Source organism: Malania oleifera, chromosome 13 (genome assembly GCF_029873635.1).
Source record: "Malania oleifera isolate guangnan ecotype guangnan chromosome 13, ASM2987363v1, whole genome shotgun sequence".
In the NCBI taxonomy this organism is placed as follows: Eukaryota; Viridiplantae; Streptophyta; class Magnoliopsida; order Santalales; family Ximeniaceae; genus Malania; species Malania oleifera.
In genome coordinates, this window is record NC_080429.1 from 76,325,711 (window position 1) to 76,469,889 (window position 144,179).

Here is a 144,179-nt window from a genome sequence, read left to right on the forward strand (position 1 = left end):
CGATGAGACACATCGTCTCATCGACGAGGCAATGAAGGTATCTCGAATTATTTGGAGGATATATCAAATATGAGTCAGGAGATATAGAGATTCGATTTCAAAAAGAAAAAAACAAATGCAAAGTATGTCTCATATGTTTACAATATTTATATTAGACCAACTATTTATAGGCAAAGTTACTTTTCAGTTTCAAGACACAAACAAATTTTGAAAAATATATATTATCAACAGAAAGGGAAGACCCTCTTATGAAAATGAAAGGAATTCAAATTCAAGAGCAAGTTACCCAACAAAATTTCAAATATGTGAATGTAATGGACAAAAAACAAGTTAGAAAATAAATTTTATTAGAAAAAAATAGGACTCTAAGGAAAGATTTTTTTCCAAAAAAATTTAAAGTAAAAATTATAAAAATTTAGGAATAAATGATACGAAGAGATGTCAAAACTCGAAAAGTATATTCCTTTCTTTAAATGGTTTGAAGATAGAAGGTATATATAAAGAATTACTCTACTCTTGATAAAACATGAAAAGTCAACGAAACAGACAATGATCCTTCAAAATAGAAAATTTATCTCCAACATAAAGACAAGGCCTTCCCCTTGCAATGATAGACAATTTAAATCCTGTACAGCTTGTAATACAATAACATATGCAAATAATGATTAAATAAAATAACTACACAAATGAGTGCTTTTCTACTATAGAAGAATAATTAGTATAATAGAAAATTATGAAATTGAAAAACTAGATAAGATAAATAAATAGATAAATAATTTGATCTAAATATTTTTTTAAATAAAATTATTCAAACTATACATACTCTATATTAATTTTTTTTAAATTTATTATTTATAAGTCCATTTACAATTATATTTTTTGAGAACTTTATAGTCTTTTTATTTTAAAAATAAGAATATTTTTTTCTACAAAATAATTTAATTATATATGTACTGCTAGAAAGGGGATTCCCCTTTTTATCATCTTCAAAATGCCCCTACAACTATCAATAAAAATATTTAGAAAGACCCTATAACTACTCATATTTTAAAAATATTCTTATAATTACTCATAAATATTCTTCAAAATATTCCTATAACTATCCATAAAAATTAGAAAAAAAATCCTTATCACTATCTATGCATATTTTAAAAATATTTGTATAATTACTCATAATTATTTTATTTGTTTTTTATAATTATCCACGCGTATTTTTTGCAATATTTTTATTTATTATTTTTAAAAAATTATTTTATTATAATTACCACTGAAAAGCGTGAAGGACGCCGGACGCGCATCGCGGAGTGTCCGCGGCTAGTATATACAAAGTAGGTTATTAAAAAATATATTCTTTTGGAAAAACGACACTTCATCAGACATCGCGGCCAGAGCCATCCCAGATCCCTGAACCAAAACTGAATTGTAGCATTGCAGATACTCATCCAAAAACGCAAAACCCTGGTGATTTCGCATTGATCCAACTCCGTCCATGGAGGCTCCTCAAGGAGGATCCGAACGAGACAAATCGAGTTCATCAACTTCTTCTCCGGTTTCGGTCGTCTCTAGCTTTTGGAGAGGTATTGCAATTTGACTTCATTTCTCCTCTAGATGCGACCGCTTGATTCCCTGAATGTATTTAATTCGAAAATATTTATGGGGCGAAACTGATCGAGAGTATAATCCGGTTACTGTCATTGGAGGTGAATTGAGCATTGAAGAACTGTAATTTCTAGCGAAACAAACGGGGTCCTATTTTAGTTTTCTTCTAGCATTTTTTCGGTTCAATTATGTCGATGTTTTTATTTTTTCTCACTTCCATTTGGTTAAATCTTTGCTTAATTTGTTGGAGAGGGAGAGATGATTCATCATTGATTGTACGGTTGATCCGGAAGTAGTTGAGAGTGAACAATGATGGTAATAGAGATGGTATAAGGATGGGGGAGGGGTTCACAGGGCTAGTGAAATGAGGGTAGGCATTATGAAATGTGTTAATTTGTTATAGTTTGATGCTAGTCTTGACGGAGTTGGGTTGTGAACCAGGAGTCTTAATATTTTTAACTCCATTACGGCAGTGGGAATAAGAATTATGGCCATGGTGGCTGCTATGGACCATGACCACCTTTTAGGTTGTTATGGAATGGCTGGAGCTGCTACAGAACTAGTTTAACTCTATTATTTCTAAATTTTGTTTACTTTTCTTCTCATTTTATATCATTTTTCCTTTAGTAAATCAATTCCTATTATGTGAAGAGGAAGGGGAGGAGAAGATCAGAAGATTTATAATGAAGATGATTATGATATAAAATTTTTAATTGTTTTTTGTAATATTGGAAAGAGATGCATAAATTAAAAAATTTGATGCTAACTCTTCTTGTGAAACAAACATTATTTTATTTTGTTAATATTATTTTTTGGTATCTCTTCTGCATATTTTTTAACCTCAACCTTGTTTTCCTATTTAGTTTTTGTCTCATTCAAGTTTTTAATAATTTTTTTAATGATACACTTTATGATTATTATGCTATAATTTATAGTTTAGGTCAGAAAGTATGGCTTCTTGGTCAAAACTTATTATATTTTGAAGATTTTAACAATGAAAACAGTGCAAAATTTTTAATTTATTGTATCTTCCATGTGTCTAGTAGATTAATAGTGTATATCATATTACAAGTTTAATCTTTTATGTGTCATTAATTTATTTATCACATATATGATTAATCAGTAGTGTTTATATTTATGGCCATAAACTAATGAAGAGTAAAAAAGATTTTTTTTTTTTTGTTTTGTTTGTAAATAGCATTTTGAAAACCAATAAAAATTTGTTAACCTTACTAAAGAATGTTATTAAGCTGAGCTAAAGGATCCAAAATACATGAAAAATCTTATTAAGGGCTCGGGGCTTGAAACATGCAAAATCTACCAGTGTGGACAAGGTTGTGCATGCTGACATTCACAATGGTTACACCTGCTTCTTGCAATGTCATGTTCGCAACTTCTTTTTTTTTCTACTTTGATCATGGAAAACCTAACCAAAGATGGTTAAACTCAATGTAAACATAGTTGCATCTTCAAAGTGTTTGTTGTTTTTCCAAAAATAGCTCATCAGTTCACTATTGAGGCCGCATAGTATCCCCCATGGCCTTCTTTTCTAATTCCTCCCATCTGTTTCCACCATGCATTTTGAGGGGCTTCTTATTATCATCTATTTTAGCTAATATTTGCAGCAATGTTCGCCACACGTAGATGAATATTGGGTAACTTAATGGGTAGTATTTTGAAATGTACGTAGATTAAATTCTACTCAATTATGTATATAGTGGCCTAAATCCTATTGCTTCAATCATGCATCCTAAAACAATAAAACATATAAATGAAATTAATAATCTAAACCCTAGATCTATAAGGGAACTTTTCTCATGATCACAAAGTTAGCTGACAAATAATTTGGGTTAGCCAACTAATATTATAGATGTCATAAGCTCCTCTCTCTCAGTTGATTGATCATGCTGCCAACAAATGCATTTGTTCAACTTGGTTTTCTACCTATTCTTTTAGGAATGTTGTTCTTTATTCCTTTATTTTCTCTATTGATGTGATAGTTGAAGTTCTTTTGTTATTCTTGAGTGCTCTAACGGTTTGATTTGTCTGTTATTATTTTTATTTGTTCATTGATATCAGATGTGTTGAGCTTGTATTGTGTTTACGTAGTATTTGGAAGAAGACATATTGTATGTAATTTTTCATAGATTAACAGTTTGCACAGTGTAACATATTTATCTTGGTCAATGGGATCAACATAGAGAAAGATTCAGTCATTTGTTAATTTCCCTTTTTGTTTTAACAGATTTTGACTTGGAGAAGGAAAGGAGTGTGTTGGATGAACAAGGGCTCAGGATAGCTGAAAACCAGGAAAATAGCCAGAAGAACCGACGGAAGCTTGCAGAGAGCACTAGAGGTACTATATGTTACTATTCTCATTAGGCAACCAGATTAAAGGGCTAGTTTTTTTACCAAATAACACTGGCTTGGATTTGTGATGGCCTGGTTCTGTCATTCTGGGTTGGTTTGCATAAGTCATCCGGGAAAAATTCTGTTACTCTTGATGGGACCCATTTAGAGTGAGATCAAATAAAGTGCGCACGTAGTAACTCTGTTGTTCTTATGTTGGCAGATTTCAAGAAAGCTTCGGCAGAGGAAAAGTTAAGTTTGTTTAATTCGTTACTAAAAGGATACCAAGAAGAAGTTGATAATCTTACAAAGAGAGCAAAATTTGGAGAAAATGCTTTTCTAAACATCTACCAGAAGCTTTATGAGGCTCCAGATCCTTATCCAGCTCTTGCTTCAATTGCTGTAAGTGCTGGCATTTTGCATATAGGTTGTTTTTCTGAAGCATTTTTTTGGGTTCAATTTTGCAATTCAAGCCACTTCAATTATAGATGAGCGTTATTAGAAATGTTAAGAGAGTTCAAGCATATGCACATGAATTGGGTTTGTTCAACTCTGGGATCTGATTCTGTAAACTCATTTAACACATAAAGTGGGTTTCTTTAACTCTGAAATCCATATCTGTAAACCCCAATTTAAGTATTTAAACTCACTGGTGAACTTATATGAGCCTTGGTGATGAAAAAAGGAGAGATCCATATGGAAAGCATGCAAAATTTATTTTCTGCAATCCCTGTAGCTACATTTGGACTATGAACCTTGGTGTTGAAAAAAGGAGAGATCCTAATGAATGGGTTACCTGCTGAATTGTATGGACAGCATTAAAAATTTATGTTCTACAATCCCTGTAGTTACATTTGGACTGCTTGTTATTCACTTCATTTTGAACTCAGCCACATTGGTTAATTCTGCCTTCATAAACTTCTATATGTCGGCGTCATACCTCAATTTTGATTGTGTTCATACTGATTAATGGACAGTTATATTATTAGACTTAACTTATTCCCTAGCTAGCTCATTTCTCAGCCACCAGGTGGTCCAGTTGCAGCTGGGCCAACCCTTTTAAGGTCTGGCATGTTGAAGAATGAAGAGACTCAAAAAACAGAATTGAGTGCCAACTGATTAGACAGAATGCAAGGGTTTATCCATAATTTCAGTTGAAATAAAAAATTTTCCCTTAAGATTCTTCTAGGAAAATAAACTTCTTAAGTTTGATTTGTTGGTACTTTGTTTCAGGTCTATAGAGATTTTTTGTGAGTTGTAACAATTCTCTTTATCTTAATGCAATTTCCTTTACCCACAATAGGAATTGTGAATGCTTGTTTCTCCTTCTAGATGGCAAAAGTAGGCCAGTTTGAAGACCATAACAAGTTGTTAAAACTAAGCATGTCTTCTGTGCATTTGCTTTGGTGTACCAGACTCTTAGAAAGGCTAAGTATTCAGTCAAGTAGACCAGGCTGATGACTAGAGGTGGGATTTACTTTGTTTAACACAAATTGTCAGCATTGAATTATATGTTTTTATCAAACAAGATATGTATGCACTATGTTTTTGATGGAATAAATGTGTCAACACATACTCGAAGCTTTTGTTTATCTGAAAAATGTCCTATCAACTGCTTTCTCCTATGCTAAGCCCCTACATATGACTCAGAAGCAGGCCTATGAAATGTTATGAACTATTGTTCCCAGGCTTTGTGCCTGTGAAAGTCATACTTGGTCCAGTGGCAAGTGCTAATAATCTTTCAAGTGCAGTGGCACTGGTCCAAGTCAAGGGAATTGTTAGCACCCAACTTTTGTCCAAGTCAAATCTAGACCCTTGGAAACTCCCTTTTTCTTACCTTGTTGTGCGCTCTTGAGGTTTTACAAGCTTAGACCTTACTCTAAGATCATTTTGCTATCATGTGTGTTCATGCAAAAAGCCCTTCTTTTTCGTTTAAGGCTTCCTCTTTCCATTTATTTTAGGCTTCCTGTTTGTTTTCACTGATTTTTATTAATGTTCTGGACCCCATTTTGACATTTAGTTTTTGATTTTTGGACCTTGGGGTATTGTAAAGTACCCTAGAGATTTCATGGGAGGGCAAGAACACTTTTAAAAATTGACATTTTGTCAAGGGTGACTGAATCCTATTGTGATGAACTCTCTTCCTCTCCTGCAAAAACTACCCTATCGTTGGTGTCTCTCTTGTTGAACGCCATGGCTATGACAGCAGATGAATCAAGGGGGATGCAAATATTCAATCAAGATCGAGGGGAAGATCTGATTAGATAAAGTGGGTGGGATTTTGACTCTTCATAATCGATGGGTGAGACTGTCTTCACTCACTGCAAATTGGTTTTCTAATGGGTTTCCATCATTTTTCAGAAGTTTGGGTTGGGGTTTTTAAAGCTTTCATGTTGGATATGAGATGGTTGGCAATTCGTACAACAAAGGTGGGAAAGTTTTTTGGAATCATAGCATAGATAGAAAGGAACAAGAGTTTTAGTGTTTGTTCCTAGCGGGTCTAAAGGTGATGGATGACATTGTTTTAGAGACGAACAATTTTGTGTGTTGGTTAGGTTTATTCTTCCTAGCACTGGTGGTGGTGTGCACTATGAGTCTATGGCAAAGGAACCCCTTATCCCCCCTTTTTGTTCTTTGTGATTATGGAGGTTTTGAGCCTTATGTTGGAAATAGCTATTGGAGAAGATCAAAGGCCTAAGTTGGCGGGAGTGGGAGGTCTCGTATCTGCTGTTCACAGATGACACAATCATCTTTTTGTGAGGACAATCCTTACCACATTCTGAATCTGAGATGTATCTTGGTGGGGTTTGAGGCAGCTTCTGGTTTGAAAGTTAACCTTGGTAAAAGTGAAATCATTTTGAGTGGCGGAACCGTGGATGGACCTCGTCTAGCTGGCCTTTTGGGATGTAAGATGGGAACTTTTCCTATCAATTTCCTTGGGTTACCTCTCAGCGCCATGTTTAAAGACAAAATAGTGTGGGATCTTATCATTTAAAAATTCAAAAAACAGCCGGCAGGATGGAAAGGATATATTTTGTCAGGCTCACCCTCATTAAAAGCAACCTGACAAATCTTCTTGTTTACTTCATGCCCCTCTTGCCCCTCTCGGCATCCGTTGCCAAGAGACTTGAGGGAATTCAAAGGAGGTTCCTTTGGGGGAGCTTGGGGGGGGAGGGGGGGGGGGAGTGGAATTCAAATACCACCTTGGGGTTTGGTGAAACAACCCCTTCTTTCATGAGACTTGGGTCTGAAGTCCCTCAATTTTTTCAGCAAAGCCCTACTTAGGAAATAGTTATGGAGATTCATGATTGAGAAGGAACACCTTTGGTGGGGGAATCATTGTTGTGAAAAACGGGCTTGATTATAATCCTTGGACCTCCTCAAGTTGGCAAAGGACCACATGGTGTAGGGGCGTGGAACTTCATAAGAAAAGGTTGGGATGATTTCTTTTCTTGCATCAGATTCCATGTGGGGAACGGGGATAACATTTACGTGATAACGTTTACTTTTGGCATGATGTGTGGCACGATTGAGAGGCCCTTTGTGTCTTGTTCCTAGCCATTTATGACTTGGCTCCATACAAAGATGCTTGCCTCAGCCAGAACCTCCAAACTTCAGACCAGGGGCTCTTTTGGAACGTTCCTTTCCTTAAAAGTGTGGAAGATTGGGAACTCCGCCAGCTCAGAGACTTATACAACTATCTTTACAATTTCCAGCATCAAAATAGCACAAATCAACTAGTTTGGACCTTAGATAGGAAGGGGTTCTACGCTGTTAGATATTTTTATAGGAAACTCTATCCTTTGGAGTCTTAACAGTAATAGTTTTCCTTGGGACTCAAATTTGGAAGACAGGTGGCCCACAAAAGTTGCCTTCCCTGCTTGGGAGGCAACCCATGGTAAGATCTTGACTTTGGATAACTTGTAGAGAATGGGACAATCCATCGCCAACAGATGCCCCTTTGCATGGCTGATGCTGAATCAGATGAGCATATCCTCCTTCCTTGCCCTTGGACTAGGAACCTTTGTAATTTGGCTCTGAATTTTATCGGACAAAGTTGGGTCACGACCAACTCTATTGGGGAGGGGGACTCTGGGCCAGGAGAGGGATTCAGGCAGCAGAATAGAAGAAAAAGGCTTTGTCTCTCATTCCTCTCTCAATTTTCTGGTGTGTTTGGAAAGAGAAACAAGCGAGTGTTTAGTAATTCAATCTCAGTACTTCAGACAAGCAAGAGTTGACATAGTGAAAATGGTGTATGTGATTTTAGTGTAATCTTTGATATTTGTGACACCCTTTTTTTGTATCTTGGGTTGGCATCCCTTGATGCCTTTTCAATAAATTTCCTTTATTTATATAAAAAAAAGTACACTGTTTGCCCACAGGCCACAACCTCCTATAGGCTCATAGCTTAAGCTTTTAGGTAAAGTAACTTGACATGGTTTAAGAGCCATGGTTATCGGGTGGTCCTAGGTTCTAGTCTTATTGCTCGCATATATTGTTAGTTTATTAAACAAGTATTTTGTTTCCAATAATGAATGTTATTCATTGTTTGTTTATCTTTCCACGTGCAATTGGGTTGCACATGCGGGAAAGTGTTATAGTTTAATATACATTGTAGGCCCAGAACCTAATAGTTAAGTTCTTAAGTGGTAATCTAACAACCCCCCCCCCCTCTCTCTCTCTTTCTCTCTCTCTCTCTCTCTGCTTGTTGTTTATGTATTATGTGCATTTGATTGACCTGTTATCTTAATCACAGCCTTTTCTGCACAGGAACAAGATCTGAAATTGTCTGAACTAGAGTCAGTGAATCGGATGATGAAAGTTGAGCTTGAGGAATTTAGGACAGAAGCGACCCATCTGAAGAATCAACAGGCAACAATTAGAAGAATGGAAGAACGCAATCGCCAATTAGAACAACAGGTTTGTGTTGGTCAGATTAGATAAGATTGTTTCTTGCACATTGACATTTGCAATCATAATGTATTTGTACTGCAAATTGCATATTCAGTTTTGGTTTGGCCAAGCCATTTGGTCAGCACTCAGATGTGTTGAAATAACTAAAGGACAGCCTGGTGCACAAAACTCCCGCGTATGCGGGGTCCGGGGAAGGGGCGGACCACAATGGGTATATAGTATGCCGCCTTACCTTGCATTTTTGCAAGAAACTGTTTCCATGCCTCGAACCCGTGACCTCCAGGTCACACAGCAACAACCTTAACGTTGCGCCTAAGCTCCCCTTCAGCTGTGTTGAAATAACTAAACTACTTAAAATTTGTCTTAGTAAGTTTGTGAGTATGCAAATCTATTCTGGAGAAAATTTGTGATTACCAATGAAGGTTTGGTAGTCACTAAATTTGTAAACCTCAAATCCCAAGGCTTTATTCTCCTGCTCCTTTTTAGCAAAAGAACATTTAGAAAAGTGCAAATATGTTTAAAAGTTTGAATTGGTGACAAATATTGTTGCATGTGTGACAATAGGCTCCAGGACTCAAGAACCACTGTTGACTCATATATGATATTAGAAATGTTCTGTAAAAGTGATCAGATATATTTAGCTTTATCTAATCCTCTTTGATCCAATGAAATCAGAACTATAAATAAAGTGTTGGACCGTTGAAGCACCACGCAGCTGCTCTGCAGTCCTGTATCTTCCACCATGCTTTGAATAGTTGTTTCCTGAAATCCCCAGCCCATAATATATATATTATTAAATCCATAAGATTGCCACTATTTATTTTGTTACTATGGTTTTTCTTTTCTTATATTTTTGAGAGGGGGGGGGGTCGTGGTTGTGTAGTTTATGCATGTACCTATGTATTGGTGTGTGTTCTGGATTTGTGCACAGATGGAGGAAAAAGTGAAGGAAATTGTGGAGATTAAACAGCGCAGTTTGGCGGAAGAAAACCAAAAGACACTTGAGGTCTTAAAAGAAAGGTACCATCTCCTGTGCTGTCCTAAAATATTAGCAATTTGGATTTTCCATTGATTATGGTTGGAACTTCTGCATACTTTTTTCAAAATTGAAACAGTTCTATGTTGTTTTTCTTGCTATTGATAGTGATTATCTGTTAGATTATCACATCACCTAAAAGCTTAAGTTGTTTGGTTGTGGGCCAACAGTCTATACTATATACTAAACCTGAACATCGCAAATGCACAGGGTGCTGACCCTTGGCAGCACCTCCGTTTTTTTTTTTTTCCAACATTTTTCCCTTTCGATTTTCTGCTCAATGTCTCTCTCTGGCTGGCCCCTACCCCCTTCCCCTTTGAATTTTCTCTCTCCTCTCTCTCATCAATATCTTTTCCCCTTTATTATTTTAAAAATATTTACTTTTTTCCCCCTTCCCTTTTTTGTATCATTCTTCTCTCTCTCTCTCTCTCTCTCTCTCCCTCTGGCTGCCAGGTGGCCCCACCTTCTTCCCCTTTGGATTTTTTCCTCTCTCTCTCTCTTTCTCTCTCTCTCTCATCAATATCTTTTGTTTGTTATTTTTAAAATATTTCCAATCGTACATAACTACATATTATTCTTTATGTATAAAATTTATAGAGTATAAATACATAAATAATTTGACAAAATATTTTTAATTTTAAAAATTGAAAACATCTTAATATATCTCCTATTATTTTTATTCATATTCTCATTATTTAAATATGTATATTTTTTTATTATTTGTACGTAAAATACACTTACAAGTCACAATGAATAACATTCTAACAATTAACAAAGCACAATATTGATTTAGAGTGGCTTGTGATAAAGCATTAGAGTGAAAAGCTCAAATGCTCTTGCTTTCTCTCTCTCTCCCTCTTGCAAACTATTCCTTCCTCCCTTTTGTGTGTTCGATGCTATGGAATTTCTTGTGGTACCCGATGCTGAAACGATAGATCTAGATTGAAGGTAAACCTTCCAATCTATGATTAGATAGGGTTAGGGAGATCATGTACTTGCTTGTGGTGAGGACATTGTCTCTCGTACTAGGTGGGTTAGTTTTTCCAGAGAGGTTGTGTCTTGGTTTGTTGATGGCATATCTACTTTCATTTACATGCATAGGGGGTTTCGATTTGTTCAATTGCGTATCACTATCGATTAAATGGACGAAGGGGAGTAATTATTTGGAGTAGGGTTGGGGTGGAAAGGGAAGATGTTTTCAATTTTTGTTCCTCGGGGTGAAAAAGGCGAAGGGTGGCGAAGCTACATGAGTGTTTTCTGCGAGATAGAAAACAATTTTTGTGAGGATACTGGAGATAATTCTTGACAACGCAAGTCGTGGGGTTAGGTGGTATTGGAAGGCAAAAATTGTGAAGGTGATGGTTGCGTAGTCAAGTCCATTCTGTAAAGCAGGGTCTGAAGGTCGGGAAACTAGAGCTGTGCCATTGGTGTGGAGACAAGCTGCAACTGAATGAACCTAGGGCCATCGCAGATTAGTCGGTTTCGGTCAACATGAGCAAGAAGGAAGCTAGGATTTCCAATGAACTAGAGACAATTAGAGAGGCGGCTAGGGTTGCTTTCGGGGAGGAGGCAATGAAGAGAATTGTGCTGGGATGCATGCTTCTTATTTTGGGCTTGGTTCCGGTAATTGAAAAAGAAGGTATTTCATTTTTGACCAAATTGGGCCAATTATTTGAGAAGGCCCAATGTCTAGGAAAGGTTGATACGAGCTTCAATTTGGATCCAAAGGGAGGCTGTCCTCATATGGGCTTCCCTCAAAAGGGTCTTAGTGAAAAGCAGACCCATGATTCAGAAATTAGGGATCCAAGTCTTGTTATGTTCGTTCTGGATTAATGGACAAGCCCAAAATATTTCTCCTACATCTCATAAGATGAGTATTAGGAAGGAGGAAGATTTTTCTTTTGGTGATGAAATTATTATTCAGCCTCCAGAAATATTATTCATCCTCCAGTTATTATAAATATGAATTGAACTGACCAAGAGTCAGAGGAAGCTCAGGATGCTCTAAGACTATTCGTTTCAAGATTGTGGTGATAAAATTGCGCCTAGTTCTAAAGATGTTTTAGAAGGTGGTATCAAAAAGAGTAAAAAAGAATTGGGGTTGGGGGAGAAATCTGATGACTGTCATCTTTATACTGATAAATTTGAAGGTAATAAGGTTTATGCTCATCGAAAGGCGGCTTGTTTGGGTGCTGAAATGAAGAAGATATTCGAAGATGAGAGAAAATTCTGGTGATTCAATTACAAAGGAGAGACTCTAAAGGAGAGTTAGAAGAATGTTGGAGGTTCTAATGAGGCTAGAAGAGGTAAGGAGGTAAAGAAATGGTGGGGTGGGGGGGGGGGGGATCTTTAAGATTCAGAAAGTGATGATATTAGTGGTTTAGATTGTGGTTGAAGGTTGTTGTTGGATGATATGTGAGAATAATATGGCTATGTTTTTTACTCTTGCGATGAAATATGGGATTTATCTTATGTTCATCCACCCCTGTTGGAAAGTCTGGAGGGAGTTCCTATTTTTGATGAAGATGGGTTGGTGAATTAGTTTCAGCTTAGGGATGGAATTTTGCCCACACCAGTGGAGATTTCGAATGAGGAGTTAGAAGCTCAAAATCTTCTGGATAAAATGGATTTAAAGCTGAATGATATTGGAGGAAATGAAGTGTGTTTGGATAGTGGCAAAAGTTGAAAGGTGAAGGGTTAAAGGGAATTAGCGATTTTGAAGAGTTTGGTAAATTATGATGGAAAGGGTCTGAAAAGGGGTTTTCTTGGTTAATTTTGTTTAGTTCTATTTTGGGATCTTGTGTGTGTGTGTGTGTTTGTTTTGTTTTTTTTTTTGTTTTTTTTTTTCCTTTTTATATGGTGGACTCATAGTCCCTGCATGTTGTACCTTCTCTTCTTTCTATCTTATATGTTTCTTTTATTAAAAAAAAGTACAATATTTAATAACTTCAATTATGAATTAATTATAACTTATTAAAATAACCATATTGTTGCCTAATTTTATTTCACCTTGACACTTATTTATTTATGTTTGCATGCATTAATTTGTAAATTAAATTTTAAATTATTTAAAAAAATGAAAATTTGTATACCATGTTACATTTACATTTGCATACATTAAAATTATAAATTTCAATTATAAAATTCATTCAAATTGTTAAAGAAATATATAAATATGTATATCATGCATATATGTGTACTCATTGACCTTTAAGAAGCTATAGTGTGTGTTAGTATTTTATTTTCTAAATATGAAAATAAAATAAAATAGAATCTGTTATGTGGTGTTGAAGATCTACAAATTGAAAGCACACGACTATGAATATTGTGCATTAATTTGACTAAGATTTCAATAGTATTTAAAAAATAGAGATTAATTTGAGATTAATGTTGTTATTAAAACATTATATTGACAATATATGAATAAAAATAGCAAGATACTCTCGCAGCACTACGTCTCCCTTGACCTGTTACTTCGAACCTGCAAGCATGGCGGGTTTTATCCCTCTATTTTCTCATGAACCCTACTACCTGATACCTTCACCCACCGATACCCTGACCAAAAAATTGCACCAAAGCACCGATAAAACAACAATAACTGAGTCCTTTTCTTTCATCTTTTGCCAGAAAACCTATGTCTACTGTTAAACTTTCTAAGAAGACACTCAATTTCCCTTCTAGAAATCATCCTTGGCCTTCAGAGAGCGATCAGTTCCTTAAAGTGGTTAAGTACAGCGTATCTTTCAGTCTACTTGTCAACCATTTATGGCCTTCGAAAGACACTTGATTAAATCTATAACTTTTGTTAGAATACCACTTCACCTTAAAGCTTAAGCTGTTAGGTTGTGGGCCAACAATGCATACGAGGCATTAACACTCGCCTGCATGTGCAGCCCAATAGCATGTGGAGGGATAAACACACAATAGATAACACCCATTATAGGAGTGTGTCTCCGCATTGGAGCTTGTTTCTCTGGAAAATATGCTTTCGTGACTCTGGATCACCAGAGTGTTTCACGATTCTGCTTCTGCGGTTGCTCCTTTCTTGTGTTGTTGAGACGAACAAGACTCTGTCCATATAAAAGTGTGGGGGATATCAGCTGCTCCATAGGTAAGAAGCTTTTTGGGTGGGGAGGACATTCCTCAGTTAGGGTTGAACTTAAGACCTGATAAGCAAATCGCCTTGAGCCTTTGGTCTTCCAGATTTCGGAGTTTTCTGGGAGAAATTTTTCCCATATTCTACTTAAAAAAGAGGAATTCCTCTGGATCATAAAATGTTTGGGGGGGTGTTCTGCAAAGGAAATCGAGGAGTAGATGAGCTCAATTGAGGAGGCTTATATCTTAAAGAGAAGGCACTTGGGCCTTGATCAAACTGCTATCTAACAATATGGGGAGTTTACTTCACTTAGAAAATGGGATTGTAGGAGGAACGCGCAACATTCTCTGTGTTCCTGAGAGTATGAACAATGAAGGTTGGAGAAGTTTTTTTTATTTTTATTTTTTATATTGATAATGAAAGAAGAATTCATTAATAGAATAAGAATATACATTTAGGAGAGTAATCTCCTTAACAAAGTCTGGAAAATCTAGATAAAACACAAAAGAACAACCTACAGACGGAAGAACAAAACAGAAAGACCATCATGAACTAACACTCCAACAAATAATGCCAATCGCGTGGAATATCAGAAAAGTTCACCCCCTTAAAATATCTTGCTTTCACACACCAAAGAGAAGCCAAATAATGTATCCTTTCCCAAATCGGCACCTCACCTGACATTTTCCCTGGGAAAAATGCGCACATTATGCTCCATCCACAACCCCCAAAAAACTGCAAAAAAGCACATTTCCAAAGTGCTGCCCTTTTTCCTGCCAAATCCAGCAAATTTCACTGCCAAAAAATTCCTCCATTGTCTTAGAACTCACCAACTCACCCAACATACACTTAAAATACCAAATAGCTTACTCCAAACACTCCAAGCATAGTCACAATGAATGAAAAAATGCGATGATGATTTTGAATAATTAAAGTAGAGAATACATATATGGAGATATAGCCTTCAAAGGTCTCCTAACCTACAGCAAGTATTGGTATTAATTCTATCAAGTGCCTTAATTTTAAAGGGGACTTTGGCCTTCCAGATGGAACTATAGAGTGGGAAAATTTTTTTTGGCCTATTCAAAAAATCTCAAAAAGATTTACATGAAGAAACCTCCAAGGATCCAGAGACCAAGACCACCTATCCTCTTCTAAATAAAAATGACAGTTATTCAACAAGACTAGCAAAGAGGATAGCTCTCCCATTTCCCTATGATCTGCAGTAGTGAAAATCCCTAAGAAGGCAAAGGTCCACCTGAATCAACAACAAAAGAAGAAATGGACTCATCCTGCCCTTAGCTTAGGCGAAAAAGGCATGGTAAAGAGGTGGACAAAAACTACATTCCCCAGCCAAGGATCTTCCCAATATCGGATGTTACTACCTTTATCCACCAGGAATTTAATATGGGGAATGAAGAGGGAATAACTCTGAGAGATAGCTTTCCACCAACTCTCAAAAGAACATCTAAATCTCAAATTAGTATCCTACCCTTTCTCATCTAATCCATACTTTTAACAACCAAATGCCACAAAGAGGAAGTCTCTAGCGGAAACTGCCAAAGCCATTTAGACAAAAGAGTTTTTTTTTTTTAGACACCAAATTTCCTATACCCAAGCCACCCTCTTGTTTAGACCTACCTACCAGTCTCCAACTCACCAGATGATCCATACTACTGCCTACCCCTGGCGGCAAAAACTCCCTCATTACCTTCTCAATCTTATTAGCAACCCTTGCTAGAATCTTAAAAATCGAAAGGAAATATAAAGGGATACTAGAAAGGCAGGCTTGAATAAGAGTAATTCTACCACCAAGAGAAAAAAGAGCACCTTTTCCACCTACCCAATCTCGTAGAAACCCTTTCCACAGCAGGATTCCAAAAACTAGCAGACCTAGGGATTCCAAAAACTAGCAGACCTAGGGTTACGCCCCAAAGGAACCCCAAGATTGGACAGCTGCCAATCCAAAACACTACACCCTACCTCTATAGATAGCTCCCTAACATTCTCAATAGCTATATTGATAGCCATGATACTGCTCTTACCCATATTAATCTTAAGCTCAGAAACCTTCTCAAAAATGTGAAGGAGACTGAAAATATTCTTAATGGAGGGTTTATGTATCATTAGCAAACTGAGGGTGCGAAACCTTGATCCTCTCTCTACCCACTTCCAAGCCTTTCACTAGACCTCTACCCATTTCCCTTTCCACTATCTTACTTAAAGAATCAGCCACTTAAACAAACAAAATGGGGAAAGAGGGTCTCCTTGCCTAATCTCTCTTGAGCCTTAAGCCAAGATTTAGACTCACCATTTATTAATATTGAGTAGTTCACATTAAGCAAACGACTTCTAATCCAATACTACCATCTCTCTCCAAACCCCTTCCTCACAAAGATCTTATTATAGAACTCCTAATTCAATCTATCATAAGCTTTCTAAAAATGCAATTTAAAGATGTTACCCTTCTTCTACCTCCGAATATCCTCCACAACCTCTTTAGCAGCCAAAATGGCAATCACAATTTTCCTACCGCACCATAAAAGCATTCTGAGCCTTAGAAATAGTCCTATCAGGCACCTTAGTTACCCTATTAGCTAACACTTTAGTGTGCTGATTCGATAGTCTTGTGCCCCATTTCAACTCCATCGCCATCTTCTCGCATTTTATTTGAAGATTTACTGCAACTTTCATCTGAACATAACAAGGATATTGCAATTAGATGTTCAAATTGTGAATTCTTGAACCTAATAAGACACAAGGAGCTGGTGATGGAGTAGAAATGGGGCACGAGACTATCGGAGAAGCTCACCTTCGTAGAAGTCACCTATGACGTACCAGTAAAGGGGAGGAGCAATTTGGTCAAGAAAGGATTTTTAACTTCCCTAATTAGTCTAGATTTAAAGTTTCTTCAAAATACAATACTGGGCTTGAGAGTGTGAAATTTGGGTTTGATATCAGTGTGCTTCTTAAAATAGCCACTAAATGGGTCATCATAGGGAAAGGGGGAAGCGGGCCAAGCCTTGTCCATGAGGTTGTCGGGCCTTCCACGGAAGAAAAGAAAATAGATTTGGTTACCTAGACCCTAGAGAAACTGAAGACAATAGTGATAATGTTACTAAGGGTTGAATTATGGTTGAAACTAAAGCATCTCTTACAGAAGTTAGTCTAGAGGTAGGTGGTTCTTGCGAGAATAATTAGGAGATTTTAACCTTAAAGGATAAGATTGAGCTTCTTAAAGACCCTACTTTGGAGTTAGGGGGAGAAGGGAGATACGGTTGAAGGGGATGCAGAGCTTTTAGATGGCAAACCTCTAGAGACAAATAGTTTTGATGAATAGGTAATTAATTTTGCTTATTAAAAAACAGAAAAATCGATTCTTCTTCGCTGCAATCGTTCTTCCATCCTTATCGTCACTATCACCTCAGATCCTAGCCCCAACTGGTACCTAGCACTCTGCGATTGTCCTCCTAGCTTTTAGATGTCGTGAAACTAACGAAAATTGATTTCTTGCAAGCCAGTGACTTGAAGTTCCATTTTCGTCAATTAGAGGGGTTGCTCTTTGCGACCCTGCATCATCTTCTTATCTTGACCCCTTCCAAAGATATTCCAATACTGAACCCTTGTGTATCATTGTAGCAAGTCCTCCTTGGCTGTTAGAATCAAACTGGAGCAATGAACCTCAGCGACTCCAATGTTCTCGTCTCATTGACTCTCACTTGATTGAGACTACTTTGAACTAGATTCTTTAGCATCAATTCTTTGTTTGCCCTTCAATAAGTGACTTTGATTCGGTCGCAGCAAGGGTGTGTTCAACATTCAGTGTTAGAGATGGTCCTGCTTTCGATAGTGTTTATTTGGAATTCCTTAGGGTCAAATATGGTCCTGCAACCCCACCAGATTTCTTGCTAATCGTCAGCAGGGCTTCGTGAGCTTCCTACCTTCATTTTTGGAGGCTCTCGTACATCCTGCCTAGTGCTGGTTTGTTGTTTTTGTTTATTTGCTGTACGTGCTGCTTTGGTAACTTTCTGGTTGTTTGTGCTCATACAGTGTTTGTTTTTCTGGCTGCCTAATCGCACATGGGTATGGGGAAGGCAAGGAGATAATAGGTCATGCTACTATAAAGATTAAGGGAAAAATTTTTAATGCTAATTGCTTGGAACAGTTCAACTTTCAGGCTGTCTGAATTTACAAGGAGATTCTTCTCTTATATCTTACTGAAAAAGGAGTTCTTATGGATCTTGAGATCCCTGGGGGTGATTTGTTTGGGTCCATTAGAAGTAGCAAATGGCCGAGTGAGGGGCACTCTTTTCTGTAAAGAGGGAGGTAGGATTCGTATAGAACTAAGGAGCAACGAGAGGAGTGGGTTTATCTGTATTGAGAAGCAGCCTCCTCGAGGTCGAAGGCAGGTACTCCGTGTCCTACAAGCAAATCAGAGTGAGGAATGGCACAATTTTTAGAAGCCTTGATGAAGCTGTCTATTGACTTTGAGGGATGCCACATTATGACATGTGTTGATTGTGGCTCCAAGAACATAGATCATCGGGAGCAGATCTTAGAGAAACAAAATTTTTTTTAGAGGCTCTTGGATAATCAGTTAGTTATCAAAGAGCACCCAATAAAGGGAAGAAGAATCAGACAACTTGGGAGTAATTTATCTCCTAATGATGGTAGTAGGGACTGCAAACCTAGGCATTTAAATAATGAGCTGAGAAGGGTTGTTTGCAGATGGATTGAAAATGGTAAAATTAATGTGGTTTTAGAACTCTAGGAGGAGGATTCGAGACCTTACGACTCTAAGAAAATAAGACTTAATGAAGCAGATATCCCTTCTAGTGGTCAGATGAGTAAGTTAGATGGATTAGAGTCGGGGGGGGGGGGGGGGGTTGGTGGGGTGGGATTTAGAAAGAGAGCGCGGGCAAAGATATCAAGGAAAATTGAGCTGAGAGATATTAAAGTTGTAGTGCTTGGAAGACTCGAAGTTGATGGAGGAGAATCTAAGGAATTCACTCCTTGATATCGATCCACAACTATTTTTCGATTCAGCCGGTGGGACATCAGAAAGGGAGCCAGAGATTCTTGAGAGTGGCGGATGGGGGTTGGGGTAGAGGAGGTATCCGATATGGAAGATGACTTGAGTAGCTTTTGTGAATTTGAGAAGGAATTGTTGGTGGATCAATTGAGAGCTGATTTAGCCTTGTATGAAGAGGACACCTTGGCTCAACTAATAGAGGAAAGCTCCAAAGAAGAGTGAGTGGAAGCTTTAGGACAAAGTGACAAACTTATACAAAGCACACAGCTGTAAGGAGAAGATTATATTCAATTGTTCCCTAAAGCTGCGCAAGGGGGTACTAATGATATTAAGCACAATTTATCCGAGATAGAAGAATTGATAGATAAGGGTTCTTTGTCCCCTGTCCTTTGGCCTAATTTTGATAAGATGGACTTTGTTCATATTCCTTCGGTGAAGAGAGGGGGGGGGGGGGTGGTATTGATGAAGAGGCAGCTTTTTCTATGGCTGGTCTAAACTTGTCCAAATTTGGAAAAGGTATTCTTCCCCTTCCTGTTCAATTCGTTATTTCTTTTGACACTTTATGCCACAGGGAGGGTTCTTTTGGGGATAACGCTTATGGTTCTGGCTTGGGGGGTAGCGAGAGAGACATTCCAATCCAAATCCAAAAAACCTCCTTTAGGATTTGGGTTTGAAATTAGTTAGCTCAATAGGGGATGAGGTGAAATTGTTAGCGAGTCCTAGAACTTTTGAGTGGAAAAAAAGGTGCAAAAAGAACTAAAGAATCTGGTTTCTTCCATTAACTATGAGGGAGGGAAGGGAGATAAACAAGTGAAATTATGAAAATCATTAGCTGGAATGTTAGAGGGCTGGGAGATTTTAGAAAAGGGGGCTAATAAAAGAAGTCCGTCTTTGATACTGCCTTGATATGATTTTGATTTAGGAGAGCAAACTTGAGAATGTTGATTAGGGGGTTGTTAGAGGGGTTTGGGAAGATTGCAATAAGGATTGGGCCTTCGTACCTTCTCGAGGGTCAACGGGTGGTATTTTGGTAAATGTGGGATACTCGCTTTATTGTTAAAGTGGATAGTCTAGTAGGTTTTTTCTCTCTTTTCGTTTTAGCTGATGTGAGAGGCAGGGTCATTAGTGGGTTTAGTCAATTTATGTTCCTTCTAGACCAACCCTTAGGAGCTTTTTTTGGGATGAGCTTGGTTATGTGTATAACTTTTGTGCACCTAATTGGATTGTGGGAGGTGCTTTTAATGTGGTGAGGTTTCCCCGAAGAATAAAGGATGTGATAAGAGTTACTGTTGCTATGCTGAATTTTGACTCCTTTATTAGGGAGTGTGGTTTGAGAGACCATCCTCTTGATAATGCTAATTTTACGTGGTCGGTGGGTGGGGCTAGAGCGATGGCGAGTGGGCTTGATAGATTCCTTTTCTGTATAAAGGAGGATGAGTTCCCTAATCTTTCTCAATCTATCTTACCTAGGCCCACTTCTAACAACTTTCCTATCTTGTTGGAATTGAGAAAGGTTGCCCGGGGACCTACTCCTTTTAGGTTTGAAATATGCGGCTGGATCACAATTCCTTTTAGCCTTTTTTCAAGAATTCTTGGAATGAGGATGTGGAGAGGGGTTGGGAAGGCTTTAAGATTCATGAAAAAACTTAAAAGGTTAAAAGAGAAGTTGAAAGAATGGAACAGGGAGGTGTTTTGGAGACTCAAGGATTAGAAATGCTAGTTTATTAGGAGAGTTGGTGAGTTAGATAGGAAGGAAGAAGATAATACTCTATTGGGGGAGGAAGAGATGAAAAAAGTATCTTCGAAGAATGAATTGGAAGAGGTGATTTTCAAGAAAATGAGAAGTTGGTGGTAGAAGACGAAGTTTAAATGGATTAGAGATGGTGATTGTAATTCTTGATTTTTTTTCATAGGATAGTGATGGGGAAAATGAGGAAGAACTTGATTAGGGAGTTGGAAGTGGGTATGGGGGTCATTATAACCGATCGGAGTCAAATTGTTGTTGCAATCGCTGAGTTTTATTCTAATTTGTATTATGAGGAGGATGTTAGCAGACCTCTAATTGAAGGATTAGATGGGACCCTTTATCTAGCGAGGAGATGGGTTGGTTGGAGAATGGAGAGACCTTTTGAGGAAGAGAAAGTGAGGGCCATGGTTTTAATATGGCTTTTTTCCAAGATTGTTTGAAGGTGGTTAAGGATGATTTGCTTAAAGTCTTTAATGAATTTTACAGGAATGGGATTTTAAGCAAGAGTCTCAATTTCACTTTCATTACTCTCGTGCTGAAGAAGAATAAATCTATTAAGATTTCAGAATGTAGACCTATTAACTTAGTTTCTAGTTTTAATAGAATAATCACTATAGTGTTAGCTAATAGGTTGAGTATGGTGCTTGATAGGACTATTTCTAAGGTTCAGAGTGCATTTGTGAGGGGTAAAAGCAAATTGTGGATGCCATCATGGTTGCTAATGAGGTTGTGGAGGATATTCGGAGAAAGAAGAAGAAGGGTATGTAGTAGGTATACTAATGTCATTAAGGATACGTATGATGGAGTAATGACCAGTGTAAGGACTATAGATGGAGAAACTAGAGAATTGGCAATCACCATAGGTGTACATCAAGGATCTGCTTTGAGTCCTTATCCTTTTGCTTTAATGATAGACCAATTGACTAAGAGTGTTCAAAAGGAGGTTCCATGGTGTATGTTGTTTGCAAATGATATTGTATTAATTGATGAAACTAGGGATGGAGTAGATGCTGAGTTAGAATTATGGAGAGAAGTTTTGGAATCTAGAGGCTTTAGGATAAGCAGAAATAAGACAAAATATATGAAATGTAATTTTAGTATTGATAGGAGGAATATTGGAGACAAAGTTAAACTTGATGATGAAGAAATAAATAGCACTTGTAGATTTCGATACCTTGGATCTATTATGCAAGCTGAAGGAGAAATTGAAGATGATGTAATGCATAGAGTTAAAGCAGGTTGGGTAAAATGGAGAAGTGCGTCAAGTGTGCTCTGTGATCATAGGATACCCTTAAAATTAAATGGAAGTTTTGTAGGACAGCTATAAGATCAGCTATGCTATATGGATCGTAATGTTGGGCGACGAAGAAACATAATATCCAAAAAGTAAAAGTTGCCAAGATGAGAATGCTTAGATGGATGAATGGTATAACATCGAAAGATAAATTAAGGAATGAACATATTCGCAGTAAGTTAGGTGTAGCTCCTATAGAAGATAAGATAAGGGAGGGACGACTTAGATGGTATGGACACTTGCAACGTAGGCCACATAGTGCACCAATGAGAAAAAGTGAGTTAGTTATTGTGGGGGGCAGCAGAAGGGGTAGGGGTAGACCTAAAATAACTTAGGAGGAGATAGTGAGTAGGGATTTAATATCCTTGAATTTGTCAAAAGAAATGGTTCATGATCGCATAAATTGGCGGAAAGGATTCATATAGCCGACCCCACCTAGTGGGAATTAGGGCGTGGTTTTGTTTTTTGTGTTGTTGTTTTTATGATAGAGTGAATTGGGAATTTTTAGATAAGGTCTTCGTGAGGAAGAGGTTTGGTGAGAGCAAGGTCTTAAATTTCGATTTCGACTCAAATTTCGAAACTACAAAAGTACGGAAATTTTGAATGATACATCTACGTTGTGTATGAGGCTCAAAAGTTGTAATATAGTACGTGTATCAAACATATTTGTAAGATAATGTACATTAAACATATTTAGTTAATACAAATGGAATTCATAAATTATTTAAATATTATTTATTATACAAATAATTATAATTTAGACATGAATGGTTAAGTAAAATGTTGTTGTAAGTTTATTTTTTCATATAATTTCAAAAGTACGTGTAATAATCTTTTGTTTCGATAAAAATAAATAAATTAAATTAAGAGAGAAATTTCATTTTACTTCCAAATCTCTCATTTGAATTTTGAGGAAATTTCATTGTGTAGTTAAAATTTTGACATGTTTTGCTAAAATTTTGAGATTTCGATAAATTTTGGATGATTTATTGAGATTTCGACGGAAATTATGCATGGCAGAAATCGATTGCCATTTCGATTTCGAGGGTGACGGAAACTGGAAATTTCCTTGGAAATTTCGACAATTTTGTGTAAATTTAAGACCATGGGCGAGAGATGGCGGTGTTGGATTAGAGGATGTTTGCATAATGTGAGCTACTCGGTATTAGTAAATGGTGAGTCTAAATCTTTTTTTAATGCTACGAGAGAGATTAGGCAAGGTGACACTCTTTCCCCGTTTTTGTTTGTTTTAGTGGCTGATTTTTTGAGTAGGATGGTGGATAGGGTAGTGGATAGAGGTTTAGTGAAAGGCTTGGACGTGGGGAGAGTGGGGTCAAGGCTTTGCACCTTCAGTTGTAGATGATAATATCTTTTTTCTAGAGGACCATAAACCATCGTGTAAGAATATTATGGGTCTCTTTCACGTTTTTGAGAAGGTTTATGGTCTTAAGATTAATATGGATAAGAGCAGTATTGCGGCTATCAATATGTTTGTTGGGAATGTTAGGGAGCTATTTGTGGAGGTGGGGTGTAGTGTTTTGGAATGGCTTCTGTCCTATCTTTGGGTTCCTTTGGGGGGTAACCCTAGATCTGCTAGCTTTTTGGATCCTGTTGTGGAAAGGATTTCTAAAAGATTGGATGGGTGGGAAGGTGCTCTTTTTTCTCTTAGTCGTAGTCTGGTTGAATTATTCTTATCCAAGCCTATCTTTCTAGTATCCCTTTTATTTTTCTTTCAATTTTCAAGATTTCGGCTGGGGTTGCTAATAAGATTGAGAAGATAATGAGGGGTTTCTTGTGGTTGAAGGTAGGGGAGAGTAGGGATCATTTTGTTAGTTGAAGGGTGGTGGGTATGACTAAACAGAAGTGTGGTTTGGGTATTGGAAATCTAGTGTCTAAAAACATAATCCTTTTGGCTAAATGGCTTTGGCGGTTTCACCTTGAAAATTTCTCCTTGTGGCGTTTGGTTGTTAAAAGTAAGTATGGATTAGATGAGAATGTTAGGGAGCTAATGAGAATGTTAGGGAGCTATCGTGGTTATCAATATAGCTATTGAGAATGTTACGGAGCTATCTGTGGAGGTGGGGTGTAGTGTTTTGGATTGGCTGCTGTCCTATCTTGAAGTTCCTTTGGGGCGTAACCCTAGGCCTCCTAGTTTTTGGGATCTTGTTGTGGAAAGGGTTTCTACGAGATTCGATGGGTGGAAAAGGTGCTTTTTTTCTTTTGGTGGTAGAATTACTCTTATCCAAGCCTGCTTTCTAGTATCCCTTTATATTTCCTTTCGATTTTTAAGATTCTGGCAGAGGTTGCTAATAAGATTGAGAAGATAATGAGGGACTTTTTGTGGCTGGGGTTAGGCAGTAGTACGGATCATCTGGTGAGTTGGCGACTGGTAGTTAGGTCTAAACAAGTGAGGTTTGGGTATAGGTAATTTGGTGTCTAAAAAAAACACAACCCTTTTGGCTAAATGGCTCTGGTGGTTTCCGCTAGAGAATTCCTCTTTGTGGAATTTGGTTGTTAAAAGTAAGTATGGATTAGATGAGAACGGGTGGGATACTACTTTGAGATTTAGATGTGCTTCTGAGAGTTGGTGGAAAGCTATCTCTCAGAATTATTCCCTCTTCATTCCCTATATTAAATTCCTGGTGAGTAGAGGTAGTAATATCCAGTCTTGCAAAGATCCTTGGTTGGGGAATGTAGTTTTGTCTCCCTCTTTTCCACGCCTTTTTCGCCTAAGCTCGGGGCAGGATGAGTCCATTTCTTCTTTTGTTGTTGATCTAGGTGGTCCTTTGCCTTCTTGGGATTTCCATTCTGTAGATTGTTAAATGATAGGGAGATGGGAGAGCTATCTTCTTTGCTAATCTTGTTGAATAACTGTTGTTTTTCTTTTGAGTAGGATAGGCAGTCTTGGTCACTGGATCCTTTGGGGGTTTATTCTTGCAAATATTTTTGTGATTTTTTGAATAGGTCAAAATTTTCTTTTCCTCTCTATACTTACATTTGGAAGGCCTAAGTCCCCTTTAAAATTAAGGCTTTTATTTGGTTGGTTGTGCTTGAGAGAATTAATACCAATACATTGCTGCAGGTTAGGAGACATTTGAAGGCTATATCTCCAGACATATGAGCTTTAATTGTCAGAATCATCATCACATTTGTTCATTCATTGTGACTATGCTTGGAGTGTTCAGAATAAGTTATTTGGTATTTTAGGCCAACGTGGGTGAGTTCTAAGACAGTGGAGGATTTTTTGGCAGTGTCTTTTGCTGGATTTGGCAGGAAAAAGGCAAGGGGAGTGCTTTGGGAATGTGTGTGTGTGTTTTTTTTTTTTTTTTTTTAAAGTATTTTTGGGGTTGTGGATGGAGAGTAATTCATGCATTTTTCTAGGGAAGAAGTTGGCTCACTTGCTGGTTTGGAAAAAGATACATTGTTTGGCTTCTCTTTAGTGCATGGGACTAGGGAATTTTAAAGGGTTGAGCTTTTTAGATATTCTGCACGATTGTCATTGTGTTGGAGTGTGTGTTTGTGATAGTTTTTTCTCTTTTGTTTTTTAGTCTATAGGTTATTCCTTTGTATTTTTTATCTGGATTTTCTAGACTTTGTTTAGGAGATGTCTTATTCTGCTAGCTGTATATTCTTATTCTATTAATGAATTCTTCTTTTTAATTATAAAAAAAAAATTCTGCTTTGCAAGAAGAGAGCAGTACCTTTTTTGGAACTGATCCAAGTTGCAGAAAAGGGCCATATTCTGTTGATTATGAAAGAACACGAGTGGACGAGTTTAGTGAGGATGAGGGGTGCTTAGATGCAGACGACTACCTAAGCAGTTTTTGTGATTCTGATTCTGGCTTGCTAGTTGCTCAGTTGAGAAGTGAGATAGAGATGTGAGGAGAAGCCAATTGGGAAGTACTTGTTGGAGATCTTTGTTTTAATGAAAGAGAGGAAGAGATAATTTGGAGTAAGAAATCACGACAAATACATCAGCTTATAGAAGAAGAGAGTTCTTTATTGTCCTCTAATATCGCACAAGGCTGTTCTGTTAAGCACAAGTCAGATCAAAGTACACCTTTGATTTACCCTTGTTCTTGAGCTTATTTTTGGTGGACGTCCTTGTTAGTCCTCAAGATGTCAGGAGGGGTAACGATGTAGAGACAACTCTAGTGGGCATTCTGAATTCTTCAGAACCTGGAGAAGGGTATTCTTCCTTTTCCTGTTTGGTCTTTTTATCCTTTTGATTCTTTATGTCACCATTAGATTACCACTTTACCTAAAAGCTTAAATTGTTAGGTTGTGGGTCAACAATGTATATCAAGCTTTAACACTCCCACACGTGCAGCCTGACAGCACATGGAGAGATAAAGAAACGAAAATATCACCCATTATACCGAATACAATAATTTTTTAAATACCACGCGATAAACACGAGCAACAAGAATAGAACCCTGGACCTCCTGGTAACCAGCTCTGATACTATGTTAGATTACAAGTTTACCGAAAAGCTTAAGTTGTTAGGTTGTGGGCCAACAATGTATATCAAGCTTTAACAGCCACAATGAGGGAACTGAAGGGGGAGTGCCTTTGGTGTTGGCCTAGGGGCTAGTGTAGGGGCTATAGACTATAGAGACCCAAACAAACTCTAAAATTATATGGGTTTGAAATTAGTAAGTCTGTCTGGAGTTGAGGTTAAATTGTGGATCAGTCCAAAAACTTATGTGAGGGAAAAAAAAGAAGGTGCAAAAAGAATAAAAGAATTTGGTTTCTTCCATCAACTATGGGGGTAGAAAGGGTACCGGGAAAGGGGGTAAATGTGATAGATTATGAAGATTATTAGTTGGAATTTTAGGGATCTAGGGGATGTTAGGAAGAGGAGTTTGATTAGGGAGGTTCTACTAAGGGAGTTTGATTAGGGAGGTTCTACTAAGGAATTCCCTTGATATTGTCTTAATCTAGGTCCTAGGAGACTAAGCTTGAGTTAGTTGATCGGGAGGTAGTTAGAGGGATTTGGGAAGGGTGGTGTAAGGATTGGGTTTTGGCGGCTCTTGGGGATTAGTGGGCGGCATTCTCGTGTTGTCGAATAGTCGGTCTATTACCAGAGTGGATAGTTAGTGGGATTTTTCTCTCTTTCTGTCTTGCTAGAAATAAGGCATATGAGGTCAATGGTGGGTTTCCTCTTTTGTATGGTCCTTCTACGCCTTCTTTTAGGGGTTCTTTTTGCGATGATCTTTGTTTTGTTTTTGGCTTATGCTCGCCTAGGTGGTTTGTGTGTGATGATTTTACTGGAGTTAGGTTCCCTTGGGAAAAGGAGGGTGGTAGGTTTAGTGCTTCTACGTAGAAGTTTGATTTGGTTATTAAGGAATGTGGGTTGAGGGATCTTCCCTTGGGCAATGCTAATTTTACGCAGTCAATGGGTGGACCGAGGGAGGTGGCCATTAGAATTCATAGTTTCTTATTTTTCAACGAGTGGGAGGATGGATTTCTTAATCTTTCTCAAGTAGTTTTACCTAGATTGACCTCCGATCATTTTTCTATCTTATTAGAATCTAGGGAGGCACCTTGGGGTCCCATTCCTTTTAGATTCGAGAATATGTGGTTGGATCAGGGCTCCTTCTAGACCTTAGTTAGAGATTCTTGGAGTGAGGTTGTGGAAAGGGGTTGGGAGGGGTTTATATTTACAAAGAAATTGAAGAGGTTGAAAGAAAAACGAAAAAGTATGGAATAGGGTGTTGTTGGGGATGTTATGTTTAAAAAGTCTACTATTCTAGGAGACTTAGAAGAGATAGAAAGGTTCCTTTGAAAAACGAATTGGAAGAGCTGATCTTTAAGGAAATGAGAAGCTAGAGGTAGAAGATGAAGTTTAAATGGGCAAGCAATGGTGATTGTAATTCTAGATTTTTTTATAGGATAGACAGTGGAAAAATGAGAAGGAATTTGATAAGGGAGATGGAGGTGGATAGGGGGGTTACTATGTTGGATTTAAGAAAAATTGCCTCTGAGATCACTGGTTTTTATTATTATTTGTTTTTTGAGGATAAGAGTAGATTGATAGTGTAAGGATTGGAGTGAAATCCTTTGTCTGTTGATAGGATAGCTCAGTTCATAGACCTTTTGAGGAACAAGAAGTTAGGACTACAATTTTTGGGATGGAGAGGGATAAAGCTCCTGGTCCGGATGGCTCTAGTTTAGCTTTTTATGAAGATTGTTGGGTGGTAGTGAATTATGAAGGTTTCAATGAATTCATTGGAATGCGACTTTAAGTATGAGTATTAATTCTACTTTTATCACTTCGTGCCAAAGAAAAATAGGTCTATCAATATTTCTGATTGTAGACCAATTAGTCTTGTATCTAGTGTTTATAAAATAATCACTAAAGTACTAGCTAATAGGTTAAGTGTGGTGCTTGATAAGGCTATTTCTAAGGCCCAGTGTGCTTTTGTGGGGTAAAGACAGGTTGCGGATGCCATTCTAATTGTGAATGAAATAGTTGAGGATATTAGGAGGAGGAAGAAAAAGTGGTTCGTTTTTAAGTTAGATTTTGAAAAAGATTACGATAGAGTGAGTTGGAACTTGATGGATAAGATTTTTATGAGGAAGGGGTTTGGAGAGGGATGGCGTAGATGGATGAAAGGTTATATACCTAACGGGAACTTTTCAGTGATAGTGAATGGTGATCCTAAATTTTGGTTTTAGGGCCATAAGGGGATCCTCTTTCCCGTTTTCCTTTTTATTAGTGGCTGATGTATTAAGAAGGATGGTTGATAGGGTGGTGGACAGGTTAAGTGAAAGGTCTAGGAGTGGGCAGGAGGAGATTATGGTGTCACATGTTCAGTTTGCAGATGATACTATCTTTTTCCTAGAGGATCATAAGCCTTCTTTTTTAAATATATTGGGGCTTCTTCAAAATTTTAAAAGGTTATTGGGGCTTAAGATTAATATTGGGAAGAGTGGTATCGCGGCTATTAACGTGCCTGTAGAGAATGTTAGGGAATTGGCTTTGGAAGTAGTGTGGGCTGAGTTGCAATGGCCTGCCCTATCTAGGGGTTCCTTTTGGGGTAATCCTAGATTGATTAGATTTTGGGATCCGATGGTGGAGAGAGTTTTCAAGAGTTTAGATGGGTGGAAGGGGGCCCTTTTTTCTTTGGGAGGTAGTATTGCCCTAAGTCACGCTTGTCTTTATATTATCCCGTTTTATTTTCTTTCTATTTTCAAAATTCCAATGGGAACCGCTAGTAAGATTGAGAGAGTTATGAGAGATTTTCTCTGGTTAGGGATAGGGGGTTTTAGGGATCATTTGGTGAGATGGGAGGTGGTTTGTAGGACTAAGGGTGAGGTGGTTTGGGTCTTGGAAATTTGATGTCTAAGAACAAGACTCTATTGGCTAAATGGCTTTGGCGGTTCTTGCCAGAGGATTCTTCTTTGTGGCATAAAGTTATCAAAAGCAAGTTTGGACTTGATGGGAATGAGTGGGATACTAATTTGGGCTGAAGATGTTCTTTGTAAAGTCCATGGAAAGCTATTTCCCACATTTACCCTCTCTTTATTCCCCATAGGCCCATACTAAATTTGTTTTGGGTGAGGGCTATAATATCCATTCTTGGAAAGACCTTTGGTTGAGGAATGTTGTTTTTTCCACCTTTTTCCTTGCCTATTTCGATTGAGCTCAAGGCAAAATGATCCTGTTTCTTGTTTTAGGGTGTCTCGGGGTGGTCCTTAACCTTCTTGGGGTTTCACTTGAGGATATCTTTGAATGATAGGGGAAAAATTTGAGTTATCTTCTTTTTTGGTCATGTTGAATAATTGTAGGCTATCTTCGGAGGATGATAGTTGATCCTGGTTGTTGGATCCTTTGGGGGTTTATTCTTGTAAATCTTTATATGAATTCTTGGTTGGCACCAATTTCTCCTTGCCACTCTACAAAGTTATTTGGAAGGTCAAAATCCTCCCTAAAATCAAAGCGTTTCTTTGGTTTGTTGTGCTTAATAGGATAAATACTAATAAATTGCTGCAGATTAAGAGACCTTTAAAGGCTCTTTCTCCAGATATATGCATGCTTTGTTTTGATTTTTAAGAATCTGTTTTGCATCTTTTCTTGCATTGCAATTTTGCATGGACAGTTTGGAACAAGCTATTTGATTATTTTGGAGAAAGCAGGGTTTGTCCAAGGACAGTGGAGGAGTTTTTGGCAATATCTTTTGTTGGGTTTGGTAGGAAGAAGGAAGGAATTGCATTATGGAATTGTGCTTTATTTGCATTGTTTTGGTGTTTGTGGAAGGAATGTAATTTGCATATATTTTTTAGGGAAAAAGTTACCATTTTTGCTGGTGTGGGAAAAGGTTCATTTTATGGCTTTTTTATGCTGTATGGGCAATGGAAATTTCAAGGCTACGTGTTTTCAGATGTTCAGCCTGATTGGCATTCTCTTCTTAGAGCTTGCTGATTTTCTTTTGCTTCCTTTCACATTTTGTGTTTTTTTGTTTTTGTTTTTTCCTGGTGGCTCTCAGATTTCGTTAAGGAGATGTCTTCCCTCTTGATTGCACATTCTTTCTCTATCTAATGAATTTCTTTTTCTATAAAACAATGAATAAAAATAGCTAAATTATAACATACCTGATTGATATTAAAATTATAAGTATAATTTAATTAATATAAATTTCAAAGCTGTTAAATTACTGTGGGCACCGTTTTCAAAATTCAACCTTTTAACTCATTGTGACATGATCCTAACATAAAAATTTACTTTATTGCTTAAAAATTGTCTGCCAAATAGAAGTAGTCTTTAATTACATATACATTTGATCATGATACAGATCTTTAAGATATTATATTTCTTTAAAAATATTTCAATGAAATGCGTAGAATTTATTTTTTTCTCCAGATTTTACATTTGAGATCCTCATTGGATATTATTATGATGTATATCTGAATTTTATTTTCCTAAATTAATTGTCACATTTAAGTTGCTGCACCACAAAGTGTGGGACTATTTTACTAGTGTATATTAAGCTTTAACACTGTCCTGTACGTGCTGCCTGATTGCATGTGGAGCGAGAAACAAATGATAAATAACACCCATTACTGGGAATTACATAATTTTTAACCATGACTAAATGCGGGCAAGAAGACCAGAACCCAAGACCTCCTAGCAGCCATTGCTCTGATATTACCACTTTACCAAAGAGCTTAAGGTGTTAGATTGTGGGCCAACAATGTATATCAAGCTTAACACCATCATTAGTGTATTTTATTGTCTACCATGATTACTGATCCTTTCTTGCTGCAGGGAACAATTGTTGCAGGATCAGTTAAGACAAGCTAAAGAAAGTGTTTCTAATATGCAGAAGTTACATGAACTTGCACAAAGTCAGTTATTTGAAGTTCGTGCTCAATCAGGTGATATGCTCATTCTGAATCTTAATATTATTTGATAATTTTATAACTTGAGCCTACCATGTTCTTCATGCCACACTCACTGTTTATTTCCGTATGTATCCCTCATTCTGAAATTCCTGACACATGGCTCATTTTTATATCCCAATTTCAGAGGAAGATGGAGCTGCAAAGCAGTCAGAGGTGAATCTTCTAATGGATGAAGTTGAACGGGCTCAAATGCGGCTCCTTAGTCTCGAGAGGGAGAAGGTGCTTCCCAAAATCTTAATTTTGATTTAGATAGCTATAGTTCATATCCTTTCTATTGATATGTTTTCCAGTACAAGGTTTATTTATTTACACACTTTCTCTTAATATTACATTATTTGATATTTCTTGTGCTTTTATGTTTTTATTGAAGTTGTTTTCACCTGTGATCATTCAATTTCTTGCCACCATTCTTCTTATGATATATATCAATGTTTTAAAAGGTGTAGGCGTAAGGCGAGGTGTTTTAACCCTCAAAAGACAAGGTGTAGGCCTTAAGGCGTTGGGGCGTAAGCCTTTTGAGAATTTGTTTTTAAAGTTAAAAATTTGTTAAATAAATTATATATATTTAAAACAAAGTAAAAATTAAGAAAATGACAAATATAATGTAAAAAAAGAGAAACTGGATGTACTTCACAAAATACTCGTTGGCCATTCAAAAATTGCTCTAACAATACATGACATTAATCATGACAAGAGATAGCTATACCATTACAAAGTTCAAACAATTTTCATGACTTAAGATACAAGTCCAGTAATTTTGGAAAGGTTGAGGTTCAAGAGTTTAAGAAATAAACTCATATTATGACATTCCTTTTGTACAAACATGTAGTTAAAAAATTTTCTATCCAATTCTAACTTGAGAATCACGCGCCCAAAATGCGTACGCCTCAACTAAAAAGGCGCAAAAGGCGTGCTTTTTGCAAAAATGCATAAGCCTCAGCATGTAATGCGTTAGCCTTTTTGGAATTTGGTATTTTAGATTGAGCCTCAAGGCGTTTTAAGCATGCTTGGCCTTGAGGCGAGCCTTGATTGAGCCTTTTTAAAACAATGATATATATTGGGTTGCTGGTTGTTTCAATACAAAATTGTCAGAATTACCTTAGATCAACTGCTTTTAGTTAATTCCTCAGGAAATAGAGGTAATAAAGACTCATAGTTAGGTTGCAGTTTGATTTCGAAGCTGTTCTCTTTTCCAGAAAGGAAGGAAAATGAGGTTGCTATAGCTGGGTATAAATTTCCATTTACTCAGTCAGCGCACCCCCCCCCCCCCCTTTTTTGATATAAAAAAGCTATGTTAGATAGAAAGAAAGGAAGATACAACGTGCGGGGACAAGGAGTCCACCAAATAAAACAAGAAAAAACCCCTAAGAAAAATAAAAAAAGGAAAATAAGAAAAACAAAAACTAAAAACACTAGTCAACTCCTTAACCAAGGAAACCCCTTTTCAACCCCTTTCCATCATAATTTAAGTATCTCTTCAATTTTTCTAATCCCCTTTTGTCCCTCAACTTTTGACTGTTGCCATCATCCATGTGCACTTCATTTCCTCCAAAATAGTCAACTTTAACCCCATTTTATCCAAAAGATCTTGTGCTTCTAGGTCTTTCTTAGGAACCTCCTCCAAGGGTGTAGGCAAACTCCATCCCTCCGCTGTAAATTGTTAACCGGATATCATTATCAAATATAGAAACTCCCTCAAGTGTTTCCAACAAGGGTGGAATCAACATAAGATAAATCTCCAATCTCTTCACAAGATTCTGAAACATACCCATATACCATATTATTCTCAAATCTCATCCAACAACAACCCCCACCACAATCATACTCACTAATATCATCACTTTCTGAATCTGAGAAGTCCCCACATTTCTTTTCCTCTTTTTCTTTACTTACCCCACAACTACACCCAGCCTCCTCCTTAGCATGTGAATCTTCCAATATGCTATGCTGTCCTTTAGAATCTCTCTTTAATAAATTTGTCACTAACTCACCAGATTTTTCTCTCTTATCTTCGAACAGCTTCCTCATTTCAGCACCCATACAAGCTGCTCTCCAACAAGCATAAACCTTGTTTCCCCCAAATTTATTATAATTAAGACAAAAATCATCATACTTCCTCCTCCCCCCCCCCCCCCCCCCCCCCAAAAAAAAAAGAAAGCAACTTATAATTTTTTTATTTTTTTCCACATTTCTTTCTAAACCCTCTTCTAAACTTGTCGCATTTTTTTCACCCCAATCTTTTTTCGGATCTTCTCTCCTGCTAATATGAGTTTGATTCAAAACTCGAGGCTCATATCTTGGAATCTGCCGACTGGGAATGTAAAGTACTATCAAAAGGTACAGTGTTCTCCTTTCCAATTTTTGGCTTCTGGGATCTAAGAACAGAATTTCGGACCTGCCTGTTTTTGGTTTCCAGCAGGGAAGTACCTGGATTAGCATTTATCCAAACCATAAGCTTGACTACCACCTTGGTCCATCTGCATGAAGCCCAATGAATCAGATCCTCCCTTTGAGCCCACTTCAGACTTTCCTAAAGATTGGGCTTGATCAAATAGTTGGCCCAAATTATTGAAAAAAAATATACCTTCTTTTTCTATTATTTGGGCCAGGTCTAGAACCAGAGAAATATTGGAGTAAGAGCGTCAATTCGACCTTCATTGCTTTGGTGCCTGAAAAGAGAAGATCTGTTAATATTGTTGATTTTAGACGTATTAATTTAAGTATCTAGTGTGTATAAGATTGCTGTTAAAGTGCTAACTATTAGGTTGAGTTCTATGCTTGATAATACTATTTCTAAGGCTCAAAGTGTGTTTGTGGGGCATAGGCAGATTGCACATGCTATTTGGTTGCTAATGAGGTAGCGGAGGACGTCCAAAGGAGCAAGGAGAAGGGAATTAAAATGGATTTTGAAAAAAGCTTATGATAGGGTTAGTTGGAATTTCTTGGATCATATTTTTGTTAGAAAGGGGTTTGGGAAGAGGTAGAGTTCTTGGATGAGGGGTTGCATGGCAAATGTTTTCTTTTTTGATATAGTGAATGGCGAACCTAAATCTTGGTTTAGTGTGTCAAGGGGTATAACATTAGGGGCTCTATTCTCCCATTTTGTTGGTGTTAATGGTTGATAGCATAATGGTTTATATGGCGGTGGACAAGGGGTTGGTGAAAGTTTTGGAAGTAGGGAGAAAGGGGGTGCTTGTTTCTCACCTCCAGCTTGCCGATTGTACTCTGCTTTTCTTAGTTGATTTTATATATATATATACGTAGAATATTTTTTAGTTCTTCATATTTTTGAGTGGGTCTCTAGGCTTTGTAAGAGTGGTATTGCTGCTATTAAGCTGAGATTCTGAGTGCTAGTAGATCTAGGGAGTTGGCCTCATTAGTGGGTTAAGAAAATTATGAGAAATCTTCTTTGGTCTGGAGCTGAGGGAAACAGAGATCATTTGGTTAGTTGGGAAGTGGCATGTAGGTCTAAAATGGAGAGGAGTTTGGGTCTTGGAAAGTTGGTGTTTAGAAACACTGCCCTTTCGGCTAAATGGCTTTGGCAGTTCTTCTTAGAGGACTTGTCTCTTTGGCATAGAGTTGTTAAAAGTAAGTTTGGATTGCATGTGAGTGGTTGGGATACTAATTTGGGATCTAGGTGTTCTTCGGGAAGTCTGTGGAGGTTTTTCTCTCCGAATTACCCCCTTTTCATTCCTCATGCTAAGTTAGTTCTAGGCGAGGATTCTTAGTTTAGTTTTGGGAAGATATTTGGGTGGGTAATGCTGCTTTGTCCATTTCTCTCCCTTATCCATATTGCTTGACTTAGGGCATTATGATGTTATTTCTTCTTTTTATCATTTTGGTCCTATGCCTTCATGGGATTTCGACTTCTGCAGATCTCTTAAGCATAGGGAGGTAAAGGAGCTTTCTTCTTTGTTGATGTTGTTGGGAAATATCTCTCTTTTGGAGTGGATAGTTGTTCTTGGTCTTTAGATTCTGTGGAATTTTTTTGTATATATATGACACACATTTTATCTTTTGATTAGTGCTAAGTTTTCCTTTCCAATCCATAAAATAATTTGGAATGCCATCTTAGGAGACCTCTTAACAATAGTAAGATGGTGGAGTTGTGTTCTTTGCTATCTTCATCGAGTGGAAGTAACCTTTCACCGGGGATGGATGTTCATTTTTGGTCCTTGGATCAGTCGGGAATGTATTCTTGCAAATCCTCTTTTGAATTCTTGATATGTTCTACCTCTTCATTTCCGTTCTGTCATAATATTTGGAAGGCCAAGGCTCCTCCAAAAATTAAGGCTTTTGCCTTTCATCTGGTTGGTTGTGCTTAATAAAATAAATAAAAATAACTGGCTGCAAATCAGGAGAACTTTGAAGGCTCAGAGACAGCCTCTCATCTCCTTTTGCACTATGATTTTTCTTGAAGGATTTGGAATAAGCTTTTTGTTATTTAGGGAGAGAGATGGGTATGTCTTACATCAGTGGAATACTTATTAGTCATTTCTTCGCAGGATTTGGTAGAAGGAAGGATAGGGCAGGTTTATGGAGGTGTGGCATATTTGCAGTTTTATGGGGTAATATGGATGGAGCGTAATGCATGGATATTCTCTGGGGAGAAATTAAATTGAGTGCTGGGTATGGGATAAAATTCAATACATGGCATTATTATGGTGCATTGGTTTTGGACTTTACAGTGGGAATAGTTTCGAGGAGATCAAAGAGGTTGGAGGAATGTGCTGCCTTGTTTATTTTTTCTCTTTTTGTAGTTTTTAGTTGTTTTTTCTGGTTTGTTCCTGATTTTTGTGGGAGATGTCTCATTCTCCCTCTTGTAAATTCTTCTCCTGTAAATGAAATTTTTTTTTTTTGATAGCAAAAGAAATATCATTAATGGAGAAAGAATTTACATTTAGGGAGAATAAGAAATCCCCCAAAAAAATCTGGAACAAACCAGAAAAAAACTAAAACAACAAAAATCAAGCCAACAAGTTCCTCCAGTTCCTGTATAAATCCTGAAAACTAACTTAAAATTCCAAACCCAACACACCATAAAGAAGTTAAAAACTGAGTCTTATCCCACACCAAATATGAATCAATTTCTTCCCAGAAAAAATCTGCGCATTACTTTCCAACGATAACCCCATAAACTGCTTACTTGCAACTGCCCTATCCTTCTTCCAGAGCCGACAAAAGAGATGACTTACAAGTCCTCCACTGAGCAGGGGCAAACCCAACTCTTCCATAATATGAAACAATTTATTCCAAATCCTCCATGCAAAGTCACAATGCAAAAAGAGATGGGAGGCTGTTGCAGAATTCCTATAACAGAGCAGCAAACATCTGGAGAGAGGGCCTTTAAAGATCTCCTAATTTGCTGCAAGTTATGAGCATTTATTTTGTTAAGCACAACCAACCAAGTTAACGCTTTAATTTTTGGGGGAACTTTTAACCTTCCAAATAGCAGTATAAAGAGGAATGGAAGAGTTTGAGTAGGTCAGAAATTCAAAGAATGGCTTACAAGATAATAACCCCCAATGATCCAGAAACCAAGAAGGAACATCCCTATCCAAGGATAATTTGCAATTGTTTAGTACGGACAATAATTAAGACTACTCCACCATCTCCCTATCATTTAGAGGTCTCCTGAAATGAAGATTCCAAGAGACTGGAAAGCTATTTATATTGTCCACAGAAAAAGAAATTACTCTGTTCAGCTCAGAGCACAATCTAAAAAGAAGAGGAAAAAAGTTGAAAAAGAAACGTTCCTGAGCCGTGGGTTTTTGAAAAAACGAATCAACCCCTCCCCACTTCAAATTTAGTGTGAGGGGTAAAAGTAGAGTACATCTGGGACATGGACCTCCACAGACTCCCAAAAGAACATTTTTTTTTTCATAATAAAAGGTGAATTCGTTAATAGAAAAAGAATATACAGCAAGGAGAATAAGATATCTCCTTAACAAAGTCTGAAAGTCCAGATAGAGAACACAAAAGAACAACCAACAAACTAAAGAACAAAATAGAGAAAAACCATCATGAACTAACAATCCAACACATAACGCCAATTGCGCTGAATATCAGAAAAGCTTACCCCCTTAAAATTCCCTTGTCCCACCCACCAAAGAGAAGCCAAATAATGTATCTTTTCCCAAACCAGCAACTGAGCCGACTTCTTCCCTTGAAAAATGCACGCATTATGCTCCATCCACAGCCCCCAAAAAACTGTGGAAAAAGCACGTTTCCAAAGCGCTGCCCTTTCCTTTTTCCTCCCAAATCCAGCAAAAGCCACTGCCAAAAAATGCTCATGGTATTTGAACTTGCCCACATTCTCCTAAAATAACAAATAACTTATTCCAAACACTCCAAGCATAGTCGCAATGAATGAACAAATTCAATGATAATTTTGAACAATTAAAGCAGAGAACATATGTCTGGAGATATAGCCTTCAAAGGGGAAGGCTACGAGTTGACTCTATGTCATAGGGAATTACCTTCTAAAGGGAAGCACCGCAACCATTTAGCTAAAAGAATGGTGTTTTTATACATCAAGTTACCAAGACCCAAACCCCCCTCTGCCCGGCTTACTAGGTCCGTACGACTGCTCACACCAAATCACAAAAAATCTCTCATAATTCTGTTAAGCTTACTAGCTATCCCCATTGGAATTCTAAAAATAGATAAAAAATACAGTGGAATGCCAGAAAGACAAGCCTGGTAAGCATAATTCTACCCCAAAAGAAGAAAGGGAAAGGGCTCCTTCCAAACGTCTAATTTCTTCATAATTCTCTCCATTATTGGATTCCAAAAATTTGCCCCTTTAGGATTCCCTCCCAACGAAACCCCTAAATAAGTGGAATAACCTACACCCCATGTCTGCAGCCCAATCACTAGTTCTCTCAATGGGTACATTGAGGGCTGCTATTCACTCGTCCCTATATTAATTTTAAGCCTAGAAACACTCTCAAAAACTTGAAGTACACCCAAAACTATTCTAAATGAAAGGTTACGATCATCAAGGAAGAAAATGGTATCATCAGCAAATTGAACCTCATTCCACACACCTAAACCTTTAACCAAACCTCTATCAACTGCCCTAGCCACCATCTTACTTAAGACATCAGCTGCAAAGATGAACAAGAAGGGAGATAATGTGTCTCCCTGTCTAATGCTTCTCGATGCAGTAAACCAAGATTTAGGTTCACCATTAACAATAACTGAAAACTGCATGAGACAAATGGCCCCTAACCCACCTACGCCAACACTCACCAAAACCCTTTTTCACGAAAACCTTATCCAGGAAATTCCAGCTCACTCCGTCATAAGCTTTCTCGAAATCTACTTTGAAAATGAACCCCCTCTTCTTATTCCTGCAAATGTACTCCACCACCTCATTTGCCACCAGAATAGCATCCACTATTCCACACACCCCCACCCCCCAAAAGAGAAAAAAAACACAAAAGCACTTTGGGCACTTGAAATAGTATCATTGAGCACCCCTGTTAGCTAGGACTTTAGTGATAATCTTGTACACAGTAGAGACAAGACTAATACCCAAGTCCTTAATCTTAGAAGATCTAGCTTTCTTAGGCACCAAGGCTATAAAATTTGAGTACTCTTGCTCAAAATCCCATTCCCCATAGAAGTTAATAAAAACTTTCATCAAATCAGCCTTAACAATCTCCCAACAGTCTTGTAAGAAAGCCATGTTAAACCCGTCCCGACCCACGCCTTATCTCCTTCCATCCCAAATTACCCGCTCACTTCCTCTGCATCAAATGGTCTATCTAACTAGTCAGCTGATCAATAGAGATATGATCCCAAACTAAACCCTCAATCATCTGTCTAGAATGAATTTCCTGCAAATACAAATTAAGAAAGAAATCAGTAATAATAGAAGCAATCAGACTGATCATTTGTACTCCTCCCATCCCCCGTCAGCTCCCTAATCAAAATTTTCCTCTTGTTACAGTTGACTAACCTATGGAAAAAAGAGGAGTTACAATCACAATCTTTCACCCACTTAAATTTAGTGTTTTGCCTCCGACTCCTCTTTTCCTGAAAAATCACCTCTTCCAACTCATTTTTAATGGACTCTTTTGGCCTCTCACTTTTAGACAACACTTCCTCCTTTCTATCCAAAGTCACCAACTCTCCTGATAGACTAGACTTTCTAAGGTCTAATGTCACCTAACTCCCCCTTATTCCAAACTTTCAATTTTTCCTTCGACCTTTTTAACTTCCTCATGAATCTAAAGCCTTCCCAACCTCTCTCCACTTCTTCTTCCCAAGAATTCCTAACCAAAGACTTAAAAGTTGCATGGTTCAGCCACATGTTCTCAAACCTGAAAGGGGTAGGACCCCACTACACCTTACTAGACTCCAACAAAATAGGGAAGTGATTGGAAGTAGTCTGTGAAGAGTGGTACGAGAGAGGTTAGGAAACTCATCCTCTCACTCACTACAGAACAAAAATCTATAATCCCCCTGCAGACCAAGTGAATGAAGCATTCCCCAAAGGGAGATCTCTCAACCCGCAATCCATAATCAATGAATCAAACTTGATCATACTTGTGGTGGTTCTACACCACCCCTCACCTCCGATGATTCACCTAGGGGAACGAAAGATAAAGAAAGCCAAAGATAGAGCAAAGATCTTCCCAAAAAGAGTTCCTTGAGGTAGGTCTAGAAGGTCCATAAACTGAAGAGACCCACCATTGCTCCTCCCTCTTACTTCAAATAAAATTGGCAGAGAAAAAAATCGTGTCAAAGTATCAACTTTTGAAATAGAGCATGAATCCCATAAGACAAGAATACCCATTGAAGTGCCTCACGAAGGCAAAAATTCCCAATCCCTACAATGCTCATCCCAAATAGTCTTCACTATGCCCTCATCTATCGTTTCCAATTTAGTTTCCTGTATAAGGACGGCATTGGGGGACTTCTTATCCAAAGCCTCCTAAGCAAGCTCCTCTTTCTCAAGCTACCTAAATCTATCACATTCCAGCTGATTATCTTCATAATTTAACACGTTTCCCACCCTTCCCACAACCTTTCCCATCCCCATAATTAATCGAGGACACCAAATTTAGCTCCTTTTGGACTTTCTTCCTCCTTCTCTCATACATCCTTGGACTCAAACCCAACCTAACGTCTTCTCCAACTGGGTCTACCAACTCCAAAACCATGTCTTTGAGGAGTTGTTGCTGGTATAGGCAGTCTCTTACTTCTCTCTGAGCCTAGAAAATTCATTGCTATGATAAAAAAATTTCTGGGGAAGGAATAGGTTGAATAAGTATTTGAAGAATGCCTTTACTACTTTTAGATATCCCTCGAAAGAAAATCCATTCCTGACATCACAAAAAGGAACAACCAAATTAGAAACAAGGTAGGGACTGATCCCATGGCCAGGGCTAGAAAGTAAATTTTCTGCAATATTTAAAGCTTTCACTTGGTCGCAATCATGCTTAGAAGAAATTATACCTGCTTGAGCAAGATCTGACAAGTGAAGGCTATCACTCTTTTCTGCGAACTAGATTCCTGAATTTCCTCTTTATTTGTCTCTCTCTCCTGAAGATCTCTAGAGGGAGCTCCAAACAACTGATACAATCCTTCATCATTAAAATCTGCTCTCATCTGATCAACCAGAAGCTCCTCAGGCTCACTGTCGCACATGCTTCCCAAATCTTTCATCTGAATTATACATTGAATCATCTTCCATATCCCCTTCTGAAATCATGTTCATCTTCTCCACTTTAGCTACTGTTAGGATCAGCTTTCTTGCCAATATCTTCAAGGTTTTCATCAATCATGACAACCTCTTTAAGCCATTGGTTCTCCTGGATGTCGACTGTTTAATGAAATTTTATTTTTCTATCAATAAAAAAAATCCAAAAAACTGAACCAAATCAAAATGTGCACAACTCTGCCTCCATCTAATATGATCTCAATATCCAAACTAAAAGTGTTGCCAACTGGTCTAGAGGCTGGCAAGGACATATGTGAGACCTGGCAATTTTACACTTCTGATACAGTCATGCAGGATCCTTTTCTTCAGAGGAGGGGTGGGGGTGGGGTTCAACATCCACCTCCTCTCTCGTCTTTATGTGAAGGGATATTTTCACATTTTGGTTCTGAAAGCTAGAAGTGGATATCTTTCATCCAAACTTGCTCAGATACTGATCCCAAAAGCCTAAGATTTTGGGCAGTGAATGGTTGTATTTCATATATTAATTTTTTTTACAAGGGATTCCCTAAAAGTTTTTATTTAGTGGTCCCTCATGTTCATAGTTATTTATGTTGTTCCTCCGGTCCACATCAAAAAGAAAAAGAGGGGGGAAAATTCATAGTTATTTATGTTGTTCCTCCAGCCGACATCAAAAAGAAAAAGAGGGGGGAAAATAGAAAGAACTCTATTCTTGGCCCCTGTTGGTAGTTCTGAACAAAAGGCCACTGTCTAATGTTTGAATCTAATTCCACTATATTCTGTAAAAAAATGTCAATATTTTATTAGAATTATTCTCTCTCTCCCCCCCCCCCCAAAAAAAAAAGAAAAGAAAGAAAAAACCCTCCTTTTTCTTAAGTAACCAACCATTAGCTTGTGAACTTCTTTCCCAACAACATTTTCAATGTTATGATTCTTAGCTGGAATAATTCTTCTATTGAAATATCCAAATTGTTCTGTTACGCTGTGATATAGCCATATGAACCTTTTTCTAATCCTAATTTGTAATTGGTTGACTATTTTGCCTTTTGTTTGCTTTGGGTCATCAGTACAACGATACACAGTAATATGGTACCATTTCCCTCTTCTATAGGGACAGTTAGAGGCTTGGACCCATTCAAACTCACCCTAACTAGACTGATCGGGTGTAAGGCTATTCGACAAGAGTCTAGTGATTATTATTTCTGGTCATAATGCCTCTATCCGTTGTTTTTTTTTTAAAGCACAAAATCGATGGAGTTTATCTTCCAATGTTGTGTTGTGATCATTGTTTCTCTTTTATGGATTGAAACCAGGATATTAGCATGTATAATATTCAGAAGATCAGTGGTTGACTACCATTGTTTGATTAATGGCTACTGGCTAGTGTTGCATCCTATACTCATGAATCCAGAATGTTAGTTGTGATTATTGTTTGATAGCTGCAATACATCTTTGTACTGAATCCATTTTTGTTATGTAAGCATATAGTTCTTTCTAGCAAGCGACACCATGATTAATTGGCTGTCTTATCACTGAGTTGCAAAATCCAAGTCTATCATCAGATTGAATCAAGCTGGGTTCTGTTATCAATGTCAACTCAATAGATGAGCAATTGTTTGTTGTAGAAAAAGGCTTATTTGTAAATGAATGTCTCAATTTTTCAAAAATTAATGCAGGGACAACTACGCTCCCAGTTGCAATCTGCAAATGAAGAGAATGAAAATAAGAAAAGGTGAGGTACCAATATCTGCTCTTTCATGTCTGCAGTATCTGTGAATTTCTGTGTGTAAAATTATTTGATCTTGTGAAAGAAAAGAAATCTAGCGAAATAATATTTTAGACTCTATGCAATAAAGATGCTTGAGCAATACATAATTGTGTGGGATTTGAAGATTCTTTGGTAATTGAGTTTCATTATGCTCGTTGTACTTTTTCTACTGTTTTTGGGCTAGAAAGATGTTTCACTACTTGTGAATCAGTCAGAAATGTGAACCCATTTGTAGGCAACAATATACAAGGTCTGAATTGTGATTGTGATTCAATGAGCTTCTTTTTATTTCTTGTCATCTTGTGTATTGGTTTTCTATAATAAAGAGTACATCCTCAATCTAATATTTGACTCAGTTGATCAATAGCATTGCAATTGAAATATTATCACACGAGGCTATCTATCTACTGTCCAGACTCCAGACTGAAACAGAAAAGAAAATTCCATGGTCCCAACTATTCTACCATGCTCTGGCTATTGTTTGGAGTGTTTGACTGGTACACAGCAATGCTCTAGAAATTTTTGTGGGTATTTGAAGTCTTGATTTCCCTTTTTAAGTGAAAGTCCCATGATTCCTATTGGATTAAGAATATTTCTCTACAATGCATATATGCGCTCCAGGCAAGTGTTTCTCGTGAGCAATTTGAGATGTAATCACTAAAGTTGGACTTAAAGTTTTACCTAGGTTTTCTTTCAAATTTGGTGGCCTTGTATGAGATCAAGCTTGGACATGCATTTTCGTTATATATCATTTGAGCAGAATGGCATCCTCCATTATTATTTTTCTATTTATCATCATTATCTTGCCATATGGAATCATATTGTCTTTTGGGGTTATTCTTTGGATCTTATTATTGATTGTTCTGGTCGCAGTGATAATTTGGATTCAAATAGTGTTCTTGAGAATTCTCTGAGTGCCAAAGAGAAGATTATCTCGGAACTGAACATGGAGCTTCATAGTATAGAAAGCACCTTGTCTATTGAGCGAGAACAACACGTGAACGAGATCAAGAAGTTGAATGCTCTGGTTGGTGAAAAGGTATGACACTTTGTTGACTTAATGAAAATTTTATATTCACCAGTAAGCGTCTTTTAGATGTATGAAAATGTGAACTTTTTCATTTAATACGGAGTCCTTCATCCCTACCCCTATAATGTTAAAATGAACATGGAACCTCATATATGTGACATTTTTCTTTGTTTATGCTTTGTGAGAGAAATGTTTTTCTTGCTTCATTTTGGGTTTAGGCATTGAAGCCTTTAGGGGAGTGTGCTTTTGTGATTTCCAGAGTGTTTGCCAAGCTTGGAGTACTCTGATGGCCTCGGTTACTTTTCCTTTGTTTCTTGTCAGTTTCTTTCTTTTTTCCTTTTTTTTTTTTTTTTGGAGGATGTCCTACCCTCTTTTAGTATTTGTCTTATCTTTTTTTTAATAAAATTATTCTTTCATAAAAGGGTTTTTGTTTCAAAGAATATGGGGACTGGTGAGTATGATGTCAGATCTCTCATCACTATGGACATTGTGTTGTGTCATGAGACATTTGGCTTTGATGGTTTTTGGATGGGATCATTTTTTATTTTGAAAGCAATAATAAAGGCTGAGTATTGTGTAGCTTTCCTTGGAGGCTTGTGACTGTCCCCATCTCTACATGATTTGTCAGTTACTCCAGGTTTGATCTAGGGGTTCAGATTTAAAGTTGGAAATGGAGAGGTGGTTTGATTCTTTAGTATGGAGAACCATCCTTCCAACCCTTTTTTTTTTTTTTTTTTCTAATGAACTCATTTTTATGGAGCACAAGCACTCTTGCGAATGAGTTGCATATACATCAAACATCAGCATTTTGTAGACGCTCATTAGGACTGTGTAATACACTTTGATCCATCTCCTCTCCCACCTTAAAAGTAAATAAACAAATGAATCCTCACTTTTGTTCTCTTGGTAGATTTTAAGTTATACTCTAGAAGTGAAATTGGTTCTCCTATTGGAGTCATTTGGAGTTGAAATAAGCCCTTCCACTTCCTCCTTTTTTTTTTTTTTCCATTATTATGTGCATGATTGTGTAGTTGACCATTATGTGTCTTGAGGTTGACCATTTCAAATCAGTGTCGCTTGTTGATTTGTTTTGTATTAGTAATATATCTTTTTGTTTTCCCACCCTTGGCCTCATGTATTTTGGGTATTTGGATAGGGAGGCAATTGCATTGTTTTTCCTCCCTCAATGACGTGTGTTTCTTTTCATTCAGTAGCATTGTCCAAATTGCAGGGAAGGTTCGAAGTTGATCCCTAGTGTTGTGTTTTAGAATATTTGGAAGCAAAGGAATCATAATAATTTAAGGCATAACAATCCAGAAACTCATTAAAAGGGTTAGTAATTGCATATCATATGTCAGTTTTTAAAGAGTTTTGAATGCTTCCTATATTTTTTTCTTTTGCTGGAAGTTTTTGTTTTATAGACTGGAGCTCCTCCTACACACACCTTTGGTGAAAGTAGAAAAAATAACATTTTAAAGATTTCAACTATCTAAGATTCAGGACATTTGAGGGGACAAAATAGGTACTTGTAGCATAACATATTAAGAATAGAATCTTTTGTAGGGCCTGTTTGATATTGTTGCTGTTGTGTTTCTATTTCTCCACAATGAAGAAATAGATTATAAAAATGCGTTTGTTTATGTTGTAGTTGTTTGTTTTTGTTGCTAGTTTTTAGTTATTTGCCAAAAAAATTGAAAAACAGATTTTATGGTTTTCAATTATTCTGGCAGCCTATTGCCAGAAATTTTAATATCCAGAAATAGTTTTTTGGATTAAATTATTCATTTTATTCACTTTTAAATTAAAATTAAAATTAAATGATCATATGAATTTAAATATAATTAAAAGAAAAATGTACATAAATTTCTAAAAATATAAATATAGCCAATTACAAAATACTTTTAGGTAGCGTTTGGTTCACAATTAGAAATTAGAATCGAAATCGGAATTCACTGGAATTGGAAACAGAATGCTAGATTCCTCTTTTATGTTTGGTTTGACACAGAACTGGAATCAAAATTGTATTATAGTGTTTGGTATATGTATACATAGGAACTAGAAATGAGTCTAGTTAGTAAAAAATTTATTCAATTAATTGAATATAAAATGATAATGTTATAGATATAATTATTACGTAATATTATTTTATCAAGCTATATAATAAATAATGTTTTACAATAAAATCATTTTGATAATCATGTACTTGATTATACTTGGTGCATTGTATTTTATCATTTTATTATTATTATTATTATTATTATTATTATTATTATTATTATGTTTTAACTATATTATTAATATTATATTTATATTTTATTTTATAAGTATTGTATTTTGATATGTAATATATTAAATGTAAATAAAATCTCATATTTTATAACACTATAACATAATTTATTATTTAATATAAAATAATAATATAATAAAACAAGCACCATAGGATTATATTTTATTACAAAATAGTATTTTATTCTTTTTCGTAGATTGTATAGTTAGTAAAATTTACTGTTATATATTTGTATTAATGATATTAATAATATTAATTAATAAGATAATAAAACAACCACCATAGCATTATATTTTATTAGACAATATTATTTTATTATTATTTTTATATATTATATAATTGTAAAATTTACTATTATATATTTGTATTAATGATATTAATAATATTAATTTTATCTTATTTTAAGGTTCTACATAATAATATAATAAATAATCATACCGCAATTACATCATAGTATTTTACTACTACTCTATTACTTTTTATGTGTTATAATATTATTATATATAATGTAAATATTAATAATAATGGTTAAACTATAATATATTATTATATATTTATGCTTAAAGATGTCATAATATTAATATTATTTTTTTATAATTACACAATATATATAATATTACATAATAATATATTAATATATATGTGCTTGCGTATATTTAATATAAAATAGTATTATATTTTTTTCTAGACTATATCATTATTAGATTTTATTATTATGTATTTATAATTGATAACAATAAGAAATATTTTGTTTTATTTTATTTTATTTTTAAGGTTATAAATAATAGTATAATAAATCAATAGTCATACCATAAGTATATCGTAATATTTTAACATCTAATATTGGTCTATTATTTTTTATATGTTATAATGTTATTATGTATAATAAAAGATATTAATAATGATGGTTTAATGTTTATATTAAAATATATAATAATATTTTAAATATATTTTTAAAATTTATGCAGTATATATTGTATTATATTATATAAATTATCATATTATAGTAAATACAGTGTTTCCTAGGAATTAGGATTTGATTCTAGAGTAAAAGTTAGGAATCAAAATGTAAGTGAAAGGAGAAATCCCATTCCTACATGGAATGAGAATCGAAATAAGATTATTGTAAAATAAACGTTAGGAATGGGAATCAACCATTCTGATTCCGATTCCTGCAATTTATTCCCAATTACCAAACACCAACTTACTATTTTTCAATTGTCATTCCAATAAAATTTTTATTGTAAAGTAAAATTTGAAAGTATAACAATTAAGTAAAATAATTATAATAATTTATTTTTATTGTAGTAATTTTTAATGTGTAATGTTTTTAATTTTATTATTTTAATCATATTTTTATAATGTTATTTGATTTAAAGATGAAAATGAGCATTTTTTAATTTGTATTAGTTTTATAAATGTTAATTAAAGAGGTTATTTGTTTCTAGTTTTTAGTTTTAGTTTTTGGTTTTTGGTTTTTGGTTTTTGTTTCTAGTTGTCGTTTTGGTAATTTTTGACAATGATACCAAACATCCCCCTTGCTGGAAATGACAATTTTAAAGACTAGATGGGTTCACTTTCAGTGCAAGTCTGGACCCTGGTCCTCCAGATAGATAGGGCCTTGCAAATCCTTTTCTGCTTGTGATTTGATTATGGATTTTTTATTTATCAAAATATGTTATTTTCAGAGCACGCAAATTTTTAGTAATGATTATATATCAATGCCAAGGTTCACTTGTTTTTAAAGGTTAACCTTCCAAATATCTTTTACTTCTTGCTCTAATTGATGCAGTTGTCATATCTAAGCCTGCCCAACCCTATAATTCTTTATTAAAAATAAATATCTTATAGTTCTGTAATTTTTTTGTTTGTTAATTCACAGGAAGCAGCTCTTCAGGAGATCAAGAAAGAGCTTCAGGCTCGGCCAGCAGCAAAATTAGTTGATGATCTACGCAAAAAAGTGAAAATTTTGCAGGTGACTCCATCCGTCTTCTTCTTGTTCCGGTGATTAACTCTTAAATATTCCCACACAATTGATTTAAAGTTGCTGGAAATTTATAGTATATATATTGGAAAATTTCTGTTAACTCATTGATTGATAGTGCTGCATGGAAATTTCAAATCTCATTAGCATTCATGTGAATTTTTGTTTGAAACTATTTATGTTTGCCGACTTTATCAATCAGGTAAAGGGCCTAAAAACAATTAACAATAACAGCAAAAACTCAAATGGGATTTAAAGATAAGAACAAAGGAATCTCACTTAATAACATTATAATATTTTTTAACCCTTCGTGTCCCACGTTTTTTATTTTTTATTGGGGGAAGGGTTGCATTTCCCAGAAACATTATATGGTTCTTGAATTTGACTGTCTTGTGACGAAAATTGGAACTTGCACAATTCTCAAAATGAGATTGATCAATATAGTTCACGTTCTCAGCCAATTAATTGCAGTGTGGCATCTTTACCTAAACTCTGTCTAGGCAGCATTGGTAGGTGCTTCTTGTTGTGTTTTAAGATTTTGGGCATTCATATGGAACAGCGTTTTACATTTTCACTTTTTAGGCCCGGACCAAGGGCGTGATTGTTATCCTAGTGTTTTGTGAGGTAGAGAGCCATCTCTTGCAAGACACGTTTTCATTTTTCTCTTTTTTGGGTAGCAAAAGAAGAGATCTCATAAATAGATTAAGAATATACAAAAAGGAGAATAAGACATTTCCCTATAGAAAATCTGGGACAAACAAGAAAGAAAATAAAAAAAAAACAGCAAAGAAAGAAAAGGAAAACAAACAAGAAAACGCAGCATGCGAATCAGGCCGCCAGATTATGCCAATCTTGTTAAATACTTGAGAAGCTCACTCCTTTGAAATGCCATAACCAACACACCAGCGATGCCAGGTAATGAATCTGTCCCAACCCAACAAAACACAACACTCTTCCCTGAAAAGATACATGCATTACGTTCCAACCATAACCCCACAGCACTGCAAAATAAATATATAAATAAATAAAAATAAAAAATAAAAAATCCACAATGCTGCCCTGGCCTTTCTCCTTCCAAAGCCCCACAAATGACATAGCCAAAAAGTCAACCATTTCTGGGCAAACCCAATTCTCTCTCAATAAACTAAATAACACATTCCATAATTTCCGAGAAAAATCACAATGCAGAAAAAAAGAGAGAGATGCTGCTTCTGAATTATTATGACAAAGCACACAAACATCTGGAGAAAGTGCCTTAATGATTTTCTAATATAGTAATATGCAACAAGTTAGTGGTATTGATTCTATTAAGCACAACCACATAAAAGCTTTGATTTTTTGGGGGGATGTTGGCCTTACAAATGGTAATAGAAAGAGGAAAAAAAAAAAAAAAAAAAATCAAAGTGTAGGCAGGTGCACGAATCTCTCGTAAATGTGGGGTTTGGGGGAGGGTGGACTATGGTGGGTCTATATTACTCAGCCTTACCTTGCATTTTTGCAAGAGACTGTTTCCATGCCTTGAACCCATGACCTAGAGGTCACACTGTGACAACTCTACAGTTGTGCCAAGGCTCCTCTTCCGGAAAAGAAAGCAACATAGCTTTAAAGTGAAGCGAACTTCTTCCTTCTCTTTTCTCTCTCCTAGCCTTTTGTTGATTCAGCCAAAGAGTCCATTAAATGTTCAGAAATTCAGTTGTGAGCCATATGTATTTGGAATGAAATAAGAAATTCTTATAGTTCAAATTCCGAAAAATAAGTGGCAATCTGGAGCTATGGACATATGTGTATTCAGGTGAGACTTCTTAATTTATTTTAAATTTGCAACTGCTGGCATTGGGTTTGGTTGAAGACTTTGGAATAGAGGTTAGGTTTCAGTTGGGCCATGGGCATGGGGTTCCATGTGTTGGGTTTGGCTTGGTTTAACATCTAACTAAGCCCAGCCCGTTCAAGTGGTACCACTATTTGTTGGTTTCTCCAGAAGTTTTTAGCATTTTAGTGATTGCATTTTAAAATGGAAATTTTAATTGCCAAAAGTACCATTTTAGACTATTCTTTTGTTTTCGTGAACTACTGCTGAACTTTTCTAGAAAGATGCAAACAAAAAAATGGTAAAATTTTCAGGAAAGATGTACAAGGAATACATAAACCCTGTATTGTTTGTACAATGGAGAATAGAGAATGCTAACTATATATTTTTTTTACTGCATTTCCCTTTTTTGCATGGTGCTATGATTCTCTATTAGTTTAATTATTTTTATTTTCTAAAGTCGTTGCAGGCTTGCAGCTGCATAATATTCCTATTCCCTTAGCAAAGGGGCATGCAATTTAATGTTGCCAAAATATGATATGAAAATTGAGAATAGGAAAAACATGCCAATAGGATTATAGATGTGTTTCTTGATAATGCTAAATAGCAACAAAGGATTCATCGTAGATGATGGCAATTTATTGGAAGTTGGAAATTAATGCTTTGTCATTATTGAATTTCTCTTTATTGACTACTTAGGCATATTGATCTTTCAAATAAAATATTAAATTTGATCACTTTGCTTTCTATGAGCAGTTTGGACCCTCTTTCATACTTGTTGAGATTTTTGATTAAAGGGTTGACCTAACTCAAGGATAGGTCACTCCCTCTATTTATAATACATATCAAACACACTCTAATGACCATAATACAATTAATCTCACTAATTAACATAACACTAACACACTTGATAATACTAAAAGGCTAAAATAACCGTTAACTTTCCCCTGCAAGCTAGAGCATACATATCATATGCTCCTAGCTTGTTACAAATAAATTTAACATGAGCACCCTCCAAAGCTTTGGTAAACAAATCAACAGGTTGCATATCAAACTTCACATAAGTAGCGATGAGCTTTTGCATAAGTTTCTCCAAATAAAATGGCAATCAACTTCAATGTGTTTCGTTCATTCATGGAAGACTAGGTTTGAGGCAAATGTAGAGCAACTTGATTATCACACATCAACTCCATAGACTAAGAATGTGGAAGACCCAATTCTTCCAACATGTTCTTCAACCAAACAAGTTCACACATAGTGTGAGCCATAGCCTATACTTTGACTCAACACTTGACCTAGTCACCACATTTTGTTTCTTACTCCTTAAAGCACAAAATTACCACCATCCAAGATATAGTACCTAGTTGTGGATCTTTAATCGGAAGGTGATTTGACCTTATCTGCATCTATATATCCCTGAATATAAGTGTTATGTTGATCTTGATATAAGAGACCTCTCACCTCTCCTAGGGCACCTTTAAGATATCTCAAGATGCAAATTACTACATCCCAATGACTTGTCCTCGGAGAATCCAAGAATTCACTCACAAAACTTGTTGTGGTAGATATGTCCAAGTTCAATCGAGTGATTGTGAGATAATTCATCTTTCCAACAAGTCCTTGGTATTGTCCAAGATTAGGCAACAAGTCACTCATGTCTGGACTAACATGCTATTAGGATCCATGGGTGTATCAGCCGGTTTGGACACGAATAGCCTAGTCTCATCCAACAAATCAAGAACATACTTCTTCTGTAACAAAACAGTTCCTTACGAGATCTAGATACTTCTATACCCAGGAAGTATTTTAATGGTCCCAAATCTTTTGTTTGGAGCTTATTCTATAGAAAATGTTTGTCTTTGAACACCTCGATCATCATCACCTGTAATTGCAATATCATCCACATACAAAATAAGGAGGATCCTTCCCAATGAAGTATAATGATAAAAAAATCCGAGTGATCTGCTACACATTGTCAAAGACCAAACCCAAGTACTACAACACTAAATTGTCCAAACCATGCTCGCGGAGACTATTTTAAATCATATAGTGCCTTCTTGAGCTTACACACTAAGCCTAACTCCCCTTGAGCAACAAACCCAAGTGGTTGTCTTATATGTACTTCCTCCTCAAGGTCACCATGCAAGAAGACATTTTTCACATCTAATTGATGTAGAGGCTAATGAGAAGTGGTGGCCAAGGAGATGAACAAAAGTACTAATGTAAGTTTGGCAACCGAGGAAAATGTGTTAGAATAATCCAAACCATTCACCTAAGTATACCCCTTAGCAACAAGGTGTGCCTTTGAGCGAGCCACAGAACCGTCTGGATTGACTTTCACAATGTATACCCAGTGACAACCAACCACAGATTTGTTAGGAGGAAGAGATGTTGATTCCCAAGTATCATTGTCCTGTAAAGCATTCATCTCTTCAACCAAGGTATTCCTACACCTAGAGTGGGCTAAGGATTCTGAAACAGATTAGAAAGGGCAGCAGGTGATAGAGTAGTAACAAAACATTAATAGAAGGGTGATAAGTAGTCATAGCAAACATAGTTGGAGGTGGGAATATGATCATCGAACGAGGAAACCAAAGGCGTGGTAGTAGAATCTAGAGGGGACTCTCTTCCTTGGAGCCGCTGTCGTGAATATACTTGCAAATTAGGACGATCAAGACGATGAGAAGGACTCAAACTCCATGGAGACACCAGTGGTTGATTAGGTTTGATAGAAAATTAGAATTTGGAAATTAAGCTGAGGAAGAGACTCATTGAGATCAGAAGTAGCACTTAGGGGCTAAGCGTAGTATGGTGTAGACTCAAAGAAGCTAACATCTGTAGAAATAAAGAAGCGATGTAGAGTAGGACTATAACAATGATATCCCTTTTGAATAGCCCAAAAAGACACATTTTATAGCATGAGAATCCTACTTATCCACCTCAGGAGTTAGTTGACGAACAAAGGATACACTCCCAAATATACGAGGAGTTAGAGAAAATAGAGATGATTAGGGAAAGAGAAAGGAGTAGGGAATTTTTCCTGTAAGAATAGAGGACGACATCCTATTGATAAGATAGCAAGTAGTAAGTACAACGCACTTTAGCTACATGCATTTGATAAAGTAAAATGCGAGTGATTTCAAGAATATGTCAATTTTTCCTCCCCACAACCCCATATTGTAGGAGTGTGGGCATAGGATGATTGATGAACAAAACCAAGCTGGGTTATATAAGTAGTGAATTGAGTCTTTATTTCATAATAAAAGGCACAAAATATATGAAATAACTTAGAATGATCTCTTATTAAATATAGCCAAGTCATACTTGACTAATCATCCACGAAGGTTATAAAGCACTAGAAATCCAACTTGGGCACAACTCTACTAGAGCCTCAAACATTATAATGGGCTAACACGAAAGGGCATGCATCCCTTTTATTGAGTCGGGAAGTAAAAGGGGCACGATGATGCTTTCCCAACTAACAAGACTCACAATCAAGATTAGACATAGAACTCAAATCAAGAACTAGATGTTTCAACTTTTTCAATGAAGGATGACCAAGGCGACAATAAGTTTAGAGAGATGTGGTAGCAACAGTGCAGACGGTAGAAGGAAATCGCGGCTCAAAGTGATAAATTCCACTAGCTTCACAGCCTTCACTCGCCTTCCTCGTCTTCAAATCCTAAATGACGACAAAATCAAGGAAGAATGTTATTAAACAATTCATGGATTTGGGAATTTTTCTAACTAACATAAGATTGAAAAGAAACTTGGGAATATACAAAACTGAAGGAAGAGAAATAGAAGAAGTGGGATTTATAGTCCCAATTCCCTTTATGACAGTGGTGGGTCCATTAGCAAGAGTAGCATGAGCTAAGTTTTTTAGGATACTGGAGTGTAGAAAAGAAATTAGGTATGCTTGTGATATGATTACTGGAAGCTGAATCTATAACCCAGCAAGAAGTAATAAATGATAGGCATGCTGTGGGATTACCTGTTTGGGCAAGAGATGCAATGGGAAGAGGTGCTTGTTATGACGCTTGATACTGCATGAACTTGGAATATTCTTCCTCTGACATAGATATAGTAAGTTGCCCCACACTTGGCCCCAAAGGTGTGGAGTCCGTGGTGGATGCATTGGCAACACATGAAGGTTTACTGTGGAGATCCCAACACTGCTCAATAGTATGATTACCTTGTCCGCAGTGAGTGCACTTGCAAGGAGTGCCTCTACCTACATCTCTACCACCACGACCACTCGAACCACATCAATAACTTCTGCGGTTGCTTGGTTGAAAACTAGACCATATAAAACTGTTCTTTTAGAGTCAGATGCAAGAGCTGGAGAAGGCGTGCTGAAGGAAGCATGAAGGATGTGAGAATAATCATCAGCAAATGATGGGCAACTCTGCACTACTAAGTATCTAGGAGCGGAATGCCTCGAACTCTAGTTTCAAACCTGCTTGAACTCAAAGAATTGTCATCTGCTCCCTCTGCTTCTGCATCTCATGAACATGCACAATTATAGGTTGCACAATGTTAGGTTCCTCATGAATGTCTTTCATCTCTCCAAAATGTTCTGTAATGATCCTATCTCCCTATTGTAACTAAAATTTGTCTTGGGATAAATCTACATACGTGTAATGTTACTAGAGTACAGAAGCTTGGCATAATCCTAAATCTCCTTGCATGTATCCAGTTGCATGCACATCTGTGTAATCTGAGGCTCCATCGAATTCCACGAAAGGAAAACAATCAAGGCATCTTCTTGAATCCACACTTTTTTTCTCCTCATTAGAAAGACCAGATTGGAGCAAGTGTCATATTTTCCTAATATTGCTAAATAAACTTGAATAGCCTTAGAGCACTGAACATAATTCTTTCCATCCAAATTTTTGAGTTGTAAACTATGGCTGCGATGAAGGAAACATGTTTCTTGGATTCATAGACTCCATCCCAACACTCAAAAACCAGTGACCACATCACTATCAAACAAGAACAATCAAAACTAACCAGGACAGCCACAAACGAGGTGAGCCACCATTAGCAATACTCATGCATCATGGAAGTGAAAGATTGGAATATAAAAGCTAGTAAAGTTAGTCTAATGATTTTTTTCATTGGAAATCACGGTATTATATATATATATTAAGATGTGACGAAGCTCTTGTTAAAAAAACTAAATGTCTTTGGTGGGGTCCATTTTTTAATAGGTTCTCATCTCTGAATTGCATTGTAAATGCTAAATATTTTTCTTTGGTTGGAAAGGATTGTTGGTTCCTTTTACTTAAAATCCATAACGAATAGCACAAAATCTTTGAATAAATTTATGGAATTTTCAAGGGCGACCAATTCTTAGTAGTTTGGAAAGGAGCTCTGAGATCATGAAATGGATTAGAAATTTGTTGGTGAACTATCTTTAGCAATATGAAATTGTTCCTCAACAACTAGTTCTACTTACCAATTTTCTTAGGATTACCATCCATAAGATGTGATCTGTCAAGAAGCCTGAAGATTTCACCCCCACTGTGCTTTTTATCACTTGTGTAAACACAGATTAAATTCCCTAAAATGTTTCCATTTTGGTTACCTGCCCATACCTGACTACTGCTACAAGAATCATTTCTGAAGATTCACAGTAAATGATTCTTTCTAATAAAATTTTTCCTTTATCAAAAAAGAAAATGTGTCTGGATCTGCCATGGCAATTGCATTAATACATTATCATCACTATTTTTATTGTTTCTCTGCCACATTATAATTACTGGTGGATGTCTCTATTTAAATTTCTATTGTTTTGTGTATAGGCAGTGGGTTATAATTCAATTGAGGCTGAAGACTGGGAAGTAGCTACTAGTAGGGAAGAGATGAGCAAACTGGAGTCTCTTCTTCTTGATAAGAATCGAAAAATGGAGCACGAACTCACACAGTTGAAGGTATCAAGCCTCTTTTTTATGCTTAATTCCCTTTTTAACTTTCTTTTAATTTTCAATTAATTATTTTCATATACTTAAAGTATTACATCATGCACACACACACGCACACACACACGCGCGCACACACACACACACACACACACTCATCCTTCCTGGTTGGCGTGTTCACAAATGTACAAGGATTGTCACTGGGAACTGTGAAGAAACACATTGTGATATATTGTCATGTGTGTTTATTGTGAATTTCAGATGGCATTCATCAGTGAATGCATATAGAAGTGTCTATTCATTATTTATTTTTTGTAATTTTACACTTCTCCACTGTTCTTCAGGTCAAACTTTCTGAGAAAACATCTTTGTTGGAAACAGCTAAAGGTAATGTAGCAGAACTAACAGAAAAAGTCAACGAACAACAAAAACTAATACAAAAGTTGGAAGATGATATATTGAAGGTTCGATCAATTAGTTCTGAAATGTCTATAGTTACTGTTTGCTTATTAGTTATGTTTCCTGCATGCATCAATATTTGCCCTTTTCTCCATATCTCAAATTATTAATTTGTGGCGTTATACTGTTATGAAGGCGCATGCATATTGACTTTTGGATGTCAACTGCAGGGGCATAAACAAAATTTTTTTTTTCTTTCTGAGCTATGATTTCAACTGTTAATTAATTAATTTTGAGCATTTAGTTTCTTGCATCTTTATAACTACCTCTATTTTGGAAAACCTTAATAGGAGCATTGTCTCATCTGTCTTTCATAATTATTATTTTTCTTCTAATGTAGGGCTATAGTTCTAGAGATCATAAAAGCACTTTATTTGATGATTGGGATCTTTCAGAGTCAGGGGCAGCTGATCCATCTGAGGTATGCATGTCTCTTTTCTTACAATTCATAATGTGCTATGAGGAAATATTTTGAGATGATAATGCAATGATTGTGGTCAGTAATTTTGGATGCGCACTTTGTTAGTGCAATCTAGGCCATTTGCTTGACACCGTGATCTTCAGTTTGTAGTGAAGTTTTAGTGAATTTTATTTTGCCCTTGTTGAATTTGGCTGCAAGAATTGTTGATTTTGATAAGAGGGATGAATTCTCATCCAGCTTGCTTACAGTAAGCTTGAGTTTTGACCGGAAGCTCATGAATTAAGGTGGAGCACAAGCTATTTTTGGTTCATTTCATTTAAGTAACTTAAACCTGAGGAGAGAAGCAAGAAAGATTCATTTGTGTAGAACATCTTGAAGACACTGAATGCAAGCTTACTCAGGTTCATCCCCATCTGTAGTTGAGCTATATGAACCTCAGTTTTCTTTCAGCAAGATTGACGTTTCAATTTGTATGAGGTTTAATCTGTAAAATAAAGGGGAATTTTTTAGAAATTTGTCAAGTCCCAGATGTGGCTGCTTCACTACATTATAGGGGGATATAGTCAGAAATATTGACGATCCGTTGATGTAGGATTCTGTTCATGATGTTTTGTTTTACTTCTTCAATAGCTGTTCCAGTGTGAATTGGCAGAGAAGGATTCATGTAGCCGACTCCCACCTAGTGGGAATCAAGGCTTGGTTTGTCGTCGTCGTTGTTGTTCTTCTTTAATAGCTGTTGCAATTTAAAACCACAAGTGCAAACTTGCTTGGTGCACTGTACACGGCCATGTCTTGTGTGTGAGATGATTGGATGATATTTCTCATTCTGCTTTGAATTGTCCCATTCTTACATAACTTCTTCTGGATCAGAGTGGAGATCAGAAACACATTTCTTTAGATCAAGACCAAAGCTCAATGCTTAAGGTAATATGCAATCAGCGGGACCGGTTTCGTGCACGCTTGAGAGAGACAGAAGAGGTATTCTGTGTCACTTTGGGCCGATGTTCTTCTGTTTTTCCTCTTATTTTATTTCAATTATTGCACTTGAGTTTATTTTCACCAGATTGACTTATTTAAAATTTTGAAATGTACTAGGAAATAAGGCAGTTGAAGGAGAAGATAGGTTTGCTAACTGTAGAATTAGAGAAGACAAAAGCTGATAATGTCAAACTTTATGGAAAGATTCGTTATGTCCAAGACTACAATCTTGAGAAAGTAGTTTCTAGAGGATCAAAGAAGGTACCTTGTTGTTACACTTGTTATTTTTGTAATATGTTTAGTGTCTTTTCCAATTTAAGTTACTTTTTTTAGATTATTATTTTCAGTATTCAGAAGATCTCGAAAGTGGTTTCAGCTCAGATGTTGAATCCAAGTACAAGAAGATATACGAGGATGATATAAATCCTTTTGCCGCATTCTCCAAAAAGGTTTTCATTCTTGAGCTTTGTTGGCTTTCTTCACCCCCTCCCCCCCCTCACCCCAAAAAAAAAACAATTACATCTCCTGATCTCCATATTGAAATTAGAAATGTTCCAAATTCTTGTTTTCATCCTATAACTAATCTTGCGTGTTGCAATGAAAGAGGAGATAGAAATCTTTCACATGCCATATGATTTTGCTGCAATAGTTTCTATGAGCTGCCAAATGTCTTATGAACTTAGTTTTACCTTTCGCTGTTCTTCCATGAAAAGATTTTCATGTTGTTTTCATTTTTCATTTAACAAATGATAATTGTTTGTTTTATTATAAAAAAAATATGAAACTAGAATTAAAGAACTTTTGTTGTACTAGCCTCATGGTTTTAAATCACGGTAGCAGGTGGTGTAACGTAAAGGTAACGGGTGTAACGGGAAGCGGGAGTAGTGGATGTTACATAACAGGAAGTGGGAGTAGCGGATGTTACATAACAGGAAGCAGGAGTAGCGGATGTTACATAACAGGAAGCGCGTGTAACGGCCGTGAATTTTTTCAAGCACTCACAGCCTTGTGCATATTAGTTTATTTGCATATTTTAAGCTTTTAACCCTTCTTAGAAAGAGTTTTAGTGTATTTTAGATCTTCTAGTTCAACTAAGGGCAAGAAGTTTACATTTGTTTTAAACCACATTGACAAAAAAATTATGTGTGCGTATTTATACTTCTCATTGTTCTTATGCATGATAAACTTTTGTGTGTGCTACCTTAATTAAAAAAACAAAATATATTATACACTCTATTAATCTATTAGACAGATAAGGCATACGAAAAATAGTATACAATAATTAGAAAAGAAAGAAGGTAGAAGTTGAAAGTATAGAACATAAATATCAAATTTCTAATATTATCAAAAGAAAATATTTTCCTAACAAGTTAGTATTTCCAATTGTTAATTAAAGCATTTTTTGCGAGTATTTAGAAAAATAGTAGATTTTGTATCATTATCATCCTCATTATAATCTTTTCCCACTCTCCCCATAGTATATTGAGAATGATTTATAAAGGAGGGCAAGAAACAAAATTGCGAAGAAAAAGTAAAAAATAAAATAATTTTTTTGGCGTAATAGTCCTGTAGCGATTACGTAATGGCCGTAGCGGCCTTTATGTAACAACCAAGGTTTGTAATGGCCGCTATGACCGTGATTTTTCTTCCCACTGATTTTGCGGTGTGTAATAGTATTGAGAACCTAAAAATTGTTGCGTAGCGGTGTTACGTAATGGTTGCAGCCATTATTTAAAACCATGACTAGCCTACTAGGAAATACTCAATTGACTTCAACATTATATGCTAAATTCTTAATTGGCTCATATTTTCTTTGTGTTTAAATTGAAAATTGGCTTGAAGTTTTTTGCATTCTTGTGCATAGAAGATCAGGGCCATGGTTTTAAATAACAGCTGTGATATATAACGCCATTACGTAACAATTGTTTGGGTTCATGATACCGTTACGCACCGAAAAATTGGTGGGAAGGAAAATCACAGCTGTTATGGACCGCAACCGTTACGTAAAGGCTGCTTCAGCCATTACGTAACTGCTATAGGACTGCTGTGTCAAGAATATTTTATTTTATTTTTTACTTCCCCCCCAGGAAATAATCATTCTCAATATACTATGTGGCGAGAGGGAGAAAATATTATAATGAGGATGATAATAATACAAAATTTACCATTTTTAAAATACTCATAGAAGATGCATTAATTAACGATTTGAAAATACTAATTTGTCAAGAAAATATTTTATTTTGATAATATTAGCACTTTGAAATTTATGATCTATATTTTTCAACTTCAACCTTTTTTTCTTTTCTAGTTATTGTATATTTGTATTATTCATACGTCTTATGTGTCTAATAGATTAATGGAGTGTATAATTTATTTTGTTTTATTAATTAATTTATCACACATAAGAATTTAGCATGCATAAGAAAAATGAGGAAGTATAAATACACATGTAATTTTTTTGTCAATGTTGGTTTAAAACAAATGTAAATTTCTTATCCTTACCAAACAATTTCATTGAACTAAAGGATCCAAAATACACTAAAACTCTTTATAAGAAGGGTTAAAAGCTTAAAACATGCAAATACACTAATATGTACAAGGTTGTGCCTGCTTGAAAAAATTCACACCCATTACACCCGCTTTCCGTTATGTAACATCCGCTACTTTTGCTTCCCATTACACCCGTTACCATTACGTTATACTCCTCACTACTGCGATTTAAAACCATGGATCAAGCCCTTTAAAAAGTCATTTTAAAAAAATAATCCTTGGAGTTTGGAAACCTGTTTGTCCAAAAATTCCAACCCCTTGAAAAGGTACTTCTAGAAAACTTCTTTTGGCTGGGTCTTCTCTGCAGCAGGCCTAGACTAGACTTGCGACCTACTGAGTAGTGCGTATCAACTGTTCTAGGCTAATGCATGTACTCGCATTACAAGTGACAACCCACTCACCACCCCCCACTACCTGCAATTAACCAAATACGAGAGAGAGGCGTGGGGGGCGGGGGGGGGGGGGGGGGACATAGGAATCAGGACTGATGTTGGAACATACATGTATCAGCATGGTGATACTAATGAGACACTGTCTGATGATATTGCTAATTGTTGCAAAAATGTGTGCTATATTTTGATTGCTAGTATCACTATTAGTGTCCTTTCAATTGAAATTGATTTCATGCAAAATTATTCATAGGCTAACCTTCAGCAACTTCTTGTATGTTAGTTTAAAAATAATGTCTTCCCTGAAATCACTTTTACTCCAATATTGTCCTATATGAGGCCTTTGTGCATGTTGTTTTTATTTTTTGATTTTATATTTTTCTGTACTTAATATTTTTTGCTATCAGGAAAGAGATCAAAGGTATAAGGAGCTTGGTTTCAGGGATAGAATTACACTTACCAGTGGGCGCTTCCTTCTGGGAAACAAGTATGCTTCATGTTCTTTAATGTGGTTTTTTAAATTACAGCCATTTCTCTCTTGATGAGCCGTTCAGTTCACACACATTTTTTTTTCCATCTTTACTTGTTCATGATGTGATTCATTATTTCAGTATCATAAAAATCCTGGAGATTCATAATCATTGCTAATGGCATATGACTATTAGTTGAGATCCATGGCTCAAAATTGTCTTACTAGATTGTTATTGTTGATTATTATATCTTCATCCATCTATTGGTTTCTTTGAACCCCCCTCCCCCATCTCCCAACTCCTGTTGCTCACTGATATTTGTCCATCTCATCCTTCCTTGCCATCTGCTTCCTCAATTCTATTTCTTCTATTCACCCCAATCCCTTTCTTTGACAGCCCCCTTGGTTTATGCTGAACACACCTAACCTTTTCAACTGAGCCTCCATTTTATTTTCCATGGGAAACATACATTTCCAAAACTCTCCAACTAGGCCATGAAATAATATTGGCACTACAATGTCTCTAGAACTAGATGCATTCATTGAGGAGCATCATGACCACTATGCCCAAAATATTTTGTTGAATCTTGCCTTTCTTAGAGGGGCAAGATGTAGGACCTTCATTTTACAAAATGAAGAGGCAAGCCCTCACATTTGGACATAGAGGGGAATTGGGGAAGGGGGTTCCATGACAATTGATTACCATCGCATACTTGATGCTCCATATATGTATGTCCTCCACTCAGGCAGGAAATGAGACTGTCTTGGCCACTGAAAAATTTTCCTATTAATAATATTTATAAAGTACTCTTTTAGTTTTACAAAGTGCGTAAGATTGTTTGGGTTCTCTGTTGGACAGTATCAAGCATTGCTGCAAACGAGTTGAGCCAAGCTAACCTGATCTTTGACCAGATTGAGCTCGGCTTGACTGCTTTTGAGGAGCTTGAGATCAAGCTCGAACCAAGTTCAAATTGTACCATTCAAGCTTGGTTCATTTGACATATATATAACTTGAGCTCGACTCATTTGGAACTTGTTTTACATTAATAAATGAGTCAAACTCATGTATAGTTTGAAAGTTTGGTTTCAAGATTTAGCTCGACTCAGTTCCATCCATAACTTATTTTTATCAATTTTTGTATTTATAATTGTAATTTTGTGTTAAAAAATAGAATTAAAATAATTTTAAAAGTACAATAAAGATAATTTGAGAGAATATTTTTTTAAAAACCAAATATGTTTGTGAACCTATTATCGAGCTTATTCATCGAGTTAACTCACGAGCCTAATAATTGAGCCTACTGTTGAGCTTTCAATGCGCTTGCTGGTGAGCTAGTTAAATGAGCCATCTTGCAGCCTTATGAATTGAGAATTCAATGGGCTTGCTGGTGAGCTAGTTAAATGAGCCAGCTTGCAGCCTAATGATTGAGCATGATTCAGCTTGAGCTCGGCTCATTTAGCTAGCAAGCTTCAAATGTAAGCTTGAGCTCAGCTCATTTGACTTAATAAAAGAGTTTGAGCCATTATTCAGCTGAGCACTGAGTATTTTGCAAGTGGCTCAGCTTGTTTGCAGCCCTACTATCAAGGGGAATTATATTTTGCATTTCTTCCTTGGCATCAATTGAGGAAATATCATTAGGACTCTTTGAATTTTGCTAACGTCCCTAGATGTCTCTATAGTTCCACAAAAGATTCTAGCTCAAGTCACTCAAAAAAAATTTTTACCAACTAAAACCTCAAAATCAGGTGAGATTCATAGTGAACTCATATCTCTCATACTAGGGTTATCTCTGCCACCAGACTAGGAGTAAACTGAACTTGGACGGTTGGACCGTTACTTAATTGAATTGCATCTCTTATATTTTTTACACCTGCTTCTGATCTCGTTGATGGTTTTCTTTTTGTAAAAGGAGGATTTCTTGCTCTTTTGTATTTCTTCTAATACAACTCATTGGTTATCAAAAGACAAAAGTATGTGTGTGTGTGTGTGTGTGTGTGTGTATAGCTAGGAGAGAATGCTTAAATTTGAAATTTGAAATCATGGTATATTATAATTGTCTTGGGCCCAACTTCGGTGAGGTATTGTCCGCTTCGGCCCACTGGCCTCGCGAGTTTGTCCTATAAAAGGCGTCTCACATAGTTGGAACCCAAACCCTCTTTATAAGCCCAAGATCTCCCTAGTATACATCCGATGTGGGACCATGACAGGCTCTCTCGTCCGTTCTATAACATCCTCGTCAAAGTGGTTTACACCTCTATGTAGGATCCATTTACATGATAGTACCCCCAGGGTGACTCTGATACCAAATGTTACGGTCTTGGGCTCAGTTCCGATGAGGTATTGTCCGCTTTGGCCCACTGGTCTCGCTGGTTTGTCCTATATAAGGCACCTCACATAGTTGGAGCCTAAACCTTACTTGGAAGTCCAAGATCTCACTAATACACATCCGATGTGGGACCGTGATATATATGCTTGCAGTTCAACCTGTCAGAAGTTAGCATGTTAGAATGTTGTTAGATTATCACCTTATCACCTTTATTTACACACACCAAATGCAAGTTTGGATGCTTCACATCATTCCTACTTTTAGTTGCCTTTGAAATGAGATTGAGAATCTGTGTCTTGTAGTTTTATTCATGAAGTCATAGGGTTTGCCAAGCCGATGGAGTCAATGGGTAAAGCGGTAATCAACTAGTGATATCAACATATCTATACTAGATATGAAAGTATGAATATTTTATGTCATTGGTGGGAAAGCTATCCTTATCTTTTTAAGAGTGAGACTATATTTTTGAAAGAAATATTTATCCCAAAAAGAATGGAATGTGGGGGTGATCTTAATGTATTGTTCGGTGTTTGTTCTCCTAGGTGGATGGTAGGCGTGAGGGGGTGGAGAGGATGATTTTAATTTTTTTTTTTTTGGGGGGGGGGGGGGGGGGGGGGGGGGAAGGGGAAAGGGAAGGGGATGAAAGAGTGGGGTTTGAAGGGGATTGCCTCGAGTATGCACACTTTTTGTACTTTTTGTAGGCTCACTAGGCATTGTTGTTTGAGGGTTATTCCTTTGAATAATGCTGTTTTTTATTGGTATGCGGGTGGAGAGAGATCAGTTGCTAGTTGGTTAGATTTTTATTTTTGTAGTGAACGGGAGGATGATTTTCTTAATCTTTGTCAAGTTACCTTTTCTAGACCGATTTTTTTAGAATCTAGCTAGGTTAAATGGGGCACTACCCTTTTTGGGTTTGAAGGTGTTGTTAATCTCAAGTTCTTCCATTCTTTAGTTAAGAATACTTGCTTCGAGGTGTATGTAAGAAGTTGGGAGGGTTTTAAGATCATGAACTTAAAACATGTAAAAAGGGTGTTGAAAAGTTGGAATATGGAAGTCTTTAGGGATAATAGGATTAAGAAGCCTAGATGAGGTTGACTTGTTGGGGAGAAAGTAGGAAGGAGTGTTAATGGAGAGATAGAGGTGGCAAAATAGGTTTCTTTGAGAAAAAAGTTAAGAGGCGATATTCAGGAAAATGATGAATTGGGGACAAAAACTAAATTTAAATGGGTGGCAAACCTAACAAGTTTTTATCACTTGATGTGCATGTGCTGTTTTGAAAGGTCATTTCTCTTAAACCTTCTAGAGTAAATTTTTTGGCATTTTTGGAGTGTTGGGTGAGCCCTTACTCCTGGGGGGTACTGTGTACTTTGTTATTTATAGGGTTTGGTATTCTGGTGTATTTAGTTGGAGAGAAATGCATCTTGAGGAACCTGGTTACTCCTCTTAACTTTCTTTTGAGTAGACTGGTGTTTTTCATGTCACTGTGGGTTTCAGCAAATGGTTTCTTTTGGCATTTACCTTTGTTAGATCTACAGCAGGACTTGGCTACTTTTTTTGAGTAGAGCTGTTTTGTTCTTTGATTTTTTAGTTTGTTCTCTTTTTTGTTGCATTGGGAGGATATTTTAGCTTCTACTTTTTCCTTCTTTTTCCTTGTTGTACTCTTCTTCTCTCTATCTAATAATATTCTTGGTTTATTAAAAAAAAACATTAGAGAGGGTGAATCATAATGTTGGGCAATTATGAAACAACATATCCAAAAAATGAAAGTTGTTGAGATGAGAATGCCTAGATGGATGAATTGTATAACTTTGAAAGATAAATTTAAAAATGAACATATTCACAGTAAGTTAGGCATAGCTCCTATAGAAGATAAGATAAGGGAGGGACGACTCAGATGGTTTGAGCACTTGCAACATAGGCCACATACTGCTCCAGTGAGGAAGAGTGAGTTAGTTGTTGTGAAGGGTAGTAGAAGGGGTAGGGGTAGACTTAAAATAATTTGGAATAAGATATAAGGATTTAATAGCCCTGAATTTGTGGAAAGAAATTGTCCATGATCGCATAAATTAGTGAAAAGGATTCCTGTAGCTGACCTCACCTAGTGGGACCTAAGGTTTGGTTTTGTTGTTGTTGTTGTTGTTGCAGAGAGGGTGATTGTAATACTAAATTTTCAATTGGCTGGCTGATGGTTAGATGAGAAGGAATTTTGGTTAGGGAATTATTCTCATCCTTAGTTGATTGCAAATGAGATTGCGGAATTCTTCTTTAATCTATTCATCAAGGAGGATGAGAGTAGACCTATGATAGGGGTTGTAGTAGAGTCCTATTTCTAGTGGTGGGGTAAGCTGATTGAAAATGCCATTTGACAAGAATGAAGTTAAGAATGAAATCTTTGGGATGGAAAGGGTTAAGGTCACACACCTGTATGGATTTGATATGGATTTCTTTTAGGATTGTTGGGATGTGATTAGGGCTTATTATTGGAAGTTTTTAATGATGTTAAAAGAATTAATTCCACTTTCATTATTGTAGTGCCTAAGAAGGATTTGTCTTTGAATGTTGCTGATTTTCGTCCTATAACTTTAGTTACAAGTGTGTATATAATTGCTGCATGTGTTTGTTGATAGGTTGATTAAAGTGATATGGGACACCATGCTTCAGGCCCTATGTGCTTTAGTTGAGGGAGGACAGATTGTGGATGCTATTTTGGTGGCAAATGTAGTAGAGGATGTTCATAGGAGGAAAAAGAAGGGAGACATATTTAAATTGGATTTTGAAAAGGCTTATGACCTAGTTAGGTGGAATTTCTTGGATAGATCTTTGCTAGTAAGGGTTTTGTGAACAGGTGACCTGGTTGGATAAGGGCATCTTTATCTAACTCTTTCTACTCATGTCATTATCAATGGTGAACCTAAGGAGTGTTTTAGGGCTTTGATTGTGGTTAGGCAAGGAAACAACCTCTCTACATAAAAGCAGGGTTAAGGCTGCATACACTGTGACAACCCTCCCCCTACCCTTGCAAGCGGGGAGCTTTATGGCCCGGGGATGCCCTTTTATTGTGGTTAGGAAAGGGGGTCCTCTTTCTCCTTTTTTTTTCCTTGTTCTTGTTGTTGATACTTTGAGTAGACTGATAGATATGGTAGTGGATAGATTATGTGAGTGGGATTGGGGTGGGTAGGGTTGTAGGGGTGGTTGTGTCTCATCTTCAGTTTGCAGATGATGACTATTTTTCCTAGATGATTATAGGGAGTCTTTTTTGAATGTTTTCATAATTGACCAACATTTTAAGTAGGTTTTAGGTTTTAAAAATAAATTGGGAAAGAGTGGGATTGCTACTATTAGTCTTAGTCTTAGTAATGCTAGATCATTGGAATTAGCTTACTTAGCTGCATGTGGATCCTAGAGTGGTTCTTTAACTTATTAGTAGTTCCTTTGGGGGTAATCCTAGGTTTGTTGGGTTTTGGGATACAATGTTGCATAGGGTAATCCTAGGGCTAGCTAGTGAAGTTGAGAAAGTAATGAGAAATTTTCTTTGGTCAGTATGTGTGTAGAGGGATCATCTAGTTACTTGGGAGACTCTGAACATCTAAGGTAGAGGGGATTTGATCTTTGAAAATTGGTGTCTAGAAAACAATCTTATTGAGAAGACAGCTGTAGTGGTTTCACTTGGAGGAAAACTGCCTTTGACATAAAGTTATAAAAAGTAAACTTGACTTGCTTTCAATTGGGTGGGATACTAATTTGGGTTCTAGATGTTTGGAGAGTCCTTGGAAGCATGCTATTCAGATTTATTTATTTTTATTCCCCATTTCAAATATGTTGTGGGTAGTAGGGATGTACAAAAATTGCAGGAAAACCGAAAATCCAACCAAAACCAAACTTTTCAGCAATTTTGTTTGGTTTTTCAATTTTGGTTTTCAATCTTATAAAAGAACGTTATAAAAGAACAGTTTTTGAGTTGGTGTTAGCTTCACATGAAAATTGAATAAAAAAACCAATTGATAAATATATATATTTTTCATTTTCATTTCATGTATTCATACATTTTAAATAGACCCTTCATTGGAAACTATTCTGACGACTTCTCCTGAGATTGACATGACATCCGAGACAGGTCCGATTAGTTCTCCCATGCCACTTGAGCCTAGTCCTCGACGATCTACCCAGGTATCACGTCCCCCTGATCGGTATGATGATTACCACACTTCTTCTAACACTACTTTGTCGTCTATTTCCATTCCTACATGCTTTTTAGAGGTTGTTAAACATGATAGTTGGCAAAAAGTGATGGATGAAGAACATCAGGCTCTCCATGACAATCATACCTAGGATATTGTTCCTTGCCTCCCTACTGTTAAAGTCATTGGTTGTAAATGAGTTTTTTTCGGTTAAGCTCCGCTCTAATGGGACTCTAGATAGGTACAAGGCACGCTTAGTTGCACTTGGGAACAAGCGAGAATATGGGGTGGACTATGAGGAGACATTTGCTCCTGTGGCGAAGATGACTACAATGCATATGATTCTTTTGATTGTCGCCTCCCAAGGCTGGCTACTTCACCAGATGGACGTAAAAAATGCTTTGGGTTTGTTTTCTTCTCCGTCTTCCGTGGTATGTAAGTTAAAGCGATCTCTCTATGGCTTAAAACAGGCTCCCAGAGCGTGGTTTGAAAAATTCAGGTCTACTTTGCTTTGTCTCTCCTTTGTTCAAAGCTAATATGATTCTTCTTTGTTTCTGTGCAAGACTCCGACTGGTCTTGTTCTCTTATTTGTATATGTGGATGATATTGTCATTACTGGCACCAACTCCAGCTTGATTGATCATCTTAAGCAGAATCTTTAGGCTTCTTTTCATATGAAAGATCTTGGCCCTTTTAAATATTTTTTGGGTTTGGAAGTGCACATGGAGTCTTCAGGTATATTCTTGAATCAATGCAAATATACCCAGGGTTTGATTGGGCTAACCGGTCTTCAGGATTTGCCTTCGATGGATACTCCTATGGAGGTCAACGTGAAATATCGAAGTGAGGAGGGTGATCTTCTTTCTGATCCCACTGTATTCTGACAATTGGTAGGGAGCTTGAACTATTTGACTATTACTCGGCTTGATATTTCCTTCGCTATTCAACAGCTTAGTCAGTTTATGCAAACTCCTTGCCACCTTCATTTAGTTGCTGTTCACTATATTATTCGATATCTTCGGGGGTCACCTGGCCGTGGGTTGTTTTTTCCAATTGGCTCTCCGCTTTGCCTTGTCGCATATAGTGATGCAGATTGGGCCGAGTGTCTTGATACTCGGTGGTCTGTCACAAGTTGGTGCATGTTTCTTGGTGAGTCCTTTATCTTTTGGAAAAGTAAGAAACAAGCTCGTGTTCATAAATCCTATACTGAATCCGAATATCGGGCAACGTTTGCTGCATGTTCTAAGATTGTCTGGCTTCGTGGGCTTCTGGTTGAGCTTGATTTTCTCAATTTGATTCTACTCCTCTTCATGCTGATGGTACTAGTGCCATTCAAACAATTGCTAATCTTGTTTATCGTGAGCGTACAAAGAACATTGAAGTAGACTGTCATTCTATTCAAGAAGCCTTGGACACTCAGATTATATCTCTGCCTCATGTTTCTACTCACCTCCAGATAGCTGACATCTTCATGAAGGCTATGACACGACAACGCCATCAGTTCCTTGTGGGCAAATTGATGCTTTTTGATCGGTTAGCATCAATTTGAGGGGGGATGTCAGTCAGATATGGTGTCATAATTTGTCTCTCTAATTATGGCATGATTTTATATTATTGATGTAGATATTCTGTGATTAGTAGGCTGATTGTAGTTGATATTCTGTAATTAATAGGCTGATTGTCATTGCCTTAATTAGTCTCTTAAATGGTTGTAATTGCTGATTATTAGCCTTGTAACTGACGTTTCTATTTGCTATATAATACGAGAACCCTCATAGAGAGAGGCGTTCAATCCAATTGACAGATGGAACCCCCGATTGCACAGATGTGCATGCATTTGGAAGCATGCAAGAAGATTTGGGATTGTGCCAAGCCTTTGGAACCCCAGATTAAGTGGGTGGTCATTCAGTATTTGAAGATGAGTAAAACGATTGGTGAAAGGCATGAAGCTGTTGGAATTTATTACTTTGAGCCACTACCTCCTTCTACAACCTTCATCGCTGTCGCCATACCTTTCCAAATCTATTGTTGCCTTGGTCATCCTTTGTTGAAAAAGTTGAAACATCTGTTTTGTGATTTAGTCTTGTGTCTTGTCTTGATTGTGAGTCTTGTTAGTTGGAAAAGCATCATCATGTCCCTTTTCCTTTTCGAGTCAATAGACGGGTTGCAAGCCCTTTCATGTTAGTCCATTTTGATGTGGGGATCCTAGTCAAGTTGTGTCCAAGTTGGGTGTCCTATACTTTGTAACATTTGTGAATGATTATTCAAGGATGACTTGGCTATGTTTAATAAAATACCATTTTGATTTATTTCATATATTTTGTGCCTTTTGGATTGAAATAAAGACTCTATTTGGTTTGTTAGTTCGAATACTTCGGAGTGATGATACTTTTAATCAATGCACTTCTTATGACTTAGTTTGGTATTGTCCATCAATCATCCTATGCCCACACTCAACAAAATGGGGTTGTAGAGAAGAAAAATGGACATAGACCTCACTTTATCAAATGCATTTACCTAAAGTGTTTGAAGTGATGTTGTATTTACTGCTTGCTATCCTATCAACAGGATGTCATCCTCTATTCATAGTGATAAAATTCTCTACAATGTTCTCTTTCTTAATTCACTTATATTCTATCTACGTCCTTGTATATTTGGGGGTGTGTGTCCTTTGTTCATTAGTTAACTCCCAGGGTGGATAAGTTGGATCCTCGTACTTTAAAATGTGTCTTTCTAGGCTACCTGTGCACTTAAAATGGATATCATTGTTGGAGTCCTAATCTACATCTTTTTTTTCGGTTTTTTCCAATGTTACCTTCTTTGAGTCTACACCATATTACTCTCAATCCTTGAGTGCTTCTGATCTTAATGAATCTCTTCCTCTTTTGGTTTGTTGTCCTTTTCTAGTCATCCGTGTCTCCATATAGTTTGAGACCTTCTCATTGTCTCGATTATCCTAATTTGCAAGCATATTGACAACACGGCTCCAAAGAAGAGAGTCCCCTTTAGCTTCTACTACCATGCTTTTGGTTTCATTATTTGATGATCATTTTTCCCATGATGTTGATCCTTTCATTGTTGTCCGTGAAGGTAAATGCATATGTACACAACATCCCATCTCCAACTTTGTTTGCTATGACTTCTTATCAACCTACTATTATTGTTTTGTTACTACTCTATCATCTGCCGCCCTTCCTAAATATGTTTTTGAAGCTTTAGCTCACTCTGGGTGGAGTAATAATGAGTGGCCTACAAGACAATGATTGTTGGGGATTGATATCTCTTCCTCTTAACAAATCTATGGTTGTTTTTCTCTAGGTATATATTGTGAAATCCAGCCTCGATGATTTTGTGATGTGTCTAAAAGCACATCTTGTTGCTATAGGGTATACGTAGGTGTATAGTTTGGATTATTTCGACATTTTTTCCCCAGTTGTCTAACTTACATAAGTACATCTTTCATCTCCTTGGTCACCGCTTGTGGTTGGCCTCTATGTCAGTTAGATGTGAAGAATGTCTTCTTGCATGGTGATCTTGAGAGAAGGTTTGTATGGAGTCATCACCTGGTTTGTTGCTCAAGGGAGTTAGGCTTAGTGTGTTAGCTCAAGAAGGCATTATATGGTTTAAAATAGTCTTCTGGAGCATGGTTTAGTCGATTTAGTAGCACTTGAGTTTGGCCTTTTACAATTTGTAGTGGATCACTTTGTGTTTTATTGCCATACTTAATCATGTAAGATTCTTCTTATTGTGTATGTGGATAATATTGTGACTACAAATAATGATGATCAAGGTATGCAGAGCTTGAAACATTTTCTACAAACTAAGTTTCAGACCAAAGATTTGGGACCATTGAAATACCTCTTAGGCATATGAGTATCCAGATCTTGTATGGGAATGGTTTTGTCACAAAGGAAGTATATTCATGATCTTTTGGATGAGACTAGGTTGTTGGGATCCAAACTAGCTAATACACCCATGGATCCTAATAGCAAGTTATTGCTGGATATGGGTGATTTGTTACCTAACCTAGGATGATAGTGGAGACTTGTTGGAAAGTTCAATTATTTTGTAGTTATTCAGTCAGACATATGTTTTGCAATAAGTCTTGTAAGTCAATTTCTAGATTCTTTGAGGACAAGTCATTAGGACACAGTACTTCGCATCTTAAGATATCTCAAAGGTGCACATGGGAGAGGTCTCTTACATTGAGATCAGGGTCACACTTATATTCAAGGATATAGTAATGCTAATTGAGCCAGATCACCTTGAGACAAAAGATCCACAACAGGATATTGCATCTTTGTTGGCTTGGTATCCTAGAATAATAAGAAAAAAAATGTAGTGGTCAAGTCAAGTGTTAAGTTAATAGGACCATGGCTTACAATACATGTGAGCTTGTTTGGTTGAAAAACTGTGTTGGGAGAATTGGGCTTACCCCATTCTTGTTTTGTGGAGTTGATTTGTGAGGGTCAAGTTGCTTTTCATGTTGCCACTAGTTCGATCTTCCATGAGCTACCAGAACACATTGAAGTTGATTACCACTATGTTCGGGAGAAACTTGTGTAGAAGCTCACTATCACCACTTATTTGAAGTCCAATATGCAATTTGATGATTTGTTTACCAAAGCTTTGGGGAGTGCTCATGCTAAATTATTTGTAACAAGCTAGGAGCATATGATATCTATGCTCCAGCTTGTGTGGGGGAGTGTTAGTGGTTATTTTAGTCATTTGGTATTATTATTATGTTGGTGTTATGTTGATAAGAAAGAGTTAATAAGGGTGTTATGGTCATTAGAATGTATTTTATATATATTATAAATAAAGGGTGAGACCTCATTGTGTTAAGTTTTTCGTTTTACTACCAAAAATATCAACACATATTATCATCTATATCCAAATGCTGACACATGGTGGCCTCAATGGCTTTTGTATTTTATCTTCACTTGTGCCCCCCCTCATTAGCATGCTAAAGTGAGGCCCCCCCTTCCCATGTGCATGGGCTGACCTAATTTTTTTTTTCTCTTTTTTGTTCTTTTAAACTTCTCTCTCTCTCTCTCTCTCTCTCTCTCTCTCTCTCTCTCTCTCTCTCTCTCTTTGTAGAGGGGGCACATATTTTATTTTATTTTTTAACTTACTTTCCACCAAAACTTTTCACTAGCAAATATATAATACAATTATATATAAATATGTATTTATATATATAAATATAAATATATATATATATATATATATACATAAATGCATAAAAATTTAACAATCTTTTAAATTTAATGATCCTTTAATCTTCCATGCCTTGTGTGATTAGTTCTCAGTTAAAATCTTATTTTGTTAATTATTATTTTTTCTTTCTAGTTTATTAGGGCTATTACAAAGTATTGTGGTTTAATTCAATAATAGTAAAATATACATTTTTATGTTTTCAATAAGTATTTGTTAGTCAATGTCGAGGCGTTCATTGATTTATTAACACGATATGATCATGCAATATGGATCAGAATGGTGAGCGACTAAAAAACAACATATACAAATAGTAAAAAAATGTCGTGACAAAAATACTAGATGGATGAGTGTTTAAACATTAAAAGATAACTTAAGGAGTGAACATATTTTCATTAAGTTAGGAATAGCTTCTCTAGAAGATAAGATATGGGAGGGATGGCTAAGATGATTTGGGTACATGCAACATAGGCTAAATAGTGCTCTAGTAAGGAAAAGTGTGTTAGTTACTGTGTGAGGTAGTAGAAGGGGTAGAGAGATGGACCTAAAATAACTTGGAATTAGTAAATGAGGATTTAGTAGCCTTGAATTTGTCAGAGGAAAAAATTGCTCGTGTTAATTGGCGGAAAAGTAGCCAACACACCTTGTGGGACTTAGAGGCTTGGTTTGTTGTCGTTGTTGTTGTTATTGTCATTGGTCATGCAATGAGTAAATAAATAAAATTTATGGATATGATATCATGTGTGCATTAGGTATTACAATCAATACAATCTTTAAATTATCATTAGTTATATATCATGCCTATTAAAACAACAATTTTGAATATTAAGTGTTGAAATTATCTACCTAATTTATTAAAATAGGTATATATAATTATAAATTATATATTTAATTTATTGAATCTTAGAGATTGATATTGTTATTAAACTAAATGTTTTACTATTTTCTATCTACAAAAACTTTCTTTATGCCTTCCTTGATTCATATTGTTGTTAATGTTGTTAACATACTAATACAATATTTAAGTGATGTGGAAAGGATCATCTTTGGAAAGGAGGATCAATGCGGAATAAAGGAGGATCATCTTTGGAAAGGAGGATATCCATTTTGATTAGACAAGTATGCCCAATCAGATGGAATTCGAACTTTTCAATCCCTCTCTTTACCACCAATATTTCTTTGAAGGTGGAGTGATAGTGCGATTCTGATTCTTTGAATATTCTACTCATGTATCCACAGATATGTCTAGTCTCATCTTTTTTTTCGATTAAAGCTGCTCCCCAATTAGGGGTGAGCAAACGGTCAGTTCGGTTAAATTCGGGTAATTAACCGAATTAACCGAAAAATTCGGTTAAATAATACCATTAACCGAACCGGCCGAATTGACGGACACCAAACCGACCCCGACCGAATTGCCCATTTGGGTAATTCAGTTAACCGATTTTAACCGAAATCATTTAAAATTAATTGCTAGAAGCAGAATACAATTATAATTTTTTTTAAGACTAAATCAAGCTTAATTAAATACCTTATTTATTAATTTTATTAATGAAAATAATATTTTACCATAGAACAAAGAATCCAAAACAAGAAAAACAACGGCAAAAAATAATAATAATAATGCCGAGTATAAGTAAGCTTAATTAAACTCCTTAATGCACTTGCATAAGCAAAATTTATATTCATAAATTATATTTAAAATCTAATTAATTAGTAATTCGGTTAATCAGTTAACCAAAATTTTTTTTACCCTTAACCGAACCGAAACCGATTAACCGGAATTTTGTAGAATTATAACCGAACCGACCAAACCGGGATTTTTACCCGAACTGAACCGGCCAATTTCAGCTGGTTAATTCGGTTTTCACCGAATTATGCTCACCCCTATCCCCAATAGAGATCACTAGCATTAGTTTGCAGGATTCTATTTCCTTTGTGAGGAATTTGGAATGGTGGCAATGTTGTGGCCACGACTTTGAGTGATTTTACCTCTTCTGTGTGTTTGGCTTCCCAAGGGGGCACGTCTTTCTTTTTCAAAAGCTGGTGGAGTGGTGCTATGTAAGTTGCTAGCTTAGGGACAAATTCTGTCCTATAATTGACAATACCAAGGAACTGCTACAATTACTTTGTCGTCATCCGACTATCTGGAAAGGTGCCGAGCTGTGTAGCAATATGTGGTTGCAGCTCATATTTCTCTTGGCTAATCTCCATCCCAATAAAATCAACTGTCTCAACACTAATAATCATTTTCTTTTCTGACAGCATGATTTCGTAGTGCTCCACTCTGTCTCTGAACTGATTCAGAAGCTTAGCATGTGATACTGTATCTGTTGAGAACAGAAGGATATCATCAATATAGATTAGGGCATGAGGAAGTATGAGTTGGAAGATCTTGATCATTGCTTTTTGGAAAATGGACGGGGCCACTTTAAGCCCAGATGGCATAATAGTCCATTGGTAGTGGAAATTGGGTATGTTGGGCCCGTCATTTGGATGGATGGCCAATTGCCAAAAGCCAACTTTCAAGTCAAATTTTGAGAAGATTTGGCCCTCCGATAATTGTGAAAATAGGCTGGTCCTATTTGGCAATGGGAACTTGTTTATAATTTATATCTTATAGCTATTAAAACAACATTTTTTAATATTAAGGATTCAACTTATCTACCCAATTGATTAGAATAGATTCTATATTTTTATCTTGTTATATATTTTATTTATTGAATGTTAGAGATTCATATTTGTTATTAAAATAATATATATTGACCATATAAGAATAAAAATAGCTAAATTTTAAGATTTCTAATTGATATCAAAATCGTAAGTATAATTTAATAAATATAAATTTTAAGATCATGAAATTACTGTGGGCATCATTTCCAAAATTCAATCTTCTAAACCATTGTGACATGATTCTTACATGAAAATTACTTTCTTGCGAAAAAAGTTGTCTACCTAATTCAAGTAATCTTTAATTACATATACATTTGATCATAATACATATTAGGTCTATTATATTTGTTCAAAAATATTTTAATCAAATGTGTATAATTATTTTTTTTATCTCAGATTTTACATTTAAAACCCTCATTCAATATTATTATGGTGTATATTTGCATTTTATTTTCCTAAATTAATTTCTCATTTAAATTGCTTAGCGTGAAGCGCAGGCCTGTTTACTAGTTTTATATTAATAATTGTTTTTATACATATATTTTTTTTTTATTTTTATATTAAATATTTTTATTTTTGTACTTATTTTGGTTTTTCAAATAATTACATAGGTGCATTCAACCTAGATGCCACCTCTTCCAGCAAAGATCTTAAAAAGTCAAATAAATAAATGGAGGGCATTCAAAGACATTTCCATTTCCCTATTTGAAATGTTTAAAAGATACTTATTCAAGGCATTATTTTTTTTTTTTGGGCCCTGCGGGGGGGAGGGGGCGAGAGGGGAGGGGTGTGAGTAGGTGGAATTTTGCAACACAATCCTCCCCTCATTCCCTCCCTCCCCATCTCTCTTTTTTGAGTAAAATCTCAAGAAAGCATCTAGCCATAGTGGCATTGTGGTGCATCACGAATTGGTGTGTTCAGATAGGCAGGCTCCCCGACGCACTTGAAGTTGATATCAGTCGGAACTTGTTGCTAGTGATGCTAGTTCCTTCCTCCATGGCGAGCTTGTCTATGACAAGGTCATACTAGTGAAGAAGTGCTTTGCGATCGAATAGGTGGAATTCGGTGAGGCTTTGCAAGTTGCACCAGTTTGACCTAGATTTGGCCTCAGTTTGTACCGGCTCGCTCTAGTTCACTGGATTACTCAGTTTTTTGTGGGTTGCTGCATTTTTGAGTTTTAGCAATCAAGTGGACTGGACTGGTTGAACCCAGTCAAAGCATCTAGTACGGTCCAGTTTTGTAACAAGTCTTGTGTCTTCTAGCCCATAGACCAATTAACAGTTGTTTAGTCTTTGTGTTCACTTGCACTAATCTGTCCCAAATGTTGATTTATATTTAAACTGTTTTAAAAAAGACTAAAATACTGAACCTGAAGGGTAAAACCAATAACTCGTTTTGATTAATTTGATGCCTTTTGATTTGGTTTCAATTTTCAAATATGAAAGACAATAATGTTAGTTTGGTCTTCTGTTTTGGAAGAAACCGAACTCAGCCGAAACAATTATAGCCCTAGTTGTGGGCAGTGGATCTCGGATCCATTTTTGGGAAGACGCTTGGGTGGGGAATTATGTGCTTCTCATTTCTTTTTCTTTTATATTCTCTCCTTAGCACATAATAAGGTCATTTTTCCCTTTTCTTTTTAATAGGTTTACTACTTCACAGGATTTCCACCTTCGTAGGCCAGCACTAAATAGTAGGGAAGTGGAGGAACTCTCTTCTTTGTTGGTATTGTTGGAGCGTTGTCATCCCTCAAGTGAGAGAGAATCAAACCTGGATTTGGATTCTTCTGGAGTCTATTCTTCTAAAGCTTTCTTTATGCATTTAATGAAAACCTTTTAGTCTTTTCTACTTCATTGTTTTATGTGGAAAGCTAGAGTCCCCTATAAGATAAAAGCTTTTATTTGATTGGTTATTCTTAATAGAGCTATAACTCCAACAATCTGTTGCAGATTAGAAGGTCTTTGAAGGCTTTATCTCCAGATGTTTGTTTCTTGTATTTTGAAAACTCAGAACCAGATTGCATCTATTTTTGCACTGCTTCTTCTCCTGGGGGATTTGAGAAGTTTGGTGTTTCGGGAATAGTTGGGTTTGTCCGGGTTCAATGGAGGAAAGAGGAATCATTACATTTACCTTTTATAGGACTTGGGATGGGAGATCTTTGTAGTTTTGTGGGGAATTTGGATGGAAAGGAATGCTCATGGTTTCTTAGGATAGAATAACTCTTGGTTCTTTGCTATAGGAAAGGATTCTGTGTATGGCCTCCACAATTTGTGGTCTCTCATAGCAAGTTAAGTGCCCTTTCTGGATTTTTAACGAGATTCGAAGGTAGTTTTATTTTGATTGTTTTCTAGTTTTTTGGTTTCTGTCCTATTCTCCTCTTTGTAGCTCTTTTCCTCCATAATGAAACAGCTCTTTTTCTATCAAAAATGTGTTTGAAAGAACTAAATTCAACTAAAATTTGATGAAATTCTATTATCATTCACCTGAATAATAAATATGATTTTTGAAAGATAAATATCAAAAGTATGATCATAGATCTAGAGGTACTGTTACAGCAACAGCAGCAACAAACCAAGGCTTAAGTCCCATTATGTTTTTAATAATTTTATCTGAAATTAGAAGAAACTCCTACACTTTCCAATGCTTGGATACAATGTTGCATCATTTTGGACACGGGCCGGTAAAGAAGCTAGTTCAGAACATTAGGGTTAGATTAGTGACTTGGAACATAGGGACACTAGTAAAAGCATGGAGGTAGTTAATACAATGATTCGAAGAAAAATTTGGAGGTAGTTAATACAATGATTCGAAGAAAAATTTACATAATCTGCCTCTTAAGAAAGATTTACTAAATGGGTGATAATGAAATTGTTTGATTTAACTGATTTATGAAGCACAATTGTAGAGCTGTTAGAAGAACGGAATACCTATATACAAAAGTAAAGAGGATATTCAAAATTATAATTACTTCAAATTAAACTTATGAATCATACAATGAAACTCCAGGAAAATATTATTGAGTAAAAGATTAAACTTGCTAATCAAGACTCAAGAAATAAATATCACTAATAGATTTCAATGTGTTGGATCCATTTTTCAAGTGGGAGGAGGAATTGAAGAATATACATAGGGAAGTTCTCCGTATATGCCTATAAGACTAGCTACGCTATGCGCATCATAATGCCAGGCAACTAAGAAACAATTTATCCAAAAATGAAATTTGTCGAATGAGAATGGTAAGGTGGACAAGTAATTCTGAAAGATAAAAATGAACACATTTGTGGTAAGTTACACATAATAGTTGTATAAGATAAAGGAGGGAAAATAGACCAAATAATGCATGAGGAATGATGGTGATAATAGGGATTTGTAGTAGACCTAGAATAACTTGGAATGGAATAGTAAGGATTTAACAGCCTTCTTTGTCATAGTGCACAAGATCAGATTGGTGTAAAAAAGTATTAATGTGGCCGACTTCACCCAATAAGACAAAGGCTTGGTTGCTGCTGCTGTTATATTACAAGTCAAATAAATATTGAGAGATAGTGGTTCTGTCAAAATTGTATTTAAGAGTGTTTGTTTGATTCATGTGTGCATGTACACACCTACACAAGTTAACTATCTTTTCTATATATTTTATTTGTTCCATACTGCGGCCTAAGAAATAGCTGTCGTAAAATGCTACCAGTAGCAGCATCTTCAAAAAAAATTTTGTGGCTGTGGGTCAACCCTGGCCAAGGCTGTAATCTGGACCAGTAATTTTGACCAGTTAAGTTCGACCAAGTCAGATTAGCACCCAAGTTTTCGAACTATGATGTTACTGCAGATCAGTAACCAACGATGTATTCTTAATTGTTGCCTATTATACATCGGATTGGTTATTTAAATCCTCTCCGGTTTCTTTGCAATAAAAAAATCTAGCTACTTATATTTATTGTATTGCTTCTCTGTTTCTACTAATGACTCTTTTTTTTTTTTTTTCTTCCCTGGAATGTTTTTGGAATGACCCCACTTTTATTGGAAAATGTCATCACAGATATGCCCGAACCATTGCATTCTTCTACACCATTGGGTTGCACATCCTGGTGTTCACCTGCCTATACCGAATGTCAGCACTAAGTTATCTTAGGTAATCACTTTATAAAATATGTGTATATTTTAAAATTTGGGTCAAATATTTTGGTTAAACCTCATTAAACAAAAAATAAATAAAAATCTACTGTTTTTGCAGCAATGGCCCCGAGGAATTTCTCATCGGAGAGAAGAATGTAAACCTCCCCCATGCACTTTAACACCGGCTTCTACTCATATGAGATGGAACATCAAAGTTGAAATAATGGATACAAATATTTCTTGCAATGTAAATATAACCCTGAAAAAAAGATGCTACATTTTTCCCCCTTTTTTCTTGACTATGTTAATGCAAAAAAAAAAAAAGGGCGATTATGTTTCAAACTGTAGCTTATGAAGGCACTGGAAGAAAAAAAAAAAAAAATGCTCTGGGCAGTTAGAATTATTTTGAGACCCACTTCTCTTTAAATGCAAAACCAATTCCATTTAAAATTTTGGTTCCACTCCCAAAAGCGAAAAAAAAGAACTTTTTGATTTCAAAGTCGGAGTATCCAATTCTTTTCCTAGTTTAAGACTCAATTTGCATTATTAAACAACCTATTTGAGAAAAAGAAAATGACAATAAAATAATAGAGAAATCTTTTTCTGTTGTATTTTTTTATATAATATTATGAAAAAAGAGGGGAAAAGAATTCATATTCTAGCCACCCAACACAAAGAAGATTCATTTGCTGGCAAAATATTCTGCACTGTTCAACTCTCTGATCATAAAAAATTTGGCAATTTTTTTTTTTTCAAAGAGAAATAATAAAGTTATTTACTTCAAATCTCCCAACATGCCATAAGCATAAAGCCAGTGGGAACTCGACTCTAAAAGCACCATCTCCATAGAGCTTGTTGAGCTTGAATGGTTTGCAAGCCATTTCTACTCATTCTCCTAGGTTTTGTTGGGGAGACAACGTAGTGAAAAAAAAAAAAAAAATCCCAAAAACAGCGAAATTGGAAAGAACTCCAACTTGCCACACAAACCAATGAGAACTGAAATCAAATCAACTTACTAAAGGTTGTTACTTTAAACTCAATGCCCATGAAAAAAAAAAATGGCAGAGTGAAAAACTCCCTAAACATCAATAGAAGCTCAAATAATCAACCACACCTCATAAACATTCAGGAAAATGGGCACAATTAATGCATAGCTTAAGCCATGACAATTTTGCAAGTAACCTCACTTGGATGGAATTTTGTAGAGAAAATATTTTTCTGACAAGTTCATGCTCCTTAAACTTCAAATAAGTATTGCATCCGTACATGCTACGATTGTAAAGTGAAGCACCTTTCTCTCTATATTTTCCAAGATAGCATCTAAAAAGTCGATCAACACTCAAATTGATATAAGGAGCCACCTTCTTGTTTTAATGTATCCTTGCACCACCTTAAAGGGGGACTCCTTGTTTCAATTATGAGAAAACGAGTGAAATATTATTTGTGTGAAAATTCGATTACAAGCATTGTGCATGCACGCGTGAATATGTATACATAGACTCACTACTTAGAATAAAGTCTTCAAGCAAGCTTTGAGCTTTCTTAGCATGCTTTGGAATGTCTAGTATTTAAATAATTAGCTCTAGAGAACTAGTGAAAATAGATTTTTAAAAAATAAATTATTTGGTCACATGCAAATAATAACAATGTGATGACAACGACGATGGCAACAACAACAACAACAATAATAATAATGAGACTTTACAAGTCAAATATACCAAATTAAATATAGCAAGTTCTTTTTCATACCTTGTTATGAGGGAAATTGTTTTTTTTGGTATGATAACTTCTAATAGACTCTCAGTGACAATTGGAACAAGGATTCTTGCAAAATGAGGATAAGTGGTGGAGATGGAGATATTTCTTGCATAATCAAATGAAGCAGATATATCACTACTTGTTAAACCGACTAAGTAGATTTTCAAAACGATCACTCTCTCTGCTTTTGTGGAGGATTTGCTTATGTGAATTTCCCTACCTGTTCATCCCACTTTATGTTAGGCAACCATGCATGCAAGAACAGACATGTAAATGCATAACACACATTTTCTTCTTGCACTATCAATCCTTAATCATGAAAGCTATGAAAAAGTTCGTCAACTATTTTTTTTTCAAGTACCCCGATTGGAAATACGACCTTAAGGTGGCTTTAAATTTTGGGACAAAATATCAGCTAGGATTAGGGTACAAAAAATGACAAGAAACTTGGATTGGTTTTTTCACTTGTCCCTTTTGCATGTTTATCTTATTCTTTCTCCAAAATAAAGGGAGTAAAATATGGAACCAAACCTATTGTTTTTTGGCAAGCTGCCTATGTATCCATCATAGGACCAGGTTCTTACATAGTTTGAGATAGCATCTTGCTAAATCAAATTCCTTTTAGTTAAGTGGTCTACGATTTTTATTTTTCTTTTTTCCTTCTTCTCGTGGGCACAACTCATCTTATTATCTTCTTTATCTTGCAATTATTTTATCATTTTGTTTTTTCATTATTTGTTTACCAAATACTAAAATGGCATTACTATGGGCAAAACAAGACAAAAGGTTTGGAGTCTTCTTAAAAAATAAAAAGAAAAAAAGAAAAAAGGGATTTGCAACAATAGCTTTTCTTTTGTGTGTGTGTGGAGAGAGGGGGTGAAGAGGAAGAGGCAGTTATCTACCAATTGACAAAATCCCACCGTTCAATCAAAAGTTAGTCAACGTACCGTCAAGCTCTATTGACTATGTTGTGGTGATCTTTTAAACTAATGTATGATTTTTAGATTAAATTTATGTGATCAAGTCTGCGGTGCCATAAGCTTGTATCAGTACTTGCTTTAATAATTGCAATTGTGTCTCTTGGACTTGAGGTCATGTATAGAGTATCAAATTTCTTTCCACAAGCCAATACTCTGGCTCCCTTTGTAACCTTCCAAGTGTCACTAGCAAACAACATTGCATGCCCTTCATCATCAAGCCGTCCGATAGAAATCAGATTCCTTCTCAGGTCAGGAATATGTCGTACCTTCTCCAGTAACCAAACAGACCCATTGGGCAACGACATCCAAACGTTTCCCATACCCACAACATCCAAGGCTATACCATCAGCCAAATACACCTTACCAAAATCTCATGCTACATAGTTCTGTATGATTTCATGGTATGAAGTGATATGAAACGAAGCTCCTAAGTCCAAAACCCAATCATCAAGTAGACTGTCTATTGTAAGAAGTAATGCATCCTATACCTCTTTTGTTACAGCATTAGTAGAATCATCCTCATTCTTCTTCTTAATACTTTTGCATTGTCTCCTAAAGTGGCTCGTTTTCCCACAGTTCCAGCATTGTCCTTTTTGGCCAGATCTAGATTTACTTATGTTCCAATTATAATTTTTGGATTTTGATCTACCCTGATCTGAATTGCGGTCATTACCTCTGCCTCTTGTCTCAAAATTTAGGGCAGGACTAGATTCACCCGCACCTCTTTTGGGAATCTCCTAAGCCAGAATTAAATCCCATATATATCATTGTACTTCAATTTTTCTTTTCCAGTAGAGTTGCTTACTGCCATCCGCATTGCCTCCCAATTGTTTGGCAATGAAGCCAAAATGATCAGTGCCCAAATCTCATCATCAAAATCAATTTCTACCGACGACAATTGATTTGTGATAGTATTAAACTCATTCAGATGTTGTGCTACTGATGCATTCTCTGCCATCTTCAAATTAAACAGCTTTTTCATCAAATGTACCTTGTTATTTGCTGACGATTTTTCATACATACTAGAAAAAGCCTTCATCAGATCTGCTGTAGTCTTCTCCTTCACAACATTGTGTGCAACAGACCTAGACAAAGTTAATCCGATAACTCCCAGTACCTGTTTTTCAAGGAGAGTTCATTTCTCGTCCTTCATAGTAGTAGGTTTTTCTCCTAGAAGCGGAAGATGCAACTTCTTGCCATAAAATTAATTCTCGATTTGTATCCTCCAGAATGCAATGTTTGTGCCATCAAACTTTTCTACTCTAGACGCCTTTCCTGTTTCCTCTGTCATTGCTCCCACTCGAACCTAACCCTAGACTTTGATACCGGTTGTTGGGAATTAACAACAAATTCCCAAAACCTGTGAGAAACAAAATAGAGAAAGAATACACACTAATGAAAAATCGATCACACGCACAAGACAATATTTATATGGTTCAACAATTTTGCCTACATTCACGAATTTGCAGGGATTTCACTATTATCAGGAAGAAAATACAGAGAGTGTGGTGGTACAATATTCTCTCTCTCTCTCTCTCTCTCTCTCTCTCTCTCTCTCTCTCTCGCAAAGTGTGACGGCTTAACCTAATCACCCAACAACAATCGTTTTATATGCTGCGCACATGATTTCGAATAGGTAACAAAATGGACTCAAAATTTTTTTCCGACTAAGCCTTAGAATAGAAATCTCTCATTAAAGAAGAGTAGAGTCATCATCCAGATCGAATGCAACTAGGCTCCATAAAGCCCAATAGGTCATGCACTCCTTATCACCAGCTAATTGTTCTTCTTCTCCCTTTAGTTTAGCTTGTTCAAAAGTAGCCCCTTATCTTGTCATAGTAATAAGTATACGTTTTTGGGAAACAATTGGTGCATATGATGATTAAGTCTCATAAGTTATTAGTGATTTTGCTTTTACTAACTAAATCAAATTCATTACAAATTTTTTTTATAACACCCCAGAAAATAATATGCATGGAAGTGATCCAAAATAATAATAATAATAATAATAATAATAATAATAATAATAATAATAATAATATTATTATTATTATTATTATTATTATTATATTAAATTAATTAAATAAAAAATAAAATGAATAGTATTATAATGTTAATAAAAAAAAATTATTGGAATCAAGATATATATATATATATATATATAATTATCATCGAATCTCCAATTTCAATTCAACATTCCAGCGCCCCTCCCCCCACGGCTCTCTCTCAGATTCAATCTCTCTCTTTCTTTCTCCCCAAGTTCTTTCTCTCTCCTCAATTTCTTCGGCAAATCGTGCGCCGATTGAAGAACGGAAAATATACTCAGGTTCCAATTTCTGCCATGAATATTTTAACCGGAGTGAATTCATCATTGGGGCATTGTAGACACTAATCCTGGGATAAGTTAAGGAGAATAAATTATGTTAATTATTTTCAGAAAAATTAACCGATTAAATTGTAGTATTTGATTAAATTAGATTTTTGAGAATATGTTGGAATTAAATTAAACTGCAGGGATTTGATTATATTAAATTTCTAGAATGTTAGGATAGTAATTATTCTGGGATTTAGTGAATTAAACTAAAATATATGATTATAGGATTTTGTGCTCCGAACACCATAGGCGTCGATTTAGGATCCTTGCAGGAATATTTTCATTAATGAGGTAAGGGGAATAAATTAGGTCAACTTGTTTTCTGAAATTTAACCATTTAAAACTGAGATTTTAAATACAGAAATATTTTACGTGATTTTCTGAATGGTTAAGTATATGGTAATTTTGGATAATTATTGTTATAGGTATATTTTTGGGAAACAAGTATTCTGAGGTTGAGTAAAACGTTAGAGTTTGTTATACCATTATTTTCAATAGAAAAATATAGTTATCCCAGGAAGATTTTTATATTATGAATTACTACTTAAATTGTGTGACATGAGATTAAAACAGAACAATAATAATATGATGGTGCAAAAGTTATAATATGAATTAATATCTAAATTGTGGGGTATGAGAAATAACTATGCTACAGCATAAGTAAGTCTGATAGAACATTTTGTGATGATATAGGACGATGTATATTATATACCGAACTTAGGGAATGTTGAATAGATATGGTAGTTTGTTATAAATGGCAGTGTTCTTACATACAGAGCTATAATATGATAGTATGTTATATTCTTGTGAATGGTTGGACCATGTACCTCTACCACTTACAAATACATTTAGAATCCCTCACCTTACTCGAAAATTGTATAACATAAATCAGAAAAATTATAAAACATGAAACATATACTCTTAAAATATGAAACATATATTTAACATTGACGATAACACAAAAATCACGCTTAGGATAATCAAAACTTGCGAATAAAACTACATGACGAAAATGCTCACCGAAACATACTAGTGTGTGTTAGAGTGATGGTATGAATGGTTGGTTTGGGGGACGAAGACACGAAATGCCTCAAACTCAGCGAGGGTATAGTATGAATAGCTGATTGAGGGACGACGACACGAAACACCTCAATCATGGTAAATGTTTGTATGAATAGCTGATTGAGGGACAGCGACATGAAACGTCTCAATCATATAGTAAATGTTTGATATGTGTGTAGAATATGTAACTTGTGGTTTATACATACATATATACATATATATATATATATAGAGAGAGAGAGAGAGAGAGAGAGAAAGCTTTTGAGTTGAAGTGTGAATCGAATATTAATGACTGATTGGGGGACGGCGGTACAAAATGCCTCAATCATGGTAAATGTTTGTATGAATAGCTGATTGAGGGATGGTGGCATGAAACGCCTCAATCCTAAAATAAATGTTTAATATGTGTGTAGAATATGTAACTTGTGGTTTATATATATATATATATAGAGAGAGCTTTTGAGTGGAATTGTGAACCGAATATTAATGTTTGATTGGGGGACAGCGGTAGGAAATGCCTCAATCTCAGCAAATGATTTATATGTGTACATACCATGTATTTGGTAATTTATATGTATAGGGCTTTTAATCCGGTTATGAACTGAAAATAATATGTGATATGAAATTGTATGGGTATGAGTATAGTTTAAATTGCTATTTCATTCAAGTAATTAAGAGATGATTCATACGTATATATAAACTCATTGCCACACACTGGCACTAATTTATTTCGTCTTACTGAGAGGTGTCTCAGCCCATTATTACTTAACATTTTTCAGATGCCATGTGGAGGATAGCAGTAATTAGAGTAGCGCAGTGGAAGCGTGGGTGGGATAAAAGGTTTTATTTAGAATAGATATTTAATTATATTATGTTTTTGATATATTCAGTTTATTCTTTTAGGGATACGTAAATTGTGGTATAGGAAATGATATTGTTATATTGGGATAATTAGTACTCTGGTAATGTGTATTGGAGGTCTTCCGTTGTATGAAAATATTTATTACAAATGGTATTAAAGAAATTGAACGAAATTTTTCAGGTCGTCACAGTTGGTATTAGAGCTTAGGATATAGATTATGTAGACTCTAGGGATGATAATTACCAGAGTATAGGTATGAAGTAGGATGAGGATAGGAATGGGTAGGTTAGGTGTGGTAAAAGCGATCGGATATAGGATTCGTAGCGGAGTAAAATACAGCAAGCAATTGGAATTTCGGAGTTTTGTCTCGCAGCCGAAAGTAGAAATTCATCGAGGGTTTTCTATGATTCTTCTGGAACAGTCAGCAGTTCTAGAAAAGTCACGGAATGCTGCACTATGATCTTGTTTTGCGTAAATAGTCACTACAAGGAATGTGCTACTATTTGCAATACTGGAATATATGAAATAGAATTTTGTGCATTTTTGGAATGTATGCTCCTTTGCACATTAGGGTATACTCCTAGCTCTCTATGGTTCCTTTATGGTTTAGTGTGCGTGAATCTGAGAGCAACTGAAAGAATGTTAGTGGTTATCCTCATATTTAGGTGCTTAGAAATCCCAGGGGTTCTTTAATGGTGAGATCTTTGTGGATACTGATTATCTTAAGGTTTCATGACAAGTTATAGTTCTTTGGTGTATATTATTCCCTCTCGTATTTATTGTGCTTAAAGAAAATATTCAATCTTTCCGTAAGTCAGCCATGGGTCCTTAGATCACTTTCTAAGGAGAGTAGAGGATCAAATTCAATTCCAGACTGCCATAAAAATGTGACGGAAGTAAATGTAAATTTTGTTCGAGCAAAAGAGGAATAGTAGATATTTTTACAACCCATGAGTCAAGTATCCAATGAAATTAGAATTTCAAAGATTGAAGATATTTTAAATTTGTTTAAGAAAACAAAACAAGAATCTGATAAATGTAAATTATATGAGGACACACACCAAATGATATGGAGAATAATTAGTTTATGTGAGTGAGAGAAGATCCTGTAATAAGAAATTATATTATTAGCCCATAGAAATGCGTGCAACACCCAATAGAATATCAATATGTAAAAGAGACTACGATACATAAGGTGTCTTAAGACTCATCCCATGATCAGTCGGGTTAGTCATCTCAGATTTGGAAGTTACATTTCTTGCATTTGTTTAATAAGATAATCTAGACTATCAGGTTGACGAGTTAAGGAAAAATTTAGTTGGCAATCAACAAAGTTCTTTAATGTATGGAATTAGAATTCAAATAAACGAGCGCACATATATAATATGGAAGCGAAACTTCCACAGAATAGTGTCAAATTGAAAGAGAACCCTTTAATTTGCAAGTGGAAAAGTTTGGATAGGATGTTTGTTTGCTTGGAGGAGAAAATCTAAATTTGTAGTTAATGGAGTTAGATTCCCTTATTTGGTGGTTAGATGGATTTGGGAATGTTTGCCTTTGCTTTTGAAAATTGAAGAAAAGTACTCATTACAAAAAGTTAGCGAGATAAAGACTTGGGCAGGGACTAAAGGAAATTGGAATGGTAAACTTATAGAGTTGGATTTACAAATGAGTAGCAAAGGTTCTTGCAAGAGTTGCTGGCAATTGTGGGTTTGGAGAAGATGAGTGTAGTTGTGCTTCAATTTGCAAACGATCGTCCTGAGGAGGATGGAAGGAGGTCATATCCGGTTATTTAGATTTGGTGAATAGTGGGGGATAATGTTGAAATTTTGGTGGTTCTTAATGTATATCGTTCTTTATGTTGGAATAGTGTTAGTTAGAAGAGAAGCCTTTCTCTTGGGTTCATTCAAAAAAATGTCAACCAGTGAGAAAAGTTAGTTGAGGAAGTTGCTACTGAAATTGTTGACCCACTGCATTTGGGGTTCAACCCACAACATGTTGAGTTATTGCTTAGGAAGCAATATTTTAGGTTATTTAGGAAATTGATATTTTTGTTTAATTGGTTTGCTTAATTCAGTTTCCTTATCTTCCAAGCATAAGTCTATGAAGGCCCGCATACATTAGTTTTGAGGGATTGTAATGAAGAATTAAAGTTATTGGATAATGATCCTGTAACACTGCCGCATGTAGGAAAGTTTCTTTGCCTTACAATTATGTTTGCGTACCAGGGGTTTCCAAAATCTTTAGTGAGGTGATGTATTTCAAGGAATAGTAGAGTCAAATATACATGTGCGTATAAATAAATGCAAACGTTTATGTTAGGTTGTGAATTAAATTTTATTTAACTTGGGTTTGGATCTATAGGCATGTGTGCATGCAAGAATATAATATCTTGGTATAGGACAATAATAAATTAAGTTTGAGTGCCACCTATGATGATGAGTTTCCTATTGTTTTCATGGATAATACAAGAGTTTTTAAAGATTGGTACTCACCTTTGATTTTATTGTAGGATAAGATTGTCGTTGGGGTTTCCTAGTGGAGTTCTGTGCTGGAAGGTTTTTAAAAGCGATCATAAGGGTATTAGGGAATTAGGCTTAACAAATATGCCGAGAATTTTTGGATTCTTGGTTGTCGTGGTATTACTAATAAGATCCCCTACTATGAAGTCTAATGTACTATTTGAGCACTCTTTTCTTTTAAAGCTGATAGTTACATTCTACATGCAGGATCTTGTTTAGTTGGCAAGATGCAAAATTGAGTATGCGTTTATTATGAGTACTTAGTAGGAATATGTTTACTTTAAATATAATCAAATAATTTTAAGAACTAAGATTGTGATACTTCAGGAGTTAGAAACTTGCTCATGAGATGAGTTGGAGGTAGGAGTTGGGAATGAATTGGTTTAGGGACGAGTATTGTAACTCTAAAACTCATCTATAGAGTTCTTGGTGGTAAGAGAAGGAATTTTATTTGGAGTTATATTCAGCAAATTTTGAGGACGAAATTTTTGTAAGGAAGGGAAAATGTGATACCTCAGAAAATAATATACATGGAAGTGATCCAAATAATAATAATAATAATATTATTATTATTATTATTATTATTATTATTATTATTAAATTAATTAAATAAAAAAATAAAATGAATAGTATTATAATGTTAATAATAAAAAAACTTATTGGAATAAAGATATATATATATATATATATATATATATATATATATATATATATATAAATATCATCCTGAAGCTTCAAAAGAAGCTTCTGGAATCTCCAATTTCAATTCAACATTCTAATGCCCCCCCCCCCCACGACACTCTTTCAGATTCAATTTCTCTCTCTTTCTCTCTCCTAAATTTTTTCGGCGAATCGTACGCAGCTTGAAGAATGAAAAATATCCCTAGGTTCCAATTTCTATCACGAACATTTTAATCGGAGTGGATTCGTCATTAGGAAGTCGTAGGCACCACTCCTGAGATAAGGTAAGGGAAATAAATTATGTCAGTTATTTTCAGAAAAATTAACCGATTAAATTTTAGTATTTGATTATTAAATTGTAGTATTTTATTAAATTATATTTTTGGGAATATGTTAGAATTAAATTAAACTGCAGGGGATTTGATTATATTAAATTTCTAGGATGTTAGGATAGTAATTATTTTAAGATTTAGTTAATTAAACTAAATATATGATTACAGGATTTTGTACTTCGAACGCTACAGGCGTCAGTTTAGGATTCTTACAGGAACATTTTCAGTAATCAGGTTAGGGGAATAAATTAGGCCAGCTTGTTTTTTGAAATTTATCCATTTAAAACTGAGATTTTAAGTACAGAAATGTTTTACGTGATTTTATGAATGTTTAGGTAAATGGGAATTTTGGATAATTATTGGTATAGGTATATTTTAGGGAAACATGTATTCTGAGGTTGAGTAAAATGCTAGAGTTTGTTATACCATTATTTTCAACAGAAAAATATAGTTATCCCAGGAAGATTTTTATATTATGAATTACTACTTAAATTGTGTGACATGAGATTAAAACAGAACAATAATGATATGATGGTGCAGAAGTTATAATATGAATTAACATCTAAATTATGGAGCATGAGAAATAATTATGCTCTGATAGAACATTTTGTGATGATATAAGACAAAGTATGTTATATACCGAACTCAAGGAACACTGGATAGATATGGTAGTTTGTTAAGAATGATAGTGCTTTTACATATAGAGCTATAATATGATAGTATGATGTATTCATGTGAATGATTGGACATTGTACCTGTAACGACCTACTTAATTTTCACATATATAATTTTTATTTATTTATTTATTTTAATAATACAATAAAACCCATATAATGAAACCAGCTGATCATAATCCACTTGGACCCGTGGGTACCAGGGATACATCAGGAACACATAATGGAAGCCTAAGCAGCAGGAAACATACAATTCTAATATCATAAATACAAAATCATCCATCACAATACCAGAGTTACTACATCCACTGTATTTAAATATATACATCCCAAAAAGAATGACCTAGGGACATTTCTCACAAAATACAACCGTCCCCACCAAAACTTACACTTCAAAGAGGGCGGATCAATAGTACTATGTCAGCGGAACTTTACCCGCTCTCCTATCAAGGGCTTCTAAAATGTTTATGAAATTTAGGGGTGAAATACCTCTAAGTAAGGGAAATAAACTAATACTATTGTGTGACATCATGAACATTTCTGTGATATATATATATATATATATATATATATATATATATATATATATATATATATAATCATGAACATAACCAGTAAAACTGTATATATATTTCTAGGAAAACATGTATAATCATAACATGACAGAACATACTGTATTCTCATAGCATAACTCGTCTCATATAATAATAAAAATACAAAAACATTTCTAGTAGGTTAGCTGACTATTGTCATGTATTACCTCTACATGACTGGGTTGTGTGGCCTGAAGGCGGGACCTGATAATGGCTGGCCGACCACTGCCACGTCAAAAGTAGAGTCTATAAGTCCGATGGGTCTGCCATACCTGGTCCGTACACCAAGGGTGCTCACACTTCTTAAAACCACATCGACCATACAATCTCACACCACTCCGTACAGCAGCGTTAACACAAATATCATGATAATTCATAAACACATAGCATTAATACCGTGCAAGTGCTAGCCTAGACCAAGCCAATCGGGTTCTGATAACATATAACATATAATGAAACTGTGATACATGGATATCTCATACCATCATATTGTTTTGCATATATACATATATCATGAAAATCATAGGCCCACACGCCAGTATTTCATATTTTACCATAGTTTGGCTCGTACGTTAGAAAATCATATCCATAGTTCTGCCTGTATGCTGGCAAATCATATCCATAGCTCAGCCCGTACGCTGGCAAATCGTATCCATAGCTTGGCCCGTACGCCAACAAATCATATACATAGCACGGCCCGTACACCGGAAAAACAAATAAAAATTTTGGCCCGTATGCCGATTTTCCATTATAAAAATCCATATCTTTATCATATTCCCAGAAAACAGTATTTCATAATAATTTCCACTCCTGCCACACGAAACAGGTTTTTCGTATATTTAACATACCATCATCTTCAGCAGTATTTTCCAAATATAAAACATATATAAATATATTTATTTTCTTGAAATCAGATGCTACATTTTCATAAAATAACTAGTTTAGTTTATTTCCTTACCTGAGTCCTGAAAAGCCCTTAAAACAAATAGCCCTGCACCCGCAGGATTCCTCATTCAACACCCTGAAAACGACATTCCCCAGAACTAAAGTTTAATATTTCTACGTGTACTACACTTCCTACAACTGTCAAGAAACCAAATACTAAGTAGAAAGTCTTACCATGGATTTGGGATGATTTCCAACTCAGCCCCACCGACGATCCGCTCTGGCAGACTTGTAGATAACTTTCTCAGGAGCGTTGTGGTGGCTTTAGATCGTCGAATCGGCAAAAAATAGGACCGAGATCTTAGAGAGAAGGGTAGGGAACCGAAGGAGGAGAGAGGAGAAATTTCAGCGGCTAAAATCCACCCAAAAATGGTGTTTAACACTATTTATACACTGGCCTTCGTCGACGAGCCACGTCACCTCGTCGAAAAGGTCATGAAGACAACTCGTCGACAAACCCTCTCCTCGCTGACGAAATTTAGAACCTCCCAAAACCTCTCTCGGTATTTTCTCGTCGATGAGACATGTCCTCGTCGACGAGCCCAATTGTAACTTTGTCGATGAAATCTTCGCGTTCGTCGACGAGGCCTGCTGCCCCTTTCTGTTCCCTTACAACTTATATTTTCTCCCTCTTTATCATTATTTAAAATACCACAATTTCTCCGGGTCATTACAGTACCTCTACCATTTACGAATACATTTAGAAACTCTCACCTTACTCGTAAATTGTATAACATAAATCAGAAAAATTATAAAACATGAAACATATAATCTTAAACCATGAAACCTATATTTAAAATTAGCGATAACACACAAATCACACTTAGGATAACCAAAACTTGCGAATAAAACTACACGATGAAAATGCTAATCGAAACATACTGGTGTGTGTTAGAGTGATGGTATGAATGGTTGGTTTGGGGGACGGTGGCATGAAACACCTCAAACTCAGCGAGGATATAGTATGAATAGCTGATTGAGGGATGGCAGCATGAAACATCTCAATCATACAATAAATGGTTGTTATGAATAGATGATTGAGGAATGGTGATACGAAATGCCTCAATCATGGTAAATGTTTGTATGAATAGCTGATTGAGGGACGGCGGGATGAAACGTCTCAATCATACAGTAAATGTTTGATATGTGTGTAGAATATATAACTTGTGGTTTTATATATAGAGCTTTTGAGCTGAATTGTGAACCGAATATTAATGGCTGATTGGGAGACAGTAGTACGAAACGCCTCAATTATGGAAAATGTTTGTATGAATAGCTGATTGAGGGACGGTGACACAAAACGCCTCAATCCTATAGTAAATGTTTAATATGTGTGTAGAATATGTAACTTGTGGTTTATATATATAGAGCTTTTGAGTTGAACTGTGAATCGAATATTAACGGCTGATTGGGGGACGACGGTATGAAATGCTTCAATCTCTGCAAATGATTTATATGTGTACATATCATGTATTTGTTAATTTATATGTATAGGGCTTTTAAGCCGGGTTATGAACTGAAAAATAATATGTGATATGAAATTGTATAGGTATGAGTATAGTTTAAATTGCTATTTCATTTAAGTAATTAAGAGTTGATTTATACGTATATATAAACTCATTGCCACACACTGACACTAATTTATTCCGTTTTACTAAGAGGTGTCTCAGCCCATCATTACTTAATATTTTTCAGATGTCATGTGGAAGATAGCAGTAATCAGAGTAGCGCAGTGGAAGCGTGAGTGGAATAGAAGGTTTGATTTAGAATAGATATTTAATTATATTATGTTTTTGATATATCCAGTCTATTCTTTTAGGGATATGTAAATTGTGGTATATGAAATGATATTGTTTTATTGGGATAATTAGTACTTTGGTAATGTCTATTGGAGGTCTTCCGCTGTATGAAAATATTTATTACAAGTGAGATCAGGGAAATTGAACGAAAATTTTTGAGTCGTCACATTTTCAAAGACTCAATTCATTACGAAATGGAGACTCCTTGTTTTGACTAGATTCTAACAATTCCATGCTTTTATGACTATGCTTGAGAAATATTTGGGTCAAGAATGATTTGATCATATTTCTTATGGTGCAGGCTTTTGATAACCTTTATAACTAGCAAACGAATAAAATAAAAAAAATACAAGAATACCACACACACAAAAAATAGGATAAAATAGAGTTTATTACGTAATAAGTACAAAATGCCCTATAATTCTTAGTTTCATAGCCTATACGAGTCTTTTCATCTCATAAGGAACATGCTACTAAATTTCATGCATTCAATAGGGTAAGAGACGCCCAAAAAATTACACTACTTGACTCTTGAAAAAGTAGGCAACTAAGAGTGATTTTATTCCCAACTTCAACATTTGATTACAAAATCTACTCATTAAATAAGAGGGCACTTGAATTTTACCCTTCATATACTTCATTTACTTTCTTAAAGTAAGCTAGAACATGCAAAAGAAAGTCATATAGAAAAGCCAATCGTGATAGAATCATCCAAACAAAAGCATCTGAACCATATAAGATAAAGGACCTGAGCTGATTTGCTAGCCTATTGAAGAAGAAGATCAAACATCATCAACCTATCATGCATGGCATGGTGGACTAGTATAATGATTTGAAGCTTCTCCCTAGTATCCGTCTTTAGAGCTCAAATTATGGTACATTGGTTCTCCCTTAATTGAACAATTTGCTCCAATTCCTCCATATAAGCTTGTTAAGCAATAATCTCTTGTTGTTGTTCTTGAGCTTCAACTCAAGCATTCCATAGGTTTGTCCCTAAGTCTTGATTCATAGCCAATAATCTTTCCATCAACTTCTCTAATTCTTCCATTTTTTATGCCCTTTTATCAACTCAACCTTCTCATCCTCCAATTGTCTTCTACCTTCTAAGTGCTTGGTTTGCTCCTATTAGCTCAATAATCTCTATCTACGTCCTTTTCTTAGATGCCTTGTGCTTTTACTTCCTTTATTTTGCAGCTTGTCATCCCTTCTCTAAACCTTGGTTGATCATAATCGGACGCTTTATCTTGGCTCTCAATTTTTATTCTTCATCAACTTTATCTTTAAATTTTTTAAACAATTCATTTTTATTCTCTTTCAACTTTAATACCTTCTTTAGCCACTCTTAAAGATAAATTTGTTGTTGAGGCCAAAATTCCTTATAATAATCCTAAAAATTAGTAGGTTGAGGCATAAGCTTATTTGGCTCGTAGACTTTTGGGACCTTATAAGACTCGCCTTTTCCTAGCTGCCGTGTTTAATATCCAAGTGAAGTACATGTTGTGCTGCCTGCTTTCTCAAGCATCTTTGGAGCCATCCATGTTATTTTAGCTTCATTGATCATCCTTTTAACTGAAGCACTTCAATACTTGTAATGCAATTGAGCGAGACCAGTTATCCTTGGCATGAACTATTAGTGTCTTAATTGTCAAAGAGCCAAGGCCAGGGAATAACTAATACATCCTCGAGCACCGAAAAGAGGAATCCATGGAAAAGAACTGCATCTCATAAGCATTGATTTAACTAGTATCCACTTTGCATTGGTTTCTCAAACTTTGTTACTACATCCTATATGTCAACCTTTTGATGGCCCATAGCACAATCAAGTAATGGGTTCTTTCCACCTATAAAAACTCTTGAAAAGCTACGAAGCCTCATGTCCCTTAAACCAAATATACCACAACTGGATACAACATAATGAATCTCTTCCTTTTCTACCAGCAGAAGTTGAGAGAAAAGAAAGCTTCTAACAAGAATAGCTAGTACTAGACTAAGTCCCTCATGTTCAATCTTAGCATATACCATGGCAGTTCCGAGGTCAACTATATGGGCAGTTGATGGAGGCAGCACAATACCATACACAGTAAAGGCCAACAAATATAATATGAAATTGGAGTCTGAATAATTGAGGTGATTTCTAAAAATTCTTTCCATATCATTCTAACGACATCCGTCTATTTCCTTTTTTCTTTTTCTTTTTTTCTACCTTAAACAAACAGCTCATTGACTTTTCCACCCATGGATCCAATCAATGCGTGGGCTCGAGAGACATTTGGATCAAATATATAAACTTGGTCCTTTGCTAGCCTTGGGATTTGTAGCAGCTCCTCATACTCCTCTATCAATGACAACAAATTAGTAGGTCCAAAGGTAAAGCACCTGGATCCCAGTGCTGGCCTATAATATCCACAACCTTCCAATCTACTTTTACCTTCAAGACTTCCTCTAATCAACCTTTGATAAGTAGTTCCAGCAGCTCAGAATACTATTGATATCTTTCTTATTAACCCACAATTTCAATTTATCTGGTGAAGTATTCTAGTAGTTAGCTGGTAATGCATCCTTCTCATTGGCATGTTGCTGATTTAATTCAAATGCCTCACCTAAAACCTTAACCATTTCACAAGACATGTTGTACCCCAAATGCATGCATCTCCAAATTTTTTTAAAAAAATAAATAAAAATAAAAATGAAGGAGATGACAAATGATTAGTATGAGCCTATGTACATTGTCTAATACTCCAACAGTCCTATGAAAGTAGTTTTGTTACAAACAACATGGCTGATGGCTCTAACCTAAGGATGGTAGAACATGGTAACGTTATCTAGTACATGTTTTAAGCTTTACATTGAAACTCAGAAAATTCTTGAATTATCTTTGAAGAGAATAAAATGAGTGAGGGAATTTTCATGAAATCTATAAGGAGGACTTAGCCCCATAGAGGCCCCCATTACTTCCCCATCTCCTAAATCCTACAGTGTGGGAGTCTGAATATATAACTTGTCTATGTGTAAGTATACCACATGTGAAGATGAGCATAGATGAAATGAAATGCGAGTAAACAAAAAGGAAAACAATCAAGCAAAGATAGATGATACATATACAAGATTATAAGAAATGAGATCATATAGGAAATATATATAAATGATATGAAATGTAACAACATAAACAAATAAGCACACACTAAAACACACACACACACACAAGTACAAGTGGCTTGACTCTCGCATATGTTTCCATTGGATTCGTCAGGTTGTCGATGCTAATTTCGAGTCTATGTAAAGATAGTTGATGATTGAATTTTCAAGAAGAAGGCAAAGGAACCAAAGATAGTTGACACTTTAGGAGGTTGGGTAAGTAGGACCACCATTATGCCTAAATCAGTCACCCAACATTTATTGCCTATATTATTTGAAAAATGAACAAAGTTGCCTTTTATTTTTGTTCTTAACAAGATAAAAAATAAAGGAAATGCCTTGAAAAATATTGGGTTTGGGAGTACAATTCTGTATATAAAAAGGTAATTAAATAATTTTTATAATAAAAAATTAATTAATTTGCACCCTATTGACACCTATTTAGGAATGATTACCATAGTTACACATATGTTTAAATTATTTTTATCCTTTTATTAATAGAAAAATATATCATGGAACCTATGCGAAGGAATCAACTCACGAAAACTCTACTAACGATTACTCTATTTATTTTTATTTTCTAGTTACAAAAAAAAAAAAAAGGAAAATTGGGAGAAAATAATTAAAAAAAAAAAATTAGAATGGACTTATCTCTTTTTAAGAGATAAGTTGCCTACTACCCAATCCTAGGATCAAGTCAATTTGTAGTTCGCAAGAATATTTTTAAAGAAAAAAAAATGTGAAATTTTGACGCATCAATTCTACAAAACAAAATTCAAAACCATTTTGGAAAAAAGCCATTTTGGGGCGTCCTTGAAAATTTAGTTTTCTAAGTTTTTAAAAACCACATCCCTGAAATCTACGGTTTTGGAAAACGATAATACCCTTGAAAACACAATATTGGAGAACACCATTGAAAACACCCTTGAAATCTTTGATTTTAGAAAATAAATCCCAGACTAGTTTTGGCAAAGCAATTTTGGAAAAATCTTTAAATTTTCATTTTAAAAATTAAAAAAAATAATAAATTCTTTAAGCTCGGGAAACAGACAACTTCTAGTATATCACACTACACAATCAACATAAACATGAACATAATTTATCCAAAACACCAGAAAATATGAGAAATGAGTAAATATCACTCTTTGGACTGGCCCATTGACCCGCCTCTAAAGGGCAGTCGACTGCTTGACCATTTGTAAAGATTAGTCGACCACCCTCTTATGAGTGGTCAACTACCAACAAGCAAAAATGAATACTATGAATTTTTTTTTTTTCATGGTGATTTGCTTCCCTACATGTATACAAGCATTCTAAAAATTTCCTAGATGACATGCAATGCATTGTCTTGAACATGAAACATAAAAAATTCATAAAAAAACAAACATATTGTCACTTTTCTAAACATGCTATTATCATGGATTCAATATTCGTACACACTAACTTAATCTCATATTGCTATACGCACATTTCTATATACAGTGATATTTAATTCTGCACATTACTCTGATTATAATGACAACACGCGCATGACTTCTTGAAAGACACATCAACAAATAAAATATTCATACATCCTCATATGACACTCAACAACATGCATAAAATAAAAGAAATGGTTTGTATGGCTGACCTGAATACATCACAGAATGAAACAATGGGATATGAATGAGAATAAATAGAGAATAATAAGAAAATGAAAAAGAGAAACCAAATTTATGAAGAAGAGATGCCCGGGATTAATGAAGATGAAGAGAATGACTATATATAGGATGAAGGAACAAAGTCCAGTCATTGTAACAAAAGAAAAGTCCGTCCCAAGGTGCATGTCAATATATAAACATGAGGTGAGAAGAAATTAAAGGAAATTATCCTTTCATTTAAATTTTAAAAGATTCAAACAACCTTCTGCGAAATAAGATGTCGACAAGGTAGTTATTTTTGTCTTGAATGTGGAAGGACACCTATCAATAGTCAGGAACACGTGGCAAGCTAAAGTGCATCATCCAATAGAACAAAGATATTTGTTTCCAACTTTTGCTCTAGAACGGTTGACCACCTATGAGGGGCCAGTCGTGTGATGTCCCAAACCCACCAAGTGGGGTCCGGGTACCACGTGTTTCATTTACCTGTATTTGATACTATAACATAAAATGCACAGCAGAAAAATAAGCTAACATCCCTTATAACATACTGGAGTTCTATATATATACATCCCAAAATAGTGATCTCCAACATCCAGTATTCACAAATATATACATCTCAGAAAACTTAAACGAAACCCAAAAATATATATCGAGAGTCTATATCCTCTCTCTCTAAAAAATGCTACGCCGCTAGGCCAGCTCCGAGCTAACTGAGCTCGTTCACGTGGAGATCTTGAAAAAGACGGAATTCATATCGGTGAGACACATCTCAGTAAGACGGAATAGATTAATACCAATGTGTGACTATCATGAGGTTTGTGTACAATATATAATCATTATTTACAAGTTAATCCACAATTTTGAAATCATTCTCTATCCTTACTCACACACATGCAACATATTTTACTAACGAGAGTTCCCAAGGATTGGGGTGATTACCCGCCCATACAAGTAACACCCCTCTGCTTTGATACCTTATACAACCTATGACTACAACTGAAGTATATCAGAGCACTTACCTTACTCAGTAAGCCCTTAGGTGGATAGTTTGTCCCGTATTCACACACATTCACGCAATTATTTATCAGCGAAGGTTCCCGAGAATAGGGAAGATTACCCGCCAATACAAGTAGATTTCCTCTGTCCTAATGCGTTATGTAGCCCGATATGGCTACATCTGATACCTATCAGGGCACTGGCCTTTCTTAGCAAGCCATCGGGCGGAAAGTTTACCTCGCCCAAAATATATATAATACTACAATAGATAATACATCTATACTTTACTATGAATATGTTATATCTGTAATACTCATCTCTTCGTGATCTCAGTTCCCACAGTTCTCAGTATTTCACATCACATAAATTCATTTCACATTCTACATCTACAATCTTCACATACTCAGCATTCGCAGATATTTCACATACGCTGTTCTCATGTTATACATTGGTTAAATTACTAATTACGCATTTAGAACTCACTACTTGATGGATAATCACCGTCATGCTTCCCCTCATGACGGGTTGTGCAGCCTGTAGGTTGGATTTAACCCTAGTCAGCCCACCAGAGTTAAATTAGTAACAACCTCTTCAATCTATAAGTCAAATTGGTTGTTCCCATATTGGTCTAGACTCTAGGGAGACTCTACCCTTCTCAGCCCAATCGACCATCCTGTCTCCACACTCTCTCTAAGATGTGTGGGTGCACTAAGCTCTTCAGAAATCACGCACAACAAATACTATGCCAACTATGGTTCACTGGAGTTTCCAAATCATACATTGTAATTTAACATTCACATTTTGCTTTGATTAAACAATTCATATGCAGTATGAACCCAATACATTTCATTATTTCCAACATGCCATACATATATCACAACCCAACTCAGTATATTCATTTTTCCCATGCCACACATTTTAAATAATATGCATAATTATATCATCCAAAATAATAAGCCAACCCATGTTCATCATCCGTTTTACTGAAAATACACGTCATTACTTTAATAATTCCATTTTCGCAAATAATAACTAGTAACACAGCCCTACGCTCAAAAATCTCAGTTTAAATGGTTGGTTTTCCAATACTCGCAGGATATTCATATAAATACACAAATAATTTCCTTTCTAGCAGGTGAAATTTACAAATCTACTGGTTTAATCTATTCCCCTTACTTGATTTCCTGAACTACGCCTGCAGAGACCTCGAAACGATGTATATGACGCTCACTTGAACCCTGATTCAAAACCCTGGTTTATTAACTCAAACCCCATATCAACAATTATTAAACATCCCCAAGCCCATACACCCCTTTTTAAATAATCATATACTAAACATACAACTCATTTCTACACTTACTTCAACTTTGGGATCATGCTTGGAAAAACCTCGTTCAAAAATCCACTTCGCTAGACTTGTAGAGAATTTCTCCCAGATCCTTGTAGCGGCTTCCAATTGTCGAATCAAGCGTTGAACGATGAGAATTCATAGAGAGAAGGTGAGAGGCATCATTTTCAGAGAGAGAAATTGAAGAATTAGCTTTTCTTGATGAGTAAGAAATGAGAAATCCCTTATAAGTTATTGACTCGGCCAACATCATCGACGAAATGCAGTCTTCGTCGACGAGTTGCAGAAGGTCATTTGTCAACGAAAGAAGGACTTCGTCGACGAACCATAATCCTGAAATTTCTTTCATTTGGGATTTTTCGTTGATGACGCCTAAACTTTGTCGACGAACCATTGAAGGGCCTTCGTTGACGAAAACAGGGATTCGTCGACGAAGCCTACTATTTTCCTTTAAAATTTTTCTGTCCTTCATTCCTTTATTATTTTCCATAAATAAATTTTCTAGGTCTCTACATTCTCCCCTCCTTATAAAAATTTTGTCCTCGAAATTTTGCTAATCGTTTATTTCCACATTTCTATAATTTATTAACTCAGTATATCTCATACAGTTCAGTATATACCACCATCTAAATTTCTACATTAACTACAATTATATAAAACCTTCATTATCTTAAACATAAACTCGTACCTACCCCCTTGGCAATATTTGCCTCGGTCGGGATCATTGTGTACACTCTTACTGGACCACCTCCACCCCGAGGTATATGTTGATTTCCCTAGATCTGATTCAATGCAAGTGCATTGGGCAGTAGCTCACGAAAATTCCTTAGAATGTGCCCTGGTTTACCACACCTATGTAGCTAGGACTCCCAATTTGGCAGTCACCCCTATGCCTCCTGTTACATCTACGACATACAGGGTAAGATGAATCATCTTGATAACTAGGATAACCCCGATCTCTCGTATCCTGCCTCAGGCCCACAATATCCCTTTCTCTCTTCCACGATCCTTGACTAGCCTCAATTTGAAAACTAGGAGGTGCATGCCTCTTTCTCTACTTTGACGACTCTGTACTGCCCTGCAAACTCTTCTCCAGTACCAAAGCCTTATCCACCAAGTCTGAGGAGTTCTGGACCTGGAACCCCACCACGAGCTCAAAGATCTTTCGTCTTAGACCTTTTTCAAACATTCTAGCCTTTCTCGCCTTATTCGGGATCATAAATGATGCGAAGCGAGATAGCTCCACAAATTTCACTGCATACTCCTCAATAGTCATTTTCCCCTATGTTAGGTTGGTAAACTCCTCAACCTTTTCTTCTCTAGTGAACAAGGAAGAATACCTATCAAAGAATAGTTCATTGAATCGATCCCATATCAGTGCCACCTTTACCAGTCTCCGAACTTCTAACAACTTCACAGAAAGCCACCAACGTTTTGCATCTCTTGTCATCTTAAAGACAGCGTAACGAACCTTCTGCTCGCCCGTGCAACCGAGTACTTCCATTATCTCCTCAATTTCCTAGACCCAGTTCTCTGTAGTCACTGGATCAGGTCCTCCTGCAAAATTCGGAGGGTTCCATCTCATGAACTCCTTCATGCTACGACCCTGGTCTACAGATGGGCATTTTTGCTTTTTAGGATCCTTCCTCATTTCTGCCCTGACCTGACGGGCTATACCTCTCAGCATCGTGGAAGTATCAATGTCCTCCTCACTAGATGCCTCCGAGTCATAAGTTCCATCTCTAGTATCTACATCCTTACCCCTAGGATCCATCCTAAAAATAGGATAGAAAAGAGTTAAGAATTCCATTATCATAACCTACTCAACAAATTCATTAAACTAAAATCCAATATACTTCCAAATTCTCAACTTAAGGACCAGTCCCACAGCTTAGAAATGAAATCATCTAAGGTTTACCATGGTTTTCCGAAATCATTGACTACTTCAGAAAAATCATAGAAATCGTCGACGTACTTCCACCTCCAGACTACAAGACAAAATCCTATAACTCTCAAGACCTAACCTACCCACTTCCTATTCTCATTGTCATATGTTCCTATACTCTAGTATTAATCATCCCTAAGTCTACAGAACCTAAAACCTAATGCTCTGATACCACCTTGTGACGCCTCGAACCCGCTAAGTGGGGCTCGGGTGCCATGTGCTTCATTTACCTATATATGATACTATAACATCAAATGCACAGCGAAAAAATAAGCTAACATCCCTTATAACATACTAGAGTTCTATATATATATATACATCCCAAAATAGTGATCTCCAACATCCAGCATTCAAAAATATATACATCTCATAAAACTTAAACAAAATTCAAAAATATATATCGAGAGTCTATACCCTCTATCTCTCTAAAAAATGCTATGCCGCTAGGCCAGCCCCGAGCTCACTGAGCTCGATCACGCAGAGGTCCTTAAAAAGATGGAATTCATATTAGGTGAGACACATCTCAGTAAGACGGAATAGATTAATACCAGTGTGTGGCTATTATGAGGTTTGTGTACAAAATATAATAATCATTTGCAAATTAATCCACAATTTTGAAATCATTCTCTATCCTTACTCACACATATGCAGCATATTTTACTAACGAGAGTTCCCAAGGATTGGGGTGAGTACCCGCCCATATAAGTAGCACCCCTCTACTCTGATACCTTATGCAACCTATGGCTACAACTGAAGCATATTAGAGCACTTACCTTACTCAGTAAGCCCTCAGGTGGATTGTTTGTCCCGTATTCACATACATTCATGCAATTATTTATCAGCAAAGGCTCCCGAGAATAGGGAAGATTGCCCGACCATACAAGTTGCTTTCCTCTATCCTAATACTTTATGCAGCCCGATATGGCTACATCTGATACCTATCAGGGCACTCACCTTTCTTAGCAAGCCCTCGGGCGGAAAGTTTACCTCACTCAAACTAAATATAATACTACAATATATAATACATCTATACTTTACTATGAATCTGTTATCTCTGTAATACTCATCTCTTCGTAATCTCAGTTCCCACAATTCTTAGTATTTCACATCACATAAATTCATTTCACATCTACAGTCTTCCCATACTCAGTATTCACAAATATTTCACATATGATGTTCTCATGTTATACATTGGTTAAATTAACAATTATGCATTTAGAACTCACTAATTGATGGATAATCACTATCATGCTTCCCCACATGATGGGTTGTGCGGCCCGTAGGCTGGATTTAATCCTGGTCGGCCCACCAGAGTTCAATTAGTAACAACCTCTTCAGTCTGTATGTTAGATTGGCTGTTCCCATACTGGTCTAGACTCTGGAGGGACTTTACCCTTCTTAGACCAATCAACCATCTTGTCTCCACACTCTCTTTAAGACATATGGGTGCACTAAGCTCTTCAGAAATCACGCACAACAGTACTGTGCCAACTATAGTCTACCGGAGTTCTCAAATTATACATTGTAATTTAACATTCACATTCTGCTCTGATTAAACAATTCACATGCAGTATAAACCCAATACATTTCATTATTTCCAACATGTCATACATATATCACAACCCAACTCAGTATATTCATTTTACTTATGCCACACATTTTAAATAATACACATAATTTGGCATGACCCGGTCGTTTTCCTATATATATATTTTTTTACAATCAAAAATCAACATCACACATCTCACATACCAGCTTAGCAGGTCACCATCCACCTGGACCCGTGGGTACCAGGGATAAAACAGAACATACAGCAGAAGCCTACGCAGCAGAAAGCATATAATCATATGCATCTCATCATAACATGCATTATAACATACCAGAGTACTACAATCACTATCTCCCAAAAAAATAAAATCTAGGGACCATTCTCACAAAAACCTAATTGTCCCTACCAAAAACTTACCCTTCCAAAGAGGGCAAACACTGCTCTAGATCAGCGGGGTTTTTCCCGCTCTCCTATCAGGGACTCCTGAAAAATGTATAAGATTTAGGAGTGAGACACCTCTCAGTGAGGGAAATAAACTAATATTAGTGTGTGGCAACATAAGTATAACGTGTTCTACATATACCATACATATCATATTCAGTACTGTTTATCAAATCTGGGAAAACATATGTATATCAAAACATGGCAGAACATACTACATTTCATAAGCATATCTCATCTCATATCATAATAATAATAATATCATAAAACAATCCTAGTAGGTTAGCTGGCTGTTGTCATGTATTACCCCCACATGACTGGGTTGTGTGGCCCGAAGGCGGGACCTGACAATGGTTGGCCGACCACTGCCAAGTCAATAGTCTAGTCTGTAGGTCTGATGGGTCTACCCAGACTGGTCCGTACACCAGGGGCGATAACAGCACACTTCTTGAAAATAACCACATCGACCATCCAATCTCACACCACTCCGTACAGTACCGTTAACATAGATATCATGATCATGAGGACCATGGCCACATAGTAACGGTACCGTGCAAGTGCTAGCCTAAACCAAGCCAACCAGGTTCTGATAACATATACATATACTGAAACTGTGATACAGAAATATATCATATCATTCATTTTCACATTAATCATATCATTTTACATATATACGTGTATCATGAAAATCATCGGCTCGTACGCCGGTATTACACATTTTTATCAGACCTTGGCCCGTACGCCGGTAAACCATAACACAGCCCGTACGCTGGCAAATCACATCACATAGCACGGCCCATACGTCGGCAAACCATAACACAGCCCGTACGCTGGCAAATCATATAAAAATCTCGGCTCGTACGTCGGTTTTTCATCATAAAAATCCATATCATCCACATTCCTAGAAAACAGTATTTCCCAACATTTTACTCATGCCACACAACAGATTTTCCATATATTCAACATACAATCATTTTCACAGTATTTAGCAAATATAAAACATATATATAAACTTATACATTTTTCATAAATCAAATGATAAATATATAAGCATTTTCTCAAAAATAGAAACTAGCTTAGTTTTTCTCCTTACCTGATTCCTAAACAACCCCTAAGAAACTCTTCTCTGCACCCGCAGGGTTTCCGACTCAATACCCTAAAAATGAAATCCACCAGAACTAAAGTTCAGTATTTTCGTACGTACAACATTTTCTATAACTATCACTAAGTCAAATTAGGCTTAAAAGCCTTACCTCAACTTAGGGATGATCCCCAACGTTCCCAACCAACACCCATGGAAAAGGAAACTTTTAGTATTAAACTTTAATATTTTAACGCGTACAACACTTCTCTCAACTGTCACAAATCCAAAAATTGAGTATAAAGCCTCACCTTAGATTTGGGATGGTTTCCTTCTTGCTTCCATCGATGATCCGCTCCAGCAGATTCAGAGAGAACTCTGCTAGGAGCGTCGTGGTGACTTCGGATTGTCGATCCAGCGTAAAAATAGCCCAAAAACGAAGAGAGAGAGAGAGAGAGAGAGAGAGAGAGAGAGAGAGAGAGAGAACCGAAGGGGAGAGAGAAAGAGAGAGAGTTAGCTTCTTAAAGAAGCTTTAAAAATCCGTATTTTCGTATAAATAAAACATGGGATTTCGTCGATGAGCCCGTTCTTCATCGACGAGTCCTTCACAAATTTTGTCGACAATACCCTGTATTCGTCGACAAAATTTAGGCTGCCTCAGAACCCCTGTTAGTATTTTCTTGTCGACGAACCCCCTGTATTCATCGACGAAGTCCTACTGATCCCTTTTTTCGTTTTCCCTCCCAAAGTTCAATGTCATCGACGGCCTCATTCTGTTTTCGGTTTCCATTTCCCTTACTTTATTATTTAAATTTCATTTTAAATTCGGGTTGTTACATAATTATATCATCCAAAATAATAAGCCAACCCATGTTCATCATCTGTATTACTGAAAATACACGTTATTACTTTAATCATTCCATTTTCGCAAATAATAACTACTAAGATAGCACTAGGCTCAAAAATCTCAGTTTAAACGGTTGGCTTTCAATACTCGCAGGATATTCATATAAATGCACAAATAATTTCCTTTCTAACAGGTGAAATTTACAAATCTACTAGTTTCATCTATTCCCTTTACCTGGTTTCCTAAACTACGCCTGCAAAGACCCCGAAACGATACTTGTGGCACTCACCCGAACCCTGATTCAAAACCTTGGTTCATTAACTCAAACTCTAGATCAACAATTATTAAACATCCCCAAGCCTATACACCCCTTTTTAAATAATCATATACTAAACATACGGCTCATTTCTACCCTTACCTCAACTTTGGGGCGATGCCTGAAAAAACCCTGTTTTAAAATCCACTATGCTAGACTTGTAGAGAATTTCTCCTAGATTCTCGTAGCTGCTTCTGATCATCGAATTAGGCAACAAACGGTGAGAATTCGTAGAGAGAAGGTGAGAGGCATCTTTTTAGAGAAAGAAAGTGAGGAATTATGTTTTCTTAATGAGTAAGAAATGAGAAATCCCTTTTACAAGTCGTTGACTCGGTCAACGTCGTTGACTTCGTCGACGAGTTGCAAAAGGCCACTCGTGGATGAAAGAAGGACTTCGTCGATGAACCCTAATCCTGAAATTTATGTCATTCAGGATCTTTTCATCTATGACGCCTGAATTTCGTCGACAAACCATTGAAGGGCCTTCGTTGACGAAAACAGGGGATTCGTCGACAAAGCCTACTGTTTCCTTTAAAAATTTTCCCTTTCTTCGTTCCTTTATTATTTTCCATAAATAAATTTTTCGAGTCTCTACAAGTCGACCGTTTGAAAATTGAAAATAATTGCCTCGAGCATGCGAGCATTATTACATATGTGAAGGGAGGACCAATCAATCACCTATTAGTGGCCAATCGACCAGGTGCAAGAAACTTGTTATTATTTTTTTCTCTTTTCAAAATTAAATTGCAATTAGGTTTTTGAGTGTTTGGTCAAAAAATTACCATTGAAAAAACCTTTAACATTGTTCTTTTCCTTCGTATTATGTCATTTGGGAGGCTATGTGTCCTTTTAAAATCAACACTTTCATATGGACCTAAACTCTTTATAGGATTAATATCAATGAGATGCCTAGATATTTGTACGTTATATTGAGATTCCAATGAAAATACCGCACACCTTTTTCTGCATTTTGATGAAGCATGGTTGGTTTCTCAAAAGCAAGTGAATTTTTGTCAGTAAGATTCTAGGGATTCCAGGAAAAATAGCAAAGGGAGGATTTTATGGACTTGTGAAGTGTATGTCATTTTTTGGACCCTTTGGCTCAAACAAAAAGTGAGAATTTTCAAGACTTAAAAAATTTATTTTCCTATACTTAGGGACTAATTTATCTTCCTTAATTATTTCTTTTTGGGCACATTCTTATAGGATTTTTGAAAAACTTCTAGATCTTTCAATGGGATTGCGTAGCAACATTATTGTAGCTATTTTAATTGATTCTTGAAGGATGTCTTGTCCCACTCTTTGTGAGATATCTAGAATTACCTTTGGTTGCAAAGAAAATTAAAAGAGAAAATTGTAAAATGGTAGTGGAAAGGATCTCAACAAGGATTTGCATATGGACAGACAAGTATCTTTATATGCTAGCAAATTGCAATCAATTAACTCTATATTTGGAAGTATATATGAGTATTGGGCTTCAACTCTATTCCTTCCTTGAGTGAAAACTTAGGGCCTTATTTTGGAGGGGAAATTACTAGAATTCTTAGAGTTCCAAGGTTGAACTGGTAAATCTATCTAAACCTTTGAAAGAAGGAGGACTTGGCATCAAATTGCTCTTAGAATGGAGTGTAGTGTTTGCAACTAATTAAACTCCTCTGAGATATATGTTCTTACAAATGTTTCGTATAGGTGATCTGGATGCCTACAAATGAAAGGGAGATTATATAGGATGTTTAAGGCTTATGCAAGGATCTTATTAACATGGAGGAAAACCCTTCAAAGTCTGGGCTTATACTTTCCCCCGTATCAAGTGCACTATTGGCAATACAAGATTAATACTTTTTTTGTAACAACCCAAATTTTCTATGAATTTTTTTTACTGTCATGCTATATATCATAACTCTTATACCCTGTGTATAAATATCTATCATCATCATAGCCTAGAGTGGATGTCGTGGTAACCTGTGCATTCCATGTATATTACCTAAGTAGCGGAAAAACATAAATATCTAAACTATATCCCAAAATACACAATACCAGAGTACTACTAATCCACCTATAAATATATACACACATGTACATCATTTTCCAAACATCCCAAAATACCAAGGGCTCTACTACACAATCCGAGACTCACCCAAAAACTATGTCGGCTCAGTCACCTCCTCTATCTTTAAGCCAACCTTGCATGTCTTTATGGGTTACCTGAAATGTTCATAATGCTAGGGTGAGACACCTCTCAGTAAGGAGGAACATGTTATTACCAGTGTGTGGCATATGAGTCTGTACACAAAATATAATCTTTAATTAAACCATAAATGAGAATTCATTCAAGAGTATATGTATAATAACCCAAACCTATGTCATTTAACATATAGAATTTTTGAGTTATATATTCAATCATACTTCTAACTATAATAGGTAATCTTTTTTTTTTTTTTTCTGTGTATACTATATATGTACATAATTCTGAAAACTTAGCTGCATGGTTGTATGTCATGATTTAACCCCTCATGACAGGGTTGTGCGGCCCGTAGGTGGGGCTAAACACTGGTTGACCTATCAGTGCTAGCCTAATTGTATTTATCTGTATCTATAGCACAAAAGGCCAGCTCCACCTGGTCCGGATGCCAGGGAGCCCTCTACTCTACTTGTGGCATAATCGTCAATATTATACTTTATTTGAGACGTATGGTTGCATTGTCTATACTGTATAGTTACATTACCGTACTTTGTAAACTGCTCTATTCCATTAGGGTCTGATACTATATAATACTATATCTACATAATTTCTATCTATTTTACCATGATTCTGTATCAATTGTAAATACCATGATGTTGTATTTCTTTGTATTAACCATGACGCTATAACATAGCTGTATATCTGTATCAACTGTATTTCTGTATGTCATGGTTTATAATCTGCATATCCTGGTTCTGTAAAATACTGTATAATCATGGTATTGTAAAATGATGTATAATCATGGTTCTATAAAACACTATATTTCCATGATCCAGTAATCTGAATTTCATAGTATTGTATAAACTATATGTCATAATTCTGTAAAAATGTAAGCTATAATTCTGTAAAATACAGTATAGCCATAACTCTGTAATTAGAACTATATAATCTGTATATCGTAATTCTATGAAAACTATATGGTCATATTTCTGTAATTCTGTATGAAATTCTATAATATTCTAGTACTACTCATGCCACACAGTTAAATATAACTCATTAAATATAATCTGTAATACTATATAGTTTTCATGCTCTGATCAGTTCAAAATCATATTCTGTAACTCATAATCAAATATTATACTTTACTGATACAATTTGTAATTTAACTAGCATAACATATTTCGCTTACCTGACTATCTGAGAACTATTTATTATTTCATATTTCTTGCTTGCAGCGTTCGTAATTTCAACGCCCTAAAATTATATACATGAATTTTCCCCAATCAATCCACTGAGTTCCCAAAATAATCATCATATTCATATTTTCCCGAACCTGCATATTTCAGTTTATCTATAGAATGTCAACCAGACAAGTAGTACTATCTTTACCTTATTTTTATGGAAAAATACCCGCTGAAACTCCAACTCATTCCTACAGCTTTTACACCATAACCCTGTATTTCACAAATTCTCATTTCCTTAGTTCAACTCCAAAACTATATTCATATTCACCTTTCTAATATATATACATCCAACAATTTAGATAAACGATCCATAAAAACTCAAATAACACCCTTACCTCAGTTTTGGGATGGTGCCCCGGAACCCCAAACTGAAATTTCACTCTGCCTACGTTCTAGAGAATCTTCCCAGGAACCCCGTGGTGGTTCTTGATCATCAATCTGAGCTTTAACAGAAGTGAGAATTGTAGTGGGAAGGGGAGGGATTTGTGGGTTTGAGAAAGAAGAGAGAGAGATAGAGAGAGAGAGAGAGAGTTTTGATTTTAATTTCACAAATGGCTCGCAGGATCTTATAGTTTTTAGTACTGCCGAGAAAACCATCGCTAGTTTTCTCAGACTTCTAGAAAATCGTCGCCAATTTTCTATTTAATCGGCCTAGAAATTACCATTTACCTCTTACTGACCCGCGGTAAAACCCCAAACCGTCAACGGTTTTCTTCCCCCTTCAAAAAACCATCGCTGGTTTTCTCCTCCTTCGACCCAAATTCCACTTTTCCTATTTTATATTATTTATTATATTTTCGGGTCTCTACATTCTCCCCTCCTTTTAAAAATTTCATGCTTGAAATTTGCTGTTTGTACTATACACCATCCTCTGAGGAAGATTTGCAACTTATTTTAGTAATTATCCTTACTTATGGCGGAGGAATATCGTGGTTACAATTAGGGTTCTAGGAGATTACATGTATATACATAAAAGAAAATTCTCCCATAACCAAAAACATTACCTATCCTATAATTTAAAATATTACTTGTACATACATCATTCTGCTATGCATAAAATAAAATTAAACTATATTTACTTTACCTGAATTACTACCATTCATTTTCTATCTAATGTTGGTCCCTATCGAATAGATGTGGGTATTTCTGTTGTATTTCTTCCTCAAGCTCCCATGACGCTTCCTCTACTACATGATTCCTCCACATGACTTTTACTAGTGGAATTTTCTTGGTGTGCAACTCTTGTCTTTTCTATCTAAAATTTGCACTAATATTTCTTCATATGCCAGAGTATCTCTAAGCTCTATTTCCTCATAACTAATCACATGAGAGGGATCTATGACGTATTTTCTCATCATGGAAACATGGAATACGTCATGAATCATAGATAAATCTGGTGGTAAAGCTAACTTATAGGCGATTGAACCCACTCTCTCAAGTATCTCGAATGGGCCAATAAACCTAGGGCTCAACTTACCCTTCTTCCCAAATCTCTTAGCTCCTCTCAGCAGTGCTACTTTCAGAAATACCTGATCTCCCACATCAAACTCCAATTTTCGGTGACACGTATCTGCGTAACTTTTCTACTGACTCTGAGCTGCACTGATTCTATCTTTAATAAGTCGGACTTTATCGTATACCTGCTGCACTAACTCTAGTCCCAGCACTCGCTTTTCACCCATTTCATCCTAGTATAGTGGTGAACGGAACCTCCTACTATATAATGCCTCAGAAGGTGTCATGTCGATGCTGGTCTAGTGTAATGACCTGCTTATCTTAATATAAAGTGAAACATAATAAATAAAATGGTCAACCCGAACCATGGGTATCGAAGACACCTGTTAAACACAGCGGAAACCTAAACAGCAGTAAATTTAAATCACATTTTTGTAACCATAAAATCCAAACACCAAAGTTAACTACATTACCAAATACCTGTGTTTATATACAGTCTCCCAAAAATACCAAAATAAACCTAGGATCTCACAAAAAAATCTCCTGATCCTAGGTCAAAACTTATCCTTCTAGTAGGGAAGCTCAACTCACTCAGCGACGGCCCTGGCTCGCCGTTCCCTCCGGGTTTCTTGAAAAATCATTTAATATACAGGGTGAGACACCTCTTAGTAAGGTAAGATAAATTAAAATCAGTTGTGTGGCAATATGAATATTTAATGTTGTAATACATATACCATATATTTCACATACCATAAAACATAAATCATAGTATGATTAGATAAACATATAATTTCATACTTCCAAGTAATCATAAAAATCATGTATTATCTGATATAATCTATAAAACTAAAAACTACCCACGATATGTAGCTAGCTGATGTCATGTATTACCACCCATGACGGGTTGTGCAGCCCAAAGGCGGGACTCGACAATGGCTGACCAACCACTGCCGAGTCAAAAATGTCTGTAAGTACGATGGGCCCGCCACACCCTAGTCCGGACTGCCAGGTGGACGTCTACACTCTACACTGAAAGCCATATCGACTATCCATCTCCCACCCCCTCATGGGGTGGTTAGCACAAATTTGACCATAGATATCTGATCTATAAGCTACGGTACCGTGCTCCTGAAGCTGAACTAAACTAACATCCGGGTTATGATAACATATAGTACATAAACATATATTGTTTATCACAAATCAAATAATAGCATTTTTTGAATCTTACATTAACATAATAATTACGGCCTCGAGTCGAAAACATGAATAAATACGGCCTTGCACCGAATAACATGAGTAAATACAGCGTCGCGCCAAACATCAATTACGGCCTTGCGCTGAATATATCATATATTCTAAAATAATAATTTACTATGTTTATCATGTTATTCCTAAAAATACCTATTAACATGTTTTATATTGTAAATCAAACTTGACATAGTATAATATATACATAAAATAATATTCATGCGGCACGAATGGAATGAAACCATATATTCCGTTCTGAAAACACATTTCCCGTACAATTGCATTATTTTCTCAAACTTACATTTTCTCAATTATACTCATATATAATCACATGCTTTCTGAAAATTATCCAACTATTAAATAATAGTAATTTCAATAAAAAATAACTGTTTTAATTTATCCCCTTACCAGGCAACTAAAAAGCTCCTCTATAATACTGGTCTTACACCCATACGAAACCCTAAGCAGTACCCTGAAAATGATAATTCTTAGAACTAAACTTCAATGTTTATTCGAGTACATCATTTCCTTCATTTGTCGAGAGACCAAATTTCGAATAAAAAGTCTTACCTCAACTCAGGGATGAATTCCAACTTGCTTCCATCAACGATCCGCTCCGGCAGATTTGGAGAAAACTTCCCAAGGAGCGTCGTGGTGGCCTCATATTGTCGATCCGGCGAATGACGGAGCCGAAATTGAAGAGAGAGGAGAGAGAAATCGTAGGGAGAGAGATTGAGAGAGTGATTTCTATTTTTCTGCGTTAAAATCCGAATTTCAACTATTTGTAGGGCCGAATTCGTTGACGAGACACGTCACCTCGTCGATGAGTCCTGTAGAAAGTTCGTCGACGAACCTACACCTTCGTCGACGAATTTCAGACTTCCAAAAATCCTCTCTCTATATCTTCTCATCGACGAAACTTGGATTCGTTGATGAGGCCCTCTTATATCCTCGTCGACGAATTTCCTGTGTTCGTCGATGAGGACCTGATTAATTTTCTTGGTTATTTCTCCCAAAATGCAATGTCATCGAAGAACGCGAAGCGTTCATCGATGAAGTCTACTGCCTCCTTCTATTTCCATTTCCATTTCCCTTCCTCTCTATTTAAATACCATATTTATTATTCGGGTCATTACACCTGGTAGCTTTTACTATACACGAACTCAACCAGCAGCATATACTGGGTCCAACTACCCCCGAAATCTAGCACGCAAGCTCGCAACATATCCTCAAGTATTTAGATCGTTCTCTTTGTCTGCCCATTAGTCTAAGGATGAAAAGTTGTGCAAAATGATAACTGAGACCCCAAAGCTTCTTGTAAGCTCCTCAAAATCGTGATGTAAACATAGGTTTTGGTCTGCAATTATAGATACTGGCACACTGTAGGGTCAAACTATTTGCTGAATATATAATTCTGCCAGTCTGTTCATAGAATAGCTAACTTTAATAAGGAGAAATTGAGCGGTCTTCATCAATCGATCAATGACCACCCAAATGGTGTTCTGTCTATGTAGCACCAAGGGTAATCTTGTTACGAAATCCATGGATATATGGTCCCACTTCCACTCAGGGATGTGGAGTGACTGTAACTATCTTGCCGATCTCTAGTGCTCAGCCTTTATCTGCTGGCACATCAAACACTGCTCCACAAACTTGGCTATCTCTCTCTTTATACCACTCCACCAGAATGACTCTCGAAGGTCCCGATACATTTTAGTGCTGCCAGGGTGAACTGTGTATAGGGATTTGTGAGCCTTCTCTAGAATAGTTTTCTTAATCTCAACATCTGTAGGTACACACAGTTTGAAACGGAATCTCAGGGCTCCATCATCTGAAATAGTAACCTCCTTTCCCTATCCGTCCCACATTTTATCCATCAATTTTACCAATTCTGCGTCATTCCTCTAAGCAGCTTTAATCCTTTCCGTCAAGGTAGGTTGTAACACTAGATTGGAAATAAAGGCCTGATGATCATTTTCTACTAACTCCACACCGAGCCTCTCCAAGTCCATCTGAATCAGACGCTAAATCTCCATTGCTGACAATGCTACTCCAACTTATTTTCAGCTCAGTGCATCAGCTACCACGTTTGCTTTCCTTGGGTGGTAGCTGACAGTGCATTCATAATCTTTAATGAGCTCTAGCCATCTTTTTTGCCTCATATTCAATTCTTTTTGGGTGAAGAAGTACTTCAAACTTTTATGGTCAATGAATATTTCACATCTTCCACCATAAAGATATTGTCTCCAAATCTTTAGAGCATAGCCGAGAAGCATATGCAATAACTCTCTTGTGCTGCATAAACACACACCCGAGTCCCCTTAATGATGCATCACTAAATATAACAAATCCATCATCTCCTGATGGGATAGATAATACCAGTGCAGTGACCAATCGCTACTTCAGCTCTTGAAAGCTCTGCTCACCCTCGTTGGTCCATTCAAACTTTACATTTTTCCTCATTAGTCGTGTTAGTGGACCTAATAATCTGAAAAAACCATTCATGAAACGTTGGTAGTATCCTATCAGACCTAGGAAACTCCTAACCTCCTGAACGTTCCCCGGTCTCACCCAATTCACCACCGCTTCTCTCTTACTCGGGTCTACTGATATGCCATCCCCAGAGATCACATGCCCGAGGAAAGTGACCTGCCTCAACCAGAATTCACATTTCTTAAATTTAGCGAATAATTTCTTTTCCCTTAATACCTGCAAAACCAGTCTTAGATGATCCTCGTGCTCCTAAAAACTCTTCGAGTATACTAGTATATCATCAATAAATACCACAATAAACTGGTCTAAGTACTGATGGAACACCTGATTCATTAGATCCATAAACACTGGTGATGCATTAGTCAATCCGAACGACATCACCAAAAACTCGTAGTGCCCATACTTGGTTCAGAAAGTTGTTTTTGAAACGTCCTCTAATTTAACTTTCTTTTTGTGGTATCCCGACTGAAGATCAATCTTGGAATAGACTTGGATCCCCTGGAGCTAATCAAATAAATCGTCGAATCTGGGAAGATGATATTTATTCTTGACTGTCACTTTGTTTATTTCTTTATAATCAATACACATCCTCATAGTCCCGTCTTTCTTCTTTACAAACAGGACTAGTGCTCCCTAAGGCGACATGCTATGTAATGACTTGCCTATTTTACCGTAATCATTTTTTTCCATAATAACTTTTAATATAATAATCTTGATCAGCTTATAAAATATAATCAACCTAGACCCATGGGTACTAAGGATATACCTAAAATACATCTCCGATACCTAAACAGTGGTAAGCATAAATCATATACATATCAAATCATCCAACCAACACAATACCAAAGTTTTACTACAACTGTTATATACATACACACATCCCAAAATAACCAAAAAGTGCCCTAGGGTCACAACCCAAAAATCCATCAGACCCTAGCATAACAACTTACCCTTCTAATAGGGTAGAATAGTCAACCTCTAACGCTGCAGAGCTCTATCCACTCTTCTATCTAGAGCTCCTGAAATGTTTATATAGTTGGGTGAGACACCTCTCAGTAACGAAAATAAAATAACATCAGTGTGTTGCATCATGAGTATTTTTCGTGTTATAAATATAACAATACATAAATCATATTCGGTAAAATTATCTGTATCATATCTGGAAAAAACATAATTTATCATAACATGATATAACATGCTGAGTTTCTATACATGAGATCATCTTATATAACTGTACATGAAATAACACCTTGGATGGATAGTTGGTTGGTGTTATGTCTTACCCTCACATGACAAGGTTGTGCAGCCCGAAGGTGGGACCTAGCAATGGTTAGCCGACCATGCTAGATCAACATAAATCTGTAAGTATGATGGGTCTGCCTCTCCTAGTCTAGATGCCAGAGGGACGTCTGCACTACCATAAAACCTCATCGACTGCCGATCTCCTACAGTCCCTTACGACATGTGATAGCACTAACATATACATGATCGTGATCATATAGCTACGGTACTGTATTTCGTGAAAGCCTAAACCAAGCCATCCGGGTTCTGATGAGATAAGTAAATCTCAAATAATGATACATAGTTGTTTCACAATAACATTTGTCAAAATAATATTTTCATGTATTTTTGCATATCATAATGTATAAACCACTGCCCTTACGCCGGCATTTGTATTTTGTGAAACATGGCCCTTATGTTGACATAATAAAACATGAAAACCATGACCCTTACGCCAGTATAGCATATCATGTAAAAACCCTGGCCCTAACATTGACATATCATATAAAACCATGGCTCTTACGCCGGCATATATTTAACATACATAGTTTGAAATTTCTGTACTGTTTCAATACCATACTTTAAACATAGTTCTTGTATCATTTATAATATTTTCCTAAAAACCGTAACAACATGCTGATCCTGAAAACATAATATTCTGATATTACATAAAATCATATAATTTCATACTTATGTCGCACAAAAATGAATATTGTTCTATTCGTAAAATCCGCACAAATTCATATTCCCTGCTGAACTGTATCAAAATCATTTTCCTGTTAATAGTAGTATTTCCAAACTCAATTCTATAACATACATAATTTCCTTAAAAATAAAAGCTGAATATTAATAAATAATTTCATGGAAATATTGACTTAGTTTATCCCCTTACTTGACTTATGGAAAAGCCCACAATTTACTTCAAAATTACACCTGTGTGTTCCCCAGCTCAACCCCCTAAAATTGCATTTCCCCCAACAAAACTTCAGTATAAACCCATCTAATAACTTTCCTTAACCTAGAAATACCAAATACCTCAATAAATATTAAAATAATCAACTTACCCAAATTTTGGGATGGTTTCCAAGTTGGACTAACCAATGAATCACTTATGAAGATTCGTAGAGAATCTTCCTAGGAGTAACATGGCGGCTTCGGATCGTAAAATCGGTGAGGAACGAGACCAAATTTCTAGAGAGAAGGGGAGAGAGGTCATAGGAGAGAGAGAGAGAGAGAGAGAGAGAGAGAGGATTTCTGTAAATTTTCCCTGCGGTAAAATAGGTTCTTGGGATTATATAGAAAACTTGTCCACGTGGCCTCATCGACGAGTCACATTTCCTCATCGACGAGTGAATGAAGGGAGCTTGTCAATGAACATCTTCTCCTCGTCGACAATTTTCAAAGTCTAAAATAGTCCTCTCGATAACTTCTTGTCGACGAAAAGCATGTCCCCTTTGACGAGCCCAAGATTCCTGCTCGTCGATGAGCACTTCTTCACTCGTCGACGAGACCTTGCTGAAATCCTTTATGAAAATTCCTTTTTCTCTTATTCTTTTATTATTTATTACTATAATTCTTTAGGTCTCTACACGCTAGGTCTAATAAACCCTTTATCCAACGACTCGTGCAACTGGTCTTTCAATTCTTTTAGTTCAGTTGGAGCCATTCTGTAAGGTGCTTCAGATATCGGTGCCGATCTTGGTAGTAGATCCACAGTAAATTTAATCTCCCAATATGGTGGTATACTAGGTAATTCCTTCGAAAAAATATCTAGAAATTTTATGACTATTGGAATATCAACTTGTTTCAATTCTTCCTTTGACATTTCCTCTATATATTTATATAGGCAACATACATCTGGCAACCACCCTAAAGTAGCCTCCTTGCCTGAATAGCCAACACCAGCTGTGCCGAGGCGCACACACGTGATCCCATGAATCTGAATTCCTGCTCACCCGGGGGTCTGAAGATTACTTCTTTTTTATGACAATTAATGTTAGCATAATTAGATGTCATCTAGTCCATACCCAATATCACATCAAATCCCTACATATCTAAAACCACGAGGTCGGATGGTAATACTTTCTCTTGAATACCCACTAGAAATTTTTTAAGTACCCTCCTATACCTCACTGTTGATCTAGTCAGCGGAGCTACTAATAACTCAACATCTAACAGCTGTGCCTCAATTCCAGATAATTTAGCATATACCAACGACACAAAATAATGGGTGGCACCTATGTCAAACAAAACAACAACTTTATATGGTAAAGCAGTAAGAATACCTATCATGACGTCTCCGACAGTCTCAGCGTCTCCCGACATCAATGTATAAACCCTTGCCAGGGTTGTGTTCCTCTACTGGCCGCCACCCCTAGATGCCTGATTTATGACTCTAGATCTGTTTAGGGACTAGTGCACTATTCGGTGGCCAATGAAACTCCCGTGCTATGTGTTCGGGTCCACCACATCTATAACAAATATTGTTTTCCAACCGACATGCTCCTGTATGTCTCCTATCACATATAGGGCAAATAGGGTATGTCTGCTCGTGCATGGTACCCATGATCTTCTCTCTCCTATCTCTGAACTCTGCTATATCTATCTCCCCTCCAAAGGCCTCGGCTAGACCCTGCCTAGAAACCTGGAGGCGTGGGCCTCTTTCTCTGACTTGGGGTCCCCACATCCCTCTAGCTACTCTCCTTTGCCATTGTGGCCTTGTCCACTAATTCAGAGAAATCTTGTACTTTTAGGACTGCCACCTGCTTGTTGATATCCTACCTCAAGCCCCTCTCAAACATCCTCCTCTTTTTAACCTCATCTGGGATGACATAGAGGGCAAAGCGTGACAGCTCAATGAACTTTGCCGCATACTATTGGACCATGAGATTTCCCCGAGTCAATTTTAGAAATTATGCTACCTTAGCCTCTTTGACGGTGGCAGGAAAAAAACGATCAAAGAAGATTTCTTTAAATTGGCACCATGTCATAGCCACTGGTACACGTCTCTGCTCCTCCAATAATCTTATAGCCGTCCACCATCTCTCGGCCTCACCTATCAATTTGTAAGTAGCATAGAGAACCCTTTGTTCATCCGTATAGTGGAGCACTGTCAGTATTTTCTCGATCTCCTGCATCCAGTGTTCGACCACTGCAGGGTCGGCTCCTCTTGAGAATGCGAAAGGATTCATTTTAGTAAACTTCTCAATGGTACAACCCTGGTCTGTCAATAGGCCTCCCTGCTCTCTGGAGCTCCACGCAATCTCAGTCATAACTTGCTGAGCCACACTACGTAGAACAACGTTTGAATCACCACTACCCGCACTAGAGGGGCCTGCACCATTATCACCACCGGCGTGGGCACTGTTACTGTAACAACCTAAATTTTTTTTTACTAATAAATACTACGAAATTCCCTTGCTCCGTTATTTTATAATTAATATAAAACCATAAACCTAAGCAGCGAGAAGATAAAATCATATAATCACAATCATATGCGAATATAATACCATAACGTACTATACAAAAATACTAACATACTCCCACAGTATAAATACACAACTGTATCTCCCAAAATATACCTCATCTGAGATTAGAACTATACAAGGAAAACCTTCCCCAAAATACTCACTCTAACAATAGGCAGCACTGAAACCCCTCTATCTGCGAGCTTGATATGCTCACTTCGCTGGATCACCTGAAAAATATCAATTAAATGGGATGAGGCGACACTCAGTAAGAAGAAACATGCTATTACTTGGGTGTAGCAAGTGAGTCATATACTTGGAAAAATCTTATCTGAAACAAGATACTATATATAACAAAACTAAGAAAAACCTGAATACCTGTTATCATATAAAACATGCTTATGTAGCTTAACATAAACTGATTATTCATAATGTTCTATTCATAATACTGATAATACTTATAAGTATAACTGTCGTATGTAAATCTTATCATTATATATATAAATAATAAATATGAAAATTCCCTGGATGGATAATTGAAGTCATGAATTAACCCCTCATGACAGGGTTATGCGGCCCGAAGGCAGGACCTAGCCTGGCTGGCTGACCAAGGTAAGTCAATTGAACTCCGACAGTCAGATCGGCCCCCTCAACCCATATCTGATGGGGAGCCTGTCCGCAACATAAGCACAATCGACTTTTGAATACCACCTATTATCTGAATAGCGGTTGCACTTTGAATGGAATATAGCTACGGTACTGTGCTCTGCTGCCAAATATGGTCCATCAGGGTCTAATACTATATACCTAATTGATATTTCTAAAATATTGTTTTTATCATGATTCTGTAACATCTGGAATAACCATAACATCATATAAATTGTAGAGTAAACTGTAATAACTGAGTTTCTGAGATATCTACTTAACTGAATAACTGAAATATCCAATTTATTGTATGAACTGAATGTTATGGTTTTGAAATAGATATATCATAATATTCTGAAAATATTGCAAAATACAAGTTTCTATGCATATGTTGAAAATCATGGCCTTCTGAAAATTATGGAAACCTTGTACTGCTAATACTAACTCATGTCACACAATTAAATATCAACATTATCAGGCTCTAAGTCTACATAAATAATTTGAATAATAATTTGCTGAAAACATATAATTTATACTGAATCATAATAGGTTTGCCCAGCATAGCTTATTTCCCTTACCTCATTCCTGCTAAAATCCCTTACTGTGACAGGTCCTACACCCATAGAGCTCCCCACTCAACACTCTGAAAATCATATATCCCAAAACAAAATACCACTATTTCCTTGTGTACTACATTTCCTACAATTGCTGGAAAGCCAAACTTTGACAAAAAGACCTTACCCTGAATCTGGGATGAAATCCAACTTCGTCCCATTGACGATCCGCTTTGGCAGACTTAGGGAGAACTTTCTTAGAAGCATCGTGGTGGCCTTAGATCATTGATCTGGCAGTCGCCAGGGCCGAAATTGAGGAGAAAAGGAGAAGGAGCCATAGGAGAGAATAAAGGGAAGAATTTTGGTGAATTTTCTGCGATAAAATTGAGTTTAACACTATTCATACTGCGGCCTTCATTGACAAGTCATGTCATCTCATAGATGAGGTCACGAAGAAGGTTTGTCAATGAACACCATCTCCTCATTGACGAATTTTAGAATTTAGAAAACAGCCTCTCGGTATCTTCTCGTCGACAAAACATACCCTCGTCGACGAAATCTGCTGTTTCCTTCTGTTTCTGTTTCCATTTCCCTCCCTCTTTATTTTGTAAATACCATTATTCTTTGGGTCACTACAGCTACCCCTGGGGTCCATCTTGAAAAGAAGATAAACATAGTCTGAGGACCCTGACTGTATAACATAACTAACATATTTATCTAACTAAAATCTCATATCCTCAACTACCCAAACGTCCTTATTCTCAATTTAAGATTCAGTCTAGTAATTAAGAAACACAACCCGACAATAGTTTACTATGGCTTTCCAAAAATCGTCACCCAGGAAAGATACAAAAACCACTACGGAAATCCTCCCGATCACGGAACAAAACCCTAAATACTCATCTTAATTTCCCCAACATTAACTCACTAAATTTTATGTTCTATTCCTATACTCTGGTATTGTTTTCCGTTGTACATTATAGTCTACAGAACCTAGCAACTTAGGCTCTAATACCAAATTGTAACGACCCAAATTTTCTATCCATTTTTTTTTTCTGTCATGCAATATATCATAACTCTAGTACCCTGTGTATAAATATCAATCATCATCATGGCCCAGAGTGGATGTCGTGGTAACCTATGCATTCCATGTATATTACCTAAGCAGCGAAAAAATATAAATATCCAAACCATACCCCAAAATACACAATACCAAAGTACTACTAATCCACCTATAACTATATACACACATGTACATCATTTCTCAAACATCCCAAAATACCAAGGGCTCTACTACACAGCCCGAGACTCACCCCAAAACTATGTCGGCTCATCCGCCTCCTCTATCTCTAAGCCAGCCTTGCACGTCTTTATAGGTTACTTGAAATGTTCATAATGCTAGGGTGAGACACCTCTTAGTAAGGAGAAACATGTTATTACCAATGTGTGGCATATGAGTCTCTATAAAAAATATAATCTTTAATTAAACTATAAATGAGAATTCATGCAAGAGTATCTGTATAATAACCCACACCTATGTCATTTAAATTGAAATTAGGAATAGCTTCCCAAGAGGGGGGGGGTGAATTGGCTTTTAAAAATTTCTTTTAATTCCCTTGTAAAATTCTTAAACTTATTTTATTTCTTTTAACCAAATCATGACTTGTTTGTTTAATTTGTTAAGCACTCAAGAACTTAGTTTCTTTATTTAATCCTTACCATACAAACATCCAATCATTCAACCAAACCAATCAACTATAATTAGAAAGTAAACAACCAAGCCAACACACAGCACTTATGTAATATAAAAACTCAAAATGGTTGTTTGTTGATATTAGCCAAATTTGAACCAAGCCCTGTAATGAATGAGAATTTATGCTTGTTGACGTAAAGCCCTGTATAAATGAATCCAATCGCTCTTTCCAAATATTTAGAACTCAAATAAACTTTCAGTTAATTTATCTTTGAGTGTTTAACCAAGAAACGTACTCCCATATGGTTTCCACAAGATATGGTTTAACCAACGTACTCCCTTTCGGTTTCCACAACCCAAATCAAAATTAAACTTCAAGTTTACTTGATTTCTATATTACGTAGTAAATATGATTATCAATTAAACCATCCACGCAATTTAAATGTGCTGAAAATAAAGAGTAAGGGAAAAAGAGAGTGAGACGGAGATTTTTACGAGGTTCGACTTCAACACAGCCTACGTCCTTGCCTTTGGAAAAACCATCAAAGGATTCACTAAACTTGTTCCATTAACGGGTGGAACAAACCTTTACAACACTCCTAGGTTAAGGCTAGAGCCCGCCTTCTCCAAACGATATCCCCTCGTCCGGTCACTCCTTACATAGGCTAGAGGCCACCTCTCTAAGCAATATCCCCTTGCTTAGCCAACGATCCAAACAACCCTTGGAATCGTCAATCTACAAGATACAAATCAAATATTTGTGTACAAGAACTTGCTCACACAAAGAGCTGATTAGTACAACAATTTAGAAACTAATATACTTCAAAGTAAATAACAATATGGAATTTAACTTGAAGCTCAATGAAGTATATCACCGATTAATTATTTCAATGATTGAAATATTGAGAATTTGTAGCACAAGATTGGTGGAAGAAGATCAACAAAAACTCAGTTGAATTCGTGCACAATATGTGAGCTTGAGAGCAAGAGAGAGACTTGAGAGTTTGAGAGCAATTTGAGAGAGATGCTGAATTTTAATTCTTGGTGTATGATTCAATAATATTTGAGGCTTATTTATAGACTTTAAAAGGTAAGTAACTTGGTCCCCAAGTGTGTTGAAATATCCCCCAAGTTTCCATAAATTTTGAGCCACAAACAACCCCATTTAAAAATTTGACCGTTATGAGAAAAATCAAAACAGCCGCGTGGCAGTCGCCTGCCCCAATCCTCCAGTCGCCTGCCATGTTATTTTTAAAGGAATAGTAGGGGCAGTAGCCTGGCAGTCGCCTCCAGAACTATGTCAGTCGCCTGGCGTGACCACCCAGGCGCCTGTGCTGGTTCAGGCAGTCTACTGGTTGCACACATGCTGCTGTCAGCTTCAAGCACCCTTCTATTTTTTGGTAATAAAGTTTTATGTATAACTCCGAATTTGATGATCTTGGTGTCAAATGAAAGCTAATAGAAAATTCTATAATTTTATGTTGAATAATTTTTAAAATAAAGAGTTTTTGTTAGAGAAAAATACACCTCAATGCAAATGTAGAAAAATTAACAACATTTTGAAAATCCTCTTTTTGATGCTTTTCATTCCAAAAATGATTCTGACCTTTTTGAAATAATTTTTGACCTTATAAAAATATTTTTGAAGTATGTTAAAAGGTATCTAGGTTCAATAAATTAACCTAAGAGCTTCATGTATCCATATTGAAATTATTTGAAGTACTTACATGAAATTTCCTAGACTCTTTCAAATTTTCAATCCTTGAATTCCTTAAGGTCTTCATGCTTGCTTCATCTTTCTTTGAGCCTTCCATGTTGATCACTTGGGCTTTCATTCTTGAAGCTTTTTCTTTAATATCAATGCTCTCATGAACTTCAAGTTTTAATTCATGCCTCAAGCTTTGATACAATCATCCTTCTTTGAAGTACAAGCTTTCATGAATTCTTTAACAATGCATTCATCATTAAGTCATGAAAATACATCACTTAAACAAAGCATGTTAAGTTCTACTTGTTTGTTAGCATCAAAATAAGATGTTAAGCCTTATAAGGCCAACATTTAACATATAGAATTTTTGAGTTATCTATTCAATCATACTTCTAACTATAATAGGTAATCTTTGTTTTTTGTGTATACTATATATGTATATAATTCTGAAAACTTCCTTGGATGGTTGTATGTCATGACTTAACCCCTCATGACAGGGTTGTGCAGCCCATAGGCAGGGCTAAACACTGGTTGGCCTACTAGTGCTAGCCTAACTGTATTTATTTGTATCTACAGCACAAAAAGACCAACTCCACCTAGTCCAGATGCTAGGGAGCCCTCTACTCTACCCGTGGCACAATCGGCAATACCATACTCTATCTGAGCGCATGGTTGCATTGTCTATACTGTATAGCTATGGTACTATGCTCTCTAAACTACTATGTTCCATCAAGGTCTGATACTATATAATACTATATCTATATAGTTTCTATCTGTTTTACCATGATTCTATATCAACTGTAAATACCATGATGTTGTATTTCTCTATATTAACCATGACGCTATAACATAGTTGTATATATATATCAACAGTATTTCTGTATGTCATTGTTGACCTTATTGGTCACGCCCGGTTTTGATTATGACAAATACTCATTGTATCTAATGAACGTTTTGAGGTTTTGTGCAGGAATCAAGAATGACAAGATCAAGATGTGCACAAAGCAAGAAAAGCTTGAAGACCAAATCATATTCTTTGTAATATATTTATATTGGTCTGTAATAGTAATTAGGGCATTCGGTTTGTAATAAGCTCACGTACATCACATGTATGATTTACTACGTAAGCTCAAATCGAACCATGAATGAGAAAGGACCGTAGAAAGACCTTAGGGTGCCCTTCGGTCGACCGACACCGAATTTTTTCGGTGCTTTCAAATTGGACCCCAAGTTACCTTAGGACACACACATATTCATATATATTTGTTAGGCACTTGAATATGAATTGTTTGGGTCGATACGAGACCGAAATGCACACTTGGTGCACTTTCGATCGACCGGCCAATTCAGTTCAATCTGACCTGGTCGACCGAAACCGGTCCGGGTCAACTGTTTGACCCAGTCCCGGTCGACCAAGCCCTTATAGGTCATTTGACCTCGGTCGACCGAACCACCTGGGAGTCAACAGTTTGACCTCTCGGTCGACCGACCAAATTTGTACTCCAACTACCTGGTCGACCGAGTGGTCTTGGGAGGATTCCCAACGGTCTGGTTGACCGAGCCATGCAGTTCAAAAAGGGGCCGGTCGACCAAACCTCGGAGTTTTGGAAAATCGCCCTTGCCCGGTTGACCGACCACTCAGTTCAAAATACCCCTGGTTGACCGAGCCACTTGAGTCCTGGTCGATCGAACCATTTCTGGTCGACCGGACCTCTCGGGTTGGTCCAATTTTTACCATGGTTAATATTTGTCTAAATAGGGTTAAAATGCCTTAAACGTCATTAAACTTTTCTAATAATACCCAATAGGTCCCCAACGGTCATATTCTCTCCCTTGCCTATATATACAAGTTCATTTGAGAAAATTAGTGTGGGATTAGTCACTTTGATTAGGGAAAATTCTTTGAAAAACCAAAACCCTATAACACTCATTTCCAAGCTCCACACACTCAATCCTACGTTCTCATATTGCCTACATCATTTGTAAGTTGATTTTGAGTGTTTATATTTAATAGGTTTGCTCTCCCATTCATATTTGACTGATTTATTTTGATTGAGAGCTAAACCTAAGTATTCTTAGGAGACTTTGTTAATAAGTCTATCCTAAGAAGACTTTGATGGATCTTCTAAGATTTGCACCTTCGTCGCAACATCTTAAGAAGTTGGTATTTGCATTTTGGTTGCAAAAACATTTTCAAATATCTACTGTGTTTTTATCTTGAAAATATTTGATGAGATATTTGCTAGTGTGATAAAATCTTTGTTGCAATATTCGTTAACTCATATATCCCTTGCTGAATACAAAGATTGAGTATCCTTTTGGCAAACCAAATTTATACGTTGCTAGAGCTTCATATACATATATGTATTGAGAAAACTTGTTGATTGAAATATATGAAGTTTGGATAATATCTTTGTTTGAGCACTTAGATTGAATATCCTGTGATACAAAGATAATTTAGGTTTGCACTCTCACGCACTCATTACAACGATAGTAAATCTATTTGAGAGTTGACATCTTAGACCACATTGAGCTTACATACTAAATCATATAGTGGTGTATGTTATTGTGCGAATTTGGGTACATATCTGCTTTACTTGAAAGCACAATCACTGTACCATTTCATTGTAATACACTTTGGTTGTATTTCCAAGCACGGGCCTGAAGAGGGAGACTAGCCCTAGAATAGTCCCGGATTGGCTTAGACCCGGTTAGGAAAGCTAGGTGCGTCATCTTGTTAAGGCGTGTAGGTTGAGGTTAGCCCCGCTAATTGACCTGGTTAAGGTTGAGGTCAGCCCTGTGTTAATTTGACCTGGTTGTAAACGGTGCCGCTCCACCCTTAAGTGAGCTATTAGTGGAATCCTCCTGCTTGCGAGCTTGAGGCGGGGACGTAGGCACGGTTGGCCGAACCCCGATAACATATCGTGTGTTCATTTATATTTCCGCACACTTTATATTTACCGCACATGTATGTTATGGGTGAATGATGCGTATGACTTAAATTTCACATTATATTTATCTACGCATTTGGAAATTGAATAGACAGACCCTAGGTTGTGTATATACTATTGTAGGATAGATTAACCTAGGAGATAAAGTTTTAAATTCCAATTCACCCCCCCCCCCTCTTGGGAAAACACCAATTCTAACAGTCATGGTTTATAATCTGTATATCATGGTTCTGTAAAATACTGTATAATCATGGTTCTGTAAAATGATGTATAATCATGGTTCTGTAAAAACATTGTATTTCTATGATCCAGTAATCCGAATTTTATAGTACTGTATAAACTATATGTCATAATTCTATAAAAATGTGTAAACTATAATTCTGTAAAAAATTGTATAGCCATAACTCTGTAAATAGAACTGTATAATCTGTATATCGTAATTCTATGAAAACTATATAATCATATTTCTGTACTTCTGTATAAAATTCTGTAATATTCCAGTACTACTCATGCCCCACAGTTAAATGTAACTCATTAAATATAATCTGTAATACTGTATAGTTTTCATGCTCTAATATGTTCAAAATCATATTCTGTAACTCATAATCAAATACTATACTTTACTGATACAATTTCTAATTTAACTGGTGTAACATATTTCCCTTACCTGACTATCTGAGAATTGTTTATTATTTCCTATTTCATGCTTGCGACATTCGTAATTTCAATGCCCTGAAATTATATACATGAATTTTCCCCAGTCAATCCACTGAGTTCCCAAAATAATCATCATATTCATATTTTCCCAAACCTGCATATTTTAGTTTATCTACATAATGTCAACTAGACAAATATTACTTTCTTTACCTTATTTTTCTATAAAAATACTTACTGAGACTCTAACTCATGCCTCCAGCTTTTACACCATAACCCTGTATTTCACAAATTCTCATTTCCTTAGTTCAACTCCAAAACTATATTCATATTCACCTTTCTAAGATCTATACATCCTACAATTCAGATAAACGACCCATAAACATTCAAAAAACACCCTTACCTTAGTTTTGGGATGGTCCCCTGGAACCCCAAACTAAAATTCCGCTCCGCCTACGTTATAAAGAATCTTCCCAGGAATCCCGTGGTGGTTCCTAATAGTCAATTTGGGCTTTAACAGAGTAAGAATTGTAGTGAGAAGGGTTCATGGGTTTGAAAGAGGAGAGAGAGAGAGAGAGAAAGATAGAGAGGGTTTTTATTTTAATTTCACAAATGGCTCGCAGGATCTTATAGTTTTCAGTATTGCCAAGAAAACCGTCGCCAGTTTTCTCGGACTCCCAGAAAATGGTCGCCGGTTTTCTATTTAACCGGTCCAGAAATTACCATTTACTCGTTACTGAACCGCGGTAAAACCCCAAACTGTCGCTAGTTTTCTTTCCCCTTCAGAAAATCATCACCGACTTTCTCCTCCTCTGGCCAAAATTCCACTTTTCCTATTTTCTGTTATTTATTATATTTCTGGGTCTCTACATTTTTTTTAATTGTTGGCACCAACACAGTCCTATCCTTTTTTATTATGACTCCATTTTCCAATAGAATTGGGGGTTTTAGCATACTCAAAGCTAATTTCCATTGTTATATATAATAATTGGAATTGGACAAGGAGAATAATAGCAAATATGATAGACTTTAGAATAGCTCTCAATTTCTTACCAAATTTTGAAGCAGAACGCAATATTTATTGGGCTTTAACTCATAATAGTTAGTCTTATTTCTCTTCAACATGAGAGTCTATTAAAGATAGAAGGAATTTTGTTAGTTGGGCAAATGCACAGTGGACTAAACATTTCATACCAAAATACTCTTTTATAGCATAACTGGTCATATAGAATAAGCTTAATACTTTAGAAAAAGTTGTTACAAATATACCCCATATAAAATATGTGACTCATGTCCTGAAACAAGAGATCATTTACTTTTCAGCTATCTAATCTAAGTGTTGACTAGCAGGAAAGCAGGTTGAGATTAGATGTTGAATGGGGGCCTTTCCAAGTTGGGTAGACAATTTGAGAAGGATACCTTCCTTGGTAAGTTCTTGTTACGAAAAAGTATGTAAGTTAATATGAGCAACCATGTTGTATCATTTATTCATATTTGACAAGAAAAATATTAGTTCCGATATAGTAAAATAACCAATCTTGGGTATTAAAACAAGGTGCTTAGGGGCTTAAAAGGATCAGGATTTTTTTTCTTCTTACAAACTAATCAAGAAGCTGGCTAGCTTTCTCTTCCTGCTCTTGGTTTGCTTTACTTCTCAAGTTTTGAGCAGGTTTTTGTTCATTGCTAACATTGTAATGTATGTTGGCCTAACAAGACTTAATCTCATTTTGATAATGACAAACTAAGGAATCTAATTGTGCTTTCAAGTGAATTTACAGGTATTATATCTTACAAGCACAATTGACCACATTTAAGTTTAAAAGCCATGAAGAAAACAAGTAAAATGAAGAATGGCTAGAGTTTGGATGAAGATCTAGCTTCAAGACATGAAGACTTAGATTTCATTTCATGTGTAATGTAATATAAGTCTCATGTAAGTAATTCTTAAACTATGTTTGTTTATGAAGCTCTTAGGAAAAATAATTGGACTTAGGGACCTGTTTTAATAACTTGAAAAATATTCCTTCAAGTCGAAATATCTCTTTAAAAGGATACAAATGATTTTTAGAATCAAAAATAAAGAGAACACTGAATTTCAAGGTGTTCGGGCGACCGAGGCTCATGCTCAGTCGACCAAATGCATGAAATTGAACAACCTGATCCAGCATCAGTGAGTTTGGGCGACCGACCTTATGGCTCAGTCGACTGAATGGGTACTGCTATTGAAAAGCCTAGACAGTGTTGGTTTGGGCAACCGAACTGAAAGTTCAGTCGATCGAACATGTTCGAGCGACCAAACCTTAAGTTTAGTTGACCAAAAGGCTACTACCTGTTTTGAAATTTAGGATTTTAATTGGTTCGGGCAACCGAACTCCCAGTTCAGTCGACTAAAGTGCATGATATATTTTGTGAAAAGCGGGATTTCTTTCCGTTTTTGAAATATATTGTTACCAAACCTTGAGCAAACGGTCATAATTCAAACCCAACTATATAAGGCTAACCCTAATCGTGTTAGGGCAACCCAATAGCTTGAAAACATATTGATTTCATTCTTGAAAGTTGTTGTGCACCGCTCATCTTTTTCTGAATTGATTTTCTGGTTTTTATACTTCAAGTTCATAGTTTTTCAATCTAGAAAACCTAGTAATCTCTTGAACTTCGTATTAAACTTATCTTTGATAGTATCCTAGTGATTTTAACATATACAAATCCGCTCTTTGAGAGAGTTTCATTATTTTACAAAAATTTGTTGCTAATTTCCTTGTAATTTGACGATTCGAGTGTGAATCATTGACAAGCAAGAGAGTGTTCTTGCTTGAGAGATTCTCTACTTATTGAACAAAGAAAGGTTCTCCACCTACTAAACGGAGAGTTTTAGTAAAAATCTTCACAGTGGGTTGTTTGAGGTAAGGACGAAGGCACTGTTAACTTTTTGAGTCTGATCCTTGTTTTGATGCTGACAAAGCACCAGTATCTTATCTATGTGTTGAGTGCTTGTAGAGGTTTTTATGTTGGCACACACATAATACGAAGGGAAATGGAAGCCAAAAACACTTAAAGAGCATATACTACTGATGCATTCCATGAAGATAGAAGAGCAACGAGGAAAATAAGACATTTATTTTAATTGTATATGCATTTATTTTTTATTATTTTGTTTGTAATAATGTATGCACCTGCATGATATGACTTGAATGCTTAGATGACCATAGATTGACCTTAGGGCACCTAGAGTTTAACCAAAAACCTTTTTCATAAAAACTAAAATCAAACAAAGGTTTTGGAATAGTTTTAGGGAAGGTCGACTGATGTCGAGTTTTTAGGCTTAATTCAAAAGCCTCGGTCGACCGAACCTTTTAGTACTAATCATCTTGGTCGACTGAACTAGCCTTGAGTCAAAGTTTGACTGTCTTGGTCGATCGAACCCTTGGCAGTGTAAATGCCACAGTCGACTAAACCGTTTGGAAGTCAACATTTTGACTTCGCTCGGTCGACGGTTCTATTTTGAATGTATCTTCCTCAGTTGGCTGAACCAACACGTTTCTGACACCCCAACTACTTGGTCGACCGAACTCATAATTCATTTTGGCCATGGTTGACCGAACTTAGAGGGTCGGTCAATCGACCTTGTCTTGGTCGACCAAATCCACAAAGGGGTTCAGAATCACCCTGATATGATCGACCAAACTTGCAGTTCAAGTTATTTTACGATCAACTGAACTCAGTCATATGGTCGACTGAACCTCTCGGGTTGGAAATTTTTTAAGGGTTAAAACGTTATTAATTTTTTAATTAAACTTTTCCAAAATACCGAGCGTGTCCCCAACGGTCATATTTTTTAAAAAATCTATAAATACTCTCTCCTTACTCCAGATTAGCAACTTTGAATAGCATTAAAATTCTCTCAAATTATTTCTTAATTAAAGTTCCCCTAAACAACCTTTTTATTGCAAAATCATTTAGGGGTCAATTTTTATACTCTCCAAACTCTCTCATTTTGTAGTAACCCAAATAATTATGGGAATTAAATAATAAAGAAAAGAGAGGGAAAAAGAATTTTAAAGGGGGCGCAGCAGGGCCTCGTCGACGAGGGTTAGGTGCTCGTCGACAAACTTCCTTCTTGAACTCGTCGATGAGGTAACATGGCTCGTCGACGAGGCCACGTGGCAAAAAGTCTATAAGTAGCGAAAAATCGGGATTCAGCGAAAGAAAATTATTTTTTCTTATTCCCCTCTCTCTTCTGCTTGGTTCCTCTCACTTCTCTCTACATTTCTCACTCCTTCTCTCCCCGTTTCGACGATCCGAAGTTGCCACATTGATCCTAGGGAGATTCTTTACAAGTCTGCTGGAGTAAATTGTTAGTTTGGCCAATTTGGGCACCATCCCAAAATCAGGGTAAGTAGATTATTCAGGTATTTTCAGTTTTATTAGGCTTATTTGAGTTTAAATTTTGAGTAATATGGGAATATATTGGAGTTTTGTGAAATAAATTAGGATATTATATTTTCAGGATTAGGGTGTTTTGGGACCTTGCAAACATGAGTTGGGGACTTGAGTGAATATTTCTAAGAGCCCAGGTAAATTATAATTCAGAAAATTACGAGTATGTAGGTTCGGAGAAATATAGTTGATTTATTGAAAATATGTATATATCTGTGTGTGTGTGTGTGTGTGTGTGCGCGCGCGCGCGCGCGCGTGTGTGTGTGTGTATTATTTCAGGATTTTAGTGATAGTAGCCATGAGCGTGAGGATTAAGTTGGAGGCGAGCCTCCCAGCTAGTTAGGTAAGGGAAATATGCTATTCTAGTAAATTCAAAAGTATTCTTAGTAAATTATAGTATTTGTTTATTAAGGTACATGGTATAAATTATATAGTTTTACAGATTTCAGAACATGAGTTTTATTAATTGTATGGCCTGAGTAGATATTTGTTTAGTACATAATTTATATAGTTTTTCAAGATATGATTTATAGTGTATATATGGATAGATATATTTTATAGATAGATATTTTACAAATATTATACAGACAAGTATTTTACACTAATTACAGAATGTCATACTTTCCAAAACCATAACACTCAGATATTATAAATTATCCAGTCAGATATGACAGTCAAATATTACAGTTATTACAGTCAGATATTACAGTTATTTTAGTCAGATATTATAGTATTTTCATATCAGATTTATAGTGTTATGGTTATTTTGGAATCATGATGAAAATAGTAGGATATCTATAGAAATAGTATATACAGTATTAGACCCTGATGAATCAAGTTATGTTCAATTAGCAGAGCACGGTACCGTGGCTAGTATAGATTAGAATGCAACCACACATCTTAGATAGTGTGTGGATGATTTCCATCAACCGTGCTTGGAGGGATTGCAGACTCCATAGAAGACTAGGTTGAGGTGGCCAGTTTGACGAGGTAGTTACCAATTTCAGGCCTACGAGAGGTTACAGTTTGGTCGGACTGAGGATTGGTAAAGTACAATTGACTTACCTAGTAGGCCAACTAGGATTAAGTCTTGCCTATAGGCCACATAACCCTGTCATGAGGGTTTAAATCATGACGTAGAGTTTTCCAAGGTAAACATCTCAGTTATGTATATGTATACAGATTTACAAAATATTAGCAGATATAGTATGATACTAGAAGTATGAAAAAGTAGAAAACTCATGTATTACGGTTATACTTTAAACTATGATAAATGCAAGATATACTATATATTGATTTACCAGCTTTTACAGTTTCAGATATTGTCACTATAATATTTATGAAACTCAATCGCCACACACTAATGATAGCATATTTCCTCTTACTGAGCGTTGTCTCATCCTAGTGGGTTAACATTTTTTAGGTGAACCAGTTAGGCGAGCAGATCAGACTCGCATATAGAGAGATCTTTTGTACTGCCCTATTTAAAGGGTAAGTGTATTCAGGGGATTGTATTTTTTAGTAGATGATATTGGGATGACATGTAAATATGTATGTATGGTTTGGGAACAATGAATTCTGGTATTGTAAATATGGATGTATGACTTTATGTTTTCCGCAGCATAGGTGTGTCAGTTTATGTACAGGGATACCTCAATGCCCATCTGGGCCCTAAGATGTTATAGTAGGTATTATAGGGGTATCAGAATAAATACAAAAAATGGTATAATTTTTGGGTCGTTACAGTTTGGTATCGGAGGAGCCTAGGTTGCTAGGTTCTGTAGACTCTAGAGTACAGTGGGAAAAAAATACCAGAATATAGGAATGGAATCTTTAGAAGAGTGGAACGGGATAACAGTGAGTTAATGTTGGGGAATTAGGATGAGAATTTAGGGTTCTGTTCCGTGGTCTGGAAATAGAGTTTTGGGGTGGTTTCTGTGTTTTTCCTAGAGTGACGATTTCAGGAAAACTGTAGTAAACTATCGTGTAATTTTATTTCTATATGGTAGGGCCAAACCTTAAATTAGTAATAAGAGGTAAAGGGTATTTTAGTTGGTATAGTATTATAAGGTTCAGATTCTCAGAATAATTTGGTAATATTGTAGGATGGACCTAGGAGGAAGTAGCACTCACGCTAGTGGCGACGATAGAGCAGGGCCTTCTAGTGCAGGAGGCAAGGATTCAGATGCCGTGTTACGAAGTGTGGCTCAGTAGGTCATGACTGAGATTGCCCAGAGCTCCAGGGAGTGGAGAGGTCTATCTATAGCTTAGGGTTGCACGATAGAAAAATTTACAAAGATGAACCCACCTGCATTTTCAGGAACGGCTGATCCTGTAGTTGTGGAAAACTAGATGCAGGAGATAGAGAAGATTTTGACGGTGCTCCATTGCACCGATGAGTAGAGGGTCCTTTATGCCACGTATAAGCTGACAAGGGAGGCCGAGATGGTGGACGACCACTAGATTACTGGAGGAGCATAGATCAATTCCAGTGCCGATGACCTGGGCCCGATTCAGGGACATATTCTTTGACATATATTATCTTGCCTCGGTTAGAGAGGCTAAAGTACATGAATTTCTGAGTTTGTCACGGGGATCAATGATAGTCCAGCAGTACGCAGCGAAATTCATCGAGTTGTCACACTTCTGCCCTTACATTGTCCCAAATGAAGCTAAGAAGGCCAGGATGTTCGAGAGGAATTTGAGGCGGGATGTTTATAAACAGGTGACAGTTCTTAAGATACAGGATTTCTCGGAGTTAGTAGATAGGACCATGGTAGCAGAGGAGAGTGAGCAGACAGATATGGGAGTACCGAGCCAGGGGAAGAGGCCTACGCCTTTGAGTTTTCAAATAGGGCCTAGTTGAGGTCCATGGAGAGGAGGCAGAGCTAGTAAAGGTCAGAGGCAGATGACAGGACACAGTGGGTATCAGGGTAGGCAAACATATCCCACCTGCCCCAGCTGTGATCGAAGACATCCGGACGAGTGCCGATTGGGTGAGAATGTTTGCTACTGATGTGGGAGACCTGACCATATGGCTTGATCTTGTTGGGGACCATCGAACTATGCACCAGCTCCCAGACTATTTCGAGGTGGTTAACAAGCGCCCCGTGGAGCTAATAGAGGAACACAGCACCGACGAGGGTTTATGCTATAACACCAGGAGACGCCGAGGCTATTGGAGATGTTGTTACATGTATACTTACAGTTTTACCATATAAATTTATTGTTTTATTTGATACAGTTGCCACCTATTCCTTTATATCGGCGGGGTATGTTAAAGTAACTAGGGTAGAGGCACAATTATTAAATGTTGAGCTGTCTATAGTCACGCCAACGGGATCTATGGTGAGGTGTAGGAAGGTAATTCAGAACTTTCCAATAAGCATTCTGAAGAAAGTATTACCAGCTGATCTCATGGTACTAGATATGTAGGGGTTTGATGTAATACTGGATATGGATTGGTGGCAGCTAATCACGCCAGCATAGATAGCCATAAAAAAGAAGTGATTTTCAAACCCCTGGGTGAGTAAGAATACAAATTTGTGGGTTCACATGTGTGTGCCTTGCCATAGCTAGTGTCAGCTATTTAGGTTAGGAGACTTCTACAAGGTGGTTGCCAAGGGTATGTTGCCTACATAAAGGAATTGTCAAAAGAAGAACTAAAACAGGCTGATATTTCAATAGTTAGAGAATTTCAAAATATTTTTCCAGAAGAATTGTCTGACTTACCACCAGACCGAGAGATTGAATTTACCATGGATATACTACCAGATTTGGCACCAGTATCTAAAGCACCATACCATATGACTCTAGTCGAATTGAAGGAATTGAAAGATCAGTCGCATGAGTTGTTGGATAAAGGATTTATCAGGCCCAATGTGTCGCCGTTGGGGGCCTCCATTTTATTCGTGAAAAAGAAAGATGGGACCATGAGGATGTGCATAGATTATAGGGAGATAAACAAATTGACGGTCAAGAATAGATATTCTCTTCTCAGGATTGACGACTTATTTGATCAGCTCCAAGGGACCTAGGTCTACTCTGAAATTGACCTGTGGTCAGGTTATCATTAGGTAAAAGTTAGAGTAGATGATATTTGGAAAACAGCATTCCGAACTAGATATGAGCATTACAAATTTTTGGTGATGACGTTTAGGTTGACTAATGCACCACTAGTATGAATCGGGTGTTCCATCATTACCTGGACCAATTTGTTGTGATTTTCATTTGATGATATACTGGTCTACTTGAGAATTTTTGGGGAGTATGAGCATCATTTGAGGCTGGTGTTGCAGATATTGAGAGAAATAAAGTTGTATGCAAAATTCAAGAAATGTGAATTCTAGTTAAGGTTGGTTACTTTCCTCAGGCATGTGATCTCCGAGGATGGTATATCGATTAACCCAAGTATGATAAAGACATTGGTGAGCTGGGTAACGCCAAGAAATGTCTAGGAGGTCAGGAGTTTTCTAGGTTTGGCAGGCTACTACGAATGCTTCGTAGATGGTTTCTCCAGATTATCGGGTCCACTAACATGACTCATGAGGAAAAATGTGAAGTTTGATTGGACCGATGAATGTGAGCAGAGCTTCCAGGAGTTAAAGCAGCGGTTAGTTTCAGCACTGGTACTGGCTATTTCATCAGAGGAGGATGAATTTGTGATATACAGTGATGCATCTTTGAAGGGAGGATGTGTGTTAATACAACATGGAAGAGTCATTGCCTATGCATCTAGACAGCTTAAAGAACATGAAAAGAATTATCCTGTGCACGACCTAGAGTTAGCCGCGGTGATGTATGCACTGAAAATCTAGAGGCACTATCTTTATGGTGGGAGATACGAGATTTTCATCAATCATAAAAGCTTACAGTATTTTTTCACCCAGAAAGATTTGAATATACGATAGAGAATATGGTTAGAGCTTATGAAAGACTTTGATTGTGCTATTAGCTACCACCTAGGGAAAGCAAATGTGGTGGTTGATGCACTAAGCAGGAAAACGACAGAAGTAGTGGTGTCAGCAGTGGAGGTTTAGCGCCCTATTCAGATGGATTTAGAGAGGCTAGGCGTGGAACTGATAGAGGGTGATCACCAGACATTTAATGCCAACCTGGTGTTACAACCTACATTGCAAGAAAGGATTAAAGCTGCCCAGATAAATGATCCAGAGTTAGCAAAGTTGATAGAGAAAGTGCAAGACAGGCAGGAGGAGGAGTTCAGCATATCAGATGACGGAGCCCTGCGGTTCCATACTAGATTATGTGTTCCTATAGATGTTGAGGTTAAGAGGATTATCTTAGAGGAGGCACACAGATATCTATATACCATGCATCCAGGTACTACTAAAATGTATCAGGATCTACGGGAATCCTTCTAGTGGAGTAGTATGAAGAAGGAGATTACTGAATTCGTAAAGTAGTGCTTGACGTGCCAGTAGATAAAGGCTGAGCACCAAAGACCCGTAGGACAGTTGTAGCCACTCTACATTCTTGAGTGAAAATGGGATCATGTCTCTATGAATTTTGTGACAGGGCTACCACTAGCGCGACAAGGACAAAACGTTATATGGGTGGTCATAGATCGATTGACAAAGATTGCTCACTTTATCCCTACTAAAGTCCACTATACTATGGACAAGTTAGCAGAGTTGTACCTTCAGGTGATAGTTTGCTCCCACGGAGTGCCGGTATCCATAATCTCTGATCGTGACCCTCGATTCACGTCATGGTTTTGGAAGAGCTTTTAGGAGGCCATGGGATCACAATTAGCATTCAACACAACTTTTTATCCTCAGACTAATGGGCAGACGGAGAGCACAATTAAGATACTTGAGGATATGCTGCGAGCTTGTGTGCAGGATTTTGGGGGTAGCTGGACCCCGTATCTGCCACTAGTTGAGTTTACATATAATAATAGCTATCAAGTCAGCATTAGTATAGCACCATATGAGGCGTTATATGGTAGGAGGTTTTGTTCTCCATTGTACTAGGATGAAATGGGTGAGAGGCGAGTTCTGGGACCAAAATTGGTATAACATGCATACGATAAAGTCCAACTAATTAAAGACAGAATTAGTGCAGCTCAAAATCGGCAGAAAAGCTATGCAGATACTCATTGCCAGGAGTTAGAGTTTGACGTGGGAGATCAGATATTTTTTAGGGTAGCTCCACTGAGAGGAATTATGAGATTTGGAAAGAAGAGTAAGTTAAGCCCTAGGTACATTGGCTCATTTGAAATACTTGAAAGAGTGGGATCAGTTGCTTACATGCTAGCTCTACCACCAACCCTATTTAGAATTCACGACGTATTTCATGTTTCCATGTTGAGGAAATATGTACCAGACCCTTCCCACGTGATTAGTTATGCAGAGATAAAACTCAAGGATTCACTAACATATGAGGAAGCACCGGTGCAGATCTTAGACAGAAAGGAACAGGAATTACGTACTAAGAAAATTCAGTTAGTAAAAGTCTTGAAGAGGAATCATGTCATAGAAGAAGTTTTGTGGGAGTTAAAGAGGAAATCAGATAGAAATACCCACACATATTTAGTGGGATACAGTAATAGTCAGTATTATTCAAATAACAACAGTTTTATTTTAATGAGTAAAAAATGATGAATGTATGTATAGTTGTATTTTAGATTATAGGGTAGGTAGTGTTTTGGTTTTGGGAGAATTTTCTTTTATGAGTATATTTTTAATCTCCCAGAATCCTGAATGTAACCACGGTATTCCTCTGCCATAAGTTAGGGTAAGTAGTAAAATAAGTAGCTTATTTTCCTCAAAGGATGGTGTTCAATATAGATAGTAAATTTCGAGGATGAAATTTTATAAGGGGAGAATGTAGTAACCCGGATAATTATAGGAATTAAATAATAAAGAAAAGAGAGGGAAAAATAATTTTAAAGGGGGACGTAGCAGGGCCTCGTCGACGCGGGTTAGATGCTCGTCGACGAACTTCCTTCTTGAACTTGTCGACGAGGCCACATAGCAAAAGGTCTATAAGTAGCAGAAAATCAGAATTCAACGAGAGAAACTTATTTTCCCTCATTCCCCTCTCCCTCTTACTTAGTTCCTCTCACTTCTCTCTACATTTCTCGCTTCGTCTCTCCCTGTTTCGACAATTCGAAGTCGTCACGTTGATTTTGGGGAGATTCTCTACAAGTCTACTGAAGTAAATTATTGGTTTGACCAACTTGGGCACCATTCCAAAATCAGGATAAGTAGATTATTCGGGTATTTTCAGTTTTATTAGGCTTATTTGAGTTTAAATTTTGAGTAATATGAGAATATACTGGAGTTTTGTGAAATAAATTAGGATATTATATTTTTAGGATTATGGTGTTTTTGGGACACTGCAGACATGGGTTTGGGACCCGAGTGAATATTTCTAGGAGCCTAGGTAAATTATAATTCTAAAAATTACAAGTGTGTAGGTTCGGAGAAATATAGTTGATTTATTGGAAATATGTATGTATATATATATATATATATATATATATATATATATATATATGTATGTGGATTTTGGGGATAGTGCGCTGTGAGCATGAAGATTAAGTTGGAGGCGGGCCTCCCAACCAGTTAGGTAAAGGAAATTTGTTATGCTAGTAAATTCAGAAATATTATTAGTAAATTATAGTATTTGTTTATTAAGGTACAGGGTATAAATTGTACAGTTTTATAGATTTCAAAACATGAGTTTTATTAATTGTGTGACCTGAGTAGATATTTGTTTAGTACATAATTTATATAGTTTTTCAGAATATCATGATTTACGGTGTATATATAGACAAATATATTTTATAGACAGATATTTTACAAATATTATACAGACAAGTATTTTACACTAATTATAAAATGTTATGCTTTCCAAAATCATAACACTCAGACATTACAAATTATCCAATCAGATATGACAGTCAAATATTACAGTTATTACAGTAAGATATTACAGTTATTTTAGTCAGATATTATAGTATTTTCATATCAGATTTATAATGTTATGGTTATTTTGGAATAATAATGAAAACAGTAGGATATCTATAAAAATAGTATATACAGTATCAGATCCTAATGAATCAAGTTATGTTCAATTTAGAAGAGCACGGTACCGTAGCTAGTATAGATCAGAGTGCAACCACACATCTTAGATAGTGTGTAAATGATTTCTATCAACCGTGCCTAGAGGGATTGCAAACTCCCCAGAAGACTGGGTTGAGGTGGCTGGTTTGACGAGGTAGTTACTAGTTTTGGGCCTAGGAGAGGTTGCAGTTTGGCCGAACTGAGGATTGGTAGAGTACATTTGACTTACCTGGTAGGCCAACCAGGATCAAGTCTCACCTACGGACCGCACAGCCCTGTCATGAGAGGTTAAATCATGACGTACAGTTTTTCAGGGTAAACATCTCAGTTATGTATATGTATACAGATTTACAGAATATCAGCAGATATAGTATGATACTAGAAGTATGAAAAAGTAGAAAACTCATGTATTATGGTTATACTTTAAACTATGATAAATGCAAGATATACTGTATATTGATTTACCTGCTTTTACAGTTTCAGATATCGTCACTATAATATTTATGAAACTCAGTCGCCACACACTAGTAATAGCATATTTCCTCTTATTGAGCGTTGTCTCATCCAAGTGGTTTAACATTTTTCAAGTGAACCAGTTAGGTGAGCAAATCAAGCTCGTAGATAGAGATATCTTTTTGTACTACACTATTTAAAGGGTAACTATATTGAGGGGATTGTATTTCTGAGTAGATGATATTGGAGTGACGTGTAAATATGTATGTATGGTTTGGGAACAATGAATTTTGGTATTGTAAATATGGATGTATGACTTTATGTTTTTCGTTGCATAGGTGTGTCAATTTATGTAGAGGGATACCTCAGTGCCCATCTGGGCTCTGAGATGTTATAGCAGGTATTACAGGGGTATCAGAGTAAATAAAAAAATGGTATAATTTTTAGGTCGTTACACATTTTTCCTTGAAAATCATTGTTACAAGAGAATATTTTTATTTGGGCATTTATTTCATTCAAGAGTTTTATTCTTTTTTTTTTTTTTATTACATAGGAACTCCAGTCACCAATAAGCCATTCAGACCCCCTGGTGCAACACCAAACCTACGGATTAGCGTCCTCCCCTAAGGTCTCGCTGATCAGGTAAAGTGTGGAATGCAGACATGGCTTCCATGCATCAGTTGGACATTTAGCCAACCTGATCCCTGAGTCACATCTCCATTACCATCCACGGTCCCTATTGGCTCACAGAAAACTCTCACCATCCATGGTCCCTACTGGCTTATAGAGCGAACTCTCACCATCCACGATCCCTACTTGCTCATAGAGCTAACTCTCACCATTCACAGTCCCCGTTGGCTCACAGAGTAAATTCTCACCATCTACAAGTACCGCTAGCTCCATGAGTGTATCTACCTACAATTGAACCCCCAGTACTCCTTCTTACGTGCTAATGCCTTTCCACTGTGCCATGCTCGTGGGGGCAAGTTTTATTTACTTTTGCTTGCATGTTTGAGAAACATTTTTTAGAGTAAAGTTTTGGGATTTCTCCACATATTTCCATGGTAAATATTTTGTTGGAGAAATATATCCTTACTTTGATTTGCACATAAAGTTTTAAATGCTTGTATTTTGTTTTGTGTCTACAAAGCTTTTGAAAGTAAAACCCTAAGCTATCCCATTTCTTATTGCAAATATTTTCAGATTAGGGTTTAAATCTTTGAGGTCCTCATCGTACATATTATATTCAAAGATTACAAAAATTATTTTGAAAGCACCATTTCTCTATTGAGCAAAATTTCATATCATAAGAGAGTGTATGTATTATGAACTTTAATGCGTACATCTCTGCTTATATTTTAGAAGCATGTTTTATGTACAAAAATATTTTATTGTATCGGTTGGGTTCAACCCGGAATTGAATTGGGAGTCTCAGCCCCATAAGTGAGACCGGTTTGGTTCAGCTCAGGAAATTGAACTGGGAAGTCTCCATCCCGTAAGTGAGACAAGTTAGGTTCAGCCTTGTAATTGAGTTGGGGTTTACCTCACCCCGTAAGGAGAGGTTGTAACGGCTTCTGCTTCGCCGTTTAAGTGAGCAGAGGTAGTGTAATCCTTGGGGGTATGCCCAAGGCGAGGACGTAGGCTGGTTTGACTGAACCTTGATAACAAATATCGTGTATCGCTCTCTCCTTATCTTATTTGATTTATGCACTTTAAATTCAACATGTGCATGCTTGTTCATTTATAACTATAACAATTTGCATGCACACATTTATTTTAAATGAGATACACGTGTATGTCTGCACATATTGCTTATTCAGTTTTTACATACACGACCATAATTAAAATGAGATATGATATGTGGTAAATCAGTATAAATGTTTAAATTAGCAAAAAAGTTTTTAAAACTCAATTCACCCCCCTCTTGGGATCACACCAATTCCAACAGGCACGTTGTCGAATCTTGTAAAAAATCTTGGTGTCATTATTTCCCTTTATCTC

General features: G+C 36.3%; 1 protein-coding gene across 1 annotated transcript; it reads left to right on the top strand.

The window, feature by feature from the left end:
- The first annotated feature begins 1,288 nt into the window (after positions 1-1,288).
- Positions 1,289-80,140, top strand: LOC131146530 (protein CASP). The gene is made up of 19 exons (XM_058096165.1): positions 1,289-1,577; positions 3,845-3,955; positions 4,172-4,350; positions 8,719-8,868; positions 9,794-9,882; positions 31,339-31,448; positions 31,600-31,694; positions 42,843-42,898; positions 43,808-43,973; positions 48,134-48,226; positions 55,850-55,978; positions 56,311-56,430; positions 56,766-56,846; positions 57,717-57,824; positions 57,942-58,085; positions 58,172-58,273; positions 61,171-61,250; positions 79,661-79,753; positions 79,856-80,140. Exons 1-19 carry the CDS (start codon positions 1,490-1,492, stop codon positions 79,914-79,916), a joined length of 2,055 nt encoding a protein of 684 aa, XP_057952148.1. The 5' UTR covers positions 1,289-1,489; the 3' UTR covers positions 79,917-80,140.
- Positions 80,141-144,179: the final 64,039 nt, after the last annotated feature.

Excerpts from the sequence above, each read along its gene's own strand:
- LOC131146530 (XM_058096165.1), top strand. The coding sequence starts at position 1,490 with ATGGAGGCTCCTCAAGGAGGATCCGAACGAGACAAATCGAGTTCATCA. Across the intron at positions 8,869-9,793 it reads ATCGCCAATTAGAACAACAG|ATGGAGGAAAAAGTGAAGGA; the intron begins GTTTGTGTTGGT and ends ATTTGTGCACAG. Across the intron at positions 31,449-31,599 it reads TGAAGTTCGTGCTCAATCAG|AGGAAGATGGAGCTGCAAAG; the intron begins GTGATATGCTCA and ends TCCCAATTTCAG.